The sequence below is a fragment of the Hippopotamus amphibius genome, chromosome 8 (assembly GCF_030028045.1).
Source record: "Hippopotamus amphibius kiboko isolate mHipAmp2 chromosome 8, mHipAmp2.hap2, whole genome shotgun sequence".
Taxonomy (NCBI): domain Eukaryota; kingdom Metazoa; phylum Chordata; class Mammalia; order Artiodactyla; family Hippopotamidae; genus Hippopotamus; species Hippopotamus amphibius.
Window position 1 is genome coordinate 63,162,229 of NC_080193.1, and position 144,179 is coordinate 63,306,407.

Sequence of the window (144,179 nt, forward strand, 5' to 3'; positions counted from 1 at the left end):
AAAGTCCAATAAATTCAAGCTTTGTGTATACAAGTGGATTGAGTAGGTTTGGAAACCACACCTCCCTCAGTTTATACTCATGGATCTGGTCCTGCTGTTACCAGTCAGATTTTAAGCTTTGATTTATGCAGCTTTTGGTGTTTGAGGTTTTGTTTGGTTTGGGATTCAGCCTTTTTTCCTTTTCTTTCTTTCCTTTTTTTTTTATTGCAGCAACAACATTTTGTCCAAAAACACACACCGGAATCTTTAATTATATGTACATATAATGTCATTTTATAGAACGTACATATTTAATGTAATCTGAATGCTCTAAATCAATGTTGAGCAGACCTTCTGCAACTGAAATAATATGGAAATTTGTGTAACCTGCAATTATAAAAAGCACAGTTACAGGAAAGAAATGTTTTCCAGTCTCTTCTGGGAACCCTACATAACTTGTTTATTCACCCTACATTTGATTTATAACAAATGAAATGAATTGCCATCAAACTCCTCAAAATGCAATTATCTCCATAGGTCACAGATCTAAAATTATGCCAAAGAAGTTCAAGTTAGAAAGGACTAAGTCCTTCAGTGTCATCCAAGCCCTTTAGTGGACAGAAGAAAAAATTAATATCAGAGAGATTGGTTAAGTGATTTGTTCAAGATAGCACAACTTCTTAACTCCAGCACTGTGTTTACTTATCCTAGCCCTTGGCTCCTAATCCAGATTTCTTTTGTCTACAACGTATACGATGCAGAAAGACCTCGAAATCCTAGATCTAATACTTTCCTTACCCTAGAGATGAGAAATTTGAACATCAATGAGCCTAGAGTATTAATAAGCTGGCTTTCTGTGGGACAGGTTTGCTTCTGTTGATCCCATGTTATCTTTTACCAGACCTCCTCACAATAGTGATCCATCCTAAACACTAAACAAAACAAACAAACAAATGAAGAGTGGAAGCAGAGGGAGAGAGAGAGAGACATATTTAGTTTTCCAATTAATCAGGTACAAAAGACCACGTTGGAAAGAATATCTCTCCCTGTGGCATTATGAAATTGAGGTACTGGTTGATCCAGAATCGGGGACTGAATTAATGATTATTACTATTAAAACCTTTTTTAAAATTTATTTTTATTTTCAATTTTTATAATACTAAATCACCTAAATAGGAGAGGTTTTCTGTTTAGGTACTAACTGCGTAATTGGCACCTCCATCAATGATGACCTAGTTATGAGTGTGTATGGTCATAAAGTTCTCTAATGTTAATGCATTTCTTCCCAGATAATATGAAAGATTTTTTAACATATTTAAATCGGGACTTATGAAGTAAGAATTGATTTAGAAGTAAAAGAATGATATGCCTGAATACATTCTCTTTTTCAAAACAAATATGTAACAACTAACTATGCTTACAGGTGTCATTTTCACTAAGTTCCATTTTCTCCATTAGGGGATGTTGATAAAATCTTTAACCTCTGAAAGAAACAAAGTCTCAGACAAGTGGTTTTCAGCACTAGCCAGTTACTGGAATCATCTTGGATACTTTTGCAAATACTGATGCCTGGACCTCATGGTCAGAGATTATAAATTAATTAGTCTGAGCTGCTGCTTGGCCATTGTAATTGCAGGCAAGGTTGGGAGCTGCTTCATAGATGTTTCCATGGTTGTGACTTCGGTGTTGTCCTCAGTCCCTGTCTGCTCCTGCCCAGCTAACCTGAAGCGATGGAAGCCTCTGTGATCTGGCTCTGCTGTCTGTGGTCTTGGCCTCCAGAGGATCTGATGGAGATTTGTTTAAAAAAAAAAGATGAGTGGGATCTGTAAAGAGAGGGCTGAGACACTTCCTCTTCCTGCATTCTCCCAGAAATAGCTGAAGAACACCCTCTCCACAGATGTCTAACAAAATTAAAGTGAAAGAAAATATCATGTACCCATCCTTGAAGTATAATGATGGCATAGAAATGCTAAAGCTTCCAGGGTTAAATGCATAATCCATTCATATCCCTTGCAACCCCTTAAGCTTTATTTATTTTCTTGATGGGCATGTAAGACCTTGGAGCTCTATTTGCTTTAGTGTTCAGCCTCCCAGCACTCTCAGGAACTTCGCTGAATACAATAAAACTCAGCCTCACCCCAGGCTAATTGATATCTCTCTTTCACAGAGGCATCAGCTCCATTTCTTTGGTTTGGTATCAGAGTGATCCTCTTCCTTTCCACCTTTTAGGAAGCCATTGACACTGGAATGGAGGGGAGGGGATTTAATGTCTTCCGCCACCAATCGGCACCTCAGTTTCTTTCTTTCTCTCTTTCCTCTCTTAGCCAAAGAATTATTTTTCCATTTGAAATTTACAACGTCTATTCTGTTTGCTCTGACCCTCTAAGGTACATGGGTGTGTAGCTCTGGGTCACCAGCACAGGATACTCTTATTTATACCTTTCCCTTTGTGATTGCATATTCATGCATTGTCTTGCCCTGTGGAACTGAAGATCTATTTCTGATGATTCAGAAAAATAACTTCGTTTACTAACTGAGTGGTGTCCTTGATGCATTGTCTTTACAACTGCTTTTTTTTTTTTTTTCAACACACTGAGTTGTTTACTCTCTGAGAGGCAGTACAGCCTATTGCTGTGGTTGACAAAACTGGTTAGAGGAATCTCCTGGAAAACTTATTAAAACTACAGAATCCTGGGTTCCACCTCAGATGCATTCAGCCAGAATACTCAGAGCCATGGACCAGGAACCCATATTGTATAAAGCCTAGTGAGCAGGACTTGGTCTTTAGAGCATGTAGTTCACGTCTCAGCTGCCTAACTTCCTAAGCCTCAGTTTCTTCGTGTCAAAATAGACATTAATTTGCAATGATTTGTGAAGATAAAATGACATTATATGTATAAAGAACACAGTACCAAGTAAGAACCCAGCAATTATTTGCCTTTCCTTCCCTCAGAGCTTATGATGAATTGGTGTATGTATAGAACTCTGCTAGGGAAAATAAGGCTGTTTGCAAAGAATAACTTTTCCTGTTACCTTCTCTTTCTTTCTCTTCCAGAATGTGTCCCCTTGGCCCAAAGCTGTAGGATAAAAAAAACATCATTGAGCTTCTGACATTAGGATTGCTGTTGCAACCAATTTGGGGCCATCCAGTCCATAGTGCAAAATCTCCTCTTGGTCCTTCTCTGCCTTGCCCTCCCGTTTCTCTTCAAGGAGAGTATGGCACTGTGCCCACCCATTTCGTTGGAAATTGACTGAGGGAGAGAACTTTGCCTTTGCTTTTGTTGTTAAAAACCTTAGTGTTGCTTCTCTACCCTCAGTAGACACATTAACTCCTCCACTTCCCTTTTACTGGAGTCAGTGGGTTGACCTTCGAATTGTATCTTATAGGTGTGAATAGTAACAGATAAGGGAGAAAGCAACAGTCATTAGGCTCTTTTGAACTAGAATTTGCAAGGAGGAAAAAATACAAAAAAACATATTTCAGGTTAGAAGGTAACTCATAGTGAGATGTAGAAACCATCTAAGTCTATCTCAACCCCAGAACTCCTCTTCAGATTTGCTGGAATATAACCAGAAAGTCTGATATTTCAGAGGTTACATTTTTTAGTAAGCAGCTGATTAATTGCCAAGCCTGAATACTTGGAGTTGTGCTTAAAAACACAGTTCTAGTTACCACTGACAAGTTTGCTGAGTAGAAATTAACCTAGAGGAACACATGTAATCTTTCCTCTTTTCCTTCACAAAGGATAGACCACTAAGCTCATGAAATCAAGGGGAAAAGGAAGGCATTTACAACATAAGATCTAACTGGACACTAAATGTGATTCTGAGAACTCATAGAACAATTGGAAAGTACTCGTCAAAGTAGGCAGACAGACTAGAGAACATGAACCTCTGCAATATACATCTTAACCAGAGACAGAATCATCTCTGCCACTCCTATCAAGGGAGAAATTCCTCTGGGTTAAAAAAAAATAGAACAGAAAAGCAGAAAATGTTATCATCTTGGGCAATGACAGGTAGGCAGGTTAAAGTCCAAAACTGTTATTGATTTCCCAGTTTCCTATCCTCTGACCAGCGTTTTGACCCCCTTTTTCTCTTAAGTCTTTCTTTGTTCCTAGTCAAGTGATCTGAAAGCATTTTGAAGTTTATGTGTCTCAAGTCATCTTACTACACCTAGTGATAATTCACAGTAAAAGCACAGGCATAGGATGCATTCCATTGTTAAATGGCCAAGAAAGCGTATATGATGTCTCCTACATTACAAAGATTTTATATTTACCACCAAACCAGTGTGATCACAGTTTCCTTTTGGTTACAGGTTCTTGACCCTCCCTTCTCCAGCACCTCTCCATTCTTCGTGGAGAGTCAGACGTTGTCATTTTTTTTAACCTTCATATAAATTTCTTTTTATCTCTCATGGTATTTAAACAACAATTTTTACTTTCCCCATGATGAGCAAGTGAGCCTCATGAATGTAGACTCTGGCAGTTTTCTTCATGTCTGTATCTCTGGTATTTATAGCAGTGCTTGGAATATCAGGGTTCAGGAAATATGCTGAATGAATGAATGAAAGAATGGATATCTCCTATTGAACTTGAAAATTTTGGAGAGCAGCGAACAACCAGCACATAAAAATAAATTGTCTTGTATGCAATAGGTGCTTAATATAATTTTATAAAATAATGTATGAATAGATGAATTAATAAAATAGCTATTTGATTAGTTAAAAGACCTTATTCTCTCTCTACAATTTAGTGTATTAGAGAAATGTTCTACAAGTGTTATTAATACAGGGGAAACAATGAGAGGGTGTCATTGCTGGTGATTCTAGATTACGATTAATTAAGATTTTTACCTTCCACATTGTAATTTTTTTAGAGCAAAGACCAATGGATATTCACACAGCAGTTCTGAAGAAGGACTAATACTGTTCCAAATAAGCGGGAATATCATCTATGCTTCATGGACCCTCTACTCTCTGCTAACTTATCTGATACGATTGGGCTCCATCAGTTCTTTGGGTGCAAAATTAGTTGAATCCTGATCAATCTTACTGTGGAAAGTTTCATGCTATTTTTCATAGTGGGATAAACCGTGTATTATTATTCCATAATGATAGGATATTTGTGTATTCTATTACAAGGTAAACATTTTAGAATTATAGAAGCTTTTAGAACATGTGGCATTTTCTATACGTCTTTATAACCTAAATCCTATTCTTTGACGTAGGAGATGATTACACATATGTTGCTACCAAGAGTTTATTGTTATTGAAAAATAAGAGATATGTTTACACTTTTCCATTGAAATGTTGTACTGATGAAGTCTTTATGGACAGTCTGTTCATTATTCTATAAAGTAATTAATACTTAACTAAAGACAAAAGAGAAAACACAAAACTTTGTGGGGATATATTTTACATTGCAAAAGCCATTTGATATTTGATTTTGGAATCAATAGTCATCCAGGAATAAAATAGAAATCCAATCTTAAATGCTGAGATTCAGTTCAAAGCTCATAGCCTACTGCTTCAAATTGCCCTTAAACTCACGATTATTATTGTGAGTTATTTCATGAGCCTATTATTTTGTAGCAGCTCATACAGTGTTTATACTACCAGTATGTGCCATACTTGAACTTTGGCTCTTCCAGAAAATACCTTCAATAGATTATCCATAAGTTACATATTCATAGTTATCGCTGCACCATTTGGGTATGATGGATTTCTCTCTTATCCATTTAAAATCATAAGGCCATGTTCACGGGCTCGGGAAGTTCAGAAGGAAGAAAAGCATTCCATTAGCTGTCATCAAAACGGTCATTCTTTTCAGGTGTTACTATTTGTCACTGGTCTCCTCTTTATAGGCCAGTTCATTGCATGGTCTGAATCTCAGGTCAAGTGTCATGCTTGCTGTTTGCAAATACTGTGCAGAACTTCTCCCCTTGATTTCAGATAGCAAGCTCAAGTGAAATGAAAAAACTGACAAAGATTTCAAGAACCGAGGTGGTGGTGGGGGCGTGGGGGTGTGTGTGCATGTGGGAGTGTCTGTATTTTAAGGTCTAAAGTTAACCACAAGGCTCCAGATGTGTAAATCAAGGAGCAAATGATTTGCATAATAAACGAACATTTAGGTTTTAGAAAAGAAACATGCTGGTATTTTATTTGTCCCTTTTAATCCAACCTCTTAAAGGCTGTACTAAAGCACAGTTTGTTCAAACAAATATGTTTTATGATTTGTTGTGTTTGTGTTCTGTTAAAATATTTATTTTGTGCTTATGTAGACTCTATTTTTTTCCCTGTGAATTTGGGTTCTCCTGATATGACTTCTTTTTTCTGTGGGACAGAGTTAGCTGATGGGTTTCTAATGCACCTTTTAAATTCTCTCTCTCATCTTCTATCTCCACCTTTGAATGTTTAACATATCAACACCCATAATTACACAAATTTTAAGTTGATATACATGTAAAATTTAAATATCTATAGTTCTTATCCTTTATAAAACTTTCTTTTTAAAGATTAAAAAAATCCCTGAAAGGTTAAAGGACTTGTCTAGTGGCACACAACTTGTTATCTGTAAATCTGGGACTAAGGACCTGGCAGGATGTTTCAGGTTAAACATAAAATGCAATACATATTACTGAACTACTTTATTCGATGTATAATTCTTTATGTAACTAAAACAATAACATGATAATTTTTGTAGCTTTTTTATATGTATTTCTAAAGCACATGTCTAGCAAACCCTAAGGTCCAATCCTCAAACCACATATACATTATTTTTAACTGTGGTCAGAGTTCCAAATATGAATACGGGAAAATAATAAGACCCATGGTAGACATAATAAAGAAATCTAATAGAATTAGCCTTAGCTATTCTGTCTTTTGTAACAACTTGAGATAGCAATTATTTTTACCTCACATCAAGTTGCTACAATTCAAGTATTATTGAATTACAATATATATTTAAATAAAAATGGTAAATCTTCAAGCTTATTACAAGAACAATATATTATTGAGTTGAGCTAGATGCTAACACATAACAGCTTTCACTTTATATGCCATAGGATTTATATTTACATCTCATGGGTGAATTCCACAATCATTTTATATTAATCAAGGCTAAAAAAGTATCCTAAATCTCCCTATGTTTTTCCCCTTTTCGAAAAAGGATAGATGGTATTGCAAAGATTATAGGGTTTACTTGAAGCGTAAAAGCAATGAAGAGTTGAAACGAAGGGAGTATAAGAAAACTAAAAACAAACCATTATAAGAACCAGGCGAGAGGAAATGAAAAGCCATAGTTATTGGGAATAATTGGCACCTGACACATGGAAGTTATCCTAAAAAGTATGCAAAACAATTGTGCAATATTGGAATTTAAAAAATCAAAACACTTTTGAATAAGTACATCATCTATCTTGCGGTCTTTATTTTCGTCTGAAGAAATATAGTGACTGGGATTAGCTTTCCTAAATAAACTAATCCTGTTTCAGGGAAATGTCATTTTCCATGTGAAAACACCTGTGTAACACTTCCAACTCTTGTACCGGAAAGTTTTCTCATTGTGTGCAGTGTTTACTTGTTCCTCAGCAGGGTCTGAGGATGCTAATGGACTCACAGCAGTGCCTCCTACTTCAGTTATTACAGGTCTAATTCAGTCATTAACATTTCATTAATGGACGGGCCTCCTAGCTGCTGGCGAGGCTGTGCAGATATTGATGAGCTCCCACGAAAAGAAACAAGCCTTTAAGGTGGACTGCTTCAGATACGGAGTGCCTTAGTGAGGGTTTTGTGGAGAAAAACATGGATTGTTTTCTGAGGGTTTAGCTAGGACTTTTGGTTAAGATGGAATGGAGAATGAAGCTTTGTCCTTCACCCTCAGGGATTCCATAGCATTTTGCACAATGAGCACACATTTCATTCTAGGATGGTTGGTCAACTAATAGTTCCACCCTCCTCCCAAAACAAAGTGTTGTGCGTATGTCCCCTGTAAGAAATTCCAAGCCAATTTCCCATAGCAATTTAATATTTGTTGGTGTTGGTTTTGTTACTGGGAGTACAAATTTGAAGAAGCAGCTTAATGCATTTAACCTCTCCTTTTCCCTTAGCTACTGCCATCATAGAAAAACACCCTGAGTTTAGTGCCTCCAGTCACTTTCTCACCTCTATCCTCTCGGATAAATAAGGCTTTGCTCCTAACCACCCCATCCAAGCTCAATTGTCAGTGATTTCTATGTTGCAAAATCTGATGGGCACTTACACCGGCATTTGTTACCTGATGTTTCAGCAACATTGAATACACATCCAACCCTATTTCTTCTCTTGAATTCAATGATCTCACATTCTCTTGGTTTTCTTGTCATTCTACCAGTACTCTCTGCAGCCTTCTTTCCTGGCTCTTCCTCTTCTGATTAACAACTCCAGTTTGAGATGCTCCGCTCCTTCAATCCCTTAGTAAATGAGTCCAGTCCAATGGCTTTAAGTATCATTTTTGTGATGAGATTTCCAAATCCAGTTCTTTTTCACCAACCACCTTTCATGGCCACAAGAAAGTTAAGAAGCGGTTTTCATTCCACCTTTGTCACTAGCATTCTGCGTTACTTTAAGTCAAATAATTCCCCTTAATTTCTATTTTCTTCTCTGTAAAATGAAGTTGTTGAACTATTTGATCTCTAAGGTCTCCTCAAGCTCTAAAATTCTATGACTAGGAGTCTAATCTTTGTATAAAACAGGACAGTCAGATCTAAGAGTATGAACTGTATCCCCAATCCTCCTATTAAACAAATTGTTATCTTCCTGTGCAACTGAGAATTGAAATATATTGTATCATACAAATTTCTAATGCAAGTACTTTGTGAAAATTACTAATTTGATACCACAATTATACTTGTAATGTAAAATTATTAAGTACAGCCATATTGCTTATAACTGTACATGGAACTTATATTGTTGCAATAAAGTGTGTTTAAATTCCATTACATAACTTCATTGTGTTCTTTAATAGCATTTACAATTTAAATAGGAACAAGAGAAGCAAGCAGTCAAAAGAGAATGATTATAGACACTATAGATTCTATTTTGATGCTTAAAAGGGATTAACTAGTGAGTTTCCTATAAGTATCTCTAAATTCTTTCATGGTCAGCACTGCAAAATTTCGTTTATGGTAAGCATGGCAACTAACAGAAGTAGAATTAGGGTTGAGTCACTTCAAAAAACATTGAATAAGATTGCACATAAAAACATCCTCTGTGAGATATGATTTCTGCTTCATAAATGGGACTTAATATTTTTCAGTTTTGTTTGATATTTTTAGACATTTTTAAACTTCACTTTTGTAGAACCATGCTCTTCAGTTTTAGAAACAAATATGAAAACTTGTACTTATTTTTATGTGATGGGGCTAAATATGAGGAAGGTAAAAATTTGTTTAAATTACATAAATAGGTAATCCAGGATAAATGGGTATATGTGTTTCCTACAGAAAACTACAGCAGTAAGTTAAGGATACAGATGGTGCTTGTTTGATGCAGGAGAAAATATGTATAAATTATAGGTGAAATGGCCAAAGCTTTATTTAAACACATAGATCTAGGGTACTTTTGCTTATTGGAGTATAACAAAAAAATAAGATTGCAGCTGAGTAAAAACAACAAAAGACTTTGATGAAATGTCATAATTTTCTTTGTAGATGACTACTCTCTTACTTCCCGTTGATTTTCTCATCATTTAAAAGTGTTCATTCCTTTCAAACAACAGAATTCCAGTCTTCAAAGATACAAGTGTGACACAATTAAAGAATGGGAATATTTCAGTTTCACTTAATTTTCAGTTTTATGCTTTATATGGAGAAAAACATACAAAAATTTAATTAGATATTCTCTTGTGTTGTTTACAGTAATTAAAATCAAGTTGACTGCAGCAAGGAGAAAAATTACAGATTATTTCATCAATAAAAATAATAATAAACATTTATATGACTCAAGCCATATCTATAATACGAATCTCTAATGTTTGATATTCTCTCTGGGGACTCATAATTTTAATCAAGTTTTACCTAGTCGCTTGGACTATATAATACCTTCACATGTTTTCTTTTCTTCTGATTATACCTTGTAATGAATCTTCAAAACAACCAAGGATGCCTTACCACACATGTGTTTTGACAAGTGTCTAAATCTAGCATCTGGCAAAAGGCTAATTTATTATCAGTGTGAATAGGGTATAAAAGTAAATCAGAAGGAACTTTCAGTTGCCCATGTCTGTTCAATTTGATTCAGTATGGTCACAACCTCTCTTAGTGTGATTTACTTCCAATAATCTTAATTTTCAGCAATTGTGTGAAGAACCGAACTACCAGCAGTTGGTAGCCATGTCTCTGTGACACATTTAGCTTTTTGTGTAGATGCCCCCAAATTGTGTCACTGCCCCACATTCTCCTATCAATGCAGGTGCAAAATTCTGGAAGAGTGAACATTACAGAGCTGTCGCTTTGCAAGATATTTCTTAGTACTTGTGGAGAATGTGAGGACAATTGTGAACAGATTTCCTCTTTTACTAACGGTATTTTTCTATTGCTGACCCTCTAGTTTAGAAATGTGACTTTATAATATTCTGCAGAAAGCAATTGGTTTCACATTGTATTTCAGTCTTCCTTTTCAGATGAATGTCATCAGTTCCCTGTCACTTATGATATGATTCAGCCACATTGTATTATCGGCCATGTCTAGAATATGACATATTCTTTCCCCTTGCCAGGTTATGGAATTGCATTTAACTCTGCAGCTCTGGAATACTCATGTCTGCTTAACAAGCTCTTACTCATACTTTAAGCCCCAGCCTAGATGTTTGTTTCCCCCCCATCATCTCTCTGTGACCCCAAAGTATTGCCTATACCCTCTCTTTGTTATTTAAAACATTGCATTAGGATCATTTATTTGTGTATGTACTTCCTTGACTAAACTGAAAACAGTTTGAGATGAAAGATCTTTTTTTTTTTCCACCTTTATGCCTCCAATGCCCAAAATATTGCCTAACACATAGTAGGAGCTGGATAAATGTTAATTTTTTCGAAAGTTTATCTAGTGATTAAATTGAGCATTTAGTAAACATGTGGTGTTAAGGACTAAATTGTGTCCACCAAACTTCATATGTTGTATCCCTCTCAATGATGGTATTTGAAGATGCAAAGGCCTTTGGGAGGTAATTAGATTTAGATGAAGTCACGAGGGCAGGGTTCTCACGATGGGATCCAATTGATAGCCTTATAAGAAGAGACACCTGGGGCTTCCCTGGTAGCACAGTGGTTAAGAATCCACCTCCCAATGCAGGGGACACAGGTTCAATCCCTGGTCCCAGAAGATCCCACATGCCACCGAGCAACTAAGCCCATGTGCCACAACTTCTGAGCCTGTGGTCTAGAGCCCGCGAGCCACAACTAATGAGCCCATGTGCCACAAATACTGAAGCCCATGTGCCTAGAGCCTGTGCTCCTCGAAAAGAGAAGCCACCACAATGAGAAGGCTGTGCACAGCAATGAAGAGTAGCCCCCACTCTCTGCAACTACAGAAAGCCTGTGAACAGCAACAAAGACCCAACACAGCCAATAATTAAAAATAAATAAATAAATTTATTAAAAAAAAAAAAAAAAGAGACACCTGAATGAATGCTTGCTCTCCTCTCTCTCTCTGTCATCTGAGGACACAGTGAGAAGGTGGCAGTCTGAAAGCCAGGAAGAGAACCTCACCAGAGCCCCACACTCTGACACCCTGATTGTGAACTTCCAGGCTCCAAATCTGTAAGAAAATAATTTCCTGTTGTTTAAGCCACCCAGTCTATAGTATTTTGTTATGACAGCCCGAGCTGACTAATACATTTAGTATAGTCACATTTTCCTCTGAAAAAATTATCTCCTCATATTTCAATAACTAAAGTTGGCAGTCAGGAAATATGCAAAATTCTGTGTAGCAGTAGATTATGAAACTCTACTTTTTTATTGTATTACTGAAACTGTTCACATCTACCTTTAACTTCTCTAATTTAGTTTTCCTCACTTTTATATATTTTCCTGCTATAAACCTTTACTTCGGTAAAAACATAATAGAGAAAATAGTTATCCCCAAATCTTGCCAATATGGATTCAGCCATTAATGTTTTTGGCATGGATGTTGTATTTTGAATGGAGGTCAGTTTTTCACAATTAAAGGAAAGGTTATTCCAAGTTTCTCTCCTGTTCCTCATAAGGAAGTCAGTGGAGTTTACTGGGTGGTCCAATGTTCCTTGCAATTAGAAAGAAAATTCTTATTATCTTCTGTGGACTATGATCTTATGCCTGAAAGATGAGGGTTGATTTACCTTTACTACGTTCACTTTGTAGCACTGACAATGTTATTAGTGGTCATAAAATTACCTAATTCTATCTGTGTAGCTTATTTAATTAAATGACCCCCTGAGCCAGAAATTCTTCAGGTTAACTATATGCTGTGTGAGAAAATATTTCTTTTTATTTGGTCTATATTTATTGCCCTTTAAATCCAATGAGGGTCCCTTTGCTCTCATATTCCACATTGTGGTGAGTAGGAGGGAATGAACAACTGTCATTTGACTCTGAAGGTCTGACTCAGCTCTTCATATACAACTGGTCTCGTCCCAAAGTACAGACGTATTCATTTTGTGTTTTGAAATACAGATCTCCTCCCCTCCCCCAGTTATTTCTAATATTTTCTTTACTCTCTGTTATTTTTGCTATTTTCCTCACCCTTCCCTTGTGATATCATAGGTTTAAGTAAATATCTTCCCTAAAACATTGGCAAATAATCATCCAGGAAGGGGGAAATCCCTGGAGCTATGATATAGACCCCAAACAGGAACTGGACATGATACCCTGTTAATCACCTCAGCTGTGTCTCAAATGATTCAGGGTGAACAGGTGGAGTCAGTCAGGTGTCAGGATTTCCTGTTTGATTCCCACATGGGTGTTTCTCTAGATTCACTGCTGCCTGGCCTGTAGGTTCTGTTAACTGGAGAATTCTTGCCTAGTGTAGCATAGGATACTTGCTTAAGCTTTGTCTCAAAAGCAATTAAACAAAAACCAAAAGTCAGGAGCAGAGGGAAATAATATTGATTAGATTTAAAAATCCTTTCTTAATAATGATCAAACATTTATATTTTTGATATATTAACAAGAATTCCTATTCATAGGATGCTGGAGCAGAAAGATAGATACACTCATTAGATACTCGGACCAGTTTTTTAAAATATTTATCCATTTGTCAGATTATTTTGGATCCTAGGAAACAATTCAATGGACCTGTCTCAATGACTTACATAAAAATATTAAAATAATAGAAAAATGCTCACACTGAAGAAAATTCTGACAAATAAAAGAAACAATAGCTTTTGTCTACGCCTGAAAAAAGCAATACTCTACCAAAATATGGTAGTCATATTTAATATGGCTTAGTAGCTAGAATCTCATGCTCTGAAGCCAAATTACCTGGGTTGAAAGCTAGGCTCTACCTGATATGCGATATTGGGCAAATCACTTAAACTTTGCCTTTCTCAGTTTTCTAATTTCACAATGTTGATTTTAATACACGGTGGGGATGATAAAATATGTTACTATTAAAAATGTTCTCAAAGTAGTATCCGGCACAGGCCAAAATCTATTTCTCACTGAAGTCCCAAAAGATGTTGCTTTTAAAGACAGTATAAATCTTTGAAATATTATACAACTTAGCCATTGCTGCTTAATAAATATCCCTAAACTTTAGTAGCTTAATACAACAACTATTTGTTGCTTCTTATATGTCTATAGATAGGCTGGGGATTCTTTTCAACTTTGCTGGTATCTGCTGGTCTCTGCTGGGGTCCTTACATGCACCTATGTTCCAGCTGTTTAATATTCTAGGGACTGCTTGATCCGGGAGAGGCCATCAACGTGGATAATTAAACTCTGTCCCACCTGGTCTCTCATCCTCTTGCATATCTCCTGATGTGGCAGATTTTCAAGGCAGTAAGTGGACATGTATGAGCAGTTTATGAAGCCTTTGCTTATATGAAGACTACTGACAGGCTTTTGACTAAAGTGAATCACACACTATGCCCAGATTCAAGGAATGGGCACATAGACCCCCAACTCTTTTTAGAGAAAAGACATGGGGTGTAGATATGGGGACTGGTCAGATACTCAGACCATCAGTGCTATCAATATTTCACAGCTGTATACGCCCGATACTTAGGTTTATGTTAAGGAGTACAATTCATTGCAATGATTCAGTACTATACTTTAATATCTTTCAAATTTAATTGTACTCCCCAGCCATGAACATTCATTTATCACCTCTCTTAAGTTTGGCACTTTGAGAAAAAAGGAACGTAGAAAGCAAGGGAAAAATGTGTGAGGGATTGGTAAGAGTTGTAAAACAAAGTAGAGTTTCTCTTTTTGTTCAGAAGTAAAGGGTGAAATTACCTAGGAGAAAATAATCCCTTTCATATCACTTTTACACACCACCATAATAATATATATACCAGAATCACTAAACCCAATAAAAACATAACAGTCACTTAATCATTTACGAAGACAGGCTCTTTGCATTATCCCTTCCCATTAAATTTTTCAATATTGCTTTTAATAGTACCTTTGTGATTTAGGAAAATATGACTTCTGGTGTCTCAGGTGGTCAGAGGGCCACAATGCTGTATTTGGTTTACCAATTACACCGATAAGTGGATAAATGGAAGTGTGGATGGACTTTTTGTGGGACTCTGGAATTGTTATTTAAGTCATTTGCATTTGGGTTTACTCTGCTATACTATTTCTGATGTGAAATTCCAGGAGGTTGTGGTTTTGCTGGGTATTATTAGGGTGGCTTACATTTAGTTTCAATCTTTTTCCAGAATCTTTATGCAACGTTTTCTGCTTTATTTTACTTTTTAAGTTTTATATTTTTTCAGTTATTCTAATTCCACTGTCTAATTATACCTTTCCCATTGTGCTCAAGCTCACATTGCAGCATCCCCTCTCTGTGGAATGTGTCAGACTTCACCATATTGACTGTGAAGCATCACCTACTTGCACAAAAACAAGGAGGAATCCCTTGGATTCTCTTTGAGCTGCACCTACAAACATATTGAGCAGGGTTTTTTAGCAGCAGGTTTCAGCCTTTAACTCTCATTCAGAAGCAATAACACCACATTTGGAAGATAAAGAGTTTAATTTCCAAAGACTTGCATGACTCCCAGTCATCTTGGCTTAGGATTCTCCTGAAACTCTCCTTGTGACTTTGAACACAACTTTCCGCAGAACTGAACTGTGCAAGAATAAAACATTTGTCTAAAAATAGACGTATATATATACACGTGTGTGTGTGAGTATGTACATATGTATTCACATGTATGGCTTTGAGATAAGAGAGGCAATGTTAAAATAAAATGGAAGTTTATTAAAATCCTCATTTTGAATTAACCCAAAACTCCTCAGCTGAATTTAGACCAATCTGGAAAAAGTCAGGGTTCAGTAGCTAAATTAGATTTTTACCCCCTTGGCTTCTCAGCATTTAAACTTAGGAACGCAGAGTCAGTTTCAAAACTAATGTTCCAAATGACATCCTTCCTGTTCTCAATAAGAGTGTGTATTTTTACTATACCACTGTTTTTTTTTGTAATGTGCTCAGATTTTGTACTCTATAACATAGTATTTTGCCCATTGAAAAATACAGAAAATATTCTCATTTCTAGGCTCAGCTAGACTGTGTTTAGAGATTATATTCAACCCTGGCACACACTTAGCTCTAACAGTTTCCTTTTTTCATCTGAATTCTCCCAGGAGAAATGGAAATGGCAATGGCTACAGCAGCAGTTGGAGCTAATGTACTGATGGCTGTGAGAACCGTTAAAACAGTGAGCCCCTCAGCTAGAACATTCGATTCAAAGACCATTTCTGGAGAAAATGGGCATTTCGGGCAAGACAATTATTAAATGGGAGCTGGATTATATCCATTGCAGAAGAAGAAAATATACAACTTAAATAGTGGTATGTCTTTCCTTCAGAAAACTTGACACAACTATATTAATGTGTGCGTGTGTGTGGTGTTTATACTTACAAAGAACACAAAAGAGCACCTACAAACATATGTCAAGGATGATACATATATATATATATATGTGACTTTCTCTTTGAGTCTCCCAGTGACTCTTTCTCCTCACCTGAAGAAAGGGGGAAATTAAAGTGTTTATCCCATAGAGTCACTGTGTGGATTAAATGAGTTAATACCTAAATTTGTGAGACTAACTCTCAAATTGAACAATGTTTACCAGTGTCTGGTACATAGTAAGTGCTCGACAAATATTTGCTATTATAATTTTTCTTAACATCACTATATATATGAATCATAAAGTAAAATTAAGACATGATTCATAATTTTATAAACATTCCGGTTGTCAAACTCCTTAAATACTAATATCACTTAAAAGTTTTTAAAACAGAATTTTGTCAAATGAAGCATACCAGAAAATACTTTCACATCTTGAAAAACGTGTAAATAAAGGAAAAAATTTTTACCAAGCCACCATAATAATAATACCGAATCCTTTGAGTGTTTTTTTTTTTAAGTACTTTTATTGAGATACAGTTAACAGACAATAAACACCATATATTTAGAGTGCACAATTTGGTATCCCAATCTCCCCATTCATGTCCCCCCAACCCTCCCCGCTTCCCCACTCGGTGTCCATGTGTTTGTTCTCTACATCTGTGTCTCTATTTCTGCCTTGCATTTCCTCTTTCATAGTTGTTAGCATTTGCCTTTTGTATTGAGGTGCTCCTATATTGGGTGCATATATATTTATAATTGTTATCTCCTCTTCTTGGATGGATCCCTTGATCTTTATGTAGTGTCCTTTCTTGTCTCTTGTAACACTTTTTATTTTAAAGTTGTTTTATCTGATATGACTATTGGTACTCCAGCTTTCCTTTGATTTCCATTTGCATGGAATATCTTTTTCCATCCCCTCACTTTCCGTCTGTATGTGTCCCTAGGTCTGAAGTGGGTCTCTTGGAGACAGCATATATATGGGTCTTGTTTTTGTATCCATTCAGCCAGTCTGTGTCTTCTGGTTGGTGCATTTAGTCCATTTACATTCAAGGTAATTACCAATATGCATGTTCCTATTACCATTTTCTTAATTGTTTTGTTTTTGTTTTTGTAGGTCCTTTTCTTCTCTCATGTTTTCCACTTAGAGAAGTTCCTGTAGCATTTGTTGTAGGGCTGGTTTGGTGGTGCTGAATTCTCTTAGCTGTTGCTTGTCTGTAAAGCTTTTGATTTCTCCATGGAATCTGAATGAGATCCTTGCTGGGTAGAGTATTCTTGGTTGTAGTTTCTTCCCTTTCATCACTTGAAATATATCATGCCACTCCCTCTGGCTCGCAGAGTTTCTGCTGAGAAATCAGCTGTTAACCTGATGGGGGTTCCCTTGCATGTTATTTGTCATTTTTTCCTTGTTGCTTTTTTTTTTTTTTTTGGCACACGGGCTTAGTTGCTCCGTGGCATGTGGGATCTTCCTGGAGCAGAGATCGAACCCATGTCCTCTGCACTGGCAGGCGGATTCTTAACCACTGAGCCACCTAGGAAGCCCCTCCTTGTTGCTTTTAATAAGTTTTCTCTCTTTAATTTTTGTCAGTTTGACTACTATATGTCTTGGCATGTTTCTCCTTGGGTTTATCCTGCCTGGGACTCTCTGCGCTTCCTGCACTTGGGTAGCTATTTCCTTTCCCATGTTAAGGAAGTTTTCAACAATAACCTTTTCCAATATTTTCTCAGGTCCTTTCTCTCTCTCTTCGCCTTCTGGGACCCCTATAATGCGAATGTTGGTGCATTTAATATTGTCCCAGAGGTATCTTAGGCTGTCTTCACTTCTTTTCATTCTTTTTTCCTTATTCTTTTCTGCATCAGTGATTTTCACCATTCTGTCTTCCAGGTCACTTATTTGCCCTTCTGCCTCAGTTAATCTGCTATTGGTTCCTTCTAGTGTATTTTTCATTTCAGTGATTGTGTTGCATATCTCTGTTTGTTTGCTCTTTAATTCTTCTAGGTCTTTGGTAAACTTTTTGATCTTTGCATCCAGTCTTTTTTCAAAGTCCTGGATCATCTTCACCATCATTATTCTGAATTCTTTTTCTGTAAGGGTGCCTATCTCCTCTTCATTTAGTTGTTTTTCTGGGGTTTTATCCTGTCCCTTCATCTGGTACAAAGTCCTCTGCTTTTTCATTTCTCTATCTTTCTGTGGCTGTGGTTTTCAGTTCCACAAGCCAAAATACTGCTGATACTGCTGTCTGCCCTCTTGTGGAGGAAGCTATCTAGGAGCCTCCTGTGTGCTTCCTGATGGGAGGGACTGATGGTGGGTAGGGCTGTGTGGGCGGAGCTCAGTAAGACTTTAATCCCATTTGGTGGGCAGATCTCAATAAAACTTTAATCTGCTTGTCTGCTAATGGGTGGGGCTGTGTTCACACCTTGCTGGTTGTTTGACCTGAGGCTACTTAGCACTGGAGCTTACAGGCTCTTTGGTGGGGCTAATGGTGGACTCTGGGAGGGTTCACACCAATGAGCACTTCCCAGAACCCCTGCTGCCAGTGCCCCGTCTCCTTGGTGAGCCACAGCTGTCCCCCACCTCCGCAGGCAACCCTCCAACACCAGAAGGTAGGTCTGGTTCAGTCTCCTATGGGGTCACTGCTCCTTCCCCCTGGGTCCTAGTGAGCACACTTTTTTGTGTGCCCTCCAAGAGTGGAGTCTCTGTTTCCACCAGTCCTGTGGAGGTCCTGCAATCAAATCCCGCTGGCTTTCAAAGTCTGATTCTCTGGGGATTCCTCCTCCTGTTGCTGGACTCCCAGGTTGGGAAGCCTAACATGGAGCTCAGAGTCCTCACTTTAGTGGGTGGACTTCTGCAGTATAACTGTTCTCCAGCTTGTGAGTCACCCACCCAGCATTTATGGGATTTGATTTTAATGCGATTGCGCCCCTTCTACCATCTCATTGCAGCTTCTCCTTTGTCTCCAGATGTGGGGTGTCTTTTTTGGTGAGTTCCAGTGTTTTTCTGTCGATGATTGTTCAGCATTTCGTTGTAATTCCGGTGCTCTTGCAAGAAGGAGTGAGCGCATATCCTCCTACTCTGCTATCTTAATCCTATCTCCTTTGTTTTGTTTTTTAATCAACCTTTGTACTTCAGAGATATAGAAAAAAATATATTTTGACTCATTTCAAATGTGTTGTCATACCTGATACTGTGTAGGCACCATCATTCTCCTAAGTCTATTAATAAAATTAATTATAAAATCGGCTATTTCATGATTGGTACAGTTAACCTATTTTAAAATTAGTGTTTCTGGAGACTTCCCTGGCTGTCCAGTAGTCAAGACTTCACCTTCCAATGCAGGGGGTGTGGGTTCACTCCCTGATCTGGGAGCTAAGATCCCACATGCCTCACAGCCAAAAGAAAAATCAAAACACAAAACAGAAGCAATATTATAACAAATTCAATAAAGGCTTTAAAAATGGTCCACATCAAAAAAAAAATCTTAAGAAAAATAAAAATAAAAATAGTGTTTCAATTGTAATTCAATAAAGGATACAAAAGTTCTGCAAGTCAGTGAAAGAGAAAAAAGCTCATTAACAATGTCTGGGAATCTGGAGGAAGTCATCCTGACATGAGTCTTGATGCTTAGTTAGGATTGTTGGGGCAGAGAGGGGAAAAAAAAATGCGCAAAAGAAAAGCACTTGAGGAAAGATAACAAAGTGAAAAACAAAGGTATCTTCAAGTAACGCTTGCAGGTCTGATATTATAAGTGGCGACAAAATACTGAAAAGAGAGCTAGAAGGTTTGGACTAGATCATGGAAGTCTTAATAGTCAAGGGACAAGGAAGCAACTAAAATTGGTTTTAAGAAGGAAAATGACATAATCAAAACTATGCTTTAGGAAGGATCCTCTTCTGACTATGTAGATAGGAGAGAGGCAGAAAATGACAGGGATGCAATTGGTAAAATATTGTTAAACATTAGGCAAGCGGTAATGACCGCCTGGATTAGAATAAATAGATCCAGACTGGGTGTCTGAAAGAGCGTGTAAGTATAAGAAGCTTTTCCAAGGTAGGAATGACTAGACAGGATGTATAAGTACATTTATGAGTGTATATTTGTATATTGATTAGAATGAAGAAACAACTCCCTATTTTAAAACGTGGGACACCTGGAGGCTGGTAAGGGCAATATTAATTAAGAGAACAGAAAACATGAAGGGATTTGGGGAAATGAGGTCAATTTTAGGTGTGTGGATTTTACAGTAAGTTTTAAGTATCAATGCATAATTGCCAGAAGATAAGTGGAAATCTGGAGCTTCGAAAAGTCTGAACCAGAAGAAAAGCAACTATGGTCATGGATGCAATTACCTGGTGGAAGAAAAGAGAAACAGGAAAAAGGGGTCTAGAGTTAAACCTTATTGGACTCACAGTGTAACATGAAAGAAGATGAAGAGAAGTGAGTAAACAGAGGCAAAGAGGAGACACAGAAACCACATAGAAGATAAGAGAAAAAGCGCCTTTTCAAGGCTAGGGAGTCAGTGGAGTCAATCTGGCAGAGATTATCCCGTGAAAGGATGGAGAAGGGCTCTGCAGGGCAGATTGTGTGAGGTTATAACCCCAGATTCCTTCCCCTAGAGCTGTGGTCCTCTGTCTGGAATGTTTTTGCCCCTCTTTGCCCAGAACATTAGGTAAACTCTGGAGATGTTTTTGATTGTCATGACTGAGGGGTGCTACTGGCACGTAGTGATAGAGGCAAGGATGCTGGTAGATATCCACAAAGCACAGATGACAGCCACCACACACACACACACACAAAACGATCTGCTCCAAGATTACTAGCGCCAACATCGAGAAGCCTTGCTCTAGATCCTGTTGAGCACAGTGGACCATAAAAGTGAGGTTTCTAACCCTTTTCAAATTAGAAAGGGAGCTTCCTCAGAATGCCAAAATTTTTATGGTACTTCATAATTTTAAAAGTGGACCCAAGACACACTTTCTTCTTTTTAGACTAAGTAGTAGCAACAGATCCTATATGTTTCTAACACTAAATGTCAGGTCTACTTAAGTATCATGGACTGGGTTATATTTACCTTGTCTAATCCAATGTGGATTTTTCAAGGCACAGCTGCAAAGCTGGACTGCTGTAGGTTTGTATGTTACAGGTTAATGTTCATTTTAAATGCATTAAAAAGTTACTTAAATTCATCTTAAAACCTGTTCACTGAGGTCTGTGAATGAAATATATAAAACTTAACCAAATATAATTTTTTTCAATTTTTACTCCCTAAGGCAGTTATATTTTTGGAGTAGTTAAAAAAAAAAGATGTTTGTGGGAAAAAAATCCATTATGGGAGAACCTAACATTCTAATAGGGGTGATTTTTTTTTCTCCAAAATATCTGTCTTAAAAATAATTTCTGACACGTGTGGGTCTTCTCTCAACAGTGACCAATTTTTTAAAGGGCACAATATCAGTCTTTGCATCTTCATATGAAGCAAACTTCTTAAATTTACTACCTACACAGTCAAATATCTTTCAGAGGATGTTGATTTATTTATGTAAAAAGCAAGATAATACATCGTGGCACTGGGGAATTATTTCCCTTCTGCCCTGGGCCTTTGAATCATGGGCTACATCATGCTGCTCAGCTGTTGACTCTGGACAGAGTCCAGAACAGCACAGTGCTGTGGAAGATGCCAGAAAGATACACCGCCCCACAGCAAATGAAGTAAGAGTTATCTTCTCTGCAAACTCAAGAGGATAACAGAGTGATTTGTATTGCAGTTGATATGCAGAACATTCATCTTTAATTTTCAGTGCCGGTCAGGGGCGTTTTTAGTTCACAAGATGGCATATTGCTCTCCTAGGAAGTGAAAGGAAGAAAGACTCTTAGGGAACACTTGTGCCCATCTTTGTTGACTGAATCCTCGCGTGTTTAAGCACACAATACTGACTTCTTCAATTAGCGTTGCTTAGTCATCCTTGCTGAGGGGGTCAAGGATTATTGCAAAGGAAAACAGAAACCAATTGCTTCTACCAAGGCACATGGCATGCCTGTAATAAACCACGGTTCTCATTGTCCTTTTAGTAGCATCCTGATCATGGAGACTACACAGGTAATAAAATCGATGTGCTCTTTGTGTTCTGCGGTGAGAGCAGCGGTGCACTGCCGTTTCCAGAACTTGTGCACGGTTTCCACAGCCAGTATAGTTGTTGTTTGCTTTATGAGCTTCCCAGGGCTAGGGAAGTTGCCAGGTACTGCAGCTGTGCAGAAGGATGGAGTCTCATTTTACAGGAGAGACTTTCCATGGAATTTCGTGGAAATTTCATAATGGAGAAGTCTTTGGCACTTTGGGAAGAAAGAATTTTGTTTTTAATTTTCTGGGCAGAGCTCTCCCATGACAACAAAGTGCGCCGAAAACAGTGCCTACGTGGAGCTCAGCTGTTCTAAGGCTCAATCCTGTGAAAGGTCAGTCTAGCCATTTTACTAAAATGTATCCCTCCCAGTTGAGGTGACCTGACCAGGAATAGTGAATAAATTGTTGAGTTCACTCTTCCTTAAGTCAAATGAAAAGTAAAATATCCAATTACTAGATTACCAAATAAATCCAAGGAGCCTACCAACCATGCTTGAGCCATACTGGATTCACTTCTGAAGGATGAATTCTAACATTTACTTTGGACATGAAAAATAAATAATTTAATATAAAGTAAAACAAAAAATGAGAGATTTTTTGGAGGTATTTATCAAGAATTAATTGCATAAATACTCAGTCCAGAATACAACACTGTTCTGGGAAACTGCTACTTTTGCTAGTGATCATCAAGTCCTATGAAGATTATAAACAAAGACAATTTTGTGATTTAAGAAAAGTAACAATCTAACAGAGATCTCTCCTGAATTTTTGGAACCTGGTTTACTTCTTGGGACTTACCACACCTTTTGATCTTTATTAGCTATGACATTAAACAAAAAATATGCTTCTGTATTGAAGGATCTTCACATTTTCCCTAAGAATTCAAGCTCACAACATACAAAGGAATAAGTTTATCCAGGCCTTTGACACATAGCATGTATTCAATAAATGGTAGTATTTATTATTTTTGCTTTTAGAACATTGAGAACAACAGCTTAAATAAGCTACTGTTAAATAAAACTTTTACTATGTTCATTACTAAATTAAATCCTACTGTGACTCCCGTACACACACGCCTCCTCATCCCCCACTACCAAGTAAATTTTTTAAATGACCTACTTTGGGGGGATAAAACTGGTCACTCTTAAATTGACATAAATTGTGCATGCATCTGCAAACATACATAGGCATAATCTTCTTTTTCTCATTTTTAAGACACTTGTAAGTTGATGGATACGTGCTATGATATTGTGATTTATAATAAGTATATATATTTGGTTTTTGTCCATGTTTCTGTTCAGAACACCGAAAACTCTGGGAATTTCCTTAGTGATAAGAGCAACAGAGGTGTCTTTTGTATGCTATCAGGTTACTTTTGCATCTAAGATTGGGGATTGGTTGGCAGGAAAACCAAACATGTGATTAGTGGGTTGGAACTTTCAGTCTCACTCCCTGACCTCCTGGGAGGGAAGAGGGACTGGAGGTTAAATCAGTGATCAATAATTTAATGAATCATGTCTATGTAATGAACCCTCCATAAAAACCTAAAAAGATGGGGTTCTGAGAGCTTCCCAGTTGGGGAAATGGAATACTTCCAGGTCAGGCCCCAAAATCCATAAGGATAGAAGCTCCTTTGTTCAGGACCTCGCCCTATGTATCTCTTCACCTTGTTGTTGATTTGCACCCTTTAGTATCCTTTGTAATAAACTGATAATCTAGTGAGTAAATGGGTTTTTTGAGTTCTGTGAGCCACTCTACCAAATTCATTAAGCCCTAGGAGGAGGTCGTGGGAACCTCTGATCTAGAGCCTGTCAATCAAAAGCACAGGTGAAAACCTGGGCTTGAAATTGGCATCTGAATGGAGGGCAGTCTTGTGGGACTGAGCCCTTAAACTGCAGAATCTGATGCCATCTCTGGATCGATAGTATCAGAACTGAGCTGAATTGTAGGACACCTAGTTGAGGTCACAGAATTGCTTTGGTGAGGGAAAACCACACATACATACACTGGAAATTGGTACCAGAATATCAGACTTGCAATGCTTGCTAATATTATTTGAGGCAAATTCAGAAGATCATTTCCAATGCAAAATTTTGCCAGAATTCCTGCATTTGGAGTCTAAAACACCCAAGAGTACTCATGATGAGGCCAGAAATGGAAAAGCTGGAGAAAGACAAAGGGCAGAAATTTAAATCAAACCAATGATGATAAGTAAGACAATCTTTGCCTATTTAATATGCCTTTAATCAAAAATCATGTTAACTGCAGCTAATTTCAGAATTATTATTAAAGAGATCTTCAATTGGAAGACACCTGGGGAAGATACAGTTGTGGCAGGTAGATCCCTGAAGACCAAGTTAAAGTCAGCAATTCTCCTCTGTCCTATTGTAAAACAAAGCATTCCCTAATAGCCGTAGAAGTAAAATTCAAAAGTCCATTGTAAAGTGGTTATTTAGAATTTAAAAATCATTTCTCCTTTAATATTATTATTCATTATTGGGATCCACTATCTTGCATGTACTGTGCTGGACACTGGAGATATAAGGATATATTAGACAGAATTCCCACCCTGAAGGACTTCATGGTCTTCTCAGGGAGAGAAAAGCATCAATGAATGGCAAAAATTGCATTTATCAGAATTGCTGGGGTGACGGGGAAGGCAGGCCAGCCTGGCAGGACTGGTTCCCGCAAGAGAGGTCAGAGTGGTGGGATAACCTGCCCTTTTCCTCTGGTACTTATCTGTTCGTAACCAGGTGGGGCACATGGTAGGGAGGTGGAAGAAGCTGGAGAGGGCAGGAAGAGAGTCATACAATTTATCCCTCTTTGGAGCCCCGTACATCTCAGAAAACTTACGAAACTTGTGAAAAGCCAAATATACTTAGATCTCTACTGGAAGACACAGGTTGACAGGGTTAAACACAGGACAGAATGATGCACCCCGTGGAGGCCTGTGGAATGGAGCAGGGCTCTGAGAGTGTACCAGGCTCCTTTGTCACGCAGTGTGCTCAGAGTACAGATAGAAAAATCTGGAAAATGTTACTTGGAGTTCAATAAAGAACACTGTAAATGGGAAGGGCAAAGCTTTCAAGGAGGGCTTCAGGGAGGAGGTGATGCCTGAGATGAGTCTTAAAGATAAGCAGGGGTTTTTAAGGGTAGGTCAGGCATTCTAAGCATAGAGGTAGAAAGGGAGAAAGAAATAGCCTATGAGGATTGGGTAGGTACAATTTGCTTCCAGTAGGGAGAGATGTGGAAATAGGAGCCTGATCATAAGAAGCCTTATGTACATTGTTAGGGAGCTTGAGCTTGATCTCTCAGGCTACAGGAGACACTGAAAACTTTTAAACAAGGGATTGATTTGTTTTTATAGTGGGGATAGTCTCGTAGTAGAGGCCAGGAAATTTGTGTAAGCCATAGAATGCCTGAAGCCTAGGACTGGTGATGGTGTATCAATCAAAGGTAGCCAAGAGACATCGGGGTTTCGACAAATCTCATCATCCCCCAAAGGCCTCAATAAGTTCCTGTCATCAGAGCCATTCCAGCAGCTGTGTTGTGCAAACAATGTGTCTATGGCAAAATGTTTTGGAGTTCAACAGCAACTCCTCCTACTCTGCAGTAGGATGGATGTATTCTCCTCTCCCTCAGCACATTTTTGGTAGTGGAAATGGCAGTATTTCCAGCAGCTTAAGATATGGCTACAGTCAATCAAAGGCTAGTGAATTTGGATGGTTCCAAATAAGGGTCTTGGAAGCGAGTTGTGAGAAGCAGGCTTTTTCAGTGGCTCCCCTGTGCAACCCCAAAAAATGTTGTGTGTGATAGTCAAAAGAATTGGACTGTGTTCTCTCCTGTCTACTGGTACTGCTTGAAGCACCTTCATTGGGCTTTTCCCCCCCTAGGATTACATGTGCTCCTCCACTTGCACATACATATTTCTATTTTCCTTAGTAATGTTGGGGAATTGACAAAAAGTAAAAGGCGTATTATATTTCTTTTCCCCCATTTTCTATTTTCTGTCTTTTAACTGGTTTCCTTAACATTACAGTATTATATTCCAAGAGCTAACATGTGTGAGAGAGAGAGAAAAGGAGAGAGGGTAGGGGAAGATAGAGAGACAGAGACAGAGAGACAGAGAAGTTTCAGTTTTCTGGCGGATGGCAGGCTCCATGGAAAGAAATGGGGCTGAGCAGAGGCAGTTGCTGACAAAGATGACTGGTTATAGCCTGGGTGATGTGCAGGTGTCGGGATGATGGAGGAGTCATAGATGTATTGGTGTGCCTCCTACTCAAACTCCTTTTCAAGCCCTTTGTCATGACATTTTGTTCCCAGATGTTCAAGGATTGTGTTTGTTTGTTTGTTTTTTAACGTCCAGTTTTAGAATAGAGCTTATTGCATAGTTGCACTCAGTAAATAACAAATAAATGAATAGACTTACTTTGCACTGTGATTTGAATGTTTGTGCCCCCTGAAAATTCATTTGTTGAAACCCTAACCCCCAAAGATGATGGAATTAGGAGGTGGGAACTTTAAGAGATGCCTAGGACTTGAGAATGGAGCCTTCATGAATGGGATTAGTGCCCTTATAGAAGAGACTGCAGCGATCCCTCATCCTTTTCCCCATGTGAGAGCACAAGATGGTGCCAGCTATGAACCAGGAAGAGGGCTCTTACCAGAACACGACCATGCTGGTGCCTTTGATCGTGAACTTCCCCAACCTCCAGAACTGTGAGAAATAAATGCCTGTTGCTTATGAGCTACCCAGTTGGTGGTATATTTTTATAGCCACCAATACAGATGAAGACACCTTGCTTTAAAATGAAAAGCCAATGGGAAGACAAGAGGGCCAGATGGAGGGAATTCACAAGCAATAGTTGACTTAAAAGGAATGAGAGATCAGATGAGCTGGTGATTCTCCATTGCTCCCCCAGATTCCTTCCTGCCTGCCTGTGCCCTGCTCTGTGACCTGGGAAACCAGCTTCTATGGACTGTAGTACCAGGTTTGTTGTTATTGTTATTTTGTTCTGGGCTTCCAGTTGGGTTCAGCCAATTGGGTAAGAATGGCAGAGATATAGGCAGGATATGAGGGACTAGAAGAGAAATGGTGGTTATTTGTTTTCCCACTGGATGTCTTGCGCAGGTCCTTTTCCATGGTTCCATCTCTCCCTGGACTCCAGTAACACTGTCCCCTCTGTTTATTCCTTCAGGCAAAGAAATAATAATAATGTCTTCCCATTGTTCAAATGGATCACAGTGCCTAAAACATCTCTAGCTGGTTTCCTGGATCCTGGTCTTTCTAGCAAACCGTTCTCAGTGAAAGCACTTTTAATATACTATATGTTTCATGATGGAAGCCCAACTGATAGAACGGGGAATTCTAAACCATGAAGAAAAAGAGAAGCAATATGTGACAGATCTTCAGAAAAAGGACTTCAAACTCAGGTAGAAAACACTTCAATATGCCTACAGTTAAAAAAAAAAAAAATTAACATAATTGAATAGGATGAACTGCTCTCCTAAGGAATATGGGCAAGTCTGTCCATTTATATAAAATGAGTAGAAGTATTTTCCCCGCTGTCTGACACTATGCTCCTATTTTTAATTCCATGAGCCCACGGACGAGCAAAAGGAGCGCACAGTCAGGGGAAGAGGGAGGCCGTTGGACTTAGTGTTTTGCAGCAACTCTGCACTGTAGCCACCCCCCACACTTATTCTGAAAGCTTCGTATGAAGCACAGGACCAGAGGAAATACAATCAATGCAAACAAGTCCCAGACGAAAATGAGTGCTTCCTGATGATTAGCAAACTTAAAAAGAAAAAAAAAAAAAAGAAAAGAAAAACTTTAATAGCTCAAAATTGGCTTAATGCAAAATATTAACAGACCGCAAAATACATATTCTGAGAGAATTAAGGCACTCTTTTTAAGCTTTCTGTACTTGGCTGCCAGTCAGCACTCAGTTCTCCCTGAGTGCGTTGTTTGGTGAAACCATTAACATCGGAAGCAACTTCAAGACTTGATGTTCCCTTACCACTGAGACCCAGATTCTGAGCTCAAAACTTGGAAACCAGGAAGATTTTCCATTCACTTTGGAAATAAACAAATCCAGTTAACTAGGTGAATGAAGTTTATCCCTAATTCAATATTTAGAGAGATTACTATTACTAATATCTGTAAACAATGAACTGAAGAACTATCTAACCCCATTATTGAAGACACACACACCTGCAATCTTGTCATTTCTCACACACACAAAGTGAGGTCATATTTTATGTAAATTTGGGTTGTGGTAATTTGAAATAGTGTGATGTAAAATATTAATGGATTCTCAAATTTGATGCAAAATTTGAGACAAAGCAATTTTTATTTCATGTTTATTCCTATGGGAAAAATAACTTTGAATTATATGAGTTTCAAATTATGTAAAGTCTTCAAGAAAGCATTCCTTCCATAAAATATGGCTGCATCTGTCTTCCTTTGCAGGACTAACTTATATTATCTTTTGTTAGGGATAGTGATAGGCAAGTTGCATAAATTTAAAGAATGTTTATCAGCAGATTCCAAAGTACAAATGTACCACAAGAATTGTAGAAGCTGCCTGCACTCCAGGGTTCAAATTCACTCAGTAAGCTAACCTAAGCTATGTTGAATGGTTGGAATAAATTAGATTGATAAATTAAAGTAAACATCTTCAAAAACTGAAGATTTTGTTCTGATTTATAAAGATTTTGTTCTAGGTGAATAGCAGTTATTTGCTCATTTCTTTGGAGTATAGGGTTATTAAGAAAAGACTGTTAAAATTGTGAGCAGTTGGGTGGGACTGTCAGCTTTCTCAAAGTCAACAGTCATTCTCAGACCACAACCTGTACCATGGCTCCAGCCAGACATCTTCAGACTACGTGCCTCTGGGTCAAGGTCATTGTATGAGGGTTTGAGTAGCAGGTCAATACCAATTTGAGTGAGTTCTTAATGTACAAATCAGTTTATTCCAGAATCCTATTTGTCAATTTTTGTCTTTAGAAATTAATTCTCATTTTTCCAAATAAATATTGCTTTCAGTATTTTAAGAAAGCTTCACAGTGGTCCAGAAAGGACTATTTAACATATAACAGGCCCAATATTAATTGAACTGTGATTCACATTCCTAAGGTTTCACGCTAGCACACAGATAAGTACAAATAAAAGTTCATTAAGAAAAGTAACTTACTATTCTCCAGTTTGTAGCACATGTAACAGGATGTTAAATTAGGAGTTTCTGCTGAGGAACCAAGACCGCATAGATGCTGTATTACAAAGGAGATGCTGGGCCACAGGAAGGATTTGAAAGTATAAAACCTTCAGCTGCCACAGGAAGTCTCTCACATTTACTGAGGAATAAAAAGGATCAAGAGAGTAGATATTAGGGAGAGTGTGTGTAGAGCATTTCTTTAGAGAACAGCTGATGTGATGTGGGCTCCTTTCCTTTTCTTTCCTCTGGGTGCCTTGGTGGGGCAGTTCTGCATCTTTCTGCATGCCCAATGAGAAGACCACCAAGAAGATGAGGATTATAATTCTTCAGTTAAGGCTTCAGAAGGTTAGTTCTGGATTTATGCATAGGAAGGTAAAGCATCTTGTGGTATAGAGAAGAGTTAGTGAAGGAACTGTACTCCCATCCAAAAAGCAGAAAAAGCACATGGATTTCCAGGGAACAGATGAGAATCCCCAAAGGGAATGTTGCCTTAAAGTTATTTTGAAAGTCATATCATCCAATGAGGCAAGATACCAAGGAAAAGAGATCCAGACGAAAAGATGTTGTGAGTTATGTTGCTGGCATGCAGAAACTTGGCAGAGATCAAGAGCAGCCAGCTTAAGAGGAGGCATTGACCAAAACAAGGATGACAAATTTCAAGGCACCCAGAGGAAGCCTCTGAAGAATTAAGAAAGCACACATGAGAGTAGCAGCTCTAAACATCTTCAGGCTTCCATTGTTAATAAGAACTTTTATCTACACCTGACCTCTCTCTTCTCCAACAGAGTATTTTGCAACTGGATTGCATGTTCTTATAATCCCTAAGTTGCAAATATTCATGGTCCTGTTTTATGTTTTCATCACTAAGTCAAAGACACCGCTGTATCTTCGACTGACCTTATGTCTCTCAGATCCTCTGTTCGTTTCTGTTTACTCACAGGGCTTCGGCACCAGTTCAATGGACATACACATATATGATCCACGTGTGTAAGAACTTCATGAATGGGAAAAATAATAGACCTGCTATCTAGAAGGCTTAAGAGGAATGGGTAGGGGAATAGGATTGAGCACTCTAGCTGACCAGAAACCATAAATTTGAACTTGGCCTTTAGACTTTCACCAGCCCATAATAAAATTGAGCACCTGCTAAGGGTCAGACATTATGCTGACATAGTATCACTAACTGAAACACTTACTCTGCCCCCTAGGTATTATCCTCCCCATTTTCAGATAAGAAAATGAAATTTCCAAAGTATGAAGTAACATAAAAATCTTACAGTAGGTCATTGAACATATATTCATATTCAAGCTTTTTCAGCCACCCACTTCTCTGAATCTGAGAACTGAGGTGTTAAGTGTGTATTTACCTGCATGTATGTAACTCTCCCTGTTACTGTGGCTGTGATCGTGTCTGTGATAGATTTCTATCTGTGGATGTCGTTATTCATCTATCTGTACTTCTACTAGGATATTTTGGGTTTATGAGATGAAAGAAACATCAAGAGTAAACAATGAAAACTTGAAAGTACATTGAATCAAGCCAAACTAGAGTTGGGAAATAGAAAAAAACAATGATTATGTAATAATCCAAGAGGAATGTAGCATTAGTCTCAGGAAGTAGTCTTTCTGATATGGAAGCTAGAGTGTGATCTCTTTAAAACAAATCTCAGTTTCCAGGGTGGGCACAACCAAAGTTACATTTTTTTCTTATTTTTAAAATAAACTTTTAAGTCTAGAACAGATTTCACTTACAGAAAAATTTCAAAGACAGTGTTCCCATTAACCCCACACCCAGTTTCCCCTATTATTCATTAGCATGGTACAGTTGTCACAACCAATGAACCAATATTGATTTATTATTATGGACTAAAGTCCATACTTTTAGCAGATTTCCTAGTTTTTGCCATTTTTTTGTTTGTTTGTTTTGTTTTGTTTTGTTTTTTCTGATCCGGGACCTCATCCAGGGAATCATGTTACATTTAGTCATCATGTTTCTTAGGCTCACCTTGGCTGTGACAATTTCTCAGACTTTTCTTGTTTTAAAGGGAACACAGTTTAGGTCTTTTGTAGAATGGCTCTCAATTCATATCGGTCCCATGTTTTTCTCATGAGTATGAGTTTGGGGACCAAAGTTACTCTTTAAAGTAAATATATACTGACAATGGGAAGAGAAAAGAAATTATATTGGCTTGAAGCTGGAAAGACTGAATGCCTCTTTCTGTTACCATTACTTGCACAAACTTGGGAAAATTATTTAGTTTCTGACAGTCTCCTAAATAGAATTGTATCAGGTATGATTTTTAATCTGGGATCTCAGGTATCAAAAAGCATGAGAACTCTTTTCTTTTCTACAAGACATAAATTAATTTCTATTTTAAGCCTCTAAACAGCCAAAGCTTTGGGGGTCATTTGCCCATGTAGACTTATGCTGGGGAATACTCTGTCCCCTCACTTTTTATGGCTCTCGGTCCTCAGACTCCTGGCCAGAGTTCCTTCATTCCTGCACACTTAGACTTTTCAACACTGAGTTTTCTTCTGTCACTTCAGAGCCACACTCAGGGCACAGGCAGACATCTGCTACTTTTGTTTGTTATTCCGGATTATGAATCTCTGCTGGGCTCTTTCCTAGGCATACTAGTAACCATTTTGTCTCTGAGATTTTGATGCCTTCCTAAGGTTCTACCTGGCAGGGAGTTTTCAGGTTCTTTCTGCCCTGGATGTTCCCAATCTCTCTGTAGCCTTGTCACCTCCCTGAGGGGTCTGCATGGAACACAGGACATGGGACAGTTTTCTCTAGGATTCACAAGTATCAGCAGCCTCTCATCACTCACCAGTCCATCACTCTCTCCTCCAAACCTAGGAGTGTACACTTTTCCTCTCTCCGAGAAATCTGCCCCCTCTCTCTTTTTGCAGCTTTTACCTCAAAAACACCTTTGTATGGTGACATTTGCCTACGAATCACAAAGGATACATTTTAAATTGGATTTAAGTCTTTGAAACTGGGGAGTTTCCAAATGTTTCTATTACTATTATTGTTACTATTGTTATTACTAATATTCCTACTGGTGCTGCTGCTGTTGTTATTGTCAACATGTAGTATCACTTCTCTAAGGCAAAGTTCCCAGACTAATTATCTACGTGTATAGATGAAAATAAAAGTGGGGCTAGGAATAACTAAGAGAAAAAAGCACATAAGGAGAAAAATCTAAAATAATATGTATTTGAGTATCTAATAAATATAAAATAAATAATTTCTGTAAATCACTTCATAAATTAAGTACTATTGTCAAGTGAATTGTAAATTATACACTGTGTAACTTGCAAAAAGCTTACCTTTTGCAAAAAAACCCAGTGTTTTCAATGACCCAAACCTTCACAACAATGGCTATAAGGTTGCATAGAGGGATGATAATGTCAAAGTCCTATCCAGGTGAAAAAATGAAAGCAAAGTAGAAAAAAGTCATCTTTAATTACCTTCTTAGTAAATGTCAAAAGGCAGGTCCTAGACAATTTAATGGACTTCTTTTATCTTAAAGAAGTACCAGTCCTCAAATGAGACTTTTTCTCACAAGTGAGTTGAAGGGGTATTTCGACTAAATGATTTTAGTATATACCAGCTGACAACATATAGCTGGATCTGTGAGACATGACTATGTAAACACACTCTGTATGTCTGCAAAGCAAACACACTTGGAAAAAAAAAAAAACACTCTTCAAGCTGGAATGGTGCAAAGGGCTATCTAAACTATGAAACTGTGTCAAAGAGGAAAACGTTCTGAGGTTATGAGAAATAGTGGTATAGTTTGAATGGTAGGAGAGGGCAGATTTTATAAAACATCCAGAAGTATGGTGAGCATGAAATGCTGGTGCTCCATTGATAGCCCTGTCAATCACTCATGTCCGTTGTCTCCATGTAGTCAATTTGCCTAGTGTTTAGACTCAAGAATGCAAGAACCTTGGCCTGGGCTGGGCTTATCCAACCAGAGAGCCGAAGTTTGAGCTCTTGCACAGGTTCTATTCCTATCACTGATGACTCAGTCTAGGAGCCCATTATGCCAGCAAATGAGACATTCTGCTTCAGTGGTTAATTTTTAGTTCTCTTCCTTTGAAATCCTTCTGGTGAGCATTAATATGAATACAAAGATTTTCACATCTGTATTCACTTCCATGTGTCCATCCACTCACCGCTTCCTCGGATCCTGTCTTCAATCTTCCAATATTTTTCCTTCTAGGCTCCTGACCAACTAGCCAAAACATTCATCACTGCTAATGAGTCTATGTGCATTTTTATCTCGAGCTACTTCTGCTTCCACACAAATAGATAATTAGGTAAATCATCAAAAGTTCTGTCTACTGAGAAGCTTTCTTCTCACCACTGTGTTTCTAAGCTACTCCTGTTTAGGGATGTAACGCCACAACAATTCATTTTCAGCTTATATCAACACATCAAGCCAACTCATCCGGGGACTAGTTTGCCCTCTGTTAGTCAATCAGGAGGGTTGTCCTCCATATGGTCAGAGGTGTGATTTTGGTGAAAAGCACTGGAGCCACCGTGGAGCTGATTTGGGGTCTGGGCCCCCTGCTCAGGCAGCGTATCTGTGCCTCCTTTTATGTCTGAAACTGGCTGTAACACTGACATATTATGATCGATTGCTATTAAGCCCACCAAGCCTTATCACTTTTTGGTCTGACAGAATCCAGCTCTTGATGTATAACTCTGACCATACAGTCACATGTTTTCTCAAGATCAGCCACTCACTTGCTGCCAAGACTCACTATAGACCGGTAGCTATTTTTTTTTTTTTTTTTTGGGGGGTACACCAAGTTCAATCATCTGTTTTTATACACGGTAGCTATTTTTTGAATGATGCATAGTTCTCCCTTAGAGACAGCATGCTCTGCCTCAAAAATTCTGGGTCTCTTGAAATTATGACTTTCTTATTGGGACTTGGTAAAACACAGCAGAGTAATTTTCTCATCATAGGTACTTCCAGGGCCACAGGGTTTGCTAAATTATAGGACCCAAGCAGTGATCTTGCTCTTTAACGTGGACTTGTTGAAGAGTTCTTTCCTGTTCTTGACCCAGTTCAAGAGTGGCTGCCCTCCATGTCACCAAACAAAAGAGTAAGAAGAGCACTTCCTGCTGGGATTGTGCCAGAATCCAAAAAGACCTACCAGGCATTGTGCTTCCATCCTAACGGTAGAAGTTACGAGACACAGTCATTTGTTTTTTATTCTGGAGAGTACGTCCAGGCACACCCAGTCAACGGCACTCACTAAGTTTTAATCTTTGTAAGCCTCCTCTCCCACCTTCTCGAGTACGTGAGTCATATGAAGGACTCCACTGTATTTGCTGCTTCATTCTCCAGACTGAATAACCTGGTACCACTGATAGAGTAGGCTACCTGTAGAGTTGGTTTAGCCCTGAAGCAAAAATGAAAATATGTACTGCTGCCTGTCCCACATAAATGTGAACTGCTTTTGATCCTTCTTTCTCAGGGTTGAAGACAAATTCATATGCCAGATCAATGGTCACACACTGTGCTCCAGTTGCATCAATTACCTTTAGCAAAGATATATTCAGTGCAGCAGTTTCAACTGGGGCTGCTACTTGGTTAAGTTTGCAGTGGTCAACTTCCTTCTTCTAATTTTAACTTATTTTATAAAGATACAAACTCGAGTTAAATAGTGGTGTAGTGGGGACTACCACTCCTGTATCTTTTAAGTCATTAAAGACAGTATTAATTTGAAAATACTTACATTTAATTTATATTTAATTTGCATTTGTTTGTCAGCCTCAGCACTATTGACATTGTGGACCATTGATTCTTTGTTGTGGGGCTGTCCTGTGCATCATGAGATGTATAGCAGCATCCCTGGCCACTACCCACCCTTCCCCGAAATTGTGACACCCAAAAAAATGTCCCCAGACATTTCAAATGTCCCTGATAGAGAACCACTGTTTTAAAGTCATGTTCAAGTGTGGTTTTGGTTAAAATGCTTGTACAGAGAAGAAATTATTTTGAAAGCAGGCCAATCTTATGTGCATGATATTTGGAGCTGTAATGTATTTAATTGTAAAGTAAATACTGAAAGAACGAGGAGTTAAGAGAAATCATATTAAAAAGGGAGAGGCCAGATTATTTTTTAATGGGGGAAATTAACCACAGTATTTAGGTTTTGTTATTACAGGCAACATGACATCACATTTTTCTTGTTTTCTGTTTTGTCCATGAAAAAGAAATGAAAAATTTCAATCCTAAGAGGATCAAAATTGCTGAGAGGAAAACCTTGATAATAGCAAAAAACAAAAACAAAAACAAACAAACAAACAAAAAACATGGCTCTTTGAAAAGACTTGGAATACCTTTGTGAAGTTAGTTACATAACTGGGTTTTTATTATTGGATAATAACCAGTAACGATTAAATATGTATGACAGGCACTATGTTAAGCAAACACAAGGATGAATAAGCCATGGCCCCTACCCTCAAGAATCTTACAGTTGAGAGCAGCAATTCTCAACTTGACTGTACATAAGAATCACTGGGAGAATTTTGTAAACTACTGGTGGTCAGACACAAACCCAGACCAATTAAATCAGAATCTCGGTTTAGAACAGAATTTAGGCATCAGTACTTTTTCTTCCAGTTTTATTGAGTTATCATTGACATACAGCACTGTGTGAGTTTAAGGTGTACAGCATAGTGATTTGACTTACATATGTCATGAAGTGATTACCACAAGCTTACCGAACATTCATCATCTCATATAGATAAAAAATTAAAGAAATAAAAATAATTTTTCCGTGTGATAAATGTTAGAATTTACCCTCTTGATGACTTTCATATATAACATAGAGCAGTATTAATTATATTTATCATGTTGAATATTACATCCCTAGTACTTATTTATCTCGTAACTGGAAGCTTGTACCTTTTGACCGCCTCCATCCAATTTTCCTTCCCGCCCCCCCGCCCCACCCCAGTAATCACAAATCTATTATCTTTTTCTATGAGTTTTTTTGTTTGTTTTTGAAGTATAATTGACCTAATTATAATTTTAGTTCCTGCAAAACAATATAGTGATTTGATATCTCTATACATTTCTGAAAGATCTCTGTGATAAATCTAGTTACGATATGTAACCATACAAGGATATTACACAATTATTGACTATAGTCCTCTCAATGTGCATTTCATACCTGTGATTCATTTATTTTGCAACTGGAAGTTTGTACCTCTTAATCTCCCTCACCTGTTTCTTCCCTCCACTCCCCTACCCTCCCTGATTATTCTCTGTGTACCTCTAATTCTCTTTCTGTATTGTTATCTATGTTCATTTGTTCTGTTTCTTAGATTCCATATATGAGTGAAATTATACAGTATTTGTCTTTATCTGACTTATTTCACTTAGCATCATACCCTCTAGGTTCATCCATATTATCACAAATGGCAAGACTTCATTCTTTTTATGGCTAATATTTTATTATATATATACTATATATAATTTACATGCCACATCTTCCTTATTCATTCATCTATTGATGGTCATTTAGGTTGATTCCATATCTTGGCTATTGTAAATAATGCTTCAATGAACATAGGGGTGCATCTATCTTTTCTAATGAGTGTTTTTGTTTTCTTGGGATAAATACCCAAGAGTGCAATTGCTGGGTCATATAGTAGTTTTATTTTTAATTTTTTGGTGACTCTCCATACTGTTTTCCATAGTGGCTATACTAATTTACACTCCTACCAGCAGTGCACAAGTGTTCCCTTTTCTCTACATCCTTGCCAACACTTGTCTTTTTGATAATAGTCATTTTATAGCCATCTATATTTTTAAAGCTTTCCAATTGGTTCCAATTCACAGAGAGGTTGAAAGAGAAATTTATGAAAAAATAAGTAAATTGTAGAGTGATAATTAATATATAGTAGAAGTATATGTCCAATGACATTGAGGCACAAAGCAATAAACACCCAAATGTAAATTTATGGAAGTTTCATGATGTTGAATATTATGCCTGTTGCAAAAGAGTCAGAAATTCAAATATGCATTTTATATAAAGGTAAATAAAAATGTAGATGAGTAAACTTGAAGACCATGTTAAAGCATAGCCTTTGTGAAATGAGGAAAAATGAATAAATGCAAGAAATAGCTTTTGCTGCCAAGCAGCCCTGAAGTTTATAGAGTCATTCACACAAGAAGATTTTATCTTTTTATTAAAAATTCTAGATGAGTTGTTAAATAACAAAGGAGAAAATAAAAGTTAAATGGAGTAATATTTGATTTATAATTCCCATATACTGTAAGTCATTCAAATTACTGGTCTGGGAATACGTATTAATTAAATCCTTATAAAACCATGCAAATGTCAGCTATTCCAATGAATAGTAATGATTAATTTAATGGTCAAAATAGATAGCCATACCTGCTCTCGATTTTTTCTGGCCAAACTGATTGAGTCTGTACTCTGTGGCGTGAAAATCCGGCTTTTGTGAAATGAGAATTTATTCAGATAATCCAGCAAATCCAGTACTAACACCTGGGAAATATTTGGGTCACTTTTGAATGAATTCTACAATCTACTCTGGCACGTATGTAAGAAATTTTTCCCTCTCTTTTGAATAACTATAATTCAGGCTCTTGAATTTTCATGATATCAACTAAATACTGTGTCTATGACACAGTGTCCGCAAAGAGTAAGGATATTGTTTTTGCATAAGACCTTTGTCTCCGGACATTTATTGCAGTTCAGTCTTGGACTATTACAATGTTTCTGTTGGATGTATAGCTTGGAGAATTTATATTTCAAAAAGGATGGCTGAGACATTTGCTAACTAGTCATTTCTCTTTTAATTTCTCAGCTTTATGAAAAATCAATTTGGAATCATAAATCCATATACCTGGACATCATTAGCCTACTTACCTAGAATAAAACATCCAAATCAAATGGTCACATGAAGTATGTTCTTGTATCTTTTGCAAAAGCACTATTGAGGGAATTTTCCATCATGTTGTTCAATATCACCCACATAAAGATCATTAATAAATTACTTTCAGAGTTCAGTTTTGAGAAAAACAAGGCTTCTATTGTCACAGACTAGTGCATATTTAATATCAAGGACAATATTATAAATGTCAAATTACTCATCCCCTTTCATTACAATACCATAGCCATCTATAATACTTTGTTTGTGACATTTTGGGTTTCCTTTCAATTTTTTGAAAATGTTGTTACTTCCAGAAAGCTTTGAGCTAAATTTAATGTTCCGTTATAGTAACCGTATTAGTCTAAGCTCTTGCAATATTCAATTTCCCCAACATCTTGTCATTTTACATTTTCTTTTTCTAGTTTTACCATTGTATTGCATATACATTTTATTTTAAATTGCATCAAATAATTTGTCAAAATAGGCAGGGTAGAAATCATGTTAAAAGAAAGTATTTAGAACAGTTAGGTATTAATAAAAATGTTAAATAACCATATGCATTATTTGGATTTACTTTGGTTCTACTTCACATTTTGTCTTTTAAAATATAATATTTAAAAGTAATTTCACTTTCACTGAAGAATGCATTTTACATGGTAAAGTATGGTATTGGTTTTGTTTAAATTATATACATCCATGAAAATTATGTCCGTTTTGGGACATAAAATTGATATCTAGGGTCACAGAGGCTGTCCTGTCTAAAGACAAAGCACCTAAAAGTAAATGCCCAGACTCCTGAATATTAAGTTTACTTATTTGAACATCTAAGATTATGACAAATGTCATAGATAGAAATTATAAAATAATAGTAAAATAACTGCTATTCTATTTTGTTGATAATAATATACTTTATTGTAACATTTGCAAATTAACTTTACAAATTATATTCACTTAATGACACCTGCTTTAAGAAGTTAATGACAAACTTCCTAGGTGGTGCAGTGGTTAAGAATCTCCCTGCCAATGCAGGGGGCACAGGTTCAATCCCTGCCCCAGGAAGATACCACATGCCATGGAGCAACTAAGCCTGTGCGCCACAACTATTGAGCCTGGGCACTCTATATCCCATGAGCCACAACTATTGAGCCCATGTGCCACAATTACTGAAGCCCACGTGCCTAGAGCTGTGCTCTGCAGTAAGAGAGGTCACCACAGTGAGGAGCCCATGCACCACAGTGAAGAGTAGCCCCTGCTCGCCACAACTAGAGAAAGCCCACGTGCAGCAATGAAGACCCAACCCAGCCAATAAAATTAATTAATTAATTAATTAAAAAATATGTTAATGAGATAATATGCATATATTTTCAAAACTTAAAATCTTATCTAGTTCAATTTCAATAATAATGTTATAAAATAGCTAGTAAACTTTTTTCCACCTGTGAAAACAAAAGTTCTAGCAATACCAGGGTTGTAGTTTGTGCTTTATTAAAAAAATCAATTCTCTGTCATATTCTTCTTTCCTAACATATTTTTGTTTTCATTATTTGTGTGTCTTATGAAGTTATAGAAAGTGGCACCTCTGCGTAATAGAAAGGATGCCAACAGAGTGTTTTAATGATTAGCTGCTTTTTTAAAATAGCTGTTTCTCTTAGATAAACAATTGAATCTCATGACGTGATATAAACATATGAACGCATCTAATGATGTAGGTTTACATCATGTCACACTTTGCGTGCCAAAGTAATGAAGAATCGTAATGCAAGCAGCCTAATCTTCATGAATCTAGAGTAAATTCCATCACTTGGTTCTTTCCAAAGAAATTTAGATTTATAAAAATGGCAACTTAGAAGCGGTTTTTGTCTTACACCATGATCAACACGTGAGAAAACCTACCAGTTGATGTATTCTCAGATGTATTAGAAGATATATAGAGATGTATTAGAAATGTCTATGAATTTGTGCCCAAATTCAGAACATAAGGGAACCTTTCCCTAGAACTGTACTGTCCGATATAGTAGCCACTAGCACTATATGGTTACTTAAATTACATTAACATTAAATAAAATTGAAAAACTCAGTTCCTCAATTGTACAAGCCGCATTTCAAGTACTAAATAGCATTTTGTGGCTAGCGGCTACCATACTGGACCACAAAGGACACTTCCATCATCTCCCATCATTACAGAAATTTCTGCATTGTACATGGATAACCTAGAATGTCATCTCAGCAACTGCATTCCAATTGGACAGCACTACTCCTCATAATTAATTAAAGAATTATACAAGTGGAAGATGTTTCCATCCCCACATTGATATGGATTTGTTCTAACATCACAAAATATTTTGTCTTATGTAATCTAAAGCTATATTATTAGGGAATGAGACATATCTTATAACCTGAATTTAAAAATTGTTTAAAAACAGTAAGATAAAAATCAAGAAATCTCCTGGAAAATAAGAAATTGATAAATTGCTCTCAAAACAATTATGACCTTCTTCTTCTTAAAAGTTATAATTATTGATAATTATGTATAACGTTTTGTTTCTATAAAAAGTTTTTACAGTTTTTTACTGCTTTCTTTATGATTTTATACACAAATGTGCCCATAAGATTATATCTGCTAAATTAATCTACAATCTTTGATTTCTCTCTTTATATAATAATATGTGATACACCAACATACTTGGAGAAAATAACATAATAAATTAATATTTCTGGATAACACAATATTAAGGGAAAATATTTTTATTTCAACAACTGTTAACAAATTTCATAAAATATTTTAGTGTATTTTTCTGCCTTAATAAGTCTAGTATTTTAAAAATAATACATCACTTTTGATAACTGAGCCTCTTACAATGCTTCAGTGTCACTGCTATAAAACATATGTTGATACGTAGGACTTACAGATGTAAGGCATGGGGTGGATATTTATTGAGCATTTGGTCTAATCCCATTTATAATAACTTCCTGAATCATTATCCAGCCAGTACTTGAAATTTACCAGTAATGTAGAACCCTGTAATTAATTTATATGGGCTTCATTTAATCAAGCCATTAATTTGCAAATTCTAGGGGAATGCATGTGAATCCATCATATTTCTTGCCCTCAAGAAACTTATATTTCAGTGGAAGTCTTCTAACAATTGAGCAGGCAATTATAATAAAGTATGAGAAATACAACCAAATGGCTATTGATGTTAATGAGATGTAAGAAAAGTAATTAATAATTATTGAGCTTTTATTATGTAGTAGGGACTTTGATGTGCTGGGGCACTTTCCATGAGGAGCTTAACCCACTTTGCCTGCCACCTGAATGGGACTGCCTGAATGCTCTAAAGTCTCCAGTGTATATCGAATTGCTGAGGAATTTGGAAAAAGACAAGCTAAAGTTCTCATTCCATGGATCCCTTGGGTGAAACTTCCCAGTCTGTGGAGGGAGATAAACTACAAGCTGGGGCAACCTGTGTGAAGATGAATTAAACCCTTCTAATACTGCAGCTGAAACATTTCAGGCAGACACTATTAGATCATCTTTCCTTTATAATAAGGATGTAAATGGAAAGTGATTCTTTGGAAAAGGAGATGTGTTACTAAACTGTACAGACATTGTGAAAACGAGCAATGAACATCTCACAGATAAGAATCCTGTGTCGGACAGTATCTTTTACACTTATAGGGCCTGATTTTGAAGAAGGACCTCCAGAAACTTAAAGGTTGCTGGCCAGGTGAAGCAAAACTGACAAAAGGATTTGATCTAGCTGACCCATTCATCATTCACACAGTGGGACCTAGATACAATGGCCACTATCTCACAGCTGCTGAGAGTTCCCTGTACAGCTGCTCCAGAAACATACATCAGCTGGCAAAAGAGCAGTCAATGTCTTCTGTTGGGTCCTATGTTATCAATTCTGCAAAATGAGCAGAATTCTATAGAGCAGTGGTCCCCAATCTTTTTTGCACCACAGACCGGTTTTGTGGGAGACAATTTTTCCATGGATGGGGGGTGATGGGGGCAAGGATTGTTCAGGCGGTAATATAAGCGATGGGGAGCAACAGATGAAGCTTCGCTAGCTTGCCGGCTGTTTACCTCCTGCTGTGCAGCCCGGTTCCTAACATGCCCCAGACTGGTACCAGTCCACGGCCTGGAGGTTGGGGACCACTGCTATAGAAGATGCAACACACATCACACTTTGCACTATAAGGAAATTCATAGAGGTTCACTGGGAGACGGTTGAAAAAGTGCTATTTGCTGTCTCTAAACTTCAAGAGGCTACTTTCCAAAAGATGCTACCTCTCTATTTCCCAAAGTCATTAAAGGCAGAGAGTTGATCACTGCCATTCCTGCAGATATTGGAAATGCAGAAGCGGGGGCTGTGGTACCCAAATGGAAGGTTAGAATAAATGAAAACCTGGTGCCCAGAAGGACACATGCCTTGAAGAAAACTTGAAGAATGTGAGAGAGTGAACCTTGTGAAAACTAGTAGAACAACACAGAGGTAGATGGAACAAAGGCCCTAAGGCAGGAGAAGCGCACCTGACCAGTTAGTGAGACATGAGGACCACAGATGTCAGGGTGATGATAGCACCCAGATCATTTAAAGCCGGTTAGACAATTGTAAGTATGTCAGCTTTACCCTGAGTAAGAAGGGTAGACATTTAAGGGCTTTGAGGAGGGGATGTTATGATTAGACCTCCATGTTTACATATTTCATGCTGACTAGTTCATGGAGACTAGACTGTAGAGGGACCAGAATTAATTGGGAGATTTGTTAAGAGACTGTGGCAGGAATTTTGGCAGGATGTTGCGGCTATGTCTGGAGCTGTAGCAGTGAGAAGTGGTCAGAAACTGGATTTATTTTAAATTTTGAGCTAATAGAATTTCCTGTGGGATTGGATATTAAGTGTGAGGAAGATGCTGTTTTTGACCTAGCAGTAGGAAAATGGAGTTGCAAATAAGTGAAATAGGAAAGGTGAGGATGGAGTGGGCATTGGGAGAGATCAGAAGTTTAGTTTTGGACATGTTAAATTTGGGATGTCTACTGAACATTCAATCAGAGATGGACATATGCATCTGGACTTTGGAAAGATACGTGGACGAGACATGTAATGTGGTGGTCATCAGCATAGAGATAATATTTAAAGCCGTGAGACTGGATAAGCTAATCAGAGGAGTGGATGCAGACAGAGAAGCAAAGTGAAGCAGGCTGAAGACTTGAGCTGTGGGGAACTCCAACATTAAGAGATTAGAAGAGGGAATGACTAAGGAGTGACCAGTAAGTGAGAGGGAAAAAATGAGTGCAGTGTCCTAAAGGCAAGTAAAGAAGAGTATTGATAAAACACGTGTGCTCCATTGTGTCAAATGCTGCTAACAGCTGGAGTAAGATGGGAAATAAGAAAGCTTGGATATTGGTAGAGAGGATAAGTAAGAGAACCAAAAGGAATGTTTGGACTGCACACTTGGGCAACTGAATGCCTGATGTTTCAATTTGATGAGACAAAGCTTGAACCTGGGAGTGCATATGCACACCTAGGGCTATTCAGGCTCCCCGGCGCCCCAAGTGGGAGGTCAGGTGAAGACCCAGGTTGGCAGAGGCAAGGGTGGGGACCACAGCGATAGCAGCAGAAGTGGTGGCAGGTGCCATGACTCCTTGATCAAGGAAGGCTTCCAATGGGTCAGTGCCAAGAACACGAACCTGTGCCTGCAGCACACACAGATATCAGAGACATGGTGCTGGCAAAGTCAGTACTGAGGCACTAAACATCATCCGTGCATTACTGGACAATAAGAGTGTACACTTGGACATAGCAATCAAGGATATCAGAGGGATATTAGAATTTTTCAGAGTTTGAAAATCCCAGGCTTTAAAACCTGCTGCAACACTTCAAAGCACATAGCCATAGACAATAGAAATTAAATTTAAGACAGCTGCATTTATAGAAGAAAACACCATTTTATATGACATTTGGGATCAATCAGTTACAAATTAAAAAGGCAAATTTAAAAGTATTTGTTTCCTTGTAATTAAACCTACAGCTATGAAATATATAAACAGGTGTTTTGAATTTTTAAATAATATGCAAGTCATGAAGCCAGTGTTGTGTCTTGTATAATCACCAATAGTTACAGGAAACATCAGAAGAAAGTGTAAAATGCTCTTGTATAAATTTACAGTTGCATTTATATATTAATTACATTATATTTATAAATTAAAGTTATAACAGCATATCAAGCAGATTTACATAAAGAGTTAAATATCTCTAGAAAAAAATTGTTCCTCAAGAATTATCAGCTCTAGATACACTAAAAAAATTTATTTCAAAATAATTTATCAGAAATGTATTGCAGCATTTTCACAGTCTATAAAATACGCTGAAAAGTTCTAGTAACAGCTGCATCAGCAAAATTAAAAATTATCTGTACTCTCGCATTGCCAAGAGTGACTAATGTCACTTTAAATTATGTTGACTGGAAATGAGTTGTTAAATGTATAAACTCGGATGGCCAAATTATGAATATTCAGAGAAGTAAGCCAGAAAAATCTTACCATCAATAAAGATAACACATTAATAAAATAGTATTATTATTGTATTATATATAATTATACCAAAATACTATTTTTTGGAAATTTGTAAGTTTGTGATTTTACTCATGTATTACATGCTGTTACTGTGTGGTATAAGTACTAAAATATTCTTAAAAGGAGAAGCTTTGTGTTTTAATACCTCTAACTGTACTTTTTTTTCCCGCTTCTTAAAGTAGTGACCCCATTTTTATTTGACATAGCATCCCACAAACTAGGTACCAAGCTCTGTTAAGAAGTTGATTTGTTATGATGTGCTATTTCAGAGGACAGAAAAGTTTTGATAGAAAGCAACTGAAAAAAAACTAGCCAAAGAAGAAAAAGTACAGACAGGTTTGGGAACAAGTGTAAGGAAAAGGCTAGCCGAAGTGTGGAGGAGTGTTCATATCAGGCAGTGCCCAGAGACATTCAGAATGTTAGTTAGGATCGACCAACTGGACCAGTGAAAAGTTGCCAACTGGAGTAGTCCCTGCAGATCCCTTGATGACAGGAGTGGGGAACCGCACCTTTTATATTAGGTAAATCCTGGTTAGTAGCAATCTTACTTTATGTTTTTTCTCAGCTAGTTGCCATCCCCAGTTCCTCAGGGTAATCATTAACTTCCTTCTGTACATTAACAAGAATTGACTCCTTCTGCAGTATTAACATAGAGTTGCCCATATGAGAGGCAACTTTACAGCAATTAGTACCTTCATTCCTCATGACTGTTGCTTTAGGACTTGCTCATACACTGCATTTAAAACCTATCTTTAAGTTTGCTGTCCTTGGTTTGCTATTAAATAAGGTGCATCTGTCCTTTCCCTGCACCACCAAGTCTCTAAAAGGCTGATGGTCCATCCTTTCATTATGCCTCCAGGGGTCTTCAGAGGTGTTTGCAAGCACATTCTATTTTAAATGTTAAAATGCAACACCCCAAACGGATAAAGAAAAAAATCCTATGTTTGGAATAACTTCCCCCCACCCCCACACCCACACACTTCAGATCAAATAGAAGCTATGGTAGCCATAAAATAACCCAGAGGAACTCTGTGTGCAAGCTCTGATATGGAGAGTGAGCAGAGAGAAAGATCTGTAAATATGTGTTTCTGAAAAGTGGCAAGAAATTCAACAACTGGCAATTAAACAAGATTTTCTTTTCATAAACAACCCTGGAATTTAAATTATTTTCAGGTAGTGGTCATACCAATGCCAGGAATTTGTAAGGAAATTTAGAGAAGATGAGTTGGAAGAAAGAAGAGATGCTGAAGACCTGTTTAATCAGGTAAAACAAAGGAAAATTAAAGAAATATTTAGTGGAACTAATAAGAGCATCAAATTTAAATGTACATTTCCTCACCCTCTGTGTAAAGATGTCTTTAATATGGTAATAGATGTCAAAGGGTGGCGAGAGAGGCAGCAATCACATTCAATATGAGATAAGAGGACTCCATCTTTTCTGCATATGAAGCTTTAGACCTGCATTTTATTTCAAGTTTGGTGAACAGCAATCAGTTCCCATTTGTGATTAGTCCCTGTCTTTTCACTGAAGAGAGGGTTGAGACAGAGTTTTAAAGGTTATTCTACACCAGACAAAAGGAGTACATGAAAAATAAAAGGCTTTTCAAATGATCTAAAGTGCACTTGAATCTGCCACTTTGATATCATTAGCAAATTGTGATTGATTAAGTATCACAGTTAAGTCTCTTACAAGCTTTTTGGAATAAAATGGGGTATAGCAAGTGTGGATATTCCCAGTATGTGGCATTATTTTCTAAATGTAGAGTGATATTTTTTTTCAGGTTGCATAATCCTATCTTTTACTCCTGAAATTATAAAGTTAGAGAGAAACCTGAAAGTAGTTGTTCCTAAATCAGTGTTCCAGCAGATGACTGTCTCACCATTTCAGACTTGGGATTTGTAGTAACAGTCTTGGGTTGATGCTAAAGTTCCACTCCCTCGATAAAGCAGAATTTGAGTTAAACATGATTTATTTGATTGTTCTTATGAGTTACTTTTTTAGTTAAAAGTGTTTACTTGTCATAAGTTTGGTCCATCTCAATTAAACAGTTTGAGGGGATTTGTTTCCAGGGCAAGAAGATGCTGTTTTCTTTAACACAGATTAAAAAAAAGACAACAAAAAATTCACTGAAGATCACCAAAATTCTCTTAAATATAACAATAATTATATACCTATGAAAGCAAGGTGGCTTGATATATACAAGGTAGCATTTAATCCATGCCTTTTTCTGATGATTTGTGGGTGAGGGGAGTATTAAGGGAAACAAAATAAAGGACAGCATAATACAGACTGCCGCATAATATGGAATTCACAGATTCCTTTTTAATTATGTGAAAGTGGAATCAGTAGGTTGCACAGTTAAACAATATGAAAAGGAGAGTCAGAAACTGAAATCCAGCTGTAGCTCTGCCAGTTGCTGGTTATTTCACATGGGCCTCTCATTCCACTTCTCAGAGACAGAATTTGCTGCTCTGAGCTACCTTCCTGGATTAGATTAGAGAACTCAGAATAAGATTTTCCCTATTTGACTTGCTGTGACCCATTCAAAGCTACTCCTAGAATTGTTAAAAAATATTCTAGTTGATTCTCTGAGCAGGCATTTGCTAAGATCTCACTTCTCCATGATTTTTGAAGTCGGATGTGACCACATGATTGGCTCTAGGCAGCGAAATATAAGTGGCAGTGACATTGCTCATTTTTTGGGAAAACCAAGTACCAGTACATGATTTCTCTCTGACATGATGACCGTGGAAGATCATGTCAAGATAGAGCATTTGCAGTCTAGGTACCTGGGTAAACTGGAATTATCCAGACTCCCCATTGATCCACAATGACATGTAGCATAAATCAACATTTAACATAGAAGCCACTGAAATGTTAGAATAATTTGTTATTGCCACATATTTTATTCTGATTGGTACAACATATTTTACCCCCCAAATAATTTCTTACATGAAATAACATACCCATGTATTTAGCTTATAATTTACAGCATGAAAAGAACTTTAAAAATATTTCAAAATAAAATTTTAATTAAAAATTATTAACTGAAATCAATATTCAACCTTAATACAGTAAACTAGCTAATCCCTCTCTGACTTATTTTTTATCCATGTGCTGCTAAATTTCTGGGCTTTTTAGTGTCTTTTACCTCCTTTGTGGTGACTACATATGTGTCAAGGTTTTCTTACTAGAGTTTCAATGAGATTGTAATTCACCTTCCTGATAGTTATTCAATAATCTCTAAAATTCCCAGTCTCCACAGGCCACTCCTTTTTCTTAGAAGCCTTAGATTAATGTCTCCTTTCTGAAATTATACTCAGTTTATTTTCAGAAACATTCACAACAACTCTATGCCATTTAGTAATGGCATAGGACCTTGTTTCACTCAGAGTGCTTGAGAAGGTTAGATTTCTCATCCAATCATTCACAGACATTCCCTCTCTCACCTTTCCTATGATTTCTCCCGTCCTATCGTTCCTCTCTGGTGGAACGATAGGACGGGAGTTTTCCTTCCCATTACATCTCCATCCTGCTGAAAGCCCACTATCCCTATGTGTGGAGTGAAGAGTGGCAGAATTTCAAACAGACTCTGCATAGCAGATGTGGTAACTATTTCATCATTTATTTATTCAAGACATTGTCGTCAAATGCCTACTAAGTACTTGTCACTCTCACCGATACTGCAGATACAGTGAGTGGGATGTGATCCTGGTCCTTAAGTCTCAGTCTCAAGACAGTTTGATGAGAGCTTAATTTGCTTATAAGAGCACATAAGAGTCTCCACACCCAGCTTTGCCTGGAGGCTTCCTGGTTGTGATGTCTAATCTGAGAACGTATCAAAGATTTTGAAGGGATGCAGGGGAGAATGGAGGACAGCAGGAAGGGGTCTGGGCAGAGGAAACATATAGTAAAGCTCTTAGGGGAAATAGCATTGGTTTTTCCAAGAATATAAGTGATTAAGTGGGCCTGAGGAAAAATTCTTGTTAAAGGGCAAATAATGGACTAGCAGGATTGTGAGAATCAGATTTAAAAGTAGACAACATGAGTCTAATAATAAAAATAATTACTTTATGTTCAAGAATGTGTATTTCCCCTTAGGGCATTTCCCAGCCAATGGAAGAATTTTTATATGGCAGGGATCAGATCTGTGTTTTTGCCAGTTGACTTTGGCGACAGTATGGAGACTTTCCTAGATACTGGAACATCAGTCAAGAGTTTATTGTATAAAAATAGGAGAGACGATGGCCGTCTGAAATTAGGTACTGATAAGATGGAGGAAAAGAAGTGGATGACTTGTGAAAGATTAGGAGGTAGGAAAAAGATTTTGTAGTTGCTGTGAAGGGAGAAAGAGTGTGAGGGGAGCGGTAAGGATAAAACTGATTAGAAGGTGGGGCATCTGGACAGACAGAAGTTTTCTGGGAAATGTATAAGAGGAGTCAGAAAGCAAGGGAACCGAATTGTATACAATGAGCTCTGTTTTAGGAAAAAATTGGTGTAGCAGAACTATGAAATTGTCTGTTGTCCTCCAAGTGAAATGCCCTATGCTCGGCAGTATAAACTGGACTGAAATGCTCAAAAGATTGGTCAATTACACCTTCTCCATTTTACCTCCTGAATATCCTTTCCAGAATATTTGACATTCTTCTTACTGTTTTAAGTATTCTCAAGCACAACATGATGATGTTTCGATAACATGAAATAACTCTCTAAAATTGCATTTGTTCACATTGTAACACTTTTAAACTTATAACATTTTCTAAGTCATCTTCAAATACAGTCTGTCCTCCATATCCACAGATGTGGAGCCCGTTGTACTATACCATTTTATATAAGAGACTTGAGCTTCCTCAGATTTTGGTATCCAAGGAGGACGTGGAATCAATCTCCCGCAGATACCGAGGAAAGACTATACTGCCATCCACATGATTTTGATTGAGGCAGGTGTTTTCATTTACATTTACAGATGAGAAAAGTGATGCTAAATTGGTAGGTGACCTGTTACATTTTATCATAATTAAGCAGAGGGGTCCTGACTCAAATCCACATCCTGTAGTTTCTAATAAGTCACAGAGAGATATTGCAGGTTCCAAACCACCACAATAAAGGGAATATCACAATAAAGTGAGTCACATGAATTTTTGGCTTCCCAGTGCATATAAAAGTTATGTTATACTATGTTGTTGTCTATTAAGTATGCAAAAGCATTGTATCTCAAAAATAATGTACATACCTATTAAAAACTAATGCTGTTAGAAAATGGCACCAATATATATGAGGGTGAGTCAAAAATCATCCAGACTCCAGTTATATTAAAACTTCTGTTGGCTGCACTGTGTTATCAGTGCTTTCGGTTCAAGGCTACTGTCTTCCCAGTCACTGCTGTACAGATGTGAACATGTTACATCAGTTTATTTGTAACTGCAGTGCGAGCAAAAACGGATGCCCCACTTGTGATTTGCATGAAAGAAGAGCAACATGCAGTGACTTGTTTTTTGTGGTCTGAGGGTGTACCTGGTACCATTATTTATCTAACAACTCACGGAAGAGCATAAACAGAAGCATTTGGATATCTGCAAACAAAATATGGACCGAAACTCTAAGGAAGGTGAAAGTTTCTTAAAGGGAATCATTACTGGTGACAGGACATGGATTCATCACTATGAGCCCGAGAGTAAATGGCAAAGTATGCAACGGAAACATCCTCAATCGTCGACCAAGAAAAAGTTCAAAAGTCAACCATCAGCCAGAAAATTGATGCTTACAGTTTTCTGGGATTCTCAAGGGCCAACATTGGAACATTATCAGGAAAAAGGTTCAACAATCAACAGTGCTCATTACAGTGAGATGCTTATTGAAGAGTTGAGGCCTAAACTTCGGATTAAACTCAGAGGACTGCTATCCAAGGGCAATGTGATCTTGCATGACAATGCACATCTGCACACTTCTGCCCACACTGTTGACACTCTGCAAAAACTTCGTTTTGAGGTGTTAAAGCATCCTCCCTGTAGTTCTGAGCTTGCTCCATCAGACTTTCACCTGTTTGGTTCCCCTGGAAGCAGCCCTACAAAGACAAAATTTCACTTCTGATGAAGAAGTGAAGACAGTGGTGTACTCGTGGCTCACAGCTCAGCCTTAAGCATTTTTTAATGAGGGAATACAAAGCTTGTTGACAGCTGGACAAAGTGTATTGAAAAGCAAGGAGATTATGTCGAAAAATGATGTATTTGTCTTTTCTAAAAGTTAATTAAAATAAATTCTACAGCCAGAGTGCAGATAATTTTTGACTCACCCTCGTATATACTTGCTTGACACAGAGTTGCCCCTAACTTTCAATTTGAAAAATACAACTGTTCCTTTTATATATACTTTATCATTTATTTATATATATTTCAACTTTAAACAACTGTAATCATAGAGTGTGTAACTTTTAGTGTCTGCCTTCTTACGCTTGATATTATGTCTATATATTGTGACGATAATTTAAAAAAACTTTTTTGGCTCTATGATACTTTAGTATATAAATACACTGTAGGTTACTTGTAGGCTGATGGGCATTTGGATTGTTTCCTGGTTTTATGCGTAATGAACAAAGCTGCTATGAATATTCTTCTGTGTATATTCTGGTGTAAGTACATGCATATTGCTGGGTTATTGTATGCTCACTTAAATAGCTACTCTCAAATACTTTTACAAAGGAAAGAACCAATTTGTAGTTATAATTTGTAGTTTACTAAAGTAGTATTCAACATTTTTGACAATTTATCTATTGGCTTGCCTGTCTTTTTAATCCTAATTTGTAGGAGTCCTTTATGTACTCTTGATAAGAGTCCACTGTTGTATACATGAATTGCAAAGTTCCTCTCCCACTCTATGACTTGTCTTTCACTCTCTTAATGTTGTCTTATAATGAACAGAAGTTTTAATATGATGCAAATTATAAATCTTTTCCTTTATGGTTAGTGTTTTTTGTTCTGCTTAACAAATCTTTTTCTGCCTCAAGGTCACGAAGGTCTTCTCCTATGTTATCTTCAGTAAATTACCTTTCAATTTTAGATTATGACCCATCTGTAATTGGTCTTTGAATATGCTGTGAGGTATACATCAAATTTCTTTTCCTTTTTTTTTCTATTTGAATATACAATTGACCCAACACTATTTATTGAAGATTTTTTTCTCCCTAGATTGCAGTACTACCTTCATCATGTAACAACTGACTATATGTGTGTGACCCCCCCATTTTGTTTCCTTTGTGTATTTTATGACCTGTTTCAATTTCTCTAGATTTATTATAACTTCATATGTGATTCATATATATTCTCTAATTTTATTTTTTTCTTCAATGTTATCTGTTCCATTCTTGGTCTACTGGATTTTGAGTCAGTTGAAAATAATCATTTTGAAACTGTGCAACAATTTAAACAATTATATAATCAAAAAAATGTATTGCACTATAGTTAACTCCTTTTATTTTCACTATGCTTTTAAAGATTTAAAACTAACACAAATAGTACATCACTGTTATCTTGACACTTGTCAAAATATCCAGTTTCTGATTCCTTTTTTTTCCTTATGTATAAAATATGTGTGCTGTTTTTCACTGATAGTATTAAATTGCTTGTGACACTGAAATATTGTTTTCAGTTAGTGTTTTGCATACTCAGCAACAGACCTATTCTTATCTCTCCAACCTCTCAGTCCTTATATTCCTTTGTACCATTCACATATATTCTGTTGGAATATGTTTTTTATCAGCTTTCTGAAAAAAAAATAGCCTTTTAAAGGTTAAAATACACTATGTGGCACATCCCATCTAGACAAGATTAAGTAGACTCATCTTTCCCTCCTCCTCTCTGCTAAGTATCACTCTAAACCTTGGAAAGAGTGCAACAGGCAACCAAAGGAGGACTGAAAGGCAGAAAGAAGAAAAACTGACTAGAGACTCTAGGACTAAGAAAATAACAAAGTGGCAGGGCATCTTATAACCCACCACTCAAAGAATAAGATGACCAAATCATCTCCTATCCTAACTGCGAACCTAACGACAGAAGATGGCCTAGGTAGGCTCACTTCTTTTCTGGACTGTACTGTCAACCACTCAAGCAGCACAAGCAAGGTAGATGGATCAGGAACCCTGATGACAATGCTCTCCTCCTCCGCTGGACCTGAAACTCCCCTTCCCTATTAAAAGACACTGTGTGGCTAGGTGACACCAGCAAGATGTAACTTCCACGAGAAGTAGCTTGCTATGGGAAATATTTTTGTCTTTGCAGATTGTAGAATCAGTTCCCCCACCAAGAGAGACATGGCAGCCAAAATTTGGGAACTTCTTCTACCCCCTTAGGCTGCATGAGGAGGGACCAATCACATGAGGAGGGACTAGGTTTCAGTCGCAACAGATAAACCAGATCAAAATATCATCACAAATAATCTGTAAATTAAATTTCCCTTTGAACCATAGTTCACAAATGTAGAACAGAATCTGTGTGCTAAACCCAAACTGATGACTGCCTAGTAAAATAAAATATTTAAACAAGACCCATAGTCTCTTTTTTTTTCTTTTTTTTCCCATTTTATTTATTTATTTATTATTTTTTGGGGGGTACACCAAGTTCAATCATCTGTTTTTATACATATATCCCCATATTCCCTCCCTCCCTCGACCTTCCCCCCACCCTCCCCATCCCAGTCCTCTAAGGCATCATCCATCCTCGAGTTGAATTCCCTTTGTTATACAGCAACTTCCCACTGGCTATCTATTTTACAGTTGGTAGTGTATATATGTCTATGCTACTCTCTCACTTCGTAGTCTCTTAAACTGATAGCCAAAATGTCCAAGACACATACAAAAGTCATACGTGGAATCTAAAAAATACAACAAACTAGTGACTATAACAACAACAACAAAAAAGCAGACTCACAGATAAAGAGAACAAACTAGTTATTATCAGTGGGGAGAAGGAAGGGGAGAGGGACACATAGGGGTAGGGAAGTAAGAGATACAAACTATTAGGTATAAAATAAGCTACAAGATATATTGTTATAACATGGGGAATATAGCCAATATTCTATAATAACTGTAAATGGAGTATAAACTTTAAAAATTGTGAATCACTATGTCGTACACCTGTAACTTTTATAATATTGTACAAGTATACTTCAACTTAAAAAATAAAATAAAATTAATTAATACATAAAAAACAACCTGTTGAACCAAATTAAAAAAAAGTCACACCTTATAGCAGGAACCAGGAAAATCACAACGTAAATGAGAAAAGACAATCAACTGATGCCAAAACCAAGGTGAACAAAATGTTGGAATTATCTAACAGGATTTTAAAGCAGCAGTTATAAAAAAAATGTGTCCACAGCAGTATGACTCTCTTAAAACAAAGGAAAAAGAATCTCAGGAAAGAGAGTTATAAAAAATTATCAAATAATAATTAAATAACTTAAACATACAGTAACCTAAATTTTGCTTAATGTGTTTAACAGTAGAATGTAAATATCAGAAAACAGAAACAGTGAGCTGGAGAATACATTGGTAGAATTTACAATCTGATCAACAGAAAGAAAATAGAAGAACAACAGCAAAATAAAACTGAGCCTCAGGGACTTGTGGCACAATAACGTAAGGTCCAACATTTGTATCATCAGAGTCCCAGAAGAAGAAAAGAAAGAGAGTGTGGCTGATGAAGTATTTGAAGAAATAATGCTGAAAATGATTCAGATGTGGTGGGAAACATAAATCTATAGATTCAAGAGGCTAAGAAAATTCCAAATTGGATAAATCCAAATAAATCTGCAGCAAGACACATCATAATTAAACTTCTGAAATTAAAGACAAAATAATTTTAAGCAGCCTGAGAGAAAAACCACATTACCTTTGAGGAAATGTCATTTCAAAATTATAGTAGATTTCTCACTTGAAAACTTAAAGGCCAAGACAAAGTAGCACATTGCTGTATTCAAATACTGAAAGAAAAGTACGGTCAACTGTAAATTCTCTATCTAAAGAAACTATCCTTTAAGATGGGGAAATAATGACAGTCTCAGACAAAGCAAACTAAAACAATATTTTTATATAGTTTTCTTGATGTGGACCATTTTTAAAGTCTTTATCAAATGTGTTACAATATTGCTTCCATTTTATGTTTTGGTCACAAGGTATGTGGAATCTTAGCTCCCCAACCAGGGGTCGAATCCATACCCCCTGCATTGGAAGCTGAAGTCTTAACCACTAGACCACCAGGGAAGCCCCTAAGAGAATCCGTAGTTAGCGGACTTACCCTCAAAAATGACTGAAAGGATTTCTTCAAGCAGAAAGGAAATTTTTTTTTTTAATTTTTTTAAAGACATTTTTATTGCCAAGGGAAAGCAACATATACCAAAATCTATTTTCAAATTTACGTTTTCAAAAGAAGGGAGAAGACTGAGAATGAGAATGGTTATCCCAGGTTTTAAATTAATGTATAATGTATTTACAATAAGAGGAGAAATTTTGTGGACATATGTATATACACATATGCAAAAATATACAAAAAACTAAAGTGGAAATATTAGCATCATTGGACTGTGTTCAGTGATGATATGGTGTTGCTATATAATTTCCTTGTAATTTTTTTGTATGTAAGTAAAAATGCACTTCTAAGTGAAGATTACTCAGTATTATGGATTTGTCCTAATCTATTTAATCATTCCCTTAATGACAGATGCTGAGGTAGTAAGTATCTAGTTCCCAATTTAAACCCTCAGAGCTCTGGGAAAAAGCTCACATGAACTCACATCAGGAAGTACAGCATCCCTTCATTTTCTACACAATGAACTAATTTCACGTTTGCCCTCTTATGTTGCCAGGAGGGAAAGAAGTTCTGTGTCCCTCAGACACCTGTTCTCGCCTGAGTTAGGTTGCAGTTTGTGGATTTTCCAGACTGTGGAGGACGTGATTACAGAGAGAAGAGCATATTTGTCAGTAAAATGTGGTTTTTTTCCACAAGATTTCAGGAGATGTGTCCACTGCCTAGCGCCCATAGTGCTTCCAGAGGCAGTGTGGAGCTTGGAAACAGTCCTTCACTTAGTGGAATACAGAAGATAACCACTGCCCACAAGAAAAACGACCTCCATTTGGGTTTCCAAGGGTTTCCCTCTGCTTTGGTTTTGCCCCTGACAGGATGACTTCCTTATTCATTGTTCTTTAAATTGCTCTGGTCTGCATCAAAAGAAAGGAGGCCTGGATCAGGTTCAGAATGCCATCTTCTTCCTCCTGAAGCGCAAGCCCTGGTGAGCTTTGCAGTGTGTTCAGAAGAGCTTGAAAATTCTGGAGAGTCCTCTTCCTGTGGATCAGGATTCATAAAAGTTTTTACCTTTTACTGACAATCTGTGGATGGCAGGAGTTGACCTAAAGGCTTCTTGAGGTTTCTATATATTGCTGGTGCGTTTGGCTGAGGGCATGAGATGGTGCTCCGGCTGACTTTGTGTGCTGCCGCCACCAGTCTGTCTCAGTGGGTCCCTTTTTGAGGATCCCACTCTGCAGTCAGAGCCTGGCAGCACTCATCCCACCACTGCAGAATGTAAGATATGTTCACCTGGCCCAGATCCTGTGGCAGTTGTTTTTTGTGTTCAGGTTGAGGCTGAAAATAGTCTTTCCAACTGCAGTACTCCCATGTCAGCCTGTTCTTGGTGATCCTGGCATTCTTCTTGGTATTGGGGCCAGAGAGAATTCTGAGTATCTGGGTCTCCTCCCATGCAGGCTGTGCAGTACTGGCACATAATTTCCAAGTATTAGAGTGGAGGGAGACTTCTCTCCTCCCTGCACAACCTGCATGGGCTGCATCATGACACTCTGTCCTTGGCTCGCACAAGGGACAGAGGATATGTGGGATGGGAGAAGAACAGGTAGAAGTGGTCGGTTCTTGCTGAAAGAACTGGAGAAGGGAAAATGATGAGATCTGCCTGGGAGAGTGCACAGGTCGATTTTGTGCTGCTGAACTGTCAGACCAGGTCTCCCATTTGGGCCATCCACCAATGAATTCACAGGCTCACTTTTGCTCTGCCCATGGTACAGAGATCTTGGGTCCTGAAATCACATTTGAATCCTCAATTCTGAAATGCCTGTTTGGCTAGTGTTTTCCTGGTTGCAACATCAAGGAATTGGTTCCTCTCGAAGGCTTGAACTAGGATGTTTGATTGAGATCTTGGGACAGATGTCTGGTCTTGTGTGGCTCCTTTTGGTAAGTATTCTTGAGTGTAAGCCTGAGGCTGGTTCTGTCCATGGATTTGGTCTTTTCCTAAGGAGGAGCTGAACCCCAATCATCTCTGTCTTGCTCTCTGGCTTTTAAACCAAATCTGAATTTTAGATTCTGGAATGCCAGTTTCCTTGGCCAGCTGTTTCCTGGTTGCTTTTTCAGGGTAAGGGTCATGTTCAAACCATACTTGGAGGATATGCTTTTGACTCTGGTTGTAAATAATGTTGCCTAGCCAGGTTTCTTTTTGTAGTATGTCACTTGCAGTGTTGTTTGAATCCATCTTGGAAAGAGGCATCCGGATTCTGCAGAGATGAGTGGACAACTCCAGAAAGGAAATTTTAAAAGAATTTTTCAGCTTCAGGATGAATGAGGAACAAAAGGAGCCAAAATACAGGTACATACAATAGGCTATTCTTCTCCTTATGAGTTTCATACATATTATTTGATGATTGAATAAAAATTATAATTCCATCTGATACTAAAGATCACATTTAAAAGTGGGAAAAGTAAAGAGACATAAATGAAAGTAAGATTTCAACAATTCACTCAGAGCAGTAAAATGTTGATACTAACAGGCTATGATAAGTCCCATATGTATATTGTAATAATTAGAGCACCCACTAAGAAAACTAATTAAAGAGGTATACTTAATAAATAAACCTAGATGGCATCCTGAAAAATATTTAAGTATCCCATAGAGGGCAAGAAAAACAAAACCAAGAAACAAGGAAACAAACAGAAAACATGTAATAAAATGGTAGACTTAAGCTCTAACATATCAATAGTAACCTTAAGTGTAATTAGTCTAAGAATACTAATTAAAAAACAGAAATCAGCATGTCACTAAGAAAATATGACCAAATTATACACTGTTTAAAAGAAACTCATTTCAAATTTGAAAGCATATGTAGGTTGAAAATAAAAGAATGGGGAAAGACATAACAATGTAAATATTAATTTTAAAAAAGGAGTGTCTATATTACCATCACATAAAGTAGACTTCAGAGCAAAGAAAATCACTAGAGACAAAGAGGGGTATTACAAAACAATAAAAGGATCAATCTACCAGGAAGACATCACGATTTAAATGTGTATGCAAGGGAGTCTCAATATACATGAACCAAAATCTGACAGACCTGAAAGGAGAAACAGAAAAATTCTCAATTATAGTTGGAGACCTAAAAATTCTTCTCTTAGCAACTGATATGAACTGCTACACAAAAAATCAGCAAGGATACAAAAGATCTAAACAGTACAACCAACCAACAGGATCTAATTGACATCTAACTATCATCTATCTATCTCTCTCACTTTACCCAACAACTCTGGAAGATACATTTTTTTAAGTATTCATATCCAAGGTTATAAAGCGAGCCTCAACATATTTAAAAGAATGAAACTAATATAGAATATGCTCTCTGAATATAATGGAATCATATACATACAAGAATACATTAAAAAAAAAGAGGAAAATCTCTAGACACTTGGCAAAATAGCCAAAACGGGGGGGGGGGGGGGCAGGGGGCAGGGGGTACCCAAAACAGATATACTCCAACAGGTGAATGGCTAAACAAACTATAATACATCCATATGATGGAAACTACTCAACAATAAAAACAAACAAACTATTGATACACACAACAGCTTGGATGACTCTTCAGCAAATTTTGCTGAGTGAAAAAAATAATCCAATACCAATGGTTACATACTATATGATTCCATTAACATAATATTTTTGAAATGACAAAATTTCAGAAATGGAGGACAGATTAGTGATTCTCAGAGGTTAGTAATGGGGTGAGAGTGGAAGAAGGAAGCAGATATTATTATAAAAGTGGAATACAAAGAATAATTGTGGTAATGGAACTCTTCAGTACCTTGACCATGGTGGTGGATACATGAACTTGTAAATGTGACAGTTGTGTAGAACTAAATACCTGTCCCCGCAACACACACACAAATAGGTACAAGACTATCTGAGACTATCTGAAATGATCAATGCATTGTAGCAATGTAAATATCCTTCATGTGATATTGTTTTATAGATATACAAGTTGTTACCATTGAAGAAAACTGGGTAAATGGTACATGGAATCTCACCACATTATTTCTCACGACTGCATGTAAATTTACAGTTATCTGAAAATTAAATGTTTAAATAATACATCTTGTACTTTAATGTTTTAAACATCAAGAATATATCTATTTTTGAACATAGTTTAATTTACATATTAAAAAGTTTCAAGTATACTTTTTAATGGGATTAATCACAAAAACCTTAAAAGAATCCACTAATGTGAAAGTTGAAAAACGAAAATGCTAATGGTCCTTTCATTTCCCATACAGAATGATCTTCTCCTGATATTTTTTCACCACATAAATTATATTCATTTAACATTGCAGAAGTAAATCTTCAGCTTCTTTAAAACAGAAGAAAACAAAACAAAACCCTGTCACTCCATTTACTATAGTGTAACTTTTAAGTGTAATTACTATAAGAAATTTTGTCTTCTTGTTTATTCAATTCAAATGGACAGAATGACAATTTTTTAACCTATTGTAATGAGAATAATATTGCATGTGTTTATGTTTTTGAATTTTAAGGCACCAATTCGAGATGACTACTCCATTTCAAAATTAAACTATCACCTGCTTACGACTTAGTAATAGGCACCTCACCACAAATTTTAACTGTATATGACTTTGGTTTATATAAAACTAACAAATACACATACATGCATTTAGTTAAGTATATTTTAAGTTAGCCATCTCTCCTTTCTCAAATTTCTAAACAGGCAGAGTGGGTTTGTCAGTTTGGAGAAACTAGCAGAGGAGTGTGGTATTGTAGCAATATTGAAATTTTGTTTTAAAATTCTTTGCTAGTAGAATGAAGGTGTAAGAATTGGCAGCTTCAACTCTTGCAGTATGTTATCACCATACTGTCAGAAAGAGCGCACTTATGCCAACTCTGACGAAACTGGGTGTGTTATAAATCAAGCAGGAATCATGGGTTCCTTATGCCAACAACACATTTCAACTCTTACCTTATTACCACATTTCTTGGACGGTACAGGATAATTTCTTTTAAGCTTTTTGCTGCTCATATGTGAAATCTCAAGTAATCTAGCCAAATGTAGTGAAAGCTCAGGGCTGTTCCATGACATTGGTTTACTGAATGCTGATCTATGAAAGTCTGAATGTACAAATCCTTATCTATCAATGTGGTCAATGAAACCTCACCATCACCTCGACAAAGCTTTTTTTTTTTCCCCAAAGCGTAGATTGTTTTTAAGAGGTTCACTAAAATATGCCACATCACATAAAAATTTCTTTCTCTCGAATATCCTATGTGAATTCAAAGTACACATGAGCTATTCTACATAAAATGCATAAGCATTATGCAGTGGAAAAGAAACACTATATCTGAATTTTGGAAGTTGTGTTTCTTTTAAAGAAATTCATCCAAATAACAAGTAAATTTAGGGATATTAGAAGGAAATGCTAAGGTATATTGACAACACAAGTTTTCACAAGAGCCTAATCTAAATAGAAAACTACATTGAACTTTGTAGAGAGGGGAGAAAGGTCAATCATCTTATAGTAAGCAGAAAGCACAGGACAAGAGGAGCATATGTCAAAAGCATACTTTATTTACCTTTCATTAGAATGTCTTCCTCTGAGAAGGTTAAATACTCCAGGAGAGGGATAGGATTTTTCTCATGTTAACTAATCCAGACAAAAGTGAATAGAGATTTGCTTTCTTCAGCATTTATTGATATTAATTGCTTTATTGAACTAGCTGTGGGAACAGGGATTTCCCAATGCCAGCATAAAGGATCATTATTTATAAGCTAACTGATCCCACAAATTCTACACTTAGCTCAACATTTCCGTTGGAAATACTGAAAGAATCTTTTAAAAAATGTTGTCATATTTCAGCGTTCATACAGTATGCTAAATTACATAAGCTAAATGATAAAACATTTTCCAGGAAAGAGGAATTTTAGAGTCTCACATACCAGGCTTCAAATCAAGCTCTGAAATGCAGCTTATTATTACGTTTTTCTTCCATTTATTTTTAATTCTTCCCCTTTGGCTCTGTCTTACAGGTGTCCCTAGTTACAACCATCAGTAAAAACAAAACACATGTGTAGGCTATAAATCTGCATTTGTGCTAATTCATAGGAGAAAAATATCTTCAGTTCTTCCTTCCAATTTCCTTTCCTCTCACCACTTAGAAGCTCTCTACAGAGCTCTGTGCTTACCATTACAGAAACCAAATTCTGTCCCACATGATAAGTTAACAGGAAAGTTCCTGCATGTCATTTCTCATTGCAACTAAAGAAGTCAAGGTGGAAATCCCCAGGTTAATTTAGAAAATGAAAGGATTTAGGAAGGGAATCAATATTTGGTAAAAGGAGGGAGCTGCCAATTTAGCCTTTCATAGGAACTACACAAGATTCAGTCCATCAGACCAATATCAAGTGTTAGCACTAACTTTTAACATTGGGAAAAGTTAATAAATTTGAACATACTTGAATATGAGACAGTTAATAAGTTTCCCAGGCACCAGAAGGGAAGCTCTTATACTTTTGTTAGATTGAATTATAAAGGTGCCAGAAGCAATGCTAAAGCCAAGGTAGAACTGGTTATTTGCTTGTAAAGTCTAATTTGAGTGCTTAATAGATCAGCTGTTTTAAATCACATCACTTTGAAATATGATATCAGATTGTCAGCTTGGAGTGTTTTCTTCCTTCTTGTCCACTTTCATTTTGATAAAATAATCTAACATGGTTCTTTAGTTTGAGATAACAATACCAACAGCTAGAAACAAGCATCAAGGCTGTTGTATATTATATTTTGATAAATCACTGTTTTGTGTTTGTATTTTATTTTTCAAATCACTTCTTTCCTCAGTAATAGATGAACACATTCTTTTGTGAGGGGAAAAAAGTATTTTTATGAATACAAAAATGTATCTGAATAGTCATCTAAAAATCGGAGACATGAATTTATATAGTGCTCGCAGGGTGTCTTAGATTTGATTATGAAGTTATTCCATGAGTAGGTTTTGCCAAGACTATCACAGAATCAATGGACTGGACTTATTAGGTCATCATCTCTTACTAACAGTATAGAGTTCTCAAAAGCTTTATTAGGTGCAATTGTAAGTGGCTCAGACAAGAGGTTTCAATCATTTCTTTTAGAGATGATTCCCCAGCTTCAGAAATTTTTATTGGCAAGAAATGATTTCTGATGCCTAGTTGATGTGTCATTTTTCTCTTAGAACACTTGCGATCAATCCTGCCCTCCACCTCCTACCAACCATACATTATTGGTTTTGGGTTTTATTTTGTTTTGTTTTTTAGTTTTCTCACTCTTTTCATCCAGTAAATTTTGCCCACATGATCAAATACCCACATGAGAAAAAAAATCAAAATTGGACAAGTTCACACGGAGAGGGATTAGAATGGGTTGAAGTAAACCGTGGAAAGAGATTATTTAGTTTGGCTTAAATTGCTGCTATAATCACTTAAACATGAACAATAACCCATTTGGAAAATATCAGAAACTGTTTTATATCACAGACATATCATTAGGCCCCCACAACATTCCAGGAACCTGCCCTTTTCAACCCCAACCTATCCCCAGAGAGATTATTTCTATAACAGCATTCTCAATAGAGATTTCCAACATTATTTTATTTTCTAATTCACAAAGATAAGATGGCATGGTATAGTGTATTGTCCTGAGCTCCTTCTCTTTCTGGGATGGAGGTTTTAAGAAACTATTGCAAGCCAATAGGGAGGCTTTCCACAGCGTGTAGGAAAAAGCTTCGTGTGAGCCAGGAGCCCCGCAGCGGGCCCTTTTTCAGCCTATAAACAATATAGCTATGAGTTTCAGTGGGTTAAGCATCAGGCTGGAAATTTGTAGTAACATGAGGTCTAATTCCAGATCTATAATTTACTGGCTTGTTGAGTGACAATGGGCACATAACTTCAGTGACGCGTATTTCTAAAGTTTAATCTTATGAAATTTGTACCAGTTACACATTTGTTCATAGTAGAATATATCATCCCCCAAAATAAAGAAAAAAATAAACAAAAAAAACTAATTTAAGACAAAAAGGCTAAGTAGATGCTCTTTAAATATAAAAAATGCATGCTGTAATTAAGTGGGATAAGACATACATGACACTTCTAAAAAAAAAAGATTTGATGGACACGTGCTATAAAATATTAAAATGTATTGTTTAACACTTAAAAGTGTGGATTGCTACAAAAATCAATAAACAGACTAAGATATCAGATTTGTAACTTAGAAAAAAATAAAAAAAAATAAGGAGTTCAGAGTATGATTGAACTGACATTATGATTCAATAGTTTCCAGCAAGAACTCTTGCTAAATGATGCTGAAACATTAGTTAAATGTTTCTAGATAAGAAACATTTGTCTTTATCCAATGTTAAAATTATTTCCCTATTGCTTAAAATGTTAATTTAAAACATTAAATAGGAGCATTTTAGATGAATATGAAATCAGTGATATGTAGAATCTTCCTAAATTTCTAAACAATGGAGGAATTCACAAATGAGAAGTTAAGAAACTTTATAACATTAAATGAAATTTCTAAATGTAATATATTAAAGTTTTATATAGTAATATATTAAAGTTTTAAAGTAAACAAAAACTAAGGAAAACTTTACAAATTATATAATAGACCTGTGGTGTTATTCTCATTTTATAAAGAAGTTGTTGAGTCCAATAAAAAAGAGCACTCTCCAATAAAATATTGAACAAAATAAATGAGATTCACAAAATAAGAAATAGAGTTAACCAATGTATTGTTTCAAAAATTATTCTCATCAGCAATCCAATACTTTTAAATCAAATACATTTTTAAATGTATTTTTCTGGGAAAGACCTCTCCTAAACTACTGATAGGCACATAAATTTTCATAAACTTTATGGAAAAATAGAAATAGTTGGAAAAATTGATTAAAAATGTAAAAATTGTTATGCCTAAATTTGTGTATCTTTTGTCACAGTAATTCCACTTCCAGAAATTTATCTTAAAAAATCATCAGAAATGCAAAGATTCAAGCATGAACATGTTTATTGCAGCATTATTTGTAGCAGTTAAACCATTGGAAAAACTGAATGCTCATTTATAAATACTGTGACTGCTTGTATTCAGGCTCATGCATCAGGCTCCATAATAGATAATATGAACTCAACTCAAAATATGCTAAAATGGGAAAAAAAGTTATGTAAAAATAGTTAAATTAGAATATAGCCTAATAAAATTTTATGTACACAATAATGTGCTTTGGGCTGAAACAGTTACATAGATATATAAAATTTAAAAAAAGCTTGAAAGAAATAAATCAAACTGTCACACAATAGTGATTTTTTTTCAAGAGTAGGATTTAGGGTCATTCTCTTTTTTTCTTTTTATATTTTCAAGTGCCCATAATCAGAATTCAGAACTTTAATAATCAAGGAGAAAAACATATCTTTTGACATGGTTCTCAAGGAGTCCTTATACTTATGGTCACATAATATCAAAGTGAATTGAAAACAAAAACTAAAAAAAGCACATAGGTCACTCAAATGATCATCATTAATAAAATGTCTTTCCTTCACACAAGTGAAATTTGTTTTGTTTTGTTTTTTGTCAACATCACATTTTCCTGTTTAAGCTAGTATAATTATATTGAGGAAGAAAGAAAATGTTTAAATGACCATGGTGTATAATCACTAATTCTCACATGCTTGCATTCATAGATAATTCTGGAAAAACAAACTGCATTCCCAAATCTTAGAATGAGACCATTGATGGATATCTCCCCAGACATGGGGATGATTAGTTAAGACACATTGTAATTATTCTCTGAATCTGTGATGGTCTTAATGCAAGATTCTTTCATTAAGATCAACACCTTCTTCTTTTTGGAGAAAAAAAAAGGAGGAAAGGAAAAAAGAAACGTAGCTAGTTCAATCGAAAGGGGCAAGGGCTGAGAATTGAGTCAACATAGACAGATAGAGAGGAAGAACAATTTTTTTGTTCAACCCTAGTTTATTATTTCTTCACCCAAACTCAGAGTATAAATTAAGTCATGTGTAAAAAGGCAACTGGGCCCCAAAGGCAGCAGCAACTGCTTCACATCAGATGACTTAACTGGTCTTTGCAAAAGTGTTCAATTTGGTTCCTGACCAAGAAAAAAAGACTCCTTTTCTCCTACTCCCACACAGCGTGCTGCACAAACACCCAGTTCTATGACTTTTTTGTTTCCTGCGCAGTGACTTTTCATGCCTGCCTACCTTACTCACCATCTCGTGATTCCACCCCCAGGCCTCCTCCACTTCCTTTGCAAATGCCAATTCCTGCTCCAGGGGTCCAGGGAGAGACCCCACCCACTCAGCCTAGAGATGACACCACTGGGACTACCCCTAAGGTGCACTTACCTCCTCAATGTGAAATTAAAGAAGGGAGGAAGGATACTATTTTTATCAAGTCAGAGGTTTAAAGGGAGCATCACAATAAGGAGGGCTTTCAAAGAAAACTTCCAAATAGGGCTGAACAGGCTCACAGCCCTGGGCCCAGGCTATCCAGAGACAAGTCAAGTTTGACTTGGTGGCCATTTGCCTTCATTTCCTACCAATTCTGTTCCCTGTCTGTGGCATTATCTGGTACCCTATCACCATAGGTTCTCCTTACCTTGTGGTTAGAGAATCCTGAGAAGTGTTAGCTGATGAAGTTTAATCACCTCTCTGGGTATTTACATTTAAAGAAAGTTGTCTTGAACACCAGAATGAATTTAAGATGGGAAATAATGAGGGTAAAATGTTGGATTGATAAGCAGTGCTTCTAGACAAGCTCACTACTAGTAATTTTGCTGAACTAATCATCAACTGTTTACTTAGGACCTAATATATTCTTCCTCCTGCTCTAGTTTCCAAAGGCACATTGTCATGTCTGACTTTCCAGGCTTTTGTAAATGGAGGATTTCTGCCCACATCAATGTAGAGAAGAACTTAAGAGTAGGGTTGTAGCATATCTCAATAAATGCATGAGGGATGACAGAATGAACATATATATGTATGAATGTAGGTAACATGTATATAAATATATATGTATTTAATGTGTGTGTATATATTAAATGAGCAGATACCTCATGTAGATAACTGAGTTTTTAATTCCACATTTGGTTTATTGAAAGGCTTATTACATGATATATATGAACAATTATATTAAAATAAAAACTGGCAGTCTGAATAATATTTCATCAATGATATCATTTGTGTTTTTGTGAAAGTAACCTGATCTCAACTTCCCTTTCCTTCCTGTCTCTAGCATCCCTTTAAAAAGTAGGAAAAGATGCAGAGTCATGAAAAGTCACCGTTTGGTCCTGAATGTGTTTCATGAACTACATTCAAGGTGATAATCGTAAGGAAAACTGTGCTACCTAGTTTCAGGGAGACAGAATAGTGTGCCTGGTCTGGCTTTGGACGATTGAATACATTTCAGAGGAAAGTGACCTGGGGCAGATTATAACCTCCAAATACACATGCTGATCCTCTTTGAATGCATTGAGGGGAAAAGATGGTCAAGAACTGATTCTTTCTGCATCTAATCTCCCACTTGATATAGAGAAAAAGAGTATCATAAATTATGGGATTTCTATATAAGTGTGCTACTAACAAGCTAGTTGTCAAACAGCTCAATTCCTTAGGTTTAAATATATATATATATATATATATTAATTTTTAAATTACTTTTGTATATTACTGAATCTGTCAGGTTCTCAAAATGAAACTCATACTCAAAATTTGATATCTACAGAAGGGTTCTTCATAGACAGACTATTTGCAAATGTTTACTATAGGAGAAGCAGGAGAGATTGTCTGGGCTGGTGTTGGTACCACCCCTATGCCAGTGACAACTGAAGAAACCCATAAGGAAGAGCCTGTAGTATCAACAACCAATGCTAATGACTCTTTTGATTAGCAATAATATTTTTCCCTTAGTAAAATAACTGATTTAACTCCCAAAGTCTCAAATTCATTTTTAAAAGTAGCTCTCTACCATTGAAGGTGGATGAATGTAAAACTGGAATCAGAATTGGATGTCGCTGCAAGTATTCTGGCCAAAATTAAGGCAAAAGGCAACTATTTGCATTTCTACTCTACCTGGAACGCCTCACACTGGGCCCTGGAATATACTGTAAAATACCATGCTTGTTTCAATTTATTATTTAAATATATTTTGATACCTTAGGCTAAATAGTTTTGGATTAAGCTTTATTGCTGATGAGTAATTATGAATTAACTATATAAATTTCATAACTTTTAAATTGTGTTAATCTCTAGCATAAATGCAGAGGAGGCACTCATGTCATGTAGGGTATTGAAACTGGAATACAGTCAATATTGAATTTCTTTTGCTCAAAAGTTTTATGAGTGGGAATGGATGCAGTAATATAATGGGTTATTTTCACTTTCTAAAAAAAGATGGGCATTTCAAATAGTAATAATTGACTATTTTACAATCCCTGTAATATATATTTCAAACACTTTCAGACTCGTTTTAACAGAAACCTTGTAGAACAATTGAAAACTAACTGGAGCTCACAAGCTTCATTTTCTTCCATTCTGCTCCCCTTAACAGACATTTCCAAAATTTGGAATTTTGGTGCTTAATCTTATCTGGGTTTTTTCTTTTTTCTTTTTTGGCTTTCAGCTTCAAAAGAGCTGCAACATCAGTTTTTACCTGCAAAGCTTTTCAAGACACTTTAGTCACCAAGTCCTGATGGAAGCATAATATGTAAGGACATTGCCGCTGGCTGCCTATACAGGGGAACTGAGGAACTAAATGATCTTTAAGATTCAGTCATCCCTAAAATTGCAGCACCCTCCTGATTTTTTTCTTCTTCTGTTTGGCCATCTGTCCAGTTTTTTTTAATCCTTTATTACAGTATAAACAGAATACACAAATATAGTTAAGATAGGAAAATCAAGACCTTGAGTGACTGAAGTGCCTGCGCTAAATGTGATATTCTTTTGAGACTGTGACATGTATAAAAAGACTACTCAACGCTTGCTTTCTCCACCCTATGAAAAGAGTAAGCAGTTTCATTAACTAGGTAGCTTCTAAATTAGTGTTACTCAAACTTTGCTGTGAATACAAATCCCCATGGGATATTGTGAAACTGCAGATTCTGACTTAGTAGATCTGGGGGGAGGCAGAGCCTGAGATTCTGCCTTTCTAACAAGCTCCCAGGTGACGCCAAAGCTGCCAGTCCCAGGGCCAGGCTTTGAGAGTAACATGATTCTAAACTACTGTCCTCCTGTCTTCATATCCAAATTGAAAGAGATCTTGGCTTCCTAAATGTGAATCATTCTCTGTACATTCTTCCAGTTCCTGATTTCTAAAAATAAAGTTGGACATAGAACCGGAAGGGGTATTTTAGATTCCCGAAAATTGGATTAAGGTCAGAAAAACTTATTAAAAATGCAGTTCAGAAGGTCATAAGTTCTAGATCACTTTCCAAACCAGCCCTTCTCAAACTGAAGTTGGTTTCTTTATGGGATGATCTCTAGTGTTCACCTCTCTTGTCCCTCTTACTGAAAGTACCTTTTCTCCCCCTATAATCTGCCAAATTACTGCATCCCCTCAATTCTCCATCTCTTCCCCTGCTTATGTATATCCCACAGAGGTGCCCTTTCACATATGTAGACACAATGGGTGAATTGTACTTTAAATAGGAAAGAATCTTTATCATTCAGAGTAACAGGAAATCCCAGACCCAGGGCAATATGTATGTGATATCTGAATACACAATCAGACCCTTTGAATAGCATTACATCGTAGGAGCAACAAACACAGCAGAGTCCACAAAAGCTGTCTTTTTCAGAGTGTTCACAATGCAAATGAGCCATGATGAAGGAGAAAATCTGGTTAAAATCGCTCACTAGCTGGATACGCATACCCCACTTTTTATATCTTCAATTTCAGTTTTTCAATTTAATGGCTGGCATCTGTTAGAAAAGAAAAATGTAATGGTTAATGCCGTGGAATTAAATCCATAGCCCCCCAAATTTATTAGAGGCTTCTGCCTCCACCTCCAAAAATCTGATACACTGGTTAAAATGCTTAATTTTGCTTTTAAACAGAATCTGGGAATACAACTTGGGAAAGATAATCTATGAAGTTTCTATATTGTTCTAGGAATATCTGAGGATCAGAAAATGATCTCTGTTTTGGGGGTTATTTACTAATGAAAATAGCATTGTAGTCTTGTGGAAAATACTACCACCACCTACTGGCATGTATTGTACATAAATCTGAAAAAGCTTCTAAATCATTTGAGTAGTGCCAAATAAAGGTATGGAGGAAGAAAATAATTATTGTCACTTTACTGAAACTTAAATTTCAAATTTAGTCAAATAATTTTATTTGCTTTTTGATAATATGATAACATTTACTTCTATCACCTGAATATGTAAACTACAAGAGAGAAAAGAGCAAAAACAAGGTATAAGACATTCAAACAGAAAGAAATAAGGTGTATTTATATTGTTGAAATGACACTTGCCTTTGCCTCTCACCTGTTGATAAGCTCATTTTTGTTTTTATTGGAGATTTATTTTATCAAACCCAAAAGGAAAAGTAGGTTTGTGTCAATGTAGCAATTCAAAAAGACATTCACACACAAAGTTTACAAAATTCTTTACAACCAAAAAATAATATTTGAAGCAAAATATAAAGATATATACAAATCTCCTTACAATTTCAGCAGCTATTTTCATAAAGGAAAACAGCCAAAAGACTACATGTACAATAAGCCTTTAGAAATTTTTATTCCACAGTTAACTCTCATTAGCTTTTAGATTAGCATTAAATCATTTGCTCTTCTTTACAATTTCCCTTGGGAAAGAATTAAATCCTCATGTTATTTCTTCAGTGGTTATTTTGAATTTATCTTCAGACAATCTAGTCTGCAGTACAACAAATTTCCTACCTCCAAAGAAACTACTTCTTGCATAGAATCTATTTTCTTGTTCAATGGTTTAATATTTTGCATCAATGAGCTAGATTCATGCAAAGGATATGGGATTAAAGGCATGGATTTTCTTCCCAGAACTTTACTCTGATACCCCTATTTGTTAGACTTACAGAATGGACAATGTATTATTTTAATTATATTTAGAATGACATCTGTATGTACATACAAAGATAGAGATAAGGAAACATTTAGATTAGTATGTCTAATGATAATATATTTATATATTGTCATTATATTCAAGAAACTTCTTTTGGAGAGTGAACATATATTTTAAAGAAATAGAGAAAAAGGTTTTATGTTTAATTGCAGTTATATATGGGAAGTATATATTATTTTTGTTATTTATTCTCATGGAGGTGAAAATATTTGTAGATGATATGGTATCTCATTCCTTATTATCTTATTTAAATTGTAATCATCTGCCTGCCAGCTTAGTGAGTATTCATTGCCCTTTTGGAAAAATAAATTATTGTTCCCCCAAATATTGTTTTGTATTACATTGATGATTAGGATTTATTGTAAATTACTGAATTACTGGCACTGCTGAGTTGCTCCGTTGACAGCCCAATTTTTGCTTATTTGCCTACTGTCTCACTTTTTGATATCTGATGCTACTTCCCCTCTATTTACTCACTCAGGAGAGAGTCATTAAATTTCTACAACGTGCCCCACACTGGCTTGGAACAGCTGACTCTATGGTAGGTACATGAGGCACACAGGCCCTTTGGCTGATTGGTATTTAAAATAGAGTGATGGAGAAATACAATAAACAGGTAAATCAAGAAATAAAAGAAAAGGGCACATTATTATAAGTGAAGTGAAATGTGAGGGAGCAATTAGGTAAGCATCTCAGCTGTGGCCTGAAAAGTCCTCTTTAGCAGCATGGTCATTGAGGTACAAGACAGCAAAGAGCCCAATCACAGAGTCAAATTTTATGTGATTGATGAAGATTACCTGTTTGAGGCAAATAGATTAGCTATCAAAAGGTATTAAAAATATATCTTTCTTCTATTTTGTGCAATAGATTTATGATGAATCTATTATATCTCCAAAATTCAACAAGATTTGAATTAGTATTTTCAACAAGAGTTGAGCTGGTATTTTCATCAAAATTTGAAAGATAGTGTTATGGCTCAATTGTGTCTCCCCCAGCCTCCCACAGTTCACATGTGGAAACCCTAACCTCCAGGGCCTCAGAATGTGACAGTATTTGCAACAAGTAGATAAATAAAACCTGAAGATCTAATGCACAGTGTATTGATTATGGTCAACAATACTGTATTATAAACTTCAAAGTTGCTAAGAGAGTAGATCTTAATTGTTCTTACCACACACACACAAAAAATATGAAAAGTATGTGAAGTGATAGAGGTGTTTGCTATGCTAGGATGGAATCATACTGTAGTACATAAATGCATCAAACCAATACATTGTACACTTTTAACTTACACAGTGTTACATGCCAATTATATCTCAATTTTTTTTTTAATTTTGAAAAGAAAATGATGGCATTTGGAGGTAGGGCCTTTAAAGAGATAAAGTAAAATGAGGTCATGTGGACAGGCCCTAATCCAATATGACTGGTGTCTTTATATGAAAAGAATATTAGGGCACAGATACACATAGAGGGAAGACCATGTGAAGATATTGGAGAAAGACAAAGATGGCCACAAGCAAAGAAGAGAGGGCTTAGAAGATATCAACCCTGCCACCACCTTGATCTCAGACTTCTATCCTCCAGGACTGTGAGACAATACATTTCTGTTGTTGAAGTCCTCTAGATGGTTGTACTTTGTAATGGCAGCCTTAGCAAATTAATATAGATAGGATTGCAAAGCATTGATGATTGAATAAAAGGGTTAAGTTAAAAGGGGAGGTACAGTCTATGTGAAAGTCAAGGAAGAAAAAAGGTGCTATATAAAAAAATGATGAATAGTTAGTTTAGATGGAATTGTAAAGTGAATGGAAGGGGACAGGGAAGACAAATTTTGAAAACTAAATTGTCATTTTATGAAAGAAAGTCTTGATTGTCAAGCAAAGAAAATGATTTTAAATAGAAAAGTAAGTAAAAAAAATCTATTATTTTTCTCCCCAGATAAATGTTACAGAGATCTCTGATATATAGCACAGGTGAAAAAGCAGAGCTACTATGGTGGGGGAGAGAGTGGCATCTTGCCCCTCTCAATTTCTCTTGACATTAACACATGTCCAAGGAACTCAGGGATTTTCTGCAATATTTAGGAAACCATTGATTGGAATAAAGAGTTGCACTTTATTAGTGTACATTTTGAACCACTATAGTAATTTGTGGTTAGTTTATTATTTTTTTAAGCAGATAACTGTTTAATAGAAACTGTTCCTGCACTGTAAATGATTCCATATAAAATAAACCGTAGTTTAAAAATGTTTTAAGAAGTCACACCCACCATAGGAGGTGATCACATGCACTTGGGTGAAGTTATGTAAAAGCTTTTTGCAAACTGATTAGGGTCTCAGCAGAGGCCTGGAGAATCTTCAGCTCTTCTGTCCACAGTGTTTCTACCAAAGTTAGTTGGTTTGTCAAAGCCACTTCATCTTTCATGTGAGAAACCTTCTGAAGCACAGCATTAGTCTCCTCTATGAAATAGTGGCATATTTTCTGGGCTATGTCCAAACTTGTCTTCTCATTTGTATCTGAAATTATTTCCCCAAGAAGTACTTTCTTCCAGCATGTAAATTCTTCAGCTTCCAGACATAACAACTTAAGAGCTGTGAGTAACCGCCAAGATGGTCCATCCCATCCAAACGTGAAATTTTCCACAAAGTTGTGATCCTCTAAAATGGAAATCTTTTTGTTCATCTGTTTATCTGCTGATGGAAGATATTTATCTTTTAAGACATAGACACAAGCATGAGGGTTACGCATGGCAACAAATCCATACTCCAGGAGCAGGCGGTGGTTATCATGAGGGCCGTAGCAGATGAACACCTCTTTGTGTTTTCCACAGCTCGTAACCGTTCTGATTTCATAACAGCGAGTTTCCTCATTAAATGTTGCTTTTACCTGGACATCAGGGCTGTGGTTGAGCAGATCCAGGAACGGGGCGAGCGCGCAGGTGTTTGGCTCTGCAGAAAAGCACCGCCTCCACGGGCGCTTCAAGTACACAGCCCTGGTGTTGGCGGTGCACCAAGCCCACAGGAGGGCACTGTAGCTAAAGATGCTCTCAACAGCCTCGGAAAACAGAGGCTGCAAGGAAGAGAAAAAGTCTCTGGAGGAAGAAAAGAACTCCCACAAGCGGGTTCTCTGCTCTCTGGCCTTTGCTTTCAAAGGTTCGGGAAGAAGATTCACCACTTCTGGCTCCAAACAGACAGGGCAGGTGTAGGCCTTCGGCAAAACCTCCAGGTAAGGCTTCCAGGGAGACCGATCCCCAGCGTGCTTTTCTGAAACTAAAAAGGTGCACAGAGCCAGCAGAGGAGATGGAAGAGGCTGCCACTTAGCAATGTACGGCCGTAAGTAGCTTCTAATCACTGTGTCCGTGGTGAGCAGGCAACTCTCGGGCAATGAGATAATCATGTGTCCCTCCTGTAGGGATGTTTTGCTCACCAGCCCTCTTCCTGTACCCTTCTTAAGGAAAAGTGACACCTGAAGAGTAGTCAGGCCTTAGGCACAACAAGTCCACTCCTGACATTATTTTCTCTTGATCATCTCATAAAGAACTCCATCCAATAAAACTTCAGTATGGCTTCTACTGACCATTCCTGGAAAACGAATGGGTATTAAGTTTGTATCTTCAAACTTCCTATCTTTCAGCCACTTCTTAAGCTCTATAAATTCAGGCTTGTAGCTCTCATTCACTCCTCTCGATTCAAAACTTGTAAAGAGTTTTCGTCTTCTGATTCGGCTCGTTCTTCCTCCTCTGTTCTTCATACTAAAACTGCAGTTTCTGCTTAATTGCCCAATCTATAATAAAAAGCATTTTCTTTGCTTTTGTTTCCAGCTGTATGATAATCAGTGTTCTTTGTACCATTATACGCAGCATCCTGCCCGGCCTGGTGGGGACTGGCGATCTGAACTCAGTACTCATTTTTCACACCATAAAGTTAAAATGTCTGGTTAGTTTATTATTGAGCTCAATTTCTTGCTCCCACACTATCCTATAAGGGGATTATACACTTTTACCCACTGCCAGGTGACATGCTGTACCCTGTCAAGGGGAGAGGTGCACATCCCTGCCACAGCAAGGCTGGGTTTGGCCAATGTAATGTAAGCAGATGTAACATGCACCACATCTAAGCAGAATCTTTAAAAGCCATCACACATTTCTGCCAGCTCCCTTGCCTTTTTTTCTCTGCCATAAGAATATTATGTCACAAATGGCAGGTGCTCCCTCAGCATGTGTCTGATATAGGAAGACCCATGGAGCATCAGACAACCATCATGTGTGAAGTAAGCAAGAAATACATATCTGTTATAGGCCACTAGAATTCGGGAGCAGTTTATAATTGTGTCAAAGCTGATGGGTAGAGTGCTTATAAGGGAAACGATGTGAATCAAACAAATCAAAACAAGGGAATATTTTTGCTCAAAACTGTGTGTTTAGCAGGTTTTAAATTGGACTACAGTAAAAAAATATGGAGTTGATAAACACTGTGCATATATACACTGATAGACATGGTAAATTGTATTAGAATTGTCTGTCATTCCCTACTCTCAGAATTCCTTTTCATGTAACCTCATCTCCACCCACAAAATCTGCTCAGTGGGGTCTACTCAACCATGGTACCACTGCCTGGATAAAGAAGGGTGGACACTGAACCTTTCACTTTTAGGGGGTAGATGTAGTCTGGACAGGAACTTGGATGTTTGAGCTAGCTCAATTAAATTTCTTACCTTAGGGGCTTCCCTGGTGGCACAGTGGTTAAGAATCCTCCTGGCAATGCAGGAGACATGGGTTCGAGACCTGGGCCAGGAAGATCCCACATGCCACGGAGCAACTAAGCCTATGTGCCACAACTACTGAAGCCTGTGTGCCTAGAGCCCATGCTCCGCAACAAGAGAAGCCACCACAATGAGAAGACTGTGCACCACAACAAAGAGTAGCCCCTACTCACCTCAACTAGAGAAAGCCCATGCACAGCAATGAAGACCCAATGCAGCCAAAAATAAAATAAATAATAAAATAGATCTTTAAAAAATTTTTTTTAAATAAATTTCTTACTTTGGGAATTTTAACTAGAGGACAGAGAATTTTTATAATGATAAGCTAAAAAGTCACAGAGACTCAAGGCTAGAGCAAAGCACTGTGAAGACTTCAGCATAGTGACATGAAAATAGAGAATCTGTGGGCACCAATTAAGAGGGAGACAAGAAAGAGAAAACCTAAAAGAAGCAGTGATGTTCCTTATTGCTGCCTCAGGTCCTACCATAGTGAGCCTGAGGCAGGCTGGGACCTGGGACCCTTTGCTGAAGTGCTTGCACCTGGACAAAGTCTCCTAGAGCAACAGAATACAAAGAAACTATAAGGAACTAAAAATAACTGCATGCATGCCCAATTGAGGCAAATCATGAAGAGCAAGATACAAAAAGTCCAAAACCACACTGCCACTTCTGAGGTGCCAGAAGGTAAAGCAGGGCCCTGCTTGTGATCCTTGCACACAGCACCACCAAGGGGATGCGCAGACCACCTAAGCCACCCCTCCAGCCCAACCCACCGATCTGCCCTTACCCTTACCCCATTCAAGGAATCAGCTGACCCCTACTCGGGAAGGGAGCAAGCACGGGCACCTGTTACTTGTTTTCACTCGCTGGTGCTGCAGCATGAGTACCAATAGAGCCTTGCCTGAATTTCTAATCTAGCCTCTTATCAATTTCTATTGATTAAAGAGTCCAAGAACCCAGGTCTGTAACAAGCTCTGAGTTCCCTTTTCCTCAGTGCTCAGAATACCTCTCTGTAGCTCTAAGTGGCTGCCCACCCCTTTTCATTTAAGCTCATTTGAGAGGGATTCCTTTTTGATACAAAATAAAAAATATTAATTTGTTAAAACACCAAGCAAATGTAGGGATGGCCCACAGTAGAGAGCTGATATTAAAAATAAAAAAGAGTGGTGGCTTTGGAGGCTCAGAATCAATGTGTAGGACTGGCTATACGAGGTAATGAAAGGCAAAAGTTGAATGTTTCTTTGTTGTTCCATATTTAGGTAGTAATAATATAAGAGGGCATCTGGAAAAGAGATGCCGAAGACAATAAGGTTAGTTTGGGGACATCCTGAATGTGATGTGAGAGACTGAATATTTTATTGCAGATGTCTCCCAACCAGTTGCAAAGGAAGAGTGTCTATGCCAAAAAAAGTGAATAACCAGCTAAACAATTATTTGCCACAGTATGTTTGGTACTACATGAAATACAAAAATTGGATCATAAGACTTACTTATTTGAATGTCTCACTTTGTATAGGTTTGATTGTGCAAAAGCTGTCTTATTCATTTTCCTGAATTAAGGGGCTATCTTTGTGTTCTTATGAATTTATGAGAAGGGCTAATGATTGAAAAGTGTATTGAACTATTTTAGAAAAAAAACCCTGGACTTTCTAAAGGTGTTTGGTGATTCCTTGTTTAATCCATAGTATCCTAAAAGTGGTATGGCAAAAGGAACATTTTATGAAATAATTTCATAACTTCAGTGTTCAAAACTGCAATCATGGCAGCCTCTCAAGATTCAACACAACCAGATGAATACCCTAAGACTAGGTGAAGGAACTAAGGCAAAGTTTAAGAGAGAGAGTTGACGCCTGCAATAAGGTTAAGATAGAAAAGAGTCCTGAAGCCTTACACATTTCCTAGAAGTGGACCATAAATATGGCTCTGAGCATTTTGGTGGCAAATGCAAAAAGGGAAATGTAATTAATATTGGTTAGATAAAAAGCAACGTATCCTCCAGGCAAAGAGAAATTTCCCCCATGGCTGTTAAATAGAGATGATTGTGTGATAATAGTAGATAGCAAATACAGCTCCACAATCTACAATAATCTTTAAAAGATTCCTTCGAAGTAAGTGGACAGAATATCAACAAATGCAAGTCTACCAGGAACTGATTTAAAGTTGCCAGGTTGATAACTTTCCAAAGGACAAGCAAAATAAATTTTAGAACCTTGAAATTTTATTCCTATATATTCCATAAATACTTCTACACACTATTTCTCTAAAATTCTTTTTGATTACTGGTGAATTCCAGATTGTTTTCCCTGACAAGTTCAAGTGTGCTGCCCTGATACATATTGATCAGTACAGAGGCATAAGCTTTCAAAACGAGCCACGTGGGGCTAGAGGATCACATGTTTTGAGGCCATTTCACCATTTTAAGTATAAAATGGACTTTTAACGGATGGGTTTTTTTTTTTACTAGATGATTTCAAAATATGTCATAGGTGTCTTAAATTTCTGTTCTAAGAAGCAACTATGATCATTCTATCCTGGAAGATGGTGGAAGCATTGATGGCCAACAAGACCATAGAGTCTGAGGAAAGTCATAGCAGAATGTCTGACTGGGAACAATGCAACTTCCTGTTACATTACCAATCAGTTGTAAAGCGGAAACCTTGACTATTCAATGAGCAAAATGCTTTTCATGTTTATTAACTAAATGCTGAAAAATGTCAAGCAAAAATAATGGCTTAGGCTTTGGAATAGTTAATATGTAGCCCTTTTTGCTGGCCATAATTAGATAGCAGGGTTGGTTGATGTGGCAATTTAGGAAATATATTCATTTGTTAAAATGGTTCAGAGTTAAAATCGTTTTAGATTGTCCCCTTTAAGCATTCTACACAGAGGCCTATCACAGCTTTGTCTTCATAATCATCATTAAAATCAGTTCAAATACTAGTCATGGGAATTGTTATTTGACATTTATTTATTTTGCAATTTATCTCAAACTGATTTTACTAGGGGGAAAATGCACTAAGGAAGTTGATCTGCTGTCTCAGCACTTATTTGTTTACAGAAAATTTAAGTGTAGGTGACCCTGTTCTGGTTGGAAACTTTATGATTAGAGCTCTTTCTGCCTCAGTGAAGAGTACATGTACTTTTCTTTTTTCTTTTCAGCCATCACCAGATTTTTTAAGGGAAACAAATTAAGGCAATGAGCATTTATTAATGGGCCAGATAGGGGACATACTTTGATCTTTAAAATATCCAATAATTTTAAGTTAGGAACTGATTTCTATGAGATAGCTTATCATTTAGTATGCTAGCATGCCACATTTGTTCCAAATAAAATGAGCACAATTAGCAAAATTGTAGGTAAAGCTTAAATACATATAGGCTATCCTTATATTAACTGTAAATACAAAATACATTGATTTGGGTGTATATATTCAAAATAATAAGACTGCTCTTGGATATGCATTTATCTTTGTTTTTAACATATACAAAATGGGATCCTACACATCTATATATATGGATATTAATTCTCTTAGAAAAAACAAGATTTTCTCATCATTTTAATTCTTTTCCAAAATTTTGTTGTTCTCTCTTTGTGTGTTTTCCACACAATCCCATTTTATTATATTTGGATCCTTATGCAACCAAAGTTAGGGTATTGGAATGTACTTAAAAAGTGCTTACCTTATTTTTGAGGCAAAAATCTACCAATATCTATCACTTTCTTTTGTTCAATTTCCAAAGTGTTCTCTATAAAATAACCTTTTCATAAATAAATGTATGTTCATGTATTATTTTGCTACTTAGCTTTATTTAGGTTTAATGACAATTCTTGCATAATCATTTCTTTTTTTTATGAAAAATTTTAACAAGGCCTTTACTTCATCTACTTTTAGCTATTTCATAAATACCAGAAGAGAAACTGGAAGGTTTGTGAGGAAACTTAGAAAAATTTTTCCATTAAGCCAACTTAGAAATCCTTCCCTTTGGTTCCGTCTTCCGATCTCCTTCACTGTGTTGAAGAGAGACCAAGTTCTTCCAGGTTTTCTGTTAGGTGGGCGGTTTCCAGACCGAGTGGACTCTCTAGGTAGGTGGTTCCCACACAGCGCTTTCCAGTCACTGAATTTATGACTTGTCCAACTTTGAAAAAGATCTTAGCCAGTTCATGCTTCACCGGCTTTGTTCACGGGACAAGTAAAGCTTTGAGAAGAACAATATCCCCAGGGGTGAACTGCTGGACAGCATTGTGGGCAAAGTAGGTTTCTTCACTTATTAAAATACTTGCATAAATAGGGATCCAGAACCAGTCTGGTCACTCTCAGTTTTTTGCATTGCTGTCCCAATCACCTTCCCCATGACCCACCTGGCATGGACGGATGAACGAGCTATTGACATTATGTGGCTTTGGCCACCTGGAGGGCTAGCCCGTGCTTCCTCTCCAGAATCCACCCCTTTCTGTGGCTGTGGCACATGGCAGGCAGTCACTTTCCGACTACTTCCATAATCATTTCTGATGCATGCGTTTTGTTCTATCTCAAAAAACAATACAAAGCAAAACAAAATCATAAAATAAATAGAAAAGTACTGATGACCTATGAAGTCAGAGTGTGAGCACACAAGTTACAGAAACATGCTTTTAAAAGGAATTCAAGATTTTAGAGAAACATTAAAATAATTTCAATGTAATCAATCCATTCGAAACACAGAAACATGAACTTAAAAATATCAAGTTTGATTTTTTCCTAACCTCTTACCTTTTCCACATTTTTTGCTCATTTTTAAGAAGGCATTGACACTTTACTGGTGTGAAGATACAAGATGAGAGCCTAGGTCTCGAATTGAGGTGGCTTGGCCAAATTTGGTTTAGAGAAGTGTTTTGTTTGGCTTGCACAAAATAAATAACAAATTTATTTTAAAATTGAACATGATGCCAACATTTAAAAATTAAGGCACTTAATATTGTAAGAAAAATCCTTAATTCTGACACTTTTTGAAAAAAAATAGAGGCTAGCTTGCAACAAGGGGCATGACAGCCATCTGCTAACGCTGTATACAGGCTGCTCATTTTAGCTGGGCGCTGCTCCCCAGGTTGCCAGAGTCCCATTTTCTCATTTACCGCACATGTCTGTCTCCTGCCAGATCTTAGTTTCTGCTTCCTGGGATAGCCTATGATCCAAAGGACACATTTTTTCTAGCAAAAGATAGAATCACAGTATTTCCTTATTTCCTTCCTGGCAACCTTCTCACCCACTCCCAGATGATAATAATACAACGTGGAAAGTAAAACAAGCAGAAGTGTAAAATAATCCGTTGTGAGATAAAGTGACCACAATCACTCCACTCTAAGCACATCTTCTTTTTGCTTGATATTCAGCTTGAAATGAAAATCAATGAAAAGATCCACTCTCTTCATGTTTTTCTTCACCTAGGCTTACAGGAGATCTTTAAAAGACAGACTTTCTGAAATGGTGACAGCATCTCGGGTTGTGCAAACCTGCAGGCTAAACTACAGATGGTGCCATTCAGCAATGGTCCAATTGCTAGTTACGACCCTCTGAAAAGTGCAGGGTTTATCATAGAAACACTGACAGTCACCGGAATATCATGTCTCTTTTGGGCATTGTTTTAACAAATGTATTTGAAAGAAAAATGTTCTTGGTTAACTACAGTTCCCAGAATACCTTGCAGAACATTCTGTCTCTATTGATCATAAAATGACATAGCCACTCTGCCTCCTGTGGCAGAGCTCAGGGGAAGGTGAGTGAGTGCATTATACCACGTGACAAACTTTAAATTATGAAAAACACTAGTGTGTAGTTTCATCAAAATTTGCATTCTGTTCACAGGAGATAGATCTGAAATCTATTTTTATCCAAAGGATCTTGTTAAACTAAGATTGCCTGTTACTATATGTAGTTGTTTCCTGCAGTAGTGCCTGATGGTACTTCTTATAAACAGTAGAGAATAAATCCAAACAAGCTGAAAAATGTTTATTGCAAAATACTGTAGTTCAAGAAAAATTACATCTGCATGGACTGCATATTTTGGATGCAATTTACGGTGCAGCTTCTCTTCATTAACCACATCTCAGAGAATTTTCAAAGCATCAGCTTGCATATTATTAACATGTACTTAAAATAACAATATGGAAAGCTTCGGGATTAAAATAAAAGGTTAAGCGTAAAATGTAAGGTGCTCTCAGTGTGTCTACATACATTCAATTCCTTAGAAATTCAGCTTTTTAATTAAAGTGAACTAGACCTTACCTAGACGAGCTAGATTAATAAGTATCTCATTCTACTCTAACTATTCTCCTTAATAAAAGCAGATGGAATCCATTTTGCAAGAAAAAGTATAGTATTAACCATTATTGCTTCTTTTATATAGCTAAACACATATAATTATTCTACAGCATTTTTCATGGAAAGGAAGAGTGGAAAAAAGGCAACTATAGCATTTGAACTCAAGGGAAATTTTTCTTCTATTACTCTACATGGAAGATATATATTTGGTTGGATGTTTGTTTCTGTTTATTTTCTGCCAATTATATGCATTGTCTATTATTTTACAGCTTGAGGTTCTTAAAGGAAAATCTATATCAATTTTATTTACAAATGCATATAGCATTTTAAACCATTAAAAAGCTAAATGTGAACACTATTAATAAGTGAGTCTCTGAAAATTCCAGCATTATACTACCCACCTGTCTTCTCTTGTCATTCATACTCAGATTCTTGAGGGCATTCCTTGGAAGTTAGTGGAAGAGGATGGATGGATTCTAACTTATTACTTATATGTACAATTTCTGTGTATAGTATAATGGAAAGGCCACAGTCATTTCCATTCAGAACTGAGTTTGAGGGAATTCCCTGGTGGTCTAGTGGAACTAAGGTGGTCTCTAGGAACTAAGATCCCAAAAGAAGCTTTGCAGAGCAGCCAAACAAAATAAAACAAAGCAAAACAAACAAACAAAAAAACACTAAGTTTTAATCCAGATGGTATTTCTATTATGCTGGACAAGTCAGTTACCCTGTCTGAGCTTCAGTTTTCTCATCTGAAAAGCAGGGATTAAAAATAACTACTTGGTAGAATTGTTGAGAGGGTTAAAGGAAGAATCTATGCAAAGCACATATTACAGCATCCAACACAGGAAGTACTTCAAAAAGGTAGAAATGGGTTATCGTTATTTCCTCTCTGAATCTAAAGTACTACCAAAGGCAGTCCAAATCAGCCTGAATTTGTATAAGATGCCGTTTCAAAATAAGAATTAATTTGAAATGTTTCACTTGTTTAGCTGTTACCACTATTATTTTCAAACTTCCTGGGTAGGCATACCTCACATCTCTCATTGATTAAGCCTCTGACCCCATCAGTGGAGAACGAGCTCCGCCCTGCGTGGCCTTTGCCCTTTCAGGCTCCCTTGTTTGAATGTGCTTCTTGGTTTTGTCACACTAGTGAATTTCTAGTTACCACTCAGTGATACTTTCTTTGATGCACCAAGATAGAAATAATCCCTCAGAGTTTCTTTATTTTTGCAGCATCAGACTATTCTAGGTGTGTCTGTTGATGTTTGCTTCCTTCACTATAAGCTACTCGAGGGGTGCCGCTGTGTTGCCCTAGCATTAATCATTACCTGCACATTGCCAGAAGAGAAGTAGTCACATTATTTGAAAAATATGCTATGTAAAAGAAAGTTTAATTAACTAAATGGAAGTTAGACTATGTTAAAAGCAAGTTATGCAGTATAAGACCGCATATGTTTTATGGAAGGAAGAGGTGCAGTTTGTTTTTCTCTTCCTTAACCCATGATTTTCAGGTCAGAACTCCTCCCTAAGTGTTGCTGGTTCAGCCTGCCATGGCCCTTGTCGTGTAGGTCCCCCATAGTTACAGCATCACCCCGGTCGCAGCCTCAGCTTCCTCTCCTCAGTGTGGAATGATGCCCCAGGCCATGTTCCCCAGCCCTGCCCAGAGCCAGGTTATTCAAACGCTGAAAAGAATGCAACTCCACAATCTAGACATTGTTTAAAAATAACACTCCTAATAGCAAAATGTCACTGCAGATGTGAAAATATCATTCAATAGTCACCATTTTTCCTAACTGATTGCTGACCTAAATATAAGCATTTTGTTTCAATAGTTCCAAAATGTTTACGAATGTTGTTTGCTATTTTCTTGCTAATACCTATTCATCCAATGCCTTTTGGCCTAGCCACTCACTGACACACAGGCTAAATACACTGCAGAAACTCAGTCACCACATGCACACCAGAGATTTTGGAAACTGAACTTTACTTTGGGTGGTGGGAGATGAAGTTATAAATCAGAATGTTTTTAAAACAGCTAAATCCTATGAAATGCTTCTAGAATTTCCATGCCAAAAATAGACTTCAAGGGAATGGAAAGTATAAGAGTCTATAAGTCTCTGTGAATATGATGAATATTGTACCATATTCATGTATTTTGATGCAAGAAAGAAATTATTTAAAAAATAAAACCATCTTGTCATAATAGATTTGAACTCAGATGAATTCAAAGTCTCAACCTTTTAGTTTTCTGGGTTCTCTTCTGTGATTTTTTTCACAAACCAAACCAGAGAAATCTCACTGATCTTCACTCTAAAATCAGATCACCTGCTCTATTTCTCAAAGCATTTTTATTTGATCAGTACCCCTGTAAGATGAACCCACGTGTTCTTAACCCTTTTTACGCTCCTACCTCGTGGAGCCCTCAGGCGTCAAAAAGGCACTGTTCCCCTCAGTGGGATCATAAATAACCACACAATTCACTTTTTAGCCTTGTAATATGTGCCATAATAAGGACGCAGAAACCAAAAATCCCCACTTGTTTCATTTGCTAGCTAGCGCTCCGGTCTTCAAAGCCCATCACTAACCCCCAAATTCTAGCACTGAAGTTAAAGCGGGTCACCTCCAGGGAAAACCACTAGCAACTTCAATTTTAAAATATATTTGATTTTCTCTTCCTAATCTTCTTCCAGCCTTTCTTTCTTTTCCTTTTTCTCCCCCTTACACTGCTGCGTGCTTCAATTTTGCTTTCAGTCGGTAGTTTAAAAACTTTAGCTTCTAATAACTGGAAAAAATGGTTATTTAAAGATAACTGCAACTTGCTTAACATGCCAGGCTATCATATGCTCAGCGCTTTGAAGCTGCAAATTAATGACGAGCAGGAACAGTGACTATCTTTCAGAGGAAACTGACCTCTTTCTAATAGCACATCGCTAATGTCATCTGTCTACTGCATCTCATTATGTGAATTTCACGGAGTCAAAAAAAAAAAGTATCTTAAGGCTGTGCACAAATAAAAAGGACCTTCTAGTATTAAGCACTTTGAAAATTTTTGATCTCTCAAAATACCTTCCTTAGATACTGCTTCCCTCTTTTGTGCATGGCACGCTGCTTATGTCATCTATTCTCTGTGACTAATTATGTTAATTTTGTGCCATAAAAGTAACTGAAGGCTGTTAAGAAATAAAAGCTTTTGAGTGGCCTTATTTCATAAACACCCCTTTTGAACAAGGCGCATTTAGTCATATTTGCAGTAACAGAAAGAGTCTTGTGCTAAAAATACAACAAAGGCTCTTGAATATGGCCATTTATTCCCACTTTATTAGGTAATTTATGAAAAAGTATGAAGGGAAGCCTTTTTGTTACCATAATTTGCATAAAGCTGGTGCCCCATTAATGAGATAACTTCCTGCCTTTTGTGTATCACCAGCTGGAAATAGAAATGGAGGAACTTTTCTGTAGCCCAATTACTTAACCTGCTGAGTTCAGAGTTGGAAAGTAAACAGGATTCCTATCTGCCAAAGAACTTCATTTTGGTTCCTCTAACCTGATTTTTAAAATAAAAATAATTAAAAGAAGGATGAACACCAAAGACTAAAGCTGACTAAATGTCAGCAAGGCTATATGTTAGAATGCATATTTACTTCTGGAGAGTATTACTTATTTAATAATCATATTTCCCCCTTTGGAGCACAGTTGTGGGTTTACATTTGCTGTCACTGGATCAAATAAGTAACATTTGATCATATATGTGAACATATGGGACTATACATATGACAAAAAGAAAAAACTGTGAACTAATTTTATGTTTTTTTGGAGGGGCATTGAAGGGGGCAATGAATTGCATTGCAATTTTTTGCAATTATCATGGCTGCCTTTCAATGAAAGATATTAACAATATTTTATAATATTAATCATTCTATACTACTGAAAAATCCCTTGGAGATACAATAAATAACTATTTATTAAGATCCAGACATGCTAAGAAGAGTACATAATTTTGCCATGAGGGGTAGAAATTCTACACATACCGTAAAAGCATGGAAGAATAAAATGAGGCAAAAGAAGAGGGGTCATTCTGAAGTCACAGCTTGTATGTACATATGTGCACACACACACACCCCCACACGCACATGCCCACGTGCACATACAATACTAGAAAAAGCTTTGTTAAACCCCACAAACATGAGTCTATGAAAAGAAAAATTCTGCATATCAATAAGTGACTATATGATTTAATCTAACCTTTGAAAGTGATAGTCAAATTAAGCTATTACACTTTTTTCTCTCCACTTCCCAAGGCCAGCTGTATAAATGTAGCTCCAGATGACACATCGTAAACGTTGTTCAGCAGTATGTCAATATGGAAAATAAAACAAGGATAAGACCAGAGGGGCAAATCCACTGCCTTTGCTGAGATTTAACAATAAACTAGAGAAGAGGATGGTTAGCCCCGTGGTCTCGTCTTCTTTTAAAATAAGGTCTTGAACTCTCAAATTATAACGTCATTTTATAATTAGGTCAGAATTTCTGTTTTCCTCTATACCTCATAACATCTTGGGTAAATTACATTTACTGAAATACTACACGTAGTTGCGAAAACCTTTGACAACTATCACCATTCAGATGTGTTGTGTTTTAACTTATAAGGTTAAGCATGACCATGAGGCATTCTACTTATATCCGTATGCTCTGGACAATTTTCTCTGCAGTTAAATGCAGCTGGCTTCCAGTGTGTGAGACGATTCCTTCTCTGTAGGAGCCTCCTTTCAACTACACCTTGAATAGAAATTTATTAGGCATATTTTACTTAACCCATCAACTATACCAGGCAGCATTTCCCAAACATAAAAACCTGCAAGATAGTTTTTGCATGATATGTCTACCTTATACGCTTTCTTAGATACCAAAGAATCCAATGTGAGAAATGCTGTTCTAGGAGAGTAACTTGTTAGAAGTGCACTGCTGGGGAATTATTTCTTTTCAATTGCTTTTATAGCCTAAATTGTTTGTTTTAAGAGAATTATAAGTAGACAAGGAAAATAAGTATTACTCATCCAATCAATGCAAATTGTTTTTGTTTTTAAACATAGACTTACGGATAAAAGCATAGATAAAAGTGTATCAAGAACACCCCGAAATTCCAAGCAGTGTTTCCAAGAAGTTAGCAAGGAATTGGTTGCTCTGAATATACACTTCCTACTCTGCTTTCTTCTCACTATCACCTGCAAAAGAAATGTACCCCGCGTACTGGTCACAGGCTTCCATTTGTTTGTAACTGGATTTGTGACAAATGTGTAACTCAAATTTTCATGAGAATTTGTCATTTGAACCACTGGAACATAGAGGAAGAAAAGAGTATAATGGGTAATCCTTTAAAAAACAAAAAGACTACGGCAAACTTAAACTCAGTGGAGAAAGTAGCCAGGATGACAAAGCAAAACACATAAGCATAATATCATTTAGTTTAATGTTTTTGTATCACCGGTATTTTATATTCTAGCCCCCTACTAAAAGTTTTATATTCTGACTCAACCTTTTCTGATGTAGACCTTAAAATTAGTTGATTTTCCAAAGTTTGAGAATTGAATGGAGAATTTAAGCAAGGTCTGTATAATGGCTAGGTAATATACAGTATTGAGTTTTAGACTATTAATTAAGCAATAATTTGGGGACATATGAAACTGGTCCATTTAATTCTTACCTTGTAGGGTAGGCGGCCTTACGAATGTAAAGATAGCTCTTTCTTCCCTTGCCACTTCCCTAAAATTCATACGAACTCTCCCCAAAAAGCTGAAAAAAAGAAATCAACAATCAACATAAAGTTAACATGCTACTAAAGCTATGTAAAAGTATTGAGAAATTTATGGGGGAAAGTTTGAATCAACAAATATTTTCTATATTCCTACTGGTAACTCCAAGGCTTTTTTTTTCCCCCTCTGTTCTTTTCTCCCCTCCTTGTCTGTTACAAGTTATGATGTGTGGATGAAGGCTCTTTCCCATGCAGTAATGACTGTATACTGAGATTTCAAGGGGCTGTTCATGACAATCCCATTTTCTGTGTAATTTCATGGTTGTCTTCTTGAATGAAGATATTGGCTGCTCTGAAGCAGGGGGTCAGCCGCTCCTGCTCCCTTTCAGTATTGTTCCGGAGTATGTTTCCTTTCAGCTGATGAAAAGTAATTCATCATTTACACCCCTGAATTCTGCCAGCATTTTTTGAACAACTTTTCTTTCCCTGTGGTACCTTAGGCCCATGAAAGAGATAAATAGGTTCAATACAACACTAGGCCCCAGATCCTGGGAGCAGGTTAGGTCTCTGAGGCCCCGAGCTGCCCCTTTCTCATGATAGAGTTTGTCACCTTTCTACCTCTAGAAGTCAAATCCTGTCGACTCAGCCATCTTTCAGGCTCTCTGAAGTGGCTTTGGCACCCACTGGGGCATGTGAGCTTAAAATTGATTTTTTTTAAGATCTGTCAAGTTCCCTTAAGGGACGGAGTTGACAGCCAGCAGGCCTCAACTATCACAAAGCATTCAATGTGTAAAAGACACCTAAGGAACTTCCTTTGAGGGGCCAAAGGGCTTCAGACTTTGTGACACATTGAGAGGGTGCTGTTGCTAAGAAACTGGCTTTGGGCAATAGGATTTTTTCCTGCAACTCTTCCACTTTGGGAAGTACTTTAAGCTACCTCTCTCCTTATGGCAAAAGACAACATTGACTATTATAAAAACAAGATATAAAAAAAGATGTTAGATGGAATCATTACACGGTTCTTCAGACTCCAACTGCCTATCACTTATGCAGTTTGGGACTTAGTTAGGGCTAAGTATTTGCACGCAGCTTTTAGAAGAATAAAGCACTAGACAATCTAAACTTAATCGAATAATATCTGTTATTTGCTTTAAAAGTAAAGGATATCAACTCTTTACAAATTTGGATATTATACAATATAACACAGAAATGGATCCCTCTTTCTCAACTTAAACAGTGACTTATTTAACACTTCAGTGATAGTATGATGCTATAGTTTAGCTCCCATTTGTAGAAAAACAATGCTAGAGCAATTACAGCCAGCTATTTGGTCCTGACAAGTCTACCAGATCAAAGGCTATCTAATTTGGGCTTTTTTTTTTTAGCCATTTCTTCTTATTTCAAATGTTCTCTTGGAAATCAAAATAATAGGGACAGGATTTTGCTACATTATTTAAAGACTAAGGAAGTGTTCTTTCTGATATTGATTTTTGAATGGCTTCAGTATGGCAAGTCATGTTTTTGTTCTAAATAAAGAGGAAAACAGCTTAGCCTCTTTTAGCGACCACAGCACATCCACTTTCTCTAGCCAACCATTCGTGCACAGCACGCACAGCACCCTTTGGAAGATTAGTGATTCCTCAAAAGAAGTCAGGAGACAGATTTTCAAATTCAGTTCCAACCTGTGTGGTTTGAAGGCTGTGAAACTTTCAACAACAATATAAATATTGCATGTGTCTCTCTCTCTCCCGAGGCTGAATTTTACCGACTGGTCTATGAAAGGCCAATTGTATAAGCAGGTGTAGGTCTGAGTTGAAAGGATTTGATGACATTAATCTCCCTTCAAGAGGTCTTGTTTTCATGGGCTGTTGTCAAATATAACTGGACTGTTCTGTGACTAGAACTGCAGATATGTGTCCCTTGTCATAGAGCAGTGCTCTAGCTTTGGAGGGAATTTCTACAGGAATTTCCCAAAGACAGTGCCAGTGTTCTCTATAGAGGGAGGCAGTATGGTAAGGTGAAGAGAGTGCAGGCTTTCGTGTCAGACATTTCCTGGGTTTGAATATTGGATTGTAGGAGCTGTGTTGACTCAGCAAATTTATGAAACTTCTCTGAGACAAGCCTTCTTGTGCATAAAATGAGGACAACTACATCTGTGGATTAGATGAGATTATGCACGAAGATACCCAGCACAGTCATTGCAATGGAAACTCAATAAATGATAATCATTATTACCCTGAAGAGCCAAATATATTCCATGATTTCATGGTCTTTGGCACTGAAGCTCAAGACATGATGGATATTAGGAATTGTGGACTTAAATAAGCAATTTTCCTCCTAGATCCAAACATTGAACATGTTAACCTCCAGACTAGAGAGATTATTCCCTAGGGCTAAGTCAAGACAACTGTGATAGTTGTGAAGGGGTAACCTCGTCAAAATATAAAAGGACATGCTGAGACATTTTCTGAACCAAGGATTAGACCTAAGTTTACTAAATAAAGTTCTATACAGAAAGTAACAGGTAAGAATAGACATCACTACTACCATTACTTCTGTTGTTGCATACTTAATTACTTTGCTTTGTCATTGGTGACTGGCTATGTCCTGCAACCTGGAATGTGAATATATCGCTCTCATTGCACAAGTGCTTGTGGTCCTTCTGCATGTTGGTCCACTCAAGTGGTTGGCATTCCTAGTTTCCTGGATTAGTTAGGGTAGATGGAGCATCAGTGTTTTTTGAAAAGTTTTCCCTGTGATTCCAATGTCTGATCTGAGCTGAACATTGCTGCCATGGGTAAAGAAAATTTAATAACTTAATTATTTTTCTCACAAAATATGCTACATGTCAATAGCCATTACTAATTTTGCAGGAGAAATACTATTGCTAATAGATGGTCACTGAGTGGCTGGAGGCAAAATAAAGCAGCTGAAGTTTAAGAGAAGAGGAAAGGGAGTCTTTGTATAAAAATAGAAATTACATTATCTCACTGCCTCCTCTTGAGAATCAATAACACACACAGTAATCTTACTCAACAAATTGTATTATTGTACAACTAGCCACCAAGTGTTAAAAGTTTTGTTTGACTCCTCTTCCATGCAGACACATTGAAGGAATAGAAGTGGGACTCTGAAGCTTCTTTTTCCAGCATCCATCGAGGCTTTATGTTATCTTGTTCTCTTGTCCAGGGATTTTTCCTGACCCAAGCAGTAAATTAGATGTGCCTGTTCTGTGTTTGCCTAGGGTCCTCCAATTCGCCTGTTATATGGAGGAAGCGATTCAGTGAAGGCACTGAACACAGTGAGATGTAATTTCCACTGGATTCTAAGTTATAGGAGAAAGTACTCTTGTGTAGTGGGATCATTCTTGTTTCCCTGGTGCTCATTTCAGTGTTTGTTGATTGCAGGCACTTAATACACACTTGCTGAGTGTGTGAATAAATAAACCAGCTATTCCCACCAAGACTTTTCTAAAATCAACAGCCCCTCACCAAAAGGTCTAATACGCCTAGAGTACTTTGCCCAAGAATCTAACAATTATTCTACTACAAAAATTTTACATATTCTCCTCAGAGAAGCTAATAAAAATATTGTGGCCAACAGAACCATAATTCACCAGGAAAAAAAAAAAGATGGATTTTGTCTCCTGAAGTTAGAACACTTTGGAATTCATTTGAGAAGGTAGAAACTATGTGGAACAGTCACATCCTGTTTCCATGTAGGGAATAAATTCATCAGCAGGGTGGGAAAAAATAAACATCTTTATGCCTGATAAAGAAAAACTGCAAAAGTGTCAGTGCTTCATTTTGATGCAGCTATGTGTTCACAGGGTCATCATATTACAGTCATTATGGCAGGAGGCACACTTCCCTCCCTGGTCTATTATAACTGGCCGTAATGTACCATAGAGGCTCAAGATGTTCTCTTCTTGACTGAGCCTGGAGAGTATCTATTTCACAGTGTATTCCCCTTAAAGGGAGAGTCTACAAATGGCAATAGGCAAGGCACTTGTCTGTATATAAGCATCAAAGACAGAATGGGAGTAAATGATGCACTTCATGGAGTTGCATTACTTCTTCAGTACAATTTATTGCACTAAAAAAGAAAGAAAAGTAATTTGGTAAATGGACTCTAGTGGCCTGAAAGAGTTAATGTGCTTCTTCCCACTAGAAACAGTGAGCCATTTATATGTAGGCAATCCCTTCTTTTCTCCTGAGTTACATCAGTGCTGCAAGAGACATTTTGAAATGGATCTTCACAGGCTCCAGGGATAGAGAAAGAGGATTTTTTTTTTTCCTTCACTGTCAGTAGTAACTACAAAATTAGTTTGTAATTTCTCTTCTTGTTTATCTTTTTTCCCCTTATGGTAGCGCCCTGAGAAAATGGTTTGAAAAACTTGCTTTCTTACATTTGGAATCGCTGTTATGGGCAGGTTATCTCCTTGGTCGTCTTAATTCGTCCACACAGCAACTTAAGGAATTAGCAAATATTTTCTATTATAAAATAAAGAATAGCAAAAAGGAGCTAATTTCTCATTCAAACATTTTGATAGTTTTCTATGAGTTAGCTTCTCTCTTTTTACGACCTATTGTCAATTCAGTTCTTGTTATTTAATATCTGTTTCAGGATATTTTAAATATAATTTTGGTTAGGTTGTTCCTTTTAAAATTACATCAGCTATCTCTTTTAGTTACAATTTAAATGAATATTAAATTCATCACAACCTTTTTTAATTATAATTTTCTCCCACAAATTCATCATGCATTATAAGATTCTGATAAATATGCTTTTGTGTTTTTTGCATTCTTACCAGAATATCTTTCCCCAGAGTAACCTCTCTTGGATTCCTTTATTTTCACAATACATACATATCTAAGTATTTCAATAGTAAATATTTCTCAAACATTAAGCATTCATTCACTTGTTTTTCCAATTCTAGAGCATGATTTCACAAATCATTTTCTTTAGCTGAGTACAAACGTGAGATGTACTTATTCTCCCTGAACAAGTTTCAGCCCTGCAAAGGAAATTTTATATAGAAAAAAAACATTTTCTACTCTATTTTCTCTTCATGCCCTGGAGGTGTATTTCAACATTTACAAAATTCCTGACTATCCTTATTTTCCTTAATGTCTGTCCAAAGAGTATCTGCTATGTCAGCTAAAACACTCAGAGCTTCTTGTTTCACTGGCTATCATATCTGTGCAATTTTGAAGCCTCCTCCTCCTTATTTGGTTTCTAGTTTCAGTAAACCTTATCCCAGCCTTTTAAATCCTCAGTCATTTCCCTGACTCAACCATATCACTACTATTTCAATAGTATCACGCTTATCCCTGATACTCAAACACATACTTATCATCGATAAGGCTTTGATGTAATAAATCCTCGATATAATATCGCGCTTATCCATGCTACGAGATATAATCAAAAATGAAAGCAGAAACTTAAGATACAGAGTAAAATATATTACTTGCCAATTTTCCACAGTAACTTTTCATCATTACTCCAAAATTACTTTTTAATGCAAAGAGTAGTTTCAATCACATTGAGGCCCACATGATTCAGATACTATCATAATCACAATTAGATTACATTACTGCAATCAGGAATGGAGATCATTAAGAGAAAGAATATAAATTGCTTTAGTTTTACAAGTACTGAGCTAGCAAAATTATAATTAATCTCCATTTATAATCTTTTCTTTCATAGAACTGCTAAGCATGCTACTTTTTTTAGGCCATCAATACAAATTAGAACTAAGTAATAAAGCCCTAACTACTACTACTGTGCTGCTCACAATTGAAGAAACTTTCACATTATGTATAGAAGGCTTTTGCTACAAACAGTGCCCTTAGAATAGATTGGTTCAATGCAATAAGCCCAACTATTACAAGGTGCTGTTTAAAAAACAGAATGCCGCAGAAACTCTCTCTTTTCAGAGTAATCAGTTTGTGCATTTCATTTCTTAAATGAGATGGCGCTACTCATGTGAGATGAAAAAAATAATGGCTTAGCAGTCACAAAGAATGCATCATTCTGTGCATCCCAAGTTTTTAAAATACAGTCTTTAAGAAGTACAGGAAATAATAAGAACATGAAAAAATAAATAAATTCAAGATATGAAAACCTTCAAAATACAACCAATTCTAATTATATATTAAATATTTCATATTTTTTCAGTGAGTTATGTTTTATGACATCTTAGTATTCTATGTCCCTTCATTGCCCAATACATACCTTTTGGTTTCTAGTCCTTAAAACTCACCTCAAATTATAACAGAATATACTAGTAAATACAGAGAGTAATAAATGTAGACTAATTTTAAGCAGGTTTACAAACTTTTCCCACAATTCTGAAATCAAAGAATTTCTTAAAAAGCAGATGATTTGGAGGAGATTATCTTATGTCACGTGGCCCCACACAAAGCCAACTTGACATGAATTTATTTGGTTTCAAAATGTGACCTGAACTGACAGGTGATTGCTCATTGTCTTTATGTTGTTATTCTTACAAGATACTGCTCCAGATCCCACTGGAGAATTAAATAGTATATGGTATACATAGGTATCAAATTACCTTTTGTAAATAGGAAGGATTTTTTTTTTATCAAGAGACATCTTGCCCCAAGGATTTTCGATAAGGAATTATGTACTCAGTAGCTGCAGAGAGGTGACTGATCACAGCTGAGTCAAAACTGTCGGTAACAGTCAGCTTCTGTGCCTTTTGCTTCACTATGCCTAGAACCCGCCTTTTGGTGCATTCCTGCTTTCAGCTTCCCTGAGTCAGAGCTTTTCACCATTGTGCTGTGAATGGGTAGCAGCTTTGCCATGATTCTGATCCATTCAGCCCAATGGGGATGTAGGGACCTGTAGCCCTGGCTGGTCACCACCAGCTTCAAATCTACATATCATTACTCAAGTAACCAGTGCACAGCTGTACAGGTGTTACTGATGTCCATGTGTGCCACATCTTGGAAAATGTTTGGAAACATTGTTTTGGTTATCTAGTTTCTTCACACCTCCCACTTTTCTCATACCAGGCTATTGATAACAATGCCTGACATAATAGACGATGATTATTTGCTGAGTATACAAAATGTTATCATTCTTATTAAAATGCCTGTAGTTTTTAAAAATTGGCAAATAAAGCATTACTTTTAGGAAATCAGAGTTTCAGAGATCAGGCTATGGATGGTTTATGGGAAATGCTGAGTCATTCCTGTGTAGATTGATGTGCTTCTAGGACTGATCCTCTAACCACATGGCACATTTAAGTACAGGGAAGAAAAAACAGGTCTAATATCCTGTTTATTTGTAGCAAAATTCTCTATTAAGCAAAAAATATGTCTGCATAGGTTTTAAGAGTCATAAATTGTAAAACATCTGACAGTTGATAAACCTCTTAGAGTCTAGGAATTTGTAATCATTCTTTGCAAAAATAAGAATGGGAAAAAATAATTATAAGAGAAATATTTAGCTGCTTCATTTTAACTATAAAAAAAGAATAAAACTTTTTATTTATAGATAGTTGTTTTAGTTTAAAGTGTTAAAAGAATATATTAGATGGTTCTACACTGAATCAAATTTAATTAAACAATGCACACACCACTGCCCAAATTGTATTTTTACCATATATATCAAATAGTAATAATTTAAAAGAACAAAATGATAACTGTACTTATAGGGAATGAAATTAGTTTTTAGTGCTAATAAACATGCTTTGCAGCTGTAATAGTCTATGGCTCTTTGGTAGGAATTTTTAGGAAAATGGAAAAGCTTTGTACAAATTTTTCTTGTCATGAGTAACAACATGTAGAATTTGATTCAGAAAGAAAATTGAGTGAAAAGGAATAAGTAGCAAATTTGATCTCACCTCATCAATAATGACTAGAATAAGTATTTTCTAAGATACCCTGTGAATGAGATAATAAAGTATCAAACAGATCATGTTATTTATGAGTAAATTATCTGTCTTATCTACTACAATTTTAAACAATTATAATACACCCATAGTATAGTTCGTATTCTGTTATAATTAATTAATATATCTGAATCAGATGCCAGTAGGATACTGATATGAAAAAACATTGTGTTTGACCTTAAGGAGACACAAATAAATTTTAAAATCCATTTCAAGATACTATAAATGAACAAGAAAATATTATCAGAGTTAAGAGGAGGGAGTTTGTTTCTGACAGAAGTCATTAGAGAATATTCTGTGTGTGTGTATAATGGCCTCTGAAGTCTAAATTTCTTAGACAAATATTTGTTTCTCTAATATTTCATCTCAATCTGCCTTTATATTCATATAGGATAAGTTCTAAGTCAGTTTTCTTGCCAAGTGTGCTTGGAGAAAAGCATTAAGACTAACTTTGTTAAGCAATGAAAAATCTTTGTCTTAGGGACCACTGTTTGGAGAAAATCCATTTCTTAGTAGTACTTGAATGAATTGGATGGTAAATGATTGAAGAGAGAGAAGCAAAGTTCCAGAGCAGAGGCAAGAAAAATAATGACCTGCAGTGGGGGAAGAAAAAAGGAAGAAATAGGGCATCAATATTTTGAAGAAAGTACTCACATACCCTAGGGAATAGGAAGAGGGGCAAGTTGAAAAAAGAATAGCAAAATCTTCTATTGTTTTGAGTCTGTGAAGAGTTAGAAATATAGTTCCATTAAAGAATTAGAGAAGTGGTCATAGGAACTTTCCTTGAAATATAGGAGTATAAAAGTGTTTTACTCTCTTTACTCCCTTTCTTTAAACTTTTTTCTTGATATAACACAAAATAAAAACAAATACACACAAAAAAGAATTTAAAAAGACCCAGAACCAAATCAAAATTTTATTATTTTTTCTGCCAGACTATAATTAAATGTGGGAAACAATGATGGTGAAAGTTGGGGATTGTGCATGTCTCCTGAGACTTTATAGGAAAGCTTTGGTCTCAGAATGGAAAGACTGCAGTGCAGATCTATCCCGATGACTTTTTCTTTAGAGTCATGAGAACCAGGGACTCGACTAGCCACTCTCTGTAGAGATTCAGATTGACAGTCTAGGAGTTCAGCAGAGAAGCTGCTGAGGGAGAAATCATGCTACTGTGCCATTTCTATGGTTTATAAACATACCCAGGAAGAATAAGGCTACTGAGAGCGTTGGAAGATGGTCCGAGGAGTGTGCAGGTGTTATTATTAGACCAAAACGCACACAACCAGTGACTTAAATCACATTCCTATGCATCCTACCCACAACTGGAGGCCAAAAATTGAAGAGAAATACACTCCTAATACAAAGGAAGTAACAGACTTCATGAGTGAGTTATGAGAAAAACAAACCTGTGTTGGATTTGGAGACTACGTAACCAAGCTGACTCCCACCCAAATCTCACCTGTAGTAGTCGGTATTGCCTTCCAGAGATTGCTGGCACAGGATAGAATTGTACTTCTCAACTTCTTACAGTAATTTGGAGCCATGTGACCTGTTCTGATTGACGAGTTATGAACATCAGTCACGAAAAATTATTAGATTACCTCAGGCATTACATGTAGAGATCGATTTTTCTCTCCATAGTGCCAGGTAGCATTGTAGATAGTAGCAAACATTGATCTTTTTCCTTTGTCCATAGTGAGGCTTTTTCCAGAACATCATATATTTGGAACCATGTAATATGCAGGCTTTGCACATTGGTTTCTTTCACTTACTAATATGCATTTAAGTTTCCTTCATGTCTTTTCATGGTTTGATAGCTCATTTGTTTTTAGTGTTAAATGATATTTCATTGGCTGGATGTACCACAGTTTATTTATCCATTCACTTACTGAAGGATATCTTAGTTGCTTCCAGATTTTGGCAAATAGGAATAAAGCTGATATAAACATTCATGTGCAGATTTTTTGTCCGAACATATGTTTTCAACTCATTTGGGTAAATAAATAGCAAGGAATACAATTGCTGAGTCTTATGGTCATTTTGTTTTTTACACAACTTTATGGTGGTGTGATTTAAATACCGTATGGATTGACCACTCTGTATATATTTCAATAAATTTTAGTAGATTTTTAATGTTGTGAAATTGTCATTACAATTAGCTTTTAGAACATTTCCACCAGAGCAAAATTTTCTCCTTCTAACACCCAACTCCACGTTTTGTCTATACCAAGTTCTCTTTTCTAGAAATGTGACACAAATTATATCATTCAATATGTGGTCTTTCATGTCTGGCTTTGTTCACAATGTATTATTTCTGAGGTTCATGCATGTCATAATATATGTAGCCTTTGCACATTGTCTTTGAATTATTAATATGCATTTACGTTTCTTTCATGTCTTTTCATGATTTGATAGCTCATTTCTTTTTAGTGATATTTCATTGACTGGATGTGCCACTGCTTATTTGTCCATTCACTTACTGAAGGATATCTTAGTTGCTTCCAGAACTTCAGTAACTCATTGCTTTTCACTGCTGTTATTCCATTGTATGGATATGCCACATTTTGCTTATCCATTTACTAGTTGATAGCACTTGTATTGTTTCATCTTGGGGCTATTACAAATAATGCTGCTATGAATATTCACAATCTAATCTTGTAAACAAATATCCTTAATTCTCTTGAGTCTATAAACCATTTTTATTTATTTTCATGTTTCATGTGTGGTATCATAGTTTATTTTCCTCCCTATGGATATCAGTTGTTCCAGCACCATTTGTGTAAAAACTAACTTTTTCAAATTGAATTAACTTGGCCTCCTTGTCACAATATTATCACAATTGATGATATATATTTAGATCTGTTTCTGGACTGTCTAGTCTGTCTCACTTATATATAGGTCCAAATTATGTCATTGGCACAGTTTATTACTTTACTTTTATGATACATCTTAATATTAGGTATATAAGTAATCTCATTGTACTCTTCTTTTATAAAATAGTTTTGACTATTCTAGATTAATTGCATTTCCATATATAATTTAAGCTTGTTAATTTCTAATGAAAGAAAAAGTTTGCTGAGATTTTCAGTTGAATTAAGTTGAATCTACAGATCAATTTGGGAAAAATTAACGTGATAACAGTATTGAGTGTCTCGAATCCAATGTCATAGTACATCTCTCAGTTATTTAATTTCTTCCAACCCAACAGTGTTTTATAGTTTTCATTGTATAAATCATACACATATTTTCTTTAATTTATCCCTAAATATTTTTGTTTTTTGATGCTATTTTAATGGTATTTTTATTTTAAATATTTAACTTTTTGCTACTGTATAGGAATTTTATTGATTTTTGAATATCGACCTTGTACTATCGCCTTTGGCATGATCAATTATTAGTTCTAAAAGCTGCTTTGTAGATTTCTTAGAATTTTCTATGCAAACAAGTATGTCCTATGTGAATAAAGTTAATTTTATTCTTTTCTAGACTAATTGAGTTTTATTTCTTTGTCCTACCTTACTGCAAAGGCTAGGAATGATAGTGCAGTGTTTAACAGAAGTGCTGATATTAGGCAAAAAAGCATTCAGAATTTTACCCTTACATATAATGTAAGCTCTGTTTTTTTTAGCACTTAATAAAAAGTTCAGTTCCCTTCTATTCTTAGTTTGCTGAGTCTTTATGTTTTAAATGAGTGTTAAATTTTATTAACACCTTTATCTGCATATATTGAGATAGTAATTTTTCCTCTTTTATTCTGCTAATGTGTTAAATTATATTGCTTGATTATGATAATAAACTAAGTTGTTATTTTAGAATAGATTTAGATTTACAGAAAAAATTCATGAAGATTCACGGAGATCTCTAATATACCTCATACTCAGCTTCTCCTATTATAAACATCTTACTTTTGCATAGATCATTTGTCACAATTAAGGAACCAGTATTGATACATTATTATTGACTAAGGTCTATATTTTATTAGGTTTTTAAAGAATTAACTAATGTCCTTTATCTGTTTCAAGATTCCATCCAGTATACCACAATACATTTAGCCCTCATATTCCCTTAAATCCTCTGGGCTGTGATAGTTTCTCAAACATTCCTTATTTTGATAACCTCTACTGTTTTGAAGAGTACCTGTCAAGTGTTTTGGAAAATGTTCCTCAATTGGGATTTGTCCTATATTTTTCTTATCTTAGATGGAGTTATGGACATTTGAGTGGAAGACCATAGAGGTAAAGTGCCATTTTCATCACATAATATCAAAAGTAAATACTATCAACATGACATCACTGTTGAAGTGAAGCTTGGTCATCTGGCTGAGGTGGTGTTGTCAAGTTTCTCTGCTGCAAATGTATTATTTTTCTCCCTTTCCATATTGTACTTTTTGAAGGGAAGTCACTATAAATGGCCTGTTTTTAAGGTGCAGTAAGTCATGCTCCACCTTCTTCAGGCTGAAGTAACTATATAAATTATTTGGACTCTTTTGTATAGGAGATTTATCTTTCTCCTAATAATTTAATTAATATCAGGATGTACATATATTTATTTAATGCCATTTTCATCAGTGCTTTGTAATTTTTCACAAATACATCCTATGAACATTTTATCAGACATTGCTAATGATTTTAGTTTTATTTTTGTCATAGGAAATTGTACTAAAAAATAATTCCAATTGTTCATCACTGGTATATAAGAAAGCATTGATTTTTATATATTGATATTGTGTCCTGTATCCTAACTATCCTCATTTATTGTTCCAGGAGGCTATTATTATTATTATTATTATTATTATCATTTGGGTTCTTACATTTAAATCTTTTATTTATTTGTCTTATTGTACTAGTTAGAACTTCCAATATGGTGTTGATTAGGAGTGGTGAGAGAGAGTATCCCTGTTTTCATTCTCATCTTATGGAGAAAATCCAGTATCTTATTATTAAGTAATGTTAGATATGGATTTTCTGTAGCTTTTCTTTATAAAATTGAACAAGTTCTCTATACCTTGTTTGTTGAGAATTTTTACCATGTACAGGTATTGGATTTCATCAAATAGTTGTTCTGTATCAATTTATATGGTCATAAGATTTTTCTCTTTAACCTATTGGTATGTTGAATTATACTGATTAATTTTCACTTATGGAAGTCTACCTTGAAAAAATTTCACTTGGTTGTTGTGTAAATGCTTTTATACATAGTTGTATTCAATTTGCTAATATTTGGTTGAAAATTGTTATATCAGCACATGTGAGAGAAACTGGTCTGTAGTTTTATTGTAATGTCTTTGATTTTTCAGTTAGGCTTATACTATTCTCATAAAATGAGTTAGGAGGTGTTCCCTCTGTTTCTATTTTCTGGAAGAGATTGGGGGGGATGTTTAATAAAACTATATATATATATATAATTCTATTAAATTAATCTATGACAATTTTGCATTTTGAGAATCTATGACATATATATATGACATATATATATATATATGTCATAGATTAATTAACCATAAGTGCATTAGTTTATTTCTAGGCTCTCTAATCCATTTCATTTGTATATATATATATATACACACACACATTTATTTTTATGCTGGTACCATGCTGTTTTGATACTACAGCTTTGTAGTTTGCTTTGAAGTCAGGGAGCATGATACCTCCAGCTTTGTTTCTAGTTCTCAAGATTGCTTTGGCTAATTGGGGTTTTTTGTGGTTCTTTGTGCTGTGAGGTGCTGGAGTTGGCACTCAGAGTGGGCCAGAGCTTGCATTGGGGCAGGCACAGAAAACCAGCCAGAATCCAGGGCAATCATAATCTGCTTCTTCAGCCTTGTTGCTCTTCATGAGTGTGGTCTAGGTTTCTTACAACCCTGCTGCCAGTCCCACTGGTTTTCAAACAAGCTAAAGGGACTCATTCTCCCAGTGTTCAACCCCAGGACTGGGGCAGCTGGTATGTGGTTCAAACCTTTCACTCCCCTGGGAGCATATCTGAGCCTGTATAATTCCCCACTTTGGTGTCTTCTCCTAGGGATGCTGTTCCCAAGATCTGATAGCTTTTCTTCCCTTACTATATGGGACTCTGTGTGGATCTTGCTTACAACCTTCGTTGCATAAGTCTTTCTCCCAGTCTCCAGTTTGTTTTCAATGAGAACTATTCCACATATAGATGTATTTTTGATGTGTTCTCCAGAGGAGGTGAGTTCTCTGTCTTCCTATTCTCCATCTTCTTTAGTCTCTCAAGGAAATTGATTTCAAATGAGTATTTGTTGGACTGATATTAATAAATGAATTTATACATATATTTTATTGAGTGCTTTCAATATGCTAAACATCTAATCAAATTCAATTTAATAAATATTTGTTGAGCATGTTTTATGCTACAGACACTGCAAGGTATTGTGGTAGGCAAAATTCCTGTAACCAGAAGAGGTTAAACAATTTCAAGATCTAAACTCAAATAAAGAAGGATCATTTCATCCAACAAACTAAAATGTGTTTCTGCTAGATTAAAGAAATATAAAAAAGTAATTCAAAGAGAAAAAATTAATGAATTCTTATCAAATTTTTAAAGTCAAAAACATCTTAAGCCAAACAAAATAGAATTACTTAAGGAAAAATTAAGCTGATTTGAAAATTCAACATGATCGAAGAAACTGTACATTAAAAATAAAACAAACAGAAGACTAGGGCAAATTCACAGCCAGTATAATGAAGATCTAGTGTCACTGATAATTAGGTCATATAAACTGATGTGAAATATACTAAAACATGGACAGACACATTTTCAATTAGCATGAATTTAAAATTAAAGCAAAAATGCAACCTGTAAATAAACATGTAGGAAATTTTCAACCTAAAATCAAATATGTAAATTAAAACAGTAACATTGTTTTTAACACTAACAAAATTTTAGAAGGAAAAACTTTTAAATGCCTAATGATGACAAAGATGTGAAAAAATCTGCAACATTTACAATGCTGTTGGTATTGTAAATTATAATGTTTTATAAAGAAATTTTGCATTTTGAGAAAAAGATGGTATATATTATATGATTCTTGAACACCACTTGTGGGTTTTTTTATTAGAAAATGAATTATACTTTATATTTTATAATCATTTATAATTATAATAAACTAGAAAAGCCAATGTGCTTGGGAAGATTAGAATGATTAAAGAAATTGTGTTACATCCACATGAGGATCTATTTAGTGGCTCGTATATCATAGTGTTAAGAACTTAAGCTTCAGCATCAGATTCTCTTCATTTGAATCACAAATGAAACATAACTATCAGTCTGACTTTTTATATTTTTTGAAAATTTCTGTGCCTCAGCTTACTCATTTGTGAAATCTGGATACATATAATTGTATATATATTTGTATATGTACATATACATGTAATTGTACATATATTTGCCCACATAGTTGTTTAAATCCATGTTTTACAAGGTGTAATGTCTCTGAAATAACTCCCATAATATTTTTGTCAATAAAGACCTTTTATGCTTTTACTCTATGCTGGATGCTTAAGATTCATAGATGAATAAGAGACTGTCCTTTTCCTTAAGGAAAAGACTTTTTGACAGCGTACATTCAAAGAAGAAGCACTTTTCTATCAGGATTTGGTGGAGGAAGGAGAAGCTGAATCAATTTTATCTAAGATGGTATTACTTTTCTGTTATTGTAGAAGCTTTTTTCCTCCCTTAACCTATATAAAAATTTTCAAATCCTGTTAAAAAGAATATCTATCCTTAATTAGTTTAGGAGTTATGGTAGATTATCCACTGAAAGATTAATTACATGCTTTCCAGTGAAGTATTATAAACCATAAGTTTAAAGTTGGACCAGATGCATTTCAGCCCTGAAAACTCATTAACCATCTGACCATGTTGCACATATGGTAACAAAGTGAAGAATGTATCCAGTCAAACACACATAAACACTTCTTCATCATCGTAGGACAACTGCCTCTTAAAGTGTGCCAGTAATCGTTCTGTTTCTCATACCTACAAATATCTAGTTTAGGAACAGAGAAGCTAGCAAGTGAGAGGTTTAGAATGGTGGGTTTGAAAACCCACACTAAGTAGATAGAAATCGAGACTGCTGATCTATTCTGCTTTTGTCTCAAAATTCCGCTTTCATCTCTCTTAATCGCAAGTTTAAAATGAGTTTTGGATTGGAAATGTGAAACTCTATGCAGGGAGTGGACATTTTCTCTATTGGGGAAATCACCAGCACTGATTTTATTGATGAAAATAATTTAATATCTAAATGATCTAGCTATTGGTTTATTGGAGAGGGATAGCCTCCAACTCCTCGGCAAGTATCAAGCATCAGGCATATTCTAAATCTCCTTCACAATTCCTCTTCTCACACAGTATGACCACTGACAAAGCAAACATTTTGTGCAGCTCTTCCCTCATCACAAAATGGCAACCAGCCTCCACAGCCTGGACCATGTGATAAGTGAGGTAGGAAGGGAAGTATTTGACAGTTCCATGTAAAAAGCCAGAATATGTCTATCCATAAATATACCCGTCAAAATAGTTTACATTTTATTTTTTTCAATAATTTTTTTGCCAAATGTCTTAATTTGGTAGGTATTTACACAAGAGTAACAAACGCAAGCTTTATGCTGTTCTGTATTTTGATGAAACTTTTTAATCAAAAAAAGTTTATGAAAGAAAACAATCTGTTCATCTCTTTCTTTGAATGTGGATAATCCTTTTGAATTCCATAATAGTCAGCTTACACTTTTATGATGTTGCAATATGCCCATATTGGCAAAAGAGGATCCTACCTTTTTATATGATTCTTGAAATGTATCCATTTCTTCACTGAATTTTCAGTTTTAATGAAAAGTGATGGTGAGATAACCATTTTTTAGTGTGAGTAGACAGTTCTGCATGTGTACAGATGGGCCTACAACAATGGTCAAGATCTATCACGTGAATAACATTATTTTCCTCTTTAAGAATACGAAAAAATAAATGGTAACTTGCCTTGTTATTTCTCCTACTTTTGAAATGTAATGAATAGAACTGATGATAATTACCAAATTTCTAAATATATACACTAAGTTGCTTGCATGATTTTAAAAAACAACCTGAGTTATTATCTTTTTTACGGGTATTTTTAGAATAACTTTTATTTATTTGCTGATTGTGGGTGTTTATTTTCACGCAAGAACTTTAAAGAGATGCGTGAGCACTGTTATTAAAATAAAATGTTTGAGAGAAAGGAGACAATATAGCCTGCTATAAAATGCACAGGGAAAATTCATAAACATTTATTCTTTAAATGTTATTACTACTTTTTCTTTGTATTCATTTCCATTGTTATCTGTCTTTATTAAGTTAGTAATGAAAGGTTAAAGTTTACCAAAGATTCACAGATTGAAGGAAAACAGTGACAGGGATTGGAAGAGGCAGATAGCATCATTTAATTGAATTATTTGTTTATCTTAAGGGCATTTTGAGTAGATGTTATCTTCATGTGACAGACAACATATTTAAAGTTTCATGTCACATAGACTTGATCACACACAAGAATGAAGCTCTTGTCTGAAAAGGTAGTACATCTTTAATTAAACAGAAAAAGAAAACTCAGTGATTATAGTAGTAAATGAATAACTAATAAAGAAAGAAATCATTGTGGCTCCAAGTGTACTGAGGTTGTAAAGAAGAAATAAACACCCACAACTTGATGTTTCTATTTTAAATTTCAGTAAAAATTTCAAATATTTCTACTGATTCCATAATTTATTTGTACCACCTATTCACTCTTTTTTCCCAAATATTTAATATTTAATATATTTTTATTATTTCATATTATATAGTAATTGCTAACTTGCTAGTAAAAATGAGTCACTATGTAAATAGATTGATATTTCCAAGCATGTTGATTAAGAAAAAATGTTCAATAAGATGGAAAATATTTTCTAAATTGTTGGGATTGTGAGCTCTATTCAGTCTATAATGTTATAAACCAATCATCAATTGTAAAATAAATAAAAATGGAAAAAAGAAAAAGTAAGGATAGAAGACAATGAAAGATAAAACCACAGCCTGAGGGCTGCAGTTCTGACCACAGGCATCCTTTTGGCGACATGAGGAGAAACATAATACATTATTTTACAAAATTTTTTCTAAAGAAATTAAAACATTTGCTCAGCACAACAATATTTTAAAGAGAGATAGCTGTGGAAAATTGGGATGAAAAATAATAAATCCATTAGCAAAATCTCAGAAAGCGCTACAAATTCTTTTTGCAAGAATGTATATTCTTAACACTTTAGCACAATGATTTGTTCCAGGGGAAAGAAAACTGTTCAAAATTTAGTAAAGGATGATAAAATACCTTCTAAAAATGTGACCTTAGTCTTAACTACTATCAGTACCTGATTTTAACCTTTTAAGTTTTTTTAGATTTGGTAGCTTAGTTATATGTTTTATAAAAATAATTTTAAAGCTTTTTTAATGCAGCTAAATTAAGATATCTACAAAAATATTCATTTTGTATTCTGAGATGTTAACATATTATCTGGTGTTTTATCTCTCAGTGTAAATTTCTATATTACTATGGAGACTGTATGTAAAAAAATCATAGAAAAATCGTGATTTGCTTCTAATGTACTATAGTGTGTTATACTGAAGGAATATTTTTAATTGAGGTCTTCATGCCAGAAGCTGCAGGTTAGGGGTCTTTTGATGTTGAAATGAAGAAATAGGTAAAAACCAGAAGATAAAGAGGGAAGACAAGGAAAAGCCATGGAGCACATACTATGTATCTGAAAGTGTGCTAGGCAAGTTCGCATTCATTTTCTTATTTAATGTTTAATACAAATCTACAAATTTGTGATTTTTATTCCTATATCCATATGAGAACATGGTGATTCAGGTGGATTGATTTTCTTGCCAAATGTTACAAAACATGGATCAGGTGCCACAACTCAGGTCTTATGGCTCTAAAGCCTTTGTACCACGTCACACTTCCTAGTAAGTAAGAATGTTTCTTAGTCTTTTCCAGGTCCCATTCCAAGCCTAGGCAACTAATCTTGTTGACTATAACGCTTCCAGCACTTTCATGCTGAATCCTGTTCAACCACTCTTGTATTCCCTTCTGACCATGCTTCCTACTCCTCAATTTCTCTCCTTTCATATCCACTACTTTCAAATCATCCTCATCTGTATTTCAGTAGGATCATATTCTCACCTGCAATTCCACAAACATTTGTGTAAAAAACAGATCAGGACGAAAAACTAACTCAACACATCTTAATACCTGCTCAGTGCTAATTTAAGTAAATCGTGTGGATGCTGAGATCTCTCACTATGACTTGAATATTTATTATAGAATATTTAATATCAGAAACGTATCTTATGAAGATGTGGAAAAATTGGAACTCGAGCACACTGTTGATGGAACTGTGAAATGGTACAATCGCTATGGGAAACAGTTTGGCAGTTTCTCAAAAAATTAAATTAGAGCTTCCATATGATCCAACAATCCCATTTTTCAGTATATATCAGAAGGTAAATACACAGGACAGGGTCTCAAATAATTGAAAGCAGGGTCTCAGAGAGAAATTTGCACACCCACATTCATAGCACCATCATTCACAATAGCCAAGAGATAAAAGCAACCCAAATGTCCACTGACAGACAAATGGATAAAGGAAATGTGGTATATACATGGCAATGGGATATTATTCAGACTTAAAAAAGGAGGGACATTTTATTACATACTATGACAAGTAAGAACCTTGAGGCATTATACTACGTGAAACAAGCCAGTCACAAAAAGACAAATCCCATATGATTTCATTTACATGAGGTATCCAGAGTAGTCGAATTCATAGAAAATGAAAGAATAAGGGGAGTTATCAGGGGCTGGGAGGAGGGGGGAAATGGGGAGTTGTTTAATGGATATGGAGTTTCAGTTTCACAACAGGAAAAAAGTTCTGGAGATGTGTTGCACAACGTGTGCCTACTTAATCCTACTGAAATTTATATTTAAAAATAATTAAGATAGTAAATTTTAGTCTGTGTGGTTTTTTACCACGATTGGAAAAAAAAAAATGTGCCTTATAAGAAGTGAAAGAGAAACTCTGATTGTTGGAATTAGAACTTACTATAGAACATTAAATGCCCTGTTTTTATCATTGACTTCTCAGAAATGGTAGGTACATTTCCTTGATAGCCTTTATGAAACACTTCTTTTGCTAACAGTCTCAATTTCTCTGGGGTTGATTTCCAGTGATTGTGGACATGTTTTTCTACAGACTGGCCAGTGAAATAGTTCAGCGTTGTTACCACCTGTTCTTTTAAGTATCTGGCTACACTTAGCAGTGTCATTCCCATCCTTCTATTTTGGTCCCATTTATAATGGTAAACATGTGCACTTTCAAGCATCATTAAAGAAAAATGAAGTAGATAGTAGCTTGAATTGCTGTAACTGTGATTATCTGGAGTAAAATTTGTTCTCTTCATGAAAAGCTAGCATTTGAATTTCAGATTCTGTAAGAAATCCCATCATGCTTAATGTAGTTAAGAACTATAATTTAGCTTTCTTTTTCTCTATTTCACACTGAACTATGTTACTAAAATCTTTATTAGTTATTGCAAAAAGAACCCATTTATGAAAAATTATAGGTAAGAGAAGTGTTAATACATTTTAAATCATATATTCAAAGTTCATTCTTTCATTTCTCTATTAAGAAACTTTAAAATGATATAATTTTATTGAATTGAAGTATACTAATAGCTTAATATTACTATAGATATGTATGTGTTTAACTAGGTTTTCTCCCCATGTTTCTGAACTCTTTCATTCCTTTAAAATTCAACTTTATTTACACAAAATATGCTTTTCTTTTTCTGTTTAACTGTTAATCAATTTTTATCACTTTTTGGAGAATTCCTTAGTGAATATATCTTTGCTTTTAAGTAGTTTATTGTTATCGATGATTCATAATGTCCTTCTTGAAATATCTCACATTAATCATAGGCAGTGTTTCTCCAGTTTTAACCTTCTTATCTAATCAGTCTAACCTCTTTTCAGGAATAAAACTCAGTTTGGGATCTTCCTTTATATACTGTTAATTGCTCTAAAATTTATGTTCGTCTAAACTCCCCAAGCTTATTCACTTCCCCTTGCTTTCAAAATGGCATTATCTGGATCATTACCCTTAGCTAAGCAGGTATTATTCTCTATATTATTAATATTGTAAAATAGGCAAATGATACTGAATTTGATTCTCTAAGTATATCCTTTATACCTTAAGAAGTTCACTTTAGATACCTTTGACATTTACAACAGAGTATTTTTAAATAGATCACTCAAATTCCATGAGGAATGATTGCATTTTTTCCTAATATGGGGGAAGTTACTTGTATAAAGGGTGAAAAGATATTTCTTCTCAGCATACATTTTCTGTTTCAAGACAGTTGCATGATTTAAACATTTCCCGATACTGTCATTACTTAGCCTTTTTACAAGGTGCATTGAATTCTCCAGGTATATATTTCCATCAAGATGACTCTCTAGATTTACCACATTACTAACTACTCTATTTAAAAAGTAAATTCATTATTATTTGATTTGAGTTTTAGTACTTCTTTACCATAACTTCGATTTGAAAAGAGAAATCTAAGATGTAATTTTCTACAAGAAAAAAAAAATTAAACTAAGAAAATTTAGCAACAGATGCTTCAAAACTTCTTCACTTGGGGATACATATGTTTGCTTTATTAATCCTGTGGTGCTTGAAAATACAACTTTTAAAAATCCTACAATCTAGAAATAACACAACACACAAAGAAAGCACCAAAAATAATAAAAATAAAAATAAAACAAACAAAAAACCACCCAAGTGCAGATAGTGGTCATTACAATTATTTTCCCAGTGATACCCTTAATTAATGGTGCACCATCCACACAGCTGAGTTCCCTTTTGTTCCTGTCTCCTGTTTCTCAAAGATATTTTACATCATTCTTACATAGATTTTTTTTACATAGATTTTTTATTCTTTAATTATTTTTGCAAACTCTTCCTTGCCCGTCTTCTTAACTACTTCAATTAGTCTATATTTATTATTCAATTGGCAGATCACTACTTCTTCAGAATGAAAAAAGTACAGAAATTCAAAATAGATTCCAACATTCTCCAATGAAAGTTAGTGTCTGAAATGGAGGTTCTTAATGATTTAAGGATATTTGATTTTCAATTGCTTTAATGGAAACTAGCTCCCACAAAATGTTAGCTTAAGAATTGACTACACAGCAGTTATATATTAGTCAAACTCTCATACTGCAAATATTATAATTTGACTTTTGGTTTCTTTTTCGAAATCTTTTCTCTAGGAATTCTAAAAGAGCACAGACCACACAAAGTTTGAAAAATATGAATGTTCTCTCTATCTTAAAAATACCCATTTATTATTTCCCCCTACATTTTAAATAGCTTTATTGAGGAATAATTAACATACAGTACCTACGACTTCCTCCTCTCCCAGACAAACACTGATCAATTCTACATCACTATGAATTAGTTTCCATTTTTTAGATTTCTGTATAAATGGAATGTTATGGTATGTACTCCTTTTTTCCTCTTTGGTGCTGGCTTCTTTCACTCTCCATAATTACTTTGAGGTTCAGCCATGTTTTAGCATGTATCAATAGTTTGTTACTTTTATTGCTAATTATATTCCATTTTATGTAGATTCCACAATGTGTTTATATACTTAAACAGTTATAGATTTGTGGGTTATTTCCATTTGGGGGCTATTAAAAACAAAGCAGCTACAAACAATTGTGTATAAGTCTTTTCATGGGCATGTGTCTGTCTACATACAAACATACAGTCTTTTGGATAAATACCTGTAGTAAAATTCTGGGCAATATGGTAGGTGTCTGTTTACTTTTTAAGAGATTATCAACCTGTTTTCAAAGTAGTTGCACTGTTTAACATAGCCACCAGCAATGTATGAGAGGTCTAGTTCCTCCACATACATACCAACATTTTTGTAATCAGTGTTTTCCATTTTAGCCATTCTCATGGCTCTGTAGTGCAACTGGTAGTTTCAGTTTACATTAATAGTTAACACTATTGAGCATCTTTAAAGTCCTTATTGACCAGCCATATATCTTCTTTGGTGGAGTGTAGCTAAATTGTTTTCACTCTTTTTATTGATGTTTATTATTATTATTATTGAGTTTTGATAATTATTTATTATGAATATAAGTCCTTTATCAAAAATATCATTTGCAAATATCTCCTCTCAGTCTATATTTGTTTTTTTTATTCTCTAACATATCTTTTAAAGTGCACAAATTTTTAATCAAAATTTTTAATCAAAATCAAAGCAAATTGTTTTGTGGAAATTGATAAACTAATTCTAAAATTCATAAGGGAATGCAGTGCGTCCAGTAGAACCAAAACAGTATTAAAAGAACAACAAATTTGTAGGACTAACACTATCTAGTTCCAAGGTTTATTTTCAAGCCACTGTATTTAGGAAAATGTAGATTTGCCATAGTAGAAATATAGATTAATGAAACAGAATAGAATGTCCACAAATGCATCCAGATAATTATGGGCAGTTGATTTTTGACAAATTTGCAACAAAATGCACTGGAGAAAATTGTAGTGTTTCCAACAAATAATGATGGAAAAAGTGGGATTTCTTATTCTCTTTGACAAAAACTCCAACCCATAATTTGTACCATAAACACAGTTAATTCAAAACTATACAACTTTTATAACAAAATATAGGAGAAAACGTTTATGCCCCCTGCATAGCAAAGATTTCTTATATTCAACGCTGGAAGCATAATCCATAAAAGGATAAATTGATGCAATGGGTTTATTAAAACTTAAAACCCTGCATCTTAACACTTTGGTGATTAAAAGATAGTGTCAATTTTCTCAGCAACATTCACCTTTTGAATAAAGTGGGCAATCTCATATGTTTAAAAAGAAAAAGACAACATTTTTCATTACATTTCTTCCTGTTGGATATTCTGTAGTTATTGCATATGGTGTAGTAACAAATAATTAGAAAATTGTATTTGAAAACACCATATGCAATAACTACAGAATATCCAACAGGAAGAAATGTAATGAAAAATGTTGTCTTTTTCTTTTTAAACATATGAGATTGCCCACTTTATTCAAAAGGTGAATGTTGCTGAGAAAATTGACACTATCTTTTAATCACCAAAGTGTTAAGATGCAGGGTTTTAAGTTTTAATAAACCCATTGCATCAATTTATCCTTTTATGGATTATGCTTCATAATTGGCTTTGCATACAGCAACCCTGCAAAATTCACTTATTCTATTAGCTTAACTATAGATATTTTGAATTTTCTACTTCTACAATTTATTCTGTTTTATTTACCTTTTCCTAATAGTGATAAATTTTATTCCTTTTCCTTGATTTATGACACTGGTTGGGGTATCTGATATAATGTTGAATTTAAGTAGTTATACTGGCCATCCACTATCCATTGGATTAGTAGTGCTATTCTGTTTTACATACCTACTTTTGGTAATTTGAGACCTTTTTTTCATTACTAGCTTATTAGGTATTAATTAATTTCATTAGCATTTTCAGTTTTAACCGTACCAATGTTTTTATTATTTCTTATTTAATTTCTATTTTGTTTCAACCCTTATCTTCATTATTTCCTTCTGTATATCTACTTTTTAACTTCTAAAGTTGATTAGTTAAGACACTGATATTTTACATTGTTTTCTCTTTCCTAATATAGCCATTCAAGGCTATCATTTTCCCTATAAGCATGTCTCTAGGTACAACCCACAAGTTTTGATATGTCTTATGACCAATGACATTCATTTCAAAATATTTTCTTATTACCATTGTGATTTTAGGTCAAGTTTGTTAACTATGGTTTTTAATTTTCTCATTCCACTTCTAATTTTCTGTAATTTTTTTTGCAGTTTATTCTGTCATTTACCAAGAAAAGTTTCCTAATATTTCTCAGTATAATTCTAGACTTTTTAAATTTTTCTTTGAATTCTGTTAGTTTTTAAAATAATAACAGCTTTATTGAGCTACAGTTGATATAGGAAAACATCAAACATATTTAATGTATACAATTTGATGAGTTTGAAAATATATGTATACCCATGAAACCACTGCCACAATCAAGGTAGTAAATATATCCATCACCTCCAGAAGTTTCCTTCTGGCCTTTGTTTTTGCTCTGTTTTGTTTTATGGTGTTTATCCTCGTAACAGATTTTAAGTGTATAATACAGAATTGCTAACTCTAGGATTAATTTATGGAGTAGATTTCTGGAACTTGTTCATCTTGCATAACTGAAACTTTACCCCTTCAAGAACTCTTCACTTCCCCAACTCCTCCACTCTTGATAATCACTATTATATTCTTTGTTTCTATGAGTATGACTATTTTTGAAAACTTGTATAGGTGGAATCATGAAGTATCTGTCCTGTGATTGGCTTATTCATCTAGCATAATGTCTTCCAGGTTCAGTTTATGTTGTTGCATATGGCAGGATTTCCTTCTTTTTAAAGGCTGAATAATATTCCATTGTATGTATGTACTACATTTTCTTTATCCATTTATCTGTCAGAGGGCATTTGGGTTGTGTCTACCTCTTGGCTGTTGTGAATAATTCTGCAATGAATTTAGGAGTGCAGCTATCTCTTCAAGGTCCTGATTTCACTTCCTTTGGATATATTCCCAAAAGTGGGATTGCTGGATCATATGGTAGTTCTATTTTTATTTTTTTGAGGAAACTCTATACTATTTTTTAAAGTGACTGTATCATTTTGCTTTCTTATCAACAGTGCACAAAGATTCCAGTTTTTCCATATCATTGCCAATACTTATTGTTCTGTTTTTCTTGATAATAAGCACTCTAACAGGTATGGGGTGATGTCTCATTGTGCTTTTGATTTGCATTGATTTGCATTTGATTTGCATTTCCCTGATATTTAGTGATGTTGAGCATCTTTTAATTTACCTGTTGGTCATTTGTAAGTCTTCTCTGGAGAAATGGCTATTCAAGTCTTTTGCCCATTTGTAATTGGCTTGGATTTTTGTTTTTTTGTTTGCTTGTTTTTGTTTTTTTGGCTATTGAGTTGTAGAGTTTCCTTTTGTGTTTTGGATATCAACTTCTTATCAGATATGTGGGTTGCAAATAATTTCTCCTAGTTTGTAGGTTTCCTTTGTTGTGCGGAAGTCTTTAGTTTGATGTAGTCCCACTTGTCTATTTTTGCTTTTGCTGTCTGTCCTTTAGAGATCATATCTGAAAATTTAATACCAAGCCCAATTTCAAGATATTTTACCTCTATGTTTTCTTCTAGGAATTTTATAATTTCAGATCTTACACTTAAATCTTTAATCCATTTTGAATTTTTATTTATTTATTTATTATTTTGGGGGGGGTACACCAAGTTCAATCATCTGTTTTTATACACATATCCCCATATTCCCTCTCTCCCTTGGCTCCCCCCCCACCCTCCCTCGAGTCCCCCCCACCCTCCCCGTCCCAGTCCTCTAAGGCATCTTCCATCCTTGAGTTGAACTCCCTTTGTTATACAACAACTTCCCACTGGCTATCTATTTTACAGTTGGTAGTATATATATGTCTGTGCTACTCTCTCGCTTCGTCTCAGCTCCCCCTTCACCCCCCGCCCCCTCCCAAACCTCGAGTTCTCCAGTCCATTCTCTGCACCTGCATCCTTGTTCTTGTCACTGAGTTCATCAGTACCATTTTTAGATTCCGTATATGTGGGTTAGCATACAATATTTGTCTTTCTCTTTCTGACTAACTTCATTCTGTATGACAGACTCTAGGTCTATCCACTTCATTACATATAGCTCCGTCTCATCTCTTTTTATAGCTGAGTAATATTCCATTGTATATATATGCCACATCTTCTTTATCCATTCGTTTGTTGATGGGCATTTAGGTTGCTTCCATGTCCTGGCTATTGTAAATAGTGCTGCAATAAACATTTTTAATCCATTTTGACTTGATTTCTGTGTGTGGTGTAAAATAAGGGTTCAATTTAATTCTTTTGTATGTGTATGTCCAGTTTTTCCAACATCATTTGTTGAAGAGGCTATCCTTTCTCCACTGTGCATTCTTGGCACCTTTGTTGAAGATTAGTTGACCTGTATAGGTATAAGTACATTTCTGGGCTCTCAATTTTGTTTAGTTGATTTATTGGCTTATAATATGTGGCTTTGTGTCATTAGGTATTTACAAATTTATAACAGCTATATCTTTCTAGTGTATTTCACCATTATGCAATACTTCTCTTGCCTTAAAGTTTTCACTGTCTGATGTTAATGTAGCTACACTATTTTTTCCTTTATGTTAATGCTACATATTTTCACTTTTTCTGTGTTTATAATTTAAATAATCTTTTCTTGTAAAATAGGATATGGTTGGATTTGTGTTTTTATATCCAGCTAATCATTTTCTTTTTTTTAAATTGTAGTATTAAGTATATTCCTATTTAATGGAATTACTGAGAATTGAGCTTAAATCTACCATCATATTCTTTGTTTCTATTTATCCATTTGTTCTGCTTCCTTTTTCTTTCCATTCTTTCTTTCATTGGATTAATAAAGCTATTTCTTCAAACCCCTATTCCTTCTCCCTTAACTTGTTAGTTACAGATTTTTTATTATGCCTTTTGTGATTACTAAAGAAATGGTTTTCAAGCATTTAGTTCTTAAGACCTATTTGCACTCTGAAGATTTTTCATGTACCTAAAGAGCTTTCTTCTATATAGTTTATATGGTTTATATCTATATAAAATTACATATTAGAAATTAAAACTGAGAAACTTAAAAAACACATCTTTAATAATTCATTTAAAATAATGGTAAAAATCCATTACATATTAACATAAATAATATTTTATAAAAAGCCAGTATTTTCCAAAGAAAACAATTAGTGAAATGGAATTATTTTGCATTTGTGCAAATCTCTTTACTGTTTGACTTAAAGAAAGATAGCTGCATTCTTATATATGCTTATCCATTCAGAGATACTCGTAGTATTTTTATTAGACTATGTAAAGAAAATCTGGTCTCATAGAAACATATAATCAGAAAAGGGAGGAGTATATTAATAGTCTTTTTAGATAACTGCAGATATTTTTCTTTGCTACTACAACAAATCTCAACAAATAGTTTCTTAAAGGTTAGTTGCAATGTGGAATCTGAAACCATACCAATATGTTTGCATATATTGTTACATTAAAATCTATTGGTCTATTTGCATTTTGGAAAGATTGCTTTTACCGTTGCATACTTTCATAACATACTTTAGTCTTTTGTAAAATATTGGCTTGGTGAGTTATACATATATTTCAAATGTTGGTACATTTCATTACACAGTATATTAAAATTAATATTTGTGTCATCATTACCAGTCTCATCAGAAAGCGTTTAAATATTGGGAAGCTATGAAGTTCATGTTAATAGCTATATAAGTTTTCAAAAATTCTAATTTGTGCTTGAAAGTTCAAATTTTGTGATTGGCAGCAAACACTGTTGGTTTTCTTGAAGTGACAGGTCACTTGGTTTATTCCTAAGCAATTGTTTGCTAAACACCAAGTTTGAATTTCTATATTTCCCTGTCATCCATTCTTTCAAGATAATGTTTCAAGAAAAAAGTGACTAGTTCAGTTCCCAACTCAAATAATTGCATATGTGCTTGATGGTTTCCTAGAAATAATCATTACACTCTGATGTGCAAGAGAATAGCTTTACGTGTGCGCTTCCCATTTCATCAGATGGGATATTAACAATGTCTTCTCAAGGGCATTCTTAAGCAAAACTTTTGTTTGTTTCCCTTTTGAGCATATGAGGGGAATACAATGATTACAGATATCATTTGATGCCACTGTCATTTATTCAGACCAAAATATCAGCATTACTTTTGCACGGGATGAGTGTCAATACAATGAAAATGTATAAGAAGGTCTTATAATCCGAAAAATAGCTTTAATTTTTTTGGACCCTTCAGAAACCTGACACTCCATTTACCCCTCTAATAACTTTTATGCTATTACTGTCATGTATCTAAATGTATATTTCTTTGCAAAACCTATAGAAGGTTATTAGTGCTTGGTACTAAAATATTTATGGGGATTTATTCACATATTTAATATTTTTGTTCATTTTTCTTTATTTTTTTTTTTTTGGATTTTAAGAATTCCCTTAGAAGTTCTATCTGAGTGAGCTCCAAAGAATGAATTCTCTATTTTCATATATTTGAACACATCTTTATTTTACCTTTATTTTTAAGCAGTATTTTCATTGGAGGTAGAATTTTAGATTGTCATTTTTATCATTATTATTAATTTTGTTATTATTTTCAGACTTTAAAAATATCATTCCATTGTCTTCTGGTTTCTATTGTTTCTCAATCCCACCTGGATATTGGTCCAATTACTTCAAAGAGTTGTTTTGTTTATCTGTTTGCTTGTTCTGCATTTTCTCCTATATTTCTAGTTTTTCTTGCAGTGTTTTTTGTTGTTGTTGTTTTCATTTTTTCCCTCATACAAGCTACTCCATCATAGCTGGGAACAGAATTCCTAATTCATTTTTATTTAAAAACAAAAATAAATAATGGAAGAAATGTTATTTCTAATTCTAATTGCTTTTAGTTATTTTAAGTATTCCGGTAACTCAATATCTGACCTGGATTACTAGAATATTTGAGGGGGAAAATCAGCTACATTTAATCTGTTCACACATTACTTCCTGTGGCTCAAAAGCGGAAAGCTGAAATTTGTCTTTCTGTCAGACTTTGAAATGAATCATTTTGATAAACCCTCTTAGTCATGAATATATAAGCCAAGTACCTTACTCAGTATTGTTGGCAGCAGGCCCAAATATTTGTTCAGTAAGAAAAGTGCCAATTCTTTATAAGAGGTTGATAACTATTTTCATTATGATGTGAAAGGTTATATCGGATGAATAGCATAAAATGGGCATCTCAGCAGAGGGATAATTTGTATATTAAGATGGAATCTTCAGCATCCTGTAGTGGAAGTCTGAAGAAGGAAACAGAGGGAAGTGAGGAGCTTAATGTGGAGTTGCCCAAGGAGGAGAGACTAGCAAGACAGGGAGAAAAATGAGAAATAGCCAAAAAGGACCTCCTCTGTGTAAGAGGAAAACCAATGAACTGCAGACAGCCAAAGTCTGCTGGACAATTTTGAATATTCTGGTTATTCATTTTAATTCCCTAATGATATTTTCTGGAGGAACTATAGTAGTATTGATCTTCCAAAGTATCATTCAATGCAGACATTTCAAGTGGCACAAAAAAGCAGAGATGAGGCCACAGGATGTGCAGTTTACAGCCAGAGATGAAAAGAAACATCAGGATACATCTGCATTCCCTAGAGTTTAGAGGATTAACTTCAGGAAGTTATTGGACTCACTGTGTTATTTCAAGAGGGGACTTGAGTTATTGTACTTTTGATACAAAAAGAAAAGATAACCTCAAAAGAATAAAAAATGTGAGTGCACTCAAGTTCCAATGTCTGTAGATAAGGGCCAAATTAGAGAATTACACAAAAAAAGAGTTATAGGAGGGCATTTTATACTTGAAGAAATAATTTAAAAAATCCGTATGTTTGTAAAAACCACTAAAATATTCAATAATAGACTGAGCAATGAATTTGCCTAAATTAAACTGGATATTCATTTTTTTTCTATTTTTAGTATCACCACTAATAATAGAAAAACAAAGGATCTTTGATGACATGTTATACCTTTGAGAAAAGTAGTTCCTATCTATAAGCAGTTCCAACCTTTAACCCAAAGAACTGCCTGGAATGAACAGGCCTCTGGTTACAACTTCTAATATATAAGTTAAGTAGATTTTTAGTTATGCTTTTTCCCGTGGAACCACAAAATGGCAAATCTCTAAAATTCAAAAACTTCAAAGCATCGTTGGAAATTGATTTATTGTGCAAAACTCGACATACTATTAGAAGGGAAGGTAGTTTTTTTCTCTTTCATTCGTTCCTCTTAAAAATGTCTGTGAATGTTAAAGGAATCTTTGCAGTTTAGAGAAATAGAGTGAAGCAAAATAATAATAGCATTTTTTTCATTTGCTCAAAATCCTCTACCACTTTTATACTGTTGAATGCATATTATACTAGACTACTGGGGGAAACATTTAAAATAAAGCAGCCAGCCAACCTGTTGTTTCAATCCTATATGTACCATTTTGTAATAATTTGCCTATACTTTGTTCATAAATGAACTAAAACCCAGTTTATTGCTTGGTGTAAAAATATCATTATTGTATTCACTTAAATATTCTAATTTTAAAATAGAGAATTCTACCTTTCTCTCTCTCTCAACATAGATGTGACATGCATATATATGTCAGGTATACATTAATCTAAATTTACATATTTATATATACATATATTCCATATTAACACAAATAGATATAGATATAATAAACATATAAAACTTCAATAGGTCCAACATTTCTGTAGTTTTATTTTTAGTTCATAGCACACATTCAATTCAATACACTTATTAATCAACAATTAGAAATATGTTACTATGTTGAAGCAGCCATGACCTTTGTTCCATGTCACTTGTGTTGACTCAGGCTGACTCTTAGCTACAAAGCGTGACAGATCAAAGTAATTAAAGTTCCAATCATTTAACTTTCTATGTTCAATTTCAACTCTGTTAGACTTCACCCGGAGTTCCTAGTATTTTAATATTGCCAGATGTTTGCGTGTATAAATATACATGTGTATGTGATTGTAAATAATACAGAAGTATCGTTAATTTTTGCTGTACTTAAAGAATTTTTCAGCATTTTCATTTAAAAGTTTGCTTATGTATTATTAAATTCCTTCATCATTATAACATTTCTTAAAGAAAATTTGACTTTCAATAAATTTACCTTTCATTGAAATCTGGGACTGTCGTTGCCTTGGTATATAAGATGAGAATCATCAGTAGATAGATGTTATGTCCATATACAGAATTATAGATGCCGGGAAAAAGTCTGCACAATCCGCTGATCAATCCTTCTGCGTTAAACCAGATAAATGTGAGTTCCTCAATGAAAGTTGGTTACATAATCAACTTCTTACATATTTCTCAAATGAAGATTTGATTTAAAATTTGTTTATATCTCTAAGAGCCAGCTTTTCTAATCCAAGAAGGTAAATATGAAACAATTGGTTTAGATTAAAAATTGTTTCCAACAGAAGTTCTCTCTCATCATATAATGTTCAGTTTTGAATATTAGCCAACTTGATGGACCCTAGACAGTCTTTCACTTTACTATATAGCAGTTTCTGTTCTTTAGATGATAGCACCCAAGACTTTAGCCAGATTTACATTTTAATGGCACAATCAACACCACATTAACACTTGCCTTGGAAGTCTATTCAACGACACCAACTAATGATCTCCACCCCCACCCCTTGGTTTTACACCTTGGCTGTATCTTGCTTAATCTTGTCCTAACATTTTTACTTGACCACATTAAAATATGGTAATAAGACTTTTAAAATAGTTGTACTTTTTCAGTTAGATGTCATTTGGCAAGGATCTCTGTTTCTTTTTTCTTTCAATCATTGTACTCCTCACTTTTTGCTTATTTCATGGCAACTTAATGGAAAGGAAGTATATTCCTAAAATGTCTACTAAAGAGAAGAACTCAAGCAATTTTTCAACAGGAAAAAAAAGTCGTCTATCTAGTTATATAACTATTATTTGGAAAGAATATTAGATCAGTGGAATTACTACTTTTACAAAGTGTATCAGTTAAAGAATTATACCCTTAACAGACTTATAGCAATAATAATGCAGCCATTGTTAGGATTTGATTAGTGTCATGCTTAATTGCTTTTTGTGGATTGATGGCTTTAGGAAAATATATTTGTTCCAAGTTTCCTACGTGAAACATTCCTGTTATCCTGTTAGGATCTCCTGGCCTCTGGCATTCAGTTGCTAAAAGCAGCATGATCATTTAGCTGCGGATGCTGCAGCACTTTAAAGCAGCATTCTGCCAGTTCCCAGTCACATGTGATAATAAGGCAGGATTCTTTTCATACAGGTGCTTTGTCTTTATAAAGTCATTGAAAGATTATCAAATGCATTATTTTTCTTGCCCTATTACACAAAATTCACTACAAATTCCCTGGTGTTTTAGTTAGACTGACCGTTCTGGTCCTTGAAAGTCAGCTGTAAAAACTATATTTGCCAGATTTTTATAAACCAATTGAGTGTAGAAAGAAAAATGGGTGATTGATAAATGGTATAGTGTGTGTTTGTGTCTCTCTGTCTACACATATATATCTATCTCACTTTGCAGTGTGAATATAAAAACAAAATTATCATCTGCTCTCAACATTATTCAGAAAATTAAGGAAATTTATGGTACAAATCAACCAGTTTGCAAGGCAGAAATAGAGACACAGATGTAGACAACAAGTATATGGACACCAAGTGGGGAAAGTGGGGAGGGTTGGGGGGGAATGAACTGGGAGATTGGGATTGCCATATGTACATTACTAATAAGAAAAAATACATCAAATTTTACACTTTATTTTATTTTTTTATTTTTTTTTATTGGAATATAATTGCTTTACACTCTTGTACCAGTTTTTGAGGTACACCAAGGTCAATCATCTGTATTTATACACATATCCTCATATCCCCTACCTCCCTGGACTCCCCCCCACCCTCCTCGTCCCAGTCCTCTAAGACATCATCCATCATCAAGTTGAACTCCCTTTGTTATACAACAACTTCCAACTAGCTATCTATTTTACACTTGGTAGTATATACATGTCTATGCTACTCTCTCACTTTGTCTCAGCTCCCCCTTCACCCCCTGCTCCCCCAAACCTCGAGTTCTCCAGTCCATTCTCTGCATCGGCATCCTTATTCTTCTCTTGTCGCTGAGTTCATCAGTACCATATTTAGATTCCGTATATATGAGCTGGCATACAATATTTGTCTTTCTCTTTCTGACTTACTTCACTCTGTATGACAGACTCTAGGTCTAACCATCTCATTACATATAGCTCCATCTCGTTCCTTTTCATAGCTGAGTAATATTCCATTGTATATATATGCCACATCTTCTGTATCCATTCATTTGTTGATGGGCATTTAGGTTGCTTCCATGTCCTGGCTATTGTAAATAGTGCTGCAATAAACATTACAGTACATGTTTCTTTTTGGATTATGGTTTTCTCTGAGTATATGCCCAGGAGTGGGATTACTAGGTCATATGGTAATTTTATTTTTAGTTTTTTAAGGAACCTCCAAATTGTTTTCCATAGTGGCTGGACCAACTTACAGTCCCACCAACAGTGCAGGAGAGTTCCCTTTTCTCCACACCCTCTCCAACATTTGTTGTTTCCAGATTTTGTGATGATGGCCATTCTGATTGGTGTGAGATGATACCTCATTGTGGCTTTGACTTGCATTTCTCTGATGATGAGTGATGTTGAACATCTTTTCATGTGTTTGTTGGCCATCTGTATGTCTTCTTTGGAGAAATGTCTATTTAGGTCTTCCGCCCATTTGTGGATTGGGTTATTTGCTTTTTTGGTATTAAGCTGAATGAGCTGCTTGTATATTTTCGAGGTTAATCCTTTGTCCATTGTATCACTGGCAACTCTTTTTTTCCCATTCTGAGGGTTGCCTTCTTGTATTGTTTATGGTTTCTTTCACTGTGCAAAAGCTTTTAAGTTTCATGAGGTCCCATTTGTTTATTCTTTTTTTTTAATTTTTTTATTTATTTATTTTATTTTTTATTTATTTTAATTTTTTTATTATTTTTTGGGGGGTACACCAGGTTCAATCATCTGTTCCCATACACATATCCCCGTATTCCCTCCCTTCCTTGACACCCCCGAGTTCCCCCCACCCTCCCCACCCCAGTCCTCCAAGGCATCTTCCATCCTCGAGCTGGATTCCCTTTGCCATACAACAACTTCCCACTGACTATTTTACAGTTGGTAGTATATATATGTCTGTGCTACTCTCTCGCTTCGTCTCAGCTTCACCTTCACCTCCCGCCCCCTCCCATACCTCGAGTTCTCCAGTCCATTCTCTGTATCTGCATCCTTGTTCTTGTCACTGAGTTCATCAGTACCATTTTTAGATTCCGTATATGTGAGTTAGCATACAATATTTGTCCTTCTCTTTCTGACTTACGTCACTCTGTATGACAGATTGTAGTTCTATCCACCTCATTACATATAGCTCCATCTCATCCCTTTTTATAGCTGAGTAATATTCCATTGTATATATATGCCACATCTTCTGTATCCATTCATTTGTTGATGGGCATTTAGGTTGCTTCCATGTCCTGGCTATTGTAAATAGTGCTGCAATAAACATGATGGTACAAGTTTCTTTTGGGATTCTGGTTTTCTTTGGGTATATGCCCAGGAGTGGGATGACTGGATCATATGGTAGTTCTATTTGTAGTTTTTTAAGGAACCTCCAAATTGTTTTCCATAGTGGCTGGACCAACTTACATTCCCACCAACAGTGCAGGAGAGTTCCCTTTTCTCCACACCCTCTCCAACATTTGTTGTTTCCAGACTTTGTGATGATGGCCATTCTGATTGGTGTGAGATGATACCTCATTGTGGTTTGACTTGCATTTCTCTGATGATGAGTGATGTTGAGCATCTTTTCATGTGTGTGTTGGCCATCTGTATGTCTTCTTTGGAGAAATGTCTATTTAGGTCTTCCGCCCATTTGTGGATTGGGTTATTTGCTTTTTTGGTATTAAGCTTCATGAGCTACTTGTATATTTTGGAGGTTAATCCTTTGTCCATTGTTTCATAGGCAATTATTTTTTCCCATTCTGAGGGTTGCCTTTTAGTCTTGTTTATGGTTTCTTTCACTGTGCAAAATCTTTTAAGTTTCATGAGATCCCATTCGTTTATTCTTGATTTTATTTCCATGATTCTAGGAGGTGGGTCCAAAAGGATCTTGCTTTGATGGATGTCATAGAGTGTTCTCCCTATGTTTTCCTCTAGGAGTTTTATAGTGTCTGGCCTTACATGTAGATCCTGAATCCATTTGGAGTTTATTTTTGTGTATGGTGTTAGGAAGTGTTCCAATTTCATTCTTTTACATGTTGCTCTCCAATTTTCCCAGCATCACTTATTGAAGAGGCTGTCTTTTTTCCATTGTATATTCTTGCCTCCTTTGTCAAAGATAAGGTGCCCATATGTGTTTGGGCTTACTTCTGAGTTCTCTATTCTATTCCATTGATCTTCCTTTCTATTTTTGTGCCAGTACCATACTGTCTTGATCACTATGGCCTTGTAGTATAGTTTGAAGTCAGGAAGTCCTATTCCACCAACTCCACTTTTCCTTCTCAAGATTGCTTTGGCTATTTGGGGTCTTTTGAGTTTCCATACAGATTGTAAGATTTCTTGCTCTAGTTCTGAGAAAAATGCCCCTGGTAATTTGATAGGGATTGCATTGAATCTGTAAATTGCTTTGGGTAGCACAGTCATTTTCACGATGTTGATTCTTCCAATCCAGGAACATGGTATGTCCCTCCATCTGTTTGTGTCATCTTTGATTTCTTTCATCAGTGTCTTAAAGTTTTCTGCGTACAGATCTTTTACCTCCTTAGGCAGGTTTATTCCTAGGTATTTTATTCTTTTTGTCACAATGGTGAAAGGGAGAGTTTCCTTAATTTCTCTTTCTGATTTTCTGTTGCTAGTGTATAGGAATGCAAGAGATTTCTGTGCATTAATTTTGTATCCTGCTACTTTACTAAACTCCTCAATGAGTGCTAGCAGTTTTCTGGTAGAGTCTTTAGGGTTTTCTATGTATAATATCATGTCATCTGCAAAGAGTGACAATTTGACTTCTTCTTTTCCAATTTGGATTCCTTTGATTTCTTTCCCTTCTCTGATTGCTGTGGCTAAAACTTCCAAAACTATGTTGAATAATAACGGTGAGAGTGGACACCCTTGTCTTGTTCCTGTTCTAAGAGGGAATTCTTTTAGTTTTTCCCCATTGAGAACAATGTTGGCTTTGGTTTCTCATATATGGCTTTTATTATGTTGAGGTAATTTCCTTCTATGCCCATTTTCTGGAGAGCTTTTATCATAAATGGATGTTGAACTTTGTCAAAAGCTTTTTCTGCATATATTGAGAAGATCATATGGTTTTCATGCTTCAATTTGTTGATATGATGTATCATGTTGATTGATTTGTGTATATTGAAGAATCCTTGCATCCCAGGGATAAACCCCACTTGATTATGGTGTATGACCTTTTTAATGTGCTGTTGGATTCTGTTAGCTAGTATTTTGTTGAGGATTTTTGCATCTATATTCATCAGTGATATTGGTCTATAATTTTCTTTTTTTGTGACATCTTTGCCTGGTTTTGGTATCAGGGTGATGGTGGCCTCATAGAATGAGTTTGGGAGTGTTCCTCCTTCTGCTATATTTTGGAAGAGTTTGAGAAGGCTAGGTGTTAGCTCTTCTCTAAATGTTTGATAGAATTTGCCTGTGAGTCCATCTGGCCCTGGGCTTTTGTGTGTTGGGAGATTTTGAATCACTGCCTCAATTTCCGTACTTGTGATTGGTCTGTTCATGGTTTCTATTTCTTCCTGGTTCAGTCTTGGAAGATTGTATTTTTCTAAGAAGGTATCCATTTCTTCCAGGTTATCCAATTGATTGGCATATAGTTGCTTGTAGTAGTCTCTCATGATGTTTTGTATTTCTGAGGTGTCCGTTGTGACTTCTCCTTTTTCATTTCTAATTCTGTTGATTTGCATCTTCTCCCTTTTTTTCTTGATGAGTCTGGCTAATGGTTTATCAATTTTGTTAATCTTCTCAAAGAACCAGCTTTTAGTTTTATTTATTTTTCTTATGGTTTCTTTCCTTTCTTTTTCATTTATTTCTGCTCTGATCTTCATGATTTCTTTCCTTCTGCTCACTTTGGGGTTTCTTTGTTCTTCTTTCTCTAGTTGTTTGAGGTGTAAGGTTAGGTTGTTTATTCGATCATTTTCTTGTTTCTTAAGGTAGGACTGTATTGCTATAAACTTCCCTCTTAGAACTGCTTTTGCTGCGTCCCATAGGATTTGGGTTGTGTGTTTTCACTGTCGTTTGTTTCTAGATATTTTTTGATTTCCTCTTTGATTTCTTTAATGATTTCTTGGTTGTTTAAGAGTGAATTGTTTAGCCTCCATGTGTTTGTACTTTTTACAGGTTTTTTCCTGTAATTGATATCTAGTCTCATGGCGTTGTGGTCTGAGAAGATGCTTGATATGATTTCAATTTTCTTGAATTTACCGAGGCTTGATTTGTAACCCAAGATGCAATCTATCCTGGAAAATGTTCCGTGTGCACTTGAGAAGAAAGTGTAGTCTGTCGTTTTTGGATGGAATGTCCTATATATATCAATTAAGTCAAGATGGTCTAATGTGTCATTTAAAGCTTGTGTGTCTTTATTTATTTTCTCTTTGGATGATCTGTCCATTGATGTAAGTGGGGTGTTCAAGTCTCCCACTATTATTGTGTTACTGTCGATGTCCCCTTTTATGGCTGTTAGCATTTGCCTTATGTATTGAGGTGCTCCTATGTTGGGGGCATAGATATTTACCATTGTGATATGTTCTTCTTGGATGGATCCCTTGATCATTAGGTAGTGTCCTTCCTTGTCTCTTTTAATAGTCTTTACTTAAGTCTAATTTGTCTGATATGAGTATTGCTACTCCAGCTTTCTTTTGACTTCCATTTGCATGGAATATCTTTTTCCATCCCTTTCCTTTCAGTCTATATGTCTCCCTTGGTCTGAAGTGGGTTTCTTGTAGGCAGCATATAGAAGGGTCTTGTTTTTGTATCCATTCAGCCAGTCTGTGTCTTTTGGTTGGAGCATTTAATCCATTTATATTTAAGGTGATTATTGACCTGTGTTCTGATTACCATTTTCTTATTTGTTTTGTTTTTGTTTTTGTAGGTCTTTTCCTTCTCTTGTTTCCTGCTTAGAAAACCTCCTTTAGCACTTGTTGTAAGGCTGGTTTGGTGGTGCTGAATTCTCTTAACTTTTGCTTGTCTGTAGAGCTTTTGATTTCTCCATCAAATCTGAATGAGATTCTTACTGGGTAGAGTATTCTTGGCTGTAGGTTTTTCTCCTTCAGGACTTTCAGTATATCCTGCCATTCCCTTCTGGCCTGCAGAGTTTCTGTAGAAAGGTCAGCTGTTATCCTGATGGGTTTTCCCTTATATGTTGTTTGTTGCTTTTCTCTTGCTGCTTTTAATATTTTTTCTTTGTGTTTAATTGTCATTAGTTTGATTAATATATGTCTTGGTGTATTTCTCCTTGGGTTTATTCTGTGTGGGACTCTTTGTGCTTCTTGGACTTGGTTAATTATTTCCTTTCCCAAGTTGGGAAAGTTTTCCACTCTAACCTCTTCAAATATTTTCTCAGACCCTTTCTTTTTTTCTTCTTCTTCTTGGATGCCTATGATTCGAACATTGGTATGCTTATTGTTATCACTGAGGTCTCTGAGACTGTCTTCTATTCTTTTTGTTCTTTTTTCTTCTCTGTGGCCGTTATTTCCCCCATTCTATCTTCCAAATCACTTATTTGTTCTTCTGCCTCAGTTATTCTGCTGGTTATACTATCTAGAGTATTTTTAATTTCAGTTATTTTGTTATCCATTGCTGTTTGTTTGTTCCTTAGTCCTTCTGAGTTCTTATGAACTGTTCCTTGTACTTCCTCTATTTTGTTATCGAGATTTTGTATCATTTTACTATCATTACTCTAAATTCTTTTTCAAGCATTTTTCCTATGTCCTCTTCATTTATTTTTTCTTGTAGGGTTTTTTCCTGCTCCTTTGCCTGCATGGTGTTTCTTTGTCTCCTCATGATTGTGCAAACTTCTGGGGTTGCTTGTCCCGGTGATAGAGGTGTTTATAGAAGACTGTCCAAGCCCCAGACTAATGGCCGAGTGTTGGGTCAAACAAATACTAAGTCGGTTATATCGGGATCCTTGCGGTGCTTTCTGGTGTCTGAGATCATCTGCTGGTGTTCAGTTGGTCCTCTGTGGGAATTATTGCTTCTTTTGGTGCATTCCCAATGCACCTGTGGAAAGGGATGCATTCCACATCCCTCTACTTCGCCACCATCTTTTCTCCCCCCCCCCCAAATTGTACACTTTAAATATATGCAGTTTATTGTCTGTCAACTGTATCTTAATAAAAATTCTTGAAAAAAAATAAAATTAAGGACATTTTAACAAAAAATGTGGAATAGAATTAATTTTAGAATAGAGAGACTTTCTGAAATGGTGGCAATTGGCAAACTCCTCAAAAATATATTTTACAGTTTCTGTACTTGAAAATAAAAAGTCCAATGATTCAGTATTGATCTGGATATAAATTTGACAGTATATGAATCTGTTTTTGCTAAGACAACAGACATCACATAAAAGCCTGACTTTTACAGATACATCTTTCACCATTTTATATTAAAAAACTTGATCATCACTAAAAAATAAAAAAAGTCACATTTAAATATTTGCAAAATGTGAAGTGTTGTAAAAAAAACACTGTATTAAACAGCAAAGCAATAATGAGGATTTCGTTTTTCACGTCTAGATAAAATTCCTCTGGGATTCTACTAGTGAATATAATGAAGCTCTTGATTTAAAATAAGTTGTCTTTAACACTGAAAGAAGATTTCCATTCTTATTTATACATTTTTATTAGGAATGGTTGTTGAATTTTACCAAACGTCAGTTGCATATATATATTCAAATATTTTTGTGATTTTAATCAACCTGTTATCAAGCTATTAATAAATCTTCTTATGTCAAACCATCTTTATATCCCTAGGTTAAACTTGAATTGAGTATAATGAGATATATTTCTAACATGAGAATCAATTTTCACTATTTTATTTAAGTTTTAAGCATTTAATATACAGATTGTCTATAATTATCTCCTGGATTTTTTTCTTAAATTTAAGCATTAAGATTATACTAATTTCACACAATCCATAGGAGAAGCCCCAACTTTTTATTCACTCCTAAAGATGAAAACACATTCTTCTTTCTCTTTTTCCATTATCTCAATTTTATTTTCAAAATTTTTAAATTATTTTTAAAAATTTTTTGGCCACACTGCACAGCACATGGGATCTAAGTTGCCTGACCAGGGATCAAATCGGTGCCCCCATGCATTGGAAGCATGGAGTCTCAACCACTGAACTGCCAGGAAGTCCCCATTATCTCAGTTTTCATCCCCATGAAACAGAGAATAGAAAAGAGAAATGTGTGATAATACAAAGTGAAGTTAAATCTGGCTACAATGAAGAAATTCAGGCCAGCTTAATAAGTTAAAATGTCCCTGTTGCATATATATCAGCAACTAATATTCAGTACAAATAGCCTTCGTGATTGCTTTACAGTGTTGCTTTCTATGAAGTAACTAGCAGCATCAATACATGACATGAGAAACTAATCTGAGAAATGGTTCCAAATGACTTTCTTATTGGCAGTCACTGTCTCCTGGGAGTAAACCAATTCTTCCAAATATCCCTATATATTTATTAGAAGCAAAATAAGATTTATTTTCAAATTCTGCATAGGCATTTGCATTTCTCATTTTAAAGACACTAAATAGACTTAATAGACTTACTATTCATTATAGACCTAATATTTATTATCTCTGCTAATTGCACTAGTAAGTATACTGTATTTGCTTTAATACGATTTTGGGGGATAAACCTGCTCAGACTTAAGGCAGTGATTCTTAGCCTTTTTTAAAATCACAGACACCACTGAGTATCTGATGCAAGTTCTTGACCTTTCAATAAGAAAAATAAATACAAACTTACAATTATACAGTAAATGTCAAAGTTTTATCAATTTATTATAATTCATTGAAGGTCCCCCAGTGAAGCACATATGACCTAAAAAGCAATAACTACTTAAACAATGTTCACCTATTTTGGCTATCAATAAGATTAAGTGAGAGGAGAGAGAAATAAACTTTTGATGTCATAGATAATTACTAGTGTAGCTTTTGTATCAAGTATATGAAAAAAATTTTAAAAGAAAGTGGTGTATTTCCACAATTAATATCTTTCTAATCTTAGAAGTACAATAGAAATTTGGAATTATAGAGATAAAAAAAACTATTTCTTTTTTCTAATGTGTGATTTTATACCTCACCCAATTTCCAATGTATGCATGCATTTATATACGAATGTATTCATGAACTTATGTATTTATTTTTCATACTGCATTATCTCTAACAACTAATTTGAAGTCACATTAAACCTGGCTATGTGAAGGAATGTCGCCTGTATTTAGTTTGGCCTTTTTTTTTTAACCTAAGAAAATGTTGAGGTTATATAACTCTGATAGATTTTATCTCAACTGATTTCTAAATGTAGATATAAGTTTTTGTTATGTATACAATTTATGTCCATATCTTCCATAAAATAACAAATTACGTCCCACTTTCAAATGCAGTTACCTCTGTATATGTATCTCATTTTCAACATGTTTTAAACATACAGCATATATGTTTTTATTTGTTTTCTGTGTGATGAGAAATATATTTCTGCTAAACTATCACCTCCCACTTCTCTTACACACACATATAGACATGCACACACGCAAACACACACACAAACAGTTTCTGTAAATTCTGATATTTCTATGGTACTGTCTGTTGATAATTTTTGCTAGGTGCATGTTAATAAAAGTGTGGAATGCAGGAGAGTGCTCTCAAGTTTGGAGAAGATAGCATTTTAGATCCTTAAGACTGAAGGTACTAGAAAAGTATGTATATACATGTCAAATCTATTGAAATAGGACTTCAGTGTTCATCAAACCATGGGATTGGGAAACAGGGGATTTGAAACAATCTTATTCTGCTCTCCTGGAAGGCAGGCCCCATCTGACTTGTAGGTTATGAAGGAGGTATACTTTATCTTGACATATTTTCAGAAGCAGGAAATCAATTATTGGGTTTGGACATTTGTGGTTTCTGTGCCACCTCCCAGTGTCTCTTACAGTATAAACCTTTTGCATATGTAGAATTTCAATAAGTAAAACCAGTTAAAGCATAGATTTAATGTTAGAAATAAAAATAATAAAAGGTAATCATGAAGCAGTATCTAAAGTCAATTTTTTCAATATGTTTACTAAAATTATTTGTATATTTTAAAGAAAAGTGTATTTTCCTTGATTAACTGGTACATAAACTCATTTTTTTAATTGTATTTTGAGTGTATTGGCAAAACATTTTTAAAAATCTATGTTATTTGCTTTTTTTTTTCTTTTTTTTAAATTGAGGTAAGATTGGTATTGAAACTTACATAATGTTTCAGATGTACAACATTAAAATTCAACATCTGTATACACTACAAAGTGATTCCCACAAAAAGTCTAGTTACCCTCTAGCACCACACAACTGACCCCATTCATCCATCAGTTTCTTATAGTTTATGTTTCTTTTCTCTGTGTGTTCTTAGGGGCCAAGATTTTTTGATGTGCATAGACAATTGGCTATTTGCTTCCTTAATATAATGGCCAATTGACTAATTGCAGAGTGACTATTTTATCTGTGTTATAACTGCCCAAGTTAATGCATGCTTCAAAAGAAAGGCCATCCTTTGGAAAATGGCCCTATATAAATGAACCTGGGAAAATCTGACATCTTTCTGTGTATGCACAAATAACATATTAATCGCCATATTTTTTTCTAACTTCATGTAGAGAAAATTCAATATTATACTTAAATATAACATATATTTAAAATTGATTCCAATATGTTATGTCCTTTTATACACTTCTAACATATGTCATTCAATATTCACAAATTGAAAAAAGAATATTTTTAAACTAATTTCCCATCTCAAGGATGTCAAAACCATAAAAGGGATAACATTAACAAAATTATACTTAACATGACTGAAAATACAGGTGGAGGTAGCATAGTGAGCCATCTGGAACTCCCAGTGGATGGCTACAGACCCACCTTCACACAAACACACAGACAACCCTTCTCTCTATGGGAAACAGAAAACATCTGGTTTTTTGAAATGCTACCAAGTATGCATTAGAGCAGGTAGCATCAGGTTAAACTGTGCAACCAAAAACAAGCACTAATTGCATTTAGCATATACACACTTTTTTAATGACCATGACATTTCATGTCAAAGGAATTTTAAATATTGTTTTTCAAATATTAGAATTACAAACATTTTGAACATCTTTGGAAGGAAAGCATACTGATAAGAGAAACTACACTGAAATATTCAAAAAGTTTTCACCAGTGATTACAACTTTCTTTAATCAATTCTCCAGCTTGTATATTTTCACTCACCTTACTTTTTTTTTGCTTTTAAAAATTTAGTCTCAAAAAAAAATTTAGTCTCAAATCTTTTTTGGATCATATTAGAATAAGCTTTATGCTAATATACTGTTTCCCAACTTTCTCCATTTACCTGGGCAGTCAGCACAAAAAGATAAATTTGGAAATCTACAGCAGCATTTCTTCAAGTATAATTACTATAAATGGTATCATGTAACTCATAAATAATTACTCTCAAGGAATACCATGCAATTTTAAATGTTACAAATAAAATTAATGAATACCAAAATACTTATCAGACTGCCCAAATGTGTTGGTACAATTTTACTTTTAAAAAGTATCTTCATTTACAAGATTATACCAACACAACAAATAAAACAGTCTTATTGTTTTATGTAAAAATTAAAGAGTTTTCTTAATAACTCTTGAGAGATCTGTATAAATATGAGTTTTTATGTCTGTGGTTGAATCAGAATAATAACTTTAGAATATGTGTAATTCCCTTTCCTTTTACTTCAGTAAACATCAGACTATACTATTGTGTTTAACTCTTGTCATCTTGAAGATCCATAAAAATTATATCAATAGTTACTATGTAATTGATCATGTACTGCATTTTTATTTTGGTATAATTCAACATTTTAGAAACTCAGAATTTTTTCAGAAGCAGTCTGACATATCTTACGTATTGACACAAATATATTTTCTATCAATGATTATTTTCATAAATTTCTAGATATATTTTTTAAACAAAGAAATTATCTTCCATAGTCCTCAGTATGTTTAGAGGTACTTCTGGAATTACAGCATAATGAGCTGCACTGACTTCTCCCCAGTGGAACAACTATAACTTATGAAAACTATATAAAAAAAAAAGCATTTCAAGTCTCTGGAAATTGTCCTAATGTCATATAGGAGATGAAGAAATATTTATTCAAGATTCTAAATATCTGTAAGAATGAAAATCTGTGGGATTTAAGCCACCAAGCCTCTCTCTCCCCTTCTTTCCTCCTTTTTCCTATTCAGTGAGATGAAAGATCTACTCTTTTTGGATGAAGCCAAGGATGCAGGATACCCTTACCTTCCAGTCTCAGTCTAGACCTATGGTAGCTCCCTGGGAGGAGCATGCTGCAAGGAGTTCTCATCCCCCAACCCTGTTTCATGTTGCAGGAGCTCTATTCTAGACACAAGCATCTGAGAGGTTTGGAATTCCCTCTCTCCATCCATCCAACTTGTAGAATGCAAGTCTAACTTGGTGCAAAAAGCTGAAAACTCCAATTACCTTCATCCTAGCTCACAAATATTCCATTTCAGAAGAGGCAAACAGCTCCATGGCTGGATAGTAATGCAGGGATGTTCCTCTGAAAAAGCTGGGCCAAACTTTTAGTGAGATTGAATAGGAAAAAAGAGAGAAGGGGGCTTCCCTGGTGGCACAGTGATTAAGAATCTGCCTGCCAATAAAGGGGACTTGGGTTCAAGCCCTGGTCCGGGAATATCCCACATGCCGTGGAGCAACTAAGCCCATGTGCCACAACTATTGAGCCCATGTATCGTAACTACTGAAGCCTGCGTGCCTAGAGCCCGTGCTCTGCAACAAGAGAAGCCACCACAATGAGAAGCCTGCCCACCGCAATGAAGAGTAGCCTCTGCTTGCCACAACTAGAGAAAACCTGCAAGCAGCAACAAAGACCCAATGCAGCCAATAAATAAATAAATAAATTAAAAAAAAAAAGAAAAAAGAGAGAAGACTCAATTACTAAAATCAGGACTCTAAAGGGAGACGTTACCACAATTGTTACAGAAAACAGAAGGATTTTAAGAGTACTATACACAACTGTATACTAATCAATTAGCTACCTTAGATGAAATGGAAAAATTTTTACAAAGACATGAATTATGAAAACTGACAAGAAGAAAACAAATCTGAATAGACCTAAAACAAGTAGAAACACTGAACTAGAAACATCAGAACTTTATATACAAAGAAGAGCCCAGGCCTAGATGACTTAATTGGTAAAAATTTACAATATGTAGTGAATTAATACCAATTCTTCACAAATTCTTTCAAAAAATAGAAGAGTAAGGAGTACTTCTCAATTTTTCCTTTAAGGTCAATATTATCCTGAAATATTATTCTTTGCCAAAACCAGGCAACAGCACCACAAGGAAAGAAAAATACACTAATATCCCTGATGAATATATATACAAAAAATTTCAACAAAATAATAGCAAGTAAATCCAGCAAAATGTGAAAAGGATTACACACCATGACTAAATGGGATTTAATATAGGTATATAGTATTGGTTTAAATTAGAAAATCAGTATAATACACCATTTCAATAGAGTAAAGGGCAAGATTCACATCATCTCAATAGATGCAGCAAAAGCAGTGACAAAGTCCAATGCATCCTCACAATAAAAATATTCAACAAACTAGGAATGAAAGGAAACTTCCTCAACTTGATAAAATTCACCTACAAAAAATCCATAGCTAACACCATACTTAATGTTGGAAGATGAAATGCTTTTCCAATAAGATCAGGAAAAGACAAGGATTATGCAATTAGGCAATTAATAAATCACATCTAGATTGGAAAGGCAAGTAAAACAATCTCTGCAGATGAATGTGATCTTGTGTGTAGAAAATCTCAAGAAATCTTGTAAAAATCTATTAGAACTACCAAAGCCATTTACTAATGTTGCAAGATGCACAATCAACATATAAAAGTTAATTGCATTTCTATGCACCAGCAATGCACAATCTGAAATAAGGGACTTCCCTCTCCCCTCAAAAATAATAACCTTGAAAAAGAAAAATAAAATTTGAGGACCCAAACCTACCAATTTCTAAATTTACTTCCCACATACAATAATCAGATACAATATGGTGAGGTGCTGTCATAAGAATAAGCACATAGATCAATGAAACAGAATTTAGGGTCCAGAAATAAACTTTATATTTACCGTCAATTGATCTTCCACAGGGCTGCTGAGAAATTTGATAGGAGAAAGAATAGTATCAAGAAATGGTGTTGAATACCCACATGCAAAATGGTGTTGGACTCCTACATCATCCACCTACAAATATTAACTCAAAATGCAACATGAATCTAAATGCAAGAGTTAAAACTATAAAACTTTTAAAATAAAACATTTGAGTCAATCTTAATAACCTGTGGTAGGCAAAATCTATTAGATACAACACCAAAAGCATAAGCAACAAAAGGAAAAATAGATAAATATTTCATCAAATTAAAAACATTTATGCTATAAACAGTACCATCCTGCAAACAAAGACAATCCAGAGAATAAGAGAGAACATTTGGAAATTTAAGATCTGATATGGTACTTGTATCCAGAATAAAAAGGACTCTTACAACTCAAAGTTTAAAAGAGAAAACGAAAGAAAGAAAGAGAGAGAGAAAAAGAAAGAAAGAAAGAAGATGAGAGGGAGGGAAGGAGAGAGGAAGGAAGTGAGAAAGAAAGGATGGAAGGAAGAAGCAATTAAATAATGAAGGAAGACTTTGAATAGATATTTCTGCAAAGAAAATATACAAATGGCCAATAAGTAAATGGAAAGCTGCTTGCCCACTAGGATGGCTCTAATCAAAAAGATAGAAACAAACAAGTATTGACAAGGATGTAGAGAACTTGGAATTTCATGCATTGATCAGTGGGAACGTAATATGGGCAGCCACTTTGTAAAAAGGTTTGGTAGTTCTTCAAATTATTGAATATGGAATTATCATGTGATTTAGCAATTCTATTCCTAGGTATACACCCAAGAGAAATGATTACCTATGTTTATACAAAAACTTGTATGTAGGTGTTCATAGCAGCATTATTCATAATTGTCAATAGTGGAAACAACACAAATGCCCATCTACTGATGAACAGATAAATAAAATGTAGTACACACATCTGTATAATTGAATGCTGTTTGGCAATGAAAAGGGATGAATCATTGATAGAAGCTACAACATGGATGAACCTTGAAAATACACATTATGTTAAGTGAAAAGCCAGTGACAAAAGAACATGCTTTGTATGAATCTACATATATGAAATGTCTAGAATAGATAAATCCATAGACAGAAAATAAATTAGTGGTTTTCTATAGCTGGCGGGAGAGAAGGGTTTAAAAGTGACTGCTAACAGGTACAAGTTTTATTGGTGTTGGGGGGAGGCAGTGTAATGAAGATATTCCCACATGGTTTGTAATGATAAGTGCACTCTGAGAAAATATTGTAAACTAAAGAATTGTACACTTTAAGTCAATTAATTGTATGGTATGTGATAATAGCTCAATAAAGAGTAAAGCAGTTAAAATTTGTATTCAGCTTATGTCTTATATGCACTTTAATCCCTACATAACTACATGTCTTTTGCTGTTTCTTTTTTCATCATGTAGCTGGAAAAATTGGAATATGAGATTTCAAATTCTCTCTGAAACCCATCCTATTTTCTGTATTTGTTGCTATGTTCATATGTAATTTCAATGAACATTCTTTCATCCAACTTATTTCCGAAATAGCAGTTTTTTTCTCCTATCACATATCATCATCAATATTCACTGTGTTGATATAATCAACCAGGCAACTGTCCTCACTTTGTGAAATATTGTTTGTATACAATTATTTCATGAAAAGACACAATGGAGTCTCTGCGCATTTCTTTACTTGTTATTCATTATTATTCAAGATGAGGTCAGTTTTTGTCATTGTTTTCAGTGGTTTCATTCCTTCAAAGCAGCCACGAGTGCCCACTACGGTCCCAGTGATCTAAACAGTGCTTTGTATTTCCTAATATGTGTAAATGTTTTAGGTCCTTCTTTATAGATAAAAATACTATGGCATTGCATTTGTGTACTAAGGCTGTTATAACAAATCCCCACAAAATTGGTGGTTTAAAATTTATACTCTCACAGTTTTGGAGACCAGAGGACTAGAATCAAGGTATTGGCAAGACCATGCTCTCTTTGAAGCTGGTAGAGAATAATCCTCGTTTGCCTCTCCCAGCTTCTGGTGGCCCTTGGCATCCATGGTTTGTGGTAGCATAACTCGAATCTCTGCCTCCATTTTCACGTGGCCTTCTACCCTGTCTTCTGTGTCCTCTCCTTTTCTTTTAAAGATATCAGTCATTGGATTTAGAACCCATACTAAATCCAGAATGATTTCATCACTAGGCCGTTAACTATCTACAACTGTGAAGACTCAATGTCCAAAGTCAGTCACATTCTGAAATTCCTGGTGAATAGATATACGGGGGGAGATTATCCAATGTACCGCATGAATGAAAATTTAAGTAGTGGAAACTGCAGAAGTCAGAAACACTGGTTTGAATCTTTTCTACTGTTAACTAGCTGTGAGATTTTAGGCAAAAAACTTAAACCTGTGAATCCCAGGATTCTCATTGGAGGTTAAAATAGTGATAATGATGCCATCATCATAAAGTAATATGGGGATTAGAAATTATGCATATAAAGTGCCTACATACACTGACTCGGAAATAGGGAATATTTGATAAATGGGAATTAAAAAAATAACTTACCCAAAGTAAAATTTGAATAATAAGAGGTAGGTCAAGGCTTTATATTCGAGTGTCTCTGACTTATAAAACTCTTTTCCACAGATTTTATTCTCCTGATACATGTGGAACTTCATTAAAATGTTAAATCTACTAGGAGACTGTTCAGATAAAATCCTTTTAAGTAAAGTATGTTTTTATGTTTGTATTAATATTAGTTATGGTTTGTGGTTATTCCATTTAGGATAAGTTGCTAATGGCCTCTGACTCCACTTTTGCATAAACAGGGCAAAAAGCCTATCATATGTATCCCAACTGGAGGGCTTCCAGAACCACAAACCATGAACAATTCTAAGGAATCTCCTACAAGGAAAGTATACAGTAAAATGGTGATTAAAAATAATAATCAAAGCAAAAACACAGTTTATAAAAAATGAGAATTTGTATTATCCTATCATATCTTAAGTTGGGAAGTTTTAAAAATATGTTTTTTCAGTTATAATTAAAGCAATTATTAGTTATTCATTAGTTATAATATTTGAGACAATTGAATTCAACTACCAATTGTTTTGGGACATTTGTAGTGATTTCACTGATATACTTCTGAATATGTATAGTTTATAATTTTGTTAATCAAACCACTTTACAATTTCTTTCAATTCTTTATTCTTACTTCATATTCTCATTTGAAAAATACATTTCTTGGATTTCAAGATTCAGTAAAAACAGATTTTATCTAATAATGTGCCTTCACACATTGAAATATTTTATGGCTGTTAAAAAGAACTAAATCAACGTGTATCAACAAAGATAAGATTCAGAAAGGTAACTGGAGTGACACAAGTTGCAAAAGCAATTACATATATTTAAAAAGAAAATGGCCATACTACATATTCCTTATGTTTATAAAACTTGTGTATTAAAAATATGCAACATGAATCAGATCGTGCCCACCAATACCATAGTAATAGCGACCTCTGAGGTAGGGAAAGGACTGGAAGTGTACAGAACTTTAGCTGTTAACGTTTTATTTGACAGAGAGAAAGCAAGAGAGGGAAAGAAAAGGAGAGATTTGAAGCAAATACATCAAAATATTAACTTTTTTCTGCTATAATGTTTTCTGTATATTTTATAAACATGATCACTTTAAAAGTGTAACATTGATTTAGATATGAAATTGAGGCAAATCTGCTCTTGGAGTTCCTGTCTATTGAAAACAACAAGCAAAAACAAAACAAGCAAAAACAAAACAAAAAACAGACAAAATGTGTCTGTCCAACTCAAACAAAAAAATATTTCTTCTTGTGTTAAAAGAGCATCAATACATTGATCTAAATCCTTGTGTGCATTTTTAGAATAAAAGAAAAATATCACAATGTGCACCATCTTTTTGTTTGGTCTTCCTTGTCTTTCCCCATCTGTGCAGTCTTACCCTCACATTGAGCAGAAGGTGACCTAGGACAAGCCAAGCCACTAATAACACTGATATCAGACAGGGCCCTGACTCAAGCCACATGGAGCTCAGCATTCAGAACTTAGTGTGGTTAGCAGACTGACCTTCTTCATCCATCACCTCTAGAACGTGTGCATAGGTGTTCCCTCAAACAATGCTGTAGAACTTCATCTGTGGACATGATACTATCATAGAATGAAAGAGTTGAGATTTTTGTTAAAAAAAAAAAAAAGTGAAGGAGGGCTGAGCTGAGCTAAATAGGAAAGTGAAGCGGCTTTACCAGTTTGGGACTTTGGAAGTACTATGGAATCAATGCCTGTGTCCTCCCAAAATTCATATGTTGAAACCCTACCCACATATGTGATGGTATTAGGAGGCAGGGTCTTTGGAGGTAATTAGGATGAGGTGAGGTCATGAAGTGGAGGCCTCATGAATGGGATTAGTGTCTGTATAGGAGTCACAGAGAGAGTTACCTTCCTCTCTCTGCTCCCTGCCATGTGAGGACATGAAATGCAACCTGGGAGAGGGCTGTCACCAGAACCCAACCATGCTGCCACCTGGATCTTGGAATTCCACCCTACATTGTGAGAAATAAATTTCTGTTGTTTATAAGCCACCCCATCTACGGTATTTTTGTTACGGCTAAGCCCAAGCTAAGGCAGGAAGTATAGGAAATATAACTCTGTAATCTCTTAATAGTAATCTCAAATAATTTCAACCAAATGTCTTTCTGAATAGAACTAAATTAAAGAATGAGGTTGGAGAGAAAAGATGGCAGCGAAGTAGAGAGACGTGGAGTGCATCACTCTCCACAGATGCATTGGGAATGCATGGAAGGATGCAGTCATTCCCACAGAGAACCAGCTGAACACCAGCAGACGGCCTCGGACACCAGAAAGGACTGCAGGGAGCCCGACATAGCTGGTAGGGAGGCATCTACGACAGCTCAAAGAGGGTGAAGCGGCGGAGCTGTGGCAGACGGGAGGGAGTGAGAAACATACAGAGGGTCCACAGTGCAGCTCAGTGTTCCCGGACCGAGACATCAAACCGCAGCTGAACGGAGGGTCCGGGAGCGGGAGTGTGGGAACCAGAGAGCTGGTTCACGGTGAGAAACATTGTTGCCGGTAGGGTGACGGACCGAGAGGACAGGAGGGAGGAGGTCCGCGGAGAGGAGTGCCCGTTCCTGAGAGCTGCCCGGCCATGATGGCGGCTGGAGGCTGCAGGCTCACGGGCAGGGGGAGGAGCCGCGCGCATAGCCTCTCTCTCTCTTTCAGGGCCTCTGCAACAGGCAGTGGAGAGACGCCCTGTGGGCCACCTAAGGCGCTCAGGGATAACAAGCACCCTCAGGCGCTCGGGCGGGGCTAGATTAAAACCCCTTGCAACGCCAGCAGCAGGGAGGCTGCCAAGAGAAAAAAAAAAAAAAAAAACAACAGCAACAAAAAAAAAACCCGAGAGAGGCCCAACTCTAAGACTTTCTGTTTACGCCTGAGCCACCGGCGTCCCTCTGCAACAGGCACCTCCAAGCCCGACTGAAACAACAGGGCGCCACTGCTCACTCACTCCCAGGAGAAGGAGCCACTATTGTACCCTCTCCCTCCCCACACACCGACGCTTACAGACGAACAATAAAGGAACCTCTGCTGGTCACAGAATAATGCAAAAAAACCCAAGACAAGGAGAAGGACACTTACAGCTGAGACGCTAAGGAAACAGAAATAGTAGTATCAATACCTATTGAACTGGTCCATTCTGGGATCAGTTCTGGATTTTTTTTTTTCTTTTTCTTTTTCTCTCTCTCTTTTTTTTTTCTTTATTAAATACGATATTAGCCCTAAGGGATCTACAAGTTTTGTAACATATTTTTTTAATGATATTTTTTATTCTTTTTTTTTTTTTTTTTTGCCTTTTTATATACTTCTATATCTAGCTAAGTTTTTGGTAGTATGGACAATATATCTCTCATACTTTCCTTTCATCCCTATCTTTTATACATTTCTATTCCTTTCTTTTTATTTGCATATTGCCAACCACATTACGCTCTTCTGTTCCCCTTTCTTCCAGCCTTTTTAAGTTTATTTTATCTTAACATACTTATAAGCAACACTATCGGTCTGCTCAGACTCCTTGCTCTACTCTCCAGATGACGCACTGCCTTGGTATTTAATATTAGGCTTTTGTCTTTATCTTAGTTCTTAGTACAGTTGTCTAATTACACTCTGAGAATCTCCTTTCTCTCTGGTGGTACTCTGGCTCTTTTCTATATTTGATCCTAGCTTACAAAATCTCCCTGGATTAATGTTTGTATGTGTAAGGAGTTATTTGTTTGTTTGTTTGCTTTTGCTTTTGTCTCTGATTTGTTCTGATTCAGTTGTCAATTTCTGTTGGGTTTCTCTTTGAATATCTGATAGCACACTGGGGTTCTGTCAGGTCTTTCTAGAGCCTTATGTCCTAACGGATTCAGTAATTGTGTGTCTTATACATGTATGTGTTTCCTAGACTTAATATTCGTTTAATCCAATACTCGGACATTAGTCTGAGGCTTGGACAGTCTTCTATAAACACCTCTATCTCCAGGAAAAGCATCCCCAAAAGTTTGGACAACCATGAGGAAACAAAGAAGCACCATGCAGGCAAAGGAGCAGGAAAAAAACCTACAAGACCAAATAAATGAGGAGGAAATAGGAAAAATGCCTGAAACAGAATTTAGAGTAATGATAGTAAAAATGATACAAAATCTCAATAACAAAATAGAGAAAGTACAAGAAACAGTTCATAAGAACTCAGAAAAACAAACAGCAATGGATAACAAAATAACTGAAATTAAAAATACTCTAGATACTATAACCAGCAGAATGACTGAGGCAGAAGAATGAATAAGTGAGTTGGAAGATAGAATGGGGGAAATAACTGCCACAGAGCAGGAAAAAGAAAAAAGAATAAAAAGAATAGAAGACAGTCTCAGAGACCTCAGTGATAACATTAAGCGTACCAACATTCGAATTATAGTCATCCCAGAAGAAGAAGAAAACAAGAAAGGGTCTGAGAAAATATTTGAAGAGGTTCGAGTGGAAAACTTCCCCAACATGGGAAAGGAAATAATTCACCAAGTCCAAGAAGCACAGAGAGTCTCATGCAGAATAAACCCAAGGAGAAATACACCAAGACACATATTAATCAAACTGACAATTAAACACAAAGAAAAAATATTAAAAGCAGCAAGAGAAAAGCAACAAACAACATATAAGGGAAAACCCATCAGGATAACAGCTGACCTTTCTACAGAAACTCTGCAGGCCAGAAGGGAATGGCAGGATATACTGAAAGTCCTGAAGGAGAAAAACCTACAGCCAAGAATACTCTACCCAGCAAGAATCTCATTCAGATTTGAGGGAGAAATCAAAAGCTTTCCAGACAAGCAAAAGTTAAGAGAATTCAGCACCACCAAACCAGCCTTACAACAAGTGCTAAAGGAACTTCTCTAAGTAGGAAACACAAGAAAAGGAAAACACCTACAAATACAAACCCAAAACAATTAAGAACATGGTCATTGGAACACACATGTCAATAATCACTTTAAATGTAAATGGATTAAATGCTCCAACCAAAAGACACAGACTGGCTGAATGGATACAAAAACAAGACCCTTCTATATGCTGCCTACAAGAAACCCACTTCAGACCAAGGGAGACATATAGACTGAAAGGAAAGGGATGGAAAAAGATATTCCATGCAAATGGAAGTCAAAAGAAAGCTGGAGTAGCAATACTCATATCAGACAAATTAGACTTGAAAGTAAAGACTATTACAAGAACAAGGAAGGACACTCCATAATGATCAAGGGATCCATCCAAGAAGAACATATCACAATGGTAAATATCTATGCCCCCAATATAGGAGCACCTCAATACATAAGGCAAATGCTAACAGCTATAAAAGGGGACATCGACAGTAACACAATTATAGTGGGAGACTTGAACACCCCACTTACATCAATGGACAGATCATCCAAACAGAAAATAAAGACACACAAGCTTTAAATGACACATTAGACCATCTCGACTTAATTGATATTTATAGGACATTCCATCCAAAAACGACAGACTACACTTTCTTCTCAAGTGCACACGGAACATTTTCCAGGATAGATCACATCTTGGGTCACAAATCAAACCTCAGCAAATTCAAGAAAATTGAAATCATATCAAGCATCTTCTCAGACCACAACGCCATGAGACTAGATATCAATTGCAGGAAAAAAACTGCAAAAAATACAAACACATGGAGGCTAAACAATTCACTCTTAAACAACCAAGGAATCACTACAGAAATCAAAGAGGAAATCAAAAAATATCTAGAAACAAACGACAGTGAAAACACACAACCCAAATCCTATGGGACGCAGCAAAAGCAGTTCTAAGAGGGAAGTTTATAGCAATACAGTCCTACCTTAAGAAACAAGAAAATGATCGAATAAACAACCTAACCTTACACCTCAAACAACTAGAGAAAGAAGAACAAAGAAACCCCAAAGTGAGCAGAAGGAAAGAAATCATGAAGATCAGAGCAGAAATAAATGAAAAAGAAAGGAAAGAAACCATAAGAAAAATAAATAAAACTAAAAGCTGGTTCTTTGAGAAGATTAACAAAATTGATAAACCATTAGCCAGACTCATCAAGAAAAAAAGGGAGAAGATGCAAATCAACAGAATTAGAAATGAAAAAGGAGAAGTCACAACGGACACCTCAGAAATACAAAACATCATGAGAGACTACTACAAGCAACTATATGCCAATCAATTGGATAACCTGGAAGAAATGGATACCTTCTTAGAAAAATACAATCTTCCAAGACTGAACCAGGAAGAAATAGAAACCATGAACAGACCAATCACAAGTACGGAAATTGAGGCCGTGATTAAAAATCTCCCAACACACAAAAGCCCAGGACCAGATGGGTTCACGGGCGAATTCTATCAAACATTTCGAGAAGAGTTAACACCTATCCTTCTCAAACTCTTCCAAAATATTGCAGAAGGCGGAGCACTCCCAAACTCCTTCTACGAGGCTACCATCACCCTGATACCAAAACCAGGCAAAGATGTCACAAAAAAAGAAAACTACAGACCAATATCACTGATGAATATAGATGCAAAAATCCTCAACAAAATACTAGCTAACAGACTCCAACATCACATTAAAAAAATCATACACCATGATCAAGTGGGGTTTATCCCTGGGATGCAAGGATTCTTCAATATACGCAAATCAATCAATGTGATACATCATATCAACAAATTGAAGGATAAAAACCATATGATCATCTCAATAGATGCAGAAAAAGCTTTTGACAAAGTTCAACATCCATTTAGGATCAAAGCTCTCCAGAAAATGGGCATAGAAGGAAATTACCTCAACATAATCAAAGCCATATATGAAAAACCAAAAGCCAACATCGTTCTCAATGGGGAAAAACTGGAAGCATTCCCTGTAAGAACAGGAACAAGACAAGGGTGTCCACTCTCACCACTATTATTCAACATAGTTTTGGAAGTTTTAGCCACAGGAATCAGAGAAGAAAAAGAAATTAAAGGAATCCAAACTGGAAAAGAAGAAGTAAAATTGTCACTCTTTGCAGATGTCATGATATTATATATAGAAAACCCTAAAGACTCTACCAGAAAACTGCTAGCACTCAT

The 144,179-nt window shown here is 35.7% G+C and overlaps 1 protein-coding gene and 2 pseudogenes across 1 annotated transcript; 1 reads left to right on the plus strand and 2 right to left on the minus strand.

Annotated features, from left to right (window-relative positions):
• The first annotated feature begins 41,742 nt into the window (after positions 1 to 41,742).
• Positions 41,743 to 42,808, plus strand: LOC130859170 (ganglioside-induced differentiation-associated protein 2-like; annotated as a pseudogene).
• Positions 42,809 to 72,639: 29,831 nt separating this feature from the next.
• Positions 72,640 to 74,207, minus strand: LOC130859025 (SET domain-containing protein 4-like). The gene is made up of 2 exons (XM_057746252.1): positions 73,970 to 74,207; positions 72,640 to 73,837 (listed from the first exon to the last, which is right to left on the minus strand). Exons 1-2 carry the CDS (start codon positions 74,141 to 74,143, stop codon positions 72,695 to 72,697), a joined length of 1,317 nt encoding a protein of 438 aa, XP_057602235.1. The 5' UTR covers positions 74,144 to 74,207; the 3' UTR covers positions 72,640 to 72,694.
• A 4,953-nt stretch (positions 74,208 to 79,160) lies between these two features.
• Positions 79,161 to 79,552, minus strand: LOC130859658 (28S ribosomal protein S17, mitochondrial-like; annotated as a pseudogene).
• Positions 79,553 to 144,179: the final 64,627 nt, after the last annotated feature.

Coding starts and splice junctions, on each gene's coding strand:
- LOC130859025 (XM_057746252.1), bottom strand. CDS start 74,143: ATGAAGAACAGAGGAGGAAGAACGAGCCGAATCAGAAGACGAAAACTC. Junction 73,838..73,969: donor CCATTCGTTTTCCAGGAATG/GTCAGTAGAAGC, acceptor TTCCTTAAGAAG/GGTACAGGAAGAGGGCTGGT.